At 40.5% G+C, this 144,179-nt stretch overlaps 3 protein-coding genes across 4 annotated transcripts; all 3 read right to left on the bottom strand.

The window, feature by feature from the left end:
* Positions 1 to 8,329: 8,329 nt before the first annotated feature.
* LOC105092804 (cytochrome P450 2J2) lies at positions 8,330 to 43,563 on the bottom strand. The gene is made up of 9 exons (XM_010984563.3): positions 43,308 to 43,563; positions 26,181 to 26,343; positions 23,460 to 23,609; positions 22,921 to 23,081; positions 20,226 to 20,402; positions 18,211 to 18,352; positions 15,743 to 15,930; positions 12,719 to 12,857; positions 8,330 to 9,617 (listed from the first exon to the last, which is right to left on the bottom strand). The coding sequence occupies exons 1-9, from the start codon at positions 43,515 to 43,517 to the stop codon at positions 9,439 to 9,441; spliced, it is 1,509 nt and encodes a 502-aa protein (XP_010982865.3). The 5' UTR covers positions 43,518 to 43,563; the 3' UTR covers positions 8,330 to 9,438.
* A 4,540-nt stretch (positions 43,564 to 48,103) lies between these two features.
* Positions 48,104 to 89,484, bottom strand: LOC105092849 (cytochrome P450 2J2). 2 transcript variants are annotated; one of them, XM_031465575.2, is made up of 9 exons: positions 89,233 to 89,484; positions 66,341 to 66,503; positions 63,627 to 63,776; positions 63,077 to 63,237; positions 60,308 to 60,484; positions 58,310 to 58,451; positions 56,059 to 56,246; positions 52,996 to 53,134; positions 48,104 to 49,890 (listed from the first exon to the last, which is right to left on the bottom strand). In XM_031465575.2, the coding sequence occupies exons 1-9, from the start codon at positions 89,440 to 89,442 to the stop codon at positions 49,712 to 49,714; spliced, it is 1,509 nt and encodes a 502-aa protein (XP_031321435.2). In that variant the 5' UTR covers positions 89,443 to 89,484; the 3' UTR covers positions 48,104 to 49,711. The 2 variants fall into 2 exon arrangements, with proteins under 2 accessions (XP_031321435.2, XP_064349600.1); XM_064493530.1 differs by lacking the exon at positions 89,233 to 89,484 and adding an exon at positions 87,002 to 87,096.
* Positions 89,485 to 105,767: 16,283 nt separating this feature from the next.
* On the bottom strand, positions 105,768 to 136,773 carry LOC105096274 (cytochrome P450 2J2). Its single transcript, XM_031465240.2, has 9 exons — positions 136,504 to 136,773; positions 124,907 to 125,069; positions 122,119 to 122,268; positions 121,578 to 121,738; positions 118,933 to 119,109; positions 116,869 to 117,010; positions 114,345 to 114,532; positions 111,041 to 111,179; positions 105,768 to 106,272 (listed from the first exon to the last, which is right to left on the bottom strand). Exons 1-9 carry the CDS (start codon positions 136,711 to 136,713, stop codon positions 106,094 to 106,096), a joined length of 1,509 nt encoding a protein of 502 aa, XP_031321100.1. The 5' UTR covers positions 136,714 to 136,773; the 3' UTR covers positions 105,768 to 106,093.
* Between the last annotated feature and the right edge of the window lie 7,406 nt (positions 136,774 to 144,179).

Here is a 144,179-nt window from a genome sequence, read left to right as displayed (position 1 = left end):
AATTGTTTCTGCTGAGCCTCAGTCTTCTTATCTCTAAAGTGGTGATAAGAATTTGAACCTTGCAATGTTACACTAGAAAATATGGTCCAGGAGAGATGTTCTGTTTTTTGTTTTTTGTTTTTCTGCTTCATTCATTGTTTTATCCTCAAGCCTGAATGCTTGACACACAGTAGGTGCTCAGGAAATATTTCTACAACTAAGGAACTGGGAATTTACTTAAAACCATCTCTGCAACATACATAACTCAATACCTGAAATATGCTAAGAATTTTTCCCACGCATTTTACAGTGTTGAGTTAAAACATCTTTTGGATCTGGCTGCCTTGGAAACATGACTTTTGACTGCATCCTACTTCTTGTCTTTCAAGTCATGTACAGTGTAAGTGTATTAACTAGATTTTCAAAGGGTGATTAGAATTTAAAAAGGTAAATGATGTCTTCGGGGAGCATTTATAGAGTAGAATCCCACCTAGTTACGCCTGCACCTCCTGACTCCTGATGCCCATAAGGATAAGGACACCGCCTCTTTCCTGCCCCCCCCCACTCCCTTCTTAGAAATTAGGCTCTAGTTCTGTGTGAGGGGGTGGCCCTTAAAAAGAACTGGAGACATTTAAAAACTCTGCTTAATATTACTAATTATCAGAGAAATGCAAATCAAAACTACACTGAGTTATCACCTCACACCAGTCAGAATGGCCATCATTCAAAAGTTCACAAATGATAAATGCTGCAGAGGGTGTACAGAAAAGGGAACCTTCCTACACTGCTGGTGGGAATGTAGTTTGGTGCAGCCATTGTGGAAAACAGTATGGAGATTCCTCAAAAAACTAAAAATACCCTTACCATATGAATCAGCAGTCCCACTCCTGGGCATATATCCAGAGGGAACTCTTAATTCAAAAAAATACACCCACCCCAGTGTTCACAGCAGCACTATACACAGTAGCCAAGACCTACAAGCAACCTAAATGTCCATCAACAGATGACTGGATAAAGAAGTTGTGGTATGGAATACTACTCAGCCATAAAAAAGAATAAAATAATGCAATTTGCAGCAACATAGATGGACCTAGAGACTGTCACTCTAAGTGAAGTAAGCCAGGAAGAGAAAGAAAAATAACATATGATATCACTCATGTATGGAATCTGAAAAAAAAGAAAAAAGAAAAGAAGGACACTAATGAACTCATTTACAAAACAGAAATAGACTCGAAACAGTAAACAATCTTATGGTTACTGGGGAAAGGGCATGGGAAGGGATAAATTTGGGAGTTTGAGATTTATGAATGTTAACTTCTATATATAAAATAAGATTTTAAAAAGTTTCTGCAGTATAGAACTATGTTCAATATCTTATAATAACCTTTAAGGAAAAAATATCAAAATGAATATATGTATGTATTTGCATGAATGGGGCATTTTCTGTACACCAGAAATTGACAGATTATAACTATACGTTAAAAAAATCCTAAGGCCAGATGACTTCATGGGAGATTTCTACCAAACATTCAAAAAGAATACCCATCCTTCTAAAACACTTCCAAAAAATAGAAGTAGGGGCACTTCCTAACTCATTTTATGAGGACAGAAACATCTTGTTACCAATGTTAAACAAAGATATTACAAGAAAATAAAACTTGACATTGAAAATGATACAGTGTGGGAAATCTGGACATCAGGAACCACCCCGGGTCTGTTATTGTTACTGTTGTTGTTTTTACTGCTATTTGTTTAGTAATTTTCATGGACTAATTCTGTAAAAGTTCCACTCTTCATCAGGTGAGGCCCCTGGATGCTCTGGTGTTAGCAGCGGGTTCAGCTCACGTGTGCACAGAGGTCTCCTCAAAGGCCTGAACCAGCAGGTCTCTCAGGGCTCTGCGTGTGAGGCGGGTGCACCGTCAGCACTCAAGCAGGTGGGCCACACTCCATCTTAGCCCTAATGTCCTGCTTGTGCAGAGGCTCCAGGTCAGCCAGAGATGCGGGCACCAGTGCTTCTCGGGTCCCTCCTGGGCACACAGCCCTTGCCGGTGGGTAGCCTTCTAGGTTCCCGGGGATATGGCAGAGCTTGCTGAAGCCCCAGTGGGCATCTCCTTCCCTAGTTTTTCCTTTTAATCCTCTTGGTAGCAGATCTGGTGTTGCCCCCTGAGGTTCCTGCAGGGCTGTACAATTGTCCCTGGTTTATTTGAACCCAGAATGCCTTGTAGAGTGAGTGGTTCACACAGACTGAATGAGAAGGCAGGTCAAGTAAATAGAAGTCCAGAGGGTGAGGCTTTCCAGGGAGCTGCCAGATAGGCCAACAGTGACCTTCGTCCGGGCACCAGGACTTTGGGGCGCTCCCTCCAGTTCCTGCTTGGCCCCCGGTGTTCTCAGCTACCATAGTTGCCAGACTGTGGCTTTTCAAGGAGACTGTAGAGCTGAGGAGAGAAGAACTGGAGCAGGCAAGTTAAATGCCACAGAGCTCAGAGCTCACTGTCCTTACTGAGATTCAACTTTTTTGTTTTTTGCTTTTCCTTAAACAGAAGCCCAGATCGTTCCAAGACTTTGTTTGCAACAACTGCCATTATTGCAAGATCTCTGGCTAACGTCCAGAGTTTCAAAATGTTGATTTTGAAAACTTTTGTAAGCTTTCTCAGTGCTTTTGTGTAGGAGTGGCTTTTTGAAGGTCCTTACTTTGCCATTTCAGAAGTTCTTCTCTCCGCAAGTGAGGTTTAGGTTAGAAGGGGCCTTAGGAAGCAGTCTCTGAAGTCCACATTTTCCAGAGAGAAGCTGAGGCTCAAAGGCCGACTGCACAGCAGGAGGACCTCACACAGGCTGGGGTGACCCTGTCTGCTCTGCCCTCATCACTCGGCTGCTCCCCACCCTCGCCCCCACCCCCACCAGTAGTTTCAACAAAAATTTATGGAGCATCTATTATGCACCAAACCTGTTAGAACCTGAGCCTAAGTGAGCAAGGCACACACCCTCTGAAAAACTTGAGTAACTGGCAGATTACATGGAAATAGGAGATGAATAAAATTTGAATAAAATTCTCAGAGAATGGAGGAGGACTCAACTAACTGGCTGAGACAGTCCAGAAAAATGTCACTGAAGTGTTGGCATTAAGTAAGTTTGACCAGGTGTAATTACATATTTTTTAAAGAAAAAAATATAAAGACAAGAAAATGATAAAGGACCTGGCCTGTTGGGTATTGATAGATCAGCAGTTTGGCAGGAGAAGTACTGAGAGATGTGATTGAAGAGGTGAGCAGGTATCAGATCACAAAACCACCACGTGCCCAGCTAAGGAGCAGGCCACACACATGGCTGTACACAGCCCACCTCCAGAGGGCACTGCTCACCTGGACCAGTGATGGAGTCCCAGGAGTTCACAAAGAGGCAGCCCCACTAAAGCATTTACAAGGCATCTGTGGTCAGTAGGAAGGAGAGTATATTGTTCTGTGAACTGAGTGAGGAAAAGATTAAATAGCCTAGTAAAAATGGCACAGAAATATCTAAAGGTTTCATCTGAAAAAACATAACAGCATTACAACTTCAGTTTAATCTATTACATGCCAAGCATAGTGTTACTTTGTTTAATATAAATATATATTATGTTTATATGTTTATATACCATATAATTTAATTGATAATATATAATAGGAAACTATATTTATATATTCTATATATATGTTTAAAAACATAAGGATATACACACACACACGTGCACATATTTGTTCATCACAAGAATTAAAATAAAGGCTTATCGGACACTTTAGGATAAGTTATGCTGCAGCAACTAACAATCCCAAATCCTCGTGGCTCACAGGCGACAATAAATAGGTTAACTTTCACATCACATGTCCACCATAAATCAGCTATGACTCTGCTTCTTGTCCTTGTCTCCTAGGTGTAGGCTGACAGACACTTATCTGGGACGTCGCTGGTCTCATGGCAGAGAAGAAACATGTTGAACTTTGAGCTGGCTCTTAAGCACTCAGAAGTGACTCGTTGAACTTTTGCTCTCATTTTATTGGCCAAAGCAAATGACATGGCCATTCCTGTATTTATCAGAGTGGTCAGGTGTATACAATGGTTCCCCAGGGAGAAGCACCACAAAGGAAGGCCACCCAGAGAGGGGCAGGGAATGTTTTTAACCGATCTCATAATTCATAGCTGTTTTATTCCTTCTATTTTGCAGTTTAGGAAATGGGTTCAGGAAAGGAGAGTAGCCCATTTAATTTGCAAGGAGAAGTAAATAAATGATAAAACTGGAATTGAATTTAGGCCAACTTAGCTCCAAAGTCCTGACCCCAGTTCATTTAACTCCCCATGCCTCTCACACTGAGTCTTTTAATGTTGTGCATCAGAGCCCTGTGACATCCTTGGACCCTGATGGATTTGACAAACAGAAGCCTCTATTTTGACCCTGACTGTTTTAACAGGCATCAGTGATTCAGTGCCAGCCCCTGAAAGTGACAATTTGCATTTGACCGTTTATTCTTGCTTAGATTAATTTCTCACCTGTTTCAAAAGAAGTAGGAAAAATTCTTTGATGTAAAGAGCAATACAAATAGCTTGTGGTGGATGCACATAAACACAGTGTGACCCAGATACTACAAAGTACCCATCCGGGGACATCAGTCTGTTCCTGAGAAACAAGCATGGGGAAATGGAATGGGCGGTGCTGTTCCAGAAAGCCAGCTGGGAAATGGAGAGGAAACTGACGTAAGAAGTAGCCTGCCCTCCTCCACTGTGTTTGTGAGTGATCATAACAAGCTGGCATCAGGACTGAGACGTAGGTCATTGGAGTGAGGTGACAAGGACAGAGGAGCAATGACAGAGATCTGATTCTGGACAACAGGTGCAATCTAGCACCAGCCCATAGTGATTCCACCTTATTTTAGTCATTAACTTCCCATTTATTGAGTCCTACCACGTCCCAGGTATTGTTCTTTTAAAAAAATATATTTATTTTTTGTGTTTTGGAGGGGAGGTAATTAGATTTTTTTTTTTTTTTGAGTTGGTACTGGGGATTGAACACAGGACTGACCTCATGCATTCTAAGAACACACTCTACCATTTGAGCTATACCCTACTCCCCCCCTACCCCCACCAGGTATTTTTCTTGATACTAAACAAGACAGATACTGTTCCACAAGGAATCCTCAAGGAATCTGCTAGTAGCATTTGCTGTGTAACAGTGCAGTTCAAAATGTAGTGCCTTAAAACAATAACCACTCATTTAAATCACAAATCTTAGGTTGGCTATTTAGATTGGGTTCAGCTGGGCTGCTCTGGTGTCATTTGGGTTCACTCATGCCTGCATGCGGCTGCTGCATGTGCTTGGGTCCAGCTCATCGCGGGTGGTCTTAAGCACAGCTCTGGTGGTTGGCCAGCTGTCAGCTCAGGCAACGGGACAGAAATGACTGTTTCTCATCATCCATCATGCTAAGATGGGCTTGTTTATATGATGGTGGCAAAGTTGCAAAAAAAACCAGGAAGAAACGTACAAAGTCTCTCAAGCCCCAGTTAAAAAAGTCATTTCATTACATTCTATTGGCCCAAACTGGTGAGCAGGACAGGCCAAAGTAAAGGGAAATATAAATAGATTCCATCTCATGAGGGTAGTTGTTGTAAAGGGACAACAAGGAGTGTAAATATATGGATAGGAATTATTATGACCATTTTTGCAAATACTTGTTGTTTTCAGACCATCTTAATTCCCATAAAAACTACAGCAGAGTGATGAAACTCCTGTTTCATGCTAGGAGAGAGCAACTAGTACTAGGTTAGTCCTTGTACCATAAACAACCAGAACAACAGGCAAAATAAATAAGGTAAGTTTTCAGAGGACACATGCACCCCAAAGTTCACTGCAGTACTATTTACAATAACCAAGACTTGGAAACAATCCAAGTGTTCATCAATAGACAATTGGTTTAAAAATAAGATGAGGTATAAACATGTTTACAAGGACTATTACTGAACCATAAAAAAGAAGGAATAATTGCCACTTGCAGTGACATGGATGGAAGTAGAGATGATCATACTAAGTGAAGTAAGACAAGAAAGACCAATGTTATATGCTATCACTTATATGTTGAATCTAAAAAGTAATACAAAAGATTTTACATACAAAACATTAACAGACTCAGAGACACAAGAAACAACATATTTGTCACCAAGGGGAAAGGCGGGGGTGGAGGGATAAATTACGAGTATGGGATTAAATGCAATAAACTACTATACATAAAATAGATGAGCAACAAGGATTTACTATGTAACACAAGGAACTATATTCAGTAACTTGTAATAACCTGTAAAGGAAAATAATCTAGAAAATATATATATGTAACTGAATCACTTTCCTGTGTACCTGAAACTAACACAATATTGTGCATCAACTATACACCAACTGAAAAAAAAATAAGTTTTCAGATATTGGAAACTTGCTAATTCAGGCCTGTGTCCTCAGAGAAAGGAACAGATGATATGAACTCTACAATCTCTCTGTCTTTCTGCCTGGATGCACTGACTTGACACCCTTCCAAGAAGGGCGGGGATTTAGATCACAGCAATCTTATTTTGCTAAGATGAGAACATATAGATTGGCATTTGGGGTGACTGCCATGGATGGAGTTACAGGGCAGAAAACACAAAGGAGGAAGCAATGCCAAGAAATAACCCCATGAATACTCAGAGAGATTAGCTGAATAGCACACTGTGCATGTGTAGGGTGAGACCCCACGAGGCTGGGCAAAGAACATCCACTGGGGATAAAACAACTGCCAGAGAGCTGTCAGCTTAATGCCTGCCAGAACTTTTACATAGTTGGAATTATTTGGATTCTGAACAGAGTGTAGAGACCATATTGACCAGTTAGAGGTCCCAGAAAGATCACACTTCAGGAGCCCAAGAAAGAAGCCTGCCCTTGATCCTTTAACAAAGCTTCAAAACAAACCTTGAAACTAACAAGAGGTTTTTCATGTAAATTAGTGTCAAAATAAAACTCAATACTCTTTAAAGAAAAACAACAGAATCTACTGTATAATGAAAATATTACATAGTCAATCCACAATTACTAGACATAAAAAGAATTTGGAATATGTGACTCATAAGCAGTAGAAAATCAATTAATAGAAGACACAAATTGATAGAAATGATGGAATTAACTAAAAAAAACTTCAAAATGATTATAAATATATTCAAGGATTTGAAGGAACACATGAACAGAGTCAAGAGAAATATAAACTGTGAAAATAAGAACCAATTGGTACTTCCAGAGTGGAAAAAAGAAATGAAAGAAAAACTAAAGGATGGACTTAATGACAGAGTAGACTCACCCAAAAAAGTGAACTTTAAGGCAGGGCAATAGAATTTATCCAAACTGAAGTACAGAGAGAAAAATGGCTGAGAAAAATTAACATAAACTGGGCATCCTGTAGGTCAATATCATGGGGTCTAATACATGACTGAATGAAATTATGAGGACAGAGGGTGAGTCCATAAAAACATATGAAGAAATGACCAAAATGTATCCAAATTTTCTAAAAGTATTAAACTCATGGATCGAATAAGATCAATGAACTCCAATTAGGATAAACACAAAGAAAACTATAGACAGATTATACCGAAACTGCCGAGGAGTAATGATAAAGAAAAACAATCTTAAAAATACTCACAGAACAAAGACTCATAATGAATAGGAGACCAAGTGTATAAATTATTGTGGACTTTTATCAGAAACAGAGTAAGCCAGAAAACAACAAAATGATGTCTTCAAAGTGATAAAAGAAGAATCCTGGTAATCTAGGATTTTATATTCTCTAAAAAAGGTGGCAAAATAAAGACATTCTGTGACATTAAAAAAGATAAACATGGAAGAAATTCAGGGCAAAGTGTACTGCACTGGTTTCCAAGAGAGGTGAGGTAGAGGGGGGATCAACCTGAGGGACTTACCAACACACATCCCTCCCCCTGAAGGCAGCTGTGCAGTGAACAAAGATGCATAGGCTGCATGTGTTTCAGAAATTTTTTTCTGTGGTACCCTTTCCCCAGTGGGCACCACCACTGTACACTTACTTAATTTTTTGTATGTTTATAATCCTCCATTCCCCCCATCACTACACTGTGAGCTTGAAGACAGAATAGCCCTGTCCCTTCCATCTCAATCACTGTGCAACTGGCTCACGGTTCATGCTCAAAAAATAACTGTTCAATTGATGTGAAAATACAATTTATGTGAGACTTGGTTCCAAAGCACAGCTCCACTACTCTTTCCAAGCAGATAAAACAATTCCTAAGGTTTGGTTTATCCACACGTGGGAAAATATCACCAGAGTTATGTGGATATTGGGGAAAGCAATGCAATTTTATTGAGTAAGAAAATGTTAACTTAATAGACATATTGCACGATTGCATTCATGCAAAGCTAATCAGAATAACATGCAGGAGAGTCTTCCATAACAAATCTATTTGAACTGTATTCTCAGAGACGTAATGGCAGAAACACCAGTGTGTGCTTGTGAGAGAGCAAAGTTAAACAGGGCAAAGTATTCCTCATAAAGTAGGTCAGAGCTGTAACGCTTCCAGTCTCTGCTACATTTCCAGTCCTGTCCCTCTGTTCACAGGGCTGACCCTGGGACACAGCAAGGTCCTGAGCAGTCCTGGGAGTCATCCCCCTACACCTTTCATTCCACACGGAACGAGAAAGAGCACTTGTCAGGCTCTCACTGTGGGCGGGACGGCACACGTGTAACAGGAGGTGGAAACGGGCCTCTTCCTTTCTCGGTTTCAGCTGCATCCAGTTGCCGCCAGTCAAACGGCCCCTGGAAAGCACTGTTGAGGCCCTAGTTCTACAGTAAGGCACGGGAACCCCGGGTGGGCCCTGCCACGGGGCGTCAGGAAACAGTTCTTGTAACCCCTGCAGCCCACTCCTGTCAAGATGGTACGTAATAGGGGGGAAGGAGGAACAAAATATCTTCCCTTGAGAGCCCTGCTGGCCGATGTGTGGCTGCCCCAGGGTCTGACTACTAACTCTGATCCACTATTTGGCAAAATCTGACCCAAGCCACGTCAACAGACCAGAAGCAAATCCAGGACTAAGGAAGAAGGAAGCAGGCAGGTCAGAGCCATAACTTTTATGATGTGCTGTATGGTATGCAAATCATTAAAGTCCATTATTTCCTGTTTTTATAGTGATTCTTCCTTTAGAGAAAAATAATTATCCTCTTTTATCTTTTCAGTGAAAAGGCAAATCCCTCCCAACATGACTGATTCACTCAGGGCTACACTGGGGATGGGAAACCTGGGGTTTGGATCCAGTTTCCACTGAGTCCAAGTCCTAGGACCTTCCTCAGAGGCAGGTCATTGTGTTCCCTCCCTTCTCAGCAGGCGACAGTGCCATGGGGGAATGTGGGGATTCTTCCCACTTTCCATCCCCCTCCCTCCTGGACAACCTCATTCCCTGGGAACAGCACAGATGCAGTAGGGGGCTGGGGAGACCGTCATGCCGGTTTTGAACTTCAGGCTCAGCTTCTCATTGTCTGGAGGCCTGAATGTGAATTTTTGCACAAGAGAAGTAAAGAAAATGAACAACTCAGATCTGGCCAACTTCTCTCCAAGGCACACCCGCTTTCCTGAAAGACAAAAACATAAGACGCGTTACCTTCTCAGACTGTGTGCCCAGCAACGACTGAAACCTTCCACCACGTCTTGCAAAACCTGAGCAAAGGGAGGGCCTGCTGGTCCATGAGGCTTTATACTCTTGGTTTATTTGATCAAAGTCACCTGAGTTAAACAAGGCACAGAAAGCATCCATCCACAACCACACACTCCAGTGCGTCCAAGGCGCAGGCAGATGAGCACAGGTGTGAAGGTTCAGCTTGTGAATGAAAGAAGTGAGAGGTCTGGGTTGACTTGTTAAGTGGAGTCTGGCCTAAAGTCTTCCAATAATCCCATAGCAAACAAGAAAGACAAAAACCCAAACCCTGTGTTATTTTTTTTTTTTTTCAGTTCTTAAAAGCAAACTGATGAAAAGGGTAAGCAAGTAAATATCTGAGGAGGCACCTTTTCCCTGCATCAGGTTTCTCTCTTTAATGGTTGGGAATCTCCCTGCCGTGGCCTCCCAATGCAGGGCAGACCATGTCTCATCCCCGCTGTGCTCTGACACCTGCTCCAGGCTCCCGCTGCCCCTCCCCTTCCTGAATGCCCTCCTCTCCCCACTTTGACTATGACACCCCACACTCGTCTCTACCACCACGTCTTGTGTGAGAGGGTATGAATACCTTACTTACACCCCAAGTAATACAAGTTCACTGCAAAAATAAATAAAAGTGTTAAAAGTATAAAGAGAATAAAAGATATTTGTAATTCTATAATCCTTGTTAAAATTTTTAACATATTTCCTCCCTCTCCTACAGCCATTATGGAAAACAGTATGGAGATTCCTCAAAGAACTAAAAATAGACTTACCCTATCATCCACCAATCCCACTCCTGGGCATATATCCAGAGGGAACACTAATTCAAAAAGATACATGCACTCCAGTGTTCATAGCAGCACTGTATACAATAGCCAGACATGGAAGCAACCCAAATGTCCACTGACAGATAACTGGATAAAGAAGTTGTGATGTATGTACAGAATGGAATACTACTCAGCCATAAAAAGCATAAAATAATGCCATTTGCAGCAACATTGATGCACCTGGAAATCATCATTCTAAGTGAAGTAAGCCAAAAAGAGAAAGAAAAATACCATGTGATATCACTCATATGTGGAATCTAAAAAAAAGAAAGGAAAAGGAAAGAAAAAAGAGGACACTAATGAACTTATCTACAAAACAGAAACAGACTCGCAGACATAGTAAATAATCTTATGGTTACCAGTGGAAAGGGGGTGGGAAGGGACAAATTTGGGAGTTTGAGATTCGTAAATGTTAACCAATATATACAAAAATGGATGAAAATTTTTTCTGTATAGTACATGGAACTATATTATCTTGTAATAACTTTTAATGAAAAACAATATGAAAATGAATATATGTATATGTATATATATATATATATATATATATATATATATATATATATATGCATGACTGGGACATTGTGCTGTAAACCAGAGACTGATACATTGTAACTGACTAAACATCATTTAAAAAGTAAAATAAAGTAAAACCTGCCTGCCCCTCCCCAAAATGAAAAGAAACATCCGTCTGTATCTTATTTGACTTTCCTTATATTAAGAAAGGAGAAACTGATCCATTTTCTAACTACTAACAACAAAGTTGCAGTAAGAATTAAACGAGATGATTTGCTTATAAATGAGTTCTGTGATTAAGAGTGTGATACAACCCTCAGTAGCAAAAAACACAGTAAAGGAAAAATAAATATAACACGTGAAATACACAGGTGAAACTTTGTAATGTAACGTGACACCTGAAGCCCTTGCACAGGAAGACTGGAAGGTATTCCTACACCTCATGTCTGCTTTCATATTATGAAGTGGCTGGTCCATTGTGAGCAAAGGTGACATAGAACCAGATGAAGACAGACAAAGAAGATCTGATGAGAGCCAACCCAGGTACACTCTGGACAGTGTCATACAGCATGGCTCAAATTCCAGTCCCTCCCTTCCTGTGCCTTAGCGGTGTCATCAGCCAATGATTCTGTCTCCAAAAATCAACCTATACTTAAGTTTAAATTAATGATAAGAAAACTATGATGAATTTGAGAGTGTCAACTCAGTGTAGCCTTTAGTTACTTTCCTAGGAGACACTGGTAGGAGAAGTACAGGCTTTAGTTGTTGATAAACCTGGTTTACACTGAGTTCTAGCTCTGCCACCTGAGCTTGTGACTTCAGATGTCATATTGTTGCTGCTAAGCCTCAGTTTTCTTATCCCGAAAGTGGTGACAGGAAGTTGAACCTTGTATAATTATACTGTATGAGAGAGATTCTATTTTCTACTTCATTCATTATCTTATCCTCAAGTCTGAATGCTTGACACACAGTAGGTGCCCAGGAAATATTTCTACAACTAAGGAACTGGGAATTTACTTAAAACCATCTCTGCAACATACATAACTCAATACCTGAAATATGCTAAGAATTTTTCCCACACATCTTACAATGTTCTGAGTTAAACCCCCTTCTGGATCTGGCTGCCTTGGAAACATGAGACTTTTAAACTGCATCCTACTTCTTGTCTTTCAAGTTCTGTACAATGTAAATGTATTAAGCAGATTAGAATTTAAAAAAGGTAAATGATGTCTTTGGGGAGCATTTATAGAGTAGAATCCCACCTAGTTATGCCTGCACCTTCTATAGTCCATAAGGAAGAGGACACCGCCCTGTTCCTGCCCCTTCCACCCCATTCTTAGAAATTGGCTCTAGTTCTGGGTGAGTGGGTGGCCCTTAAAAAGAATTTGAAATATTTAAAAACTCTAAAAAGATGGCAAGTGTCCAGTCTTCTTTTTGGACAAGCTGGGTCTGAGCTTCTGTCCCCAGTGTTCTTGGTCAAATCTGCATCAGAGTCAAACCAGGACTCAGGAAGTAAGGGCATGAGTCCTGGTGATGCCCCACCCAGGGAACCCAGAGGTGCAGCAACATCAACAGGGAGTCAGGATGGGCAGGGCTTTCCAAGGACATTCCTACAAGGGCAGAGCACACGAGGGAGAGTAGAGAAGGTCTGAGAGAGGGACTCTGAGTTGCTATGTTTGTATTTATTACATCTCACCTGCTGAGAAAGGGAGAAAGTCTTCCCTTTTCTTAAACTGTCCATTCTCCAGAAAGTGCTCCGGATTGAATGTGTCTGGGGTGGCCCACGCTGTGGGGTCCCTGTGCAGTGCAGTCAGGTTGGTCAGGACTATGGTTCCCTAGAAAAGGCAGCAAAGACTCAGGAAAGGCTTGATCCACAAAACACACCTGTGCAGAGGGGCAAGTGTCCCCCAGGATCCCACACCCAAACCTGACTGCCGTCTGAATCCTCTCAACCTCCCCAACCGACCATCCTCTGAGCCCAACCTCTAGGACCCTGCTCTTTGCCAGGGGACAGATTACAACGATGGATGGAAGTGTCTGCTGGGAATTTTACCAGGGAAGTGTGATCACTCTTGACTGCAGAATAGATCTCTCCAGGGTCATGTGAGTGTGGAACTTAGAAGGGAACATGTGTGCATCAATGAGAGAATAATGTGACAGCTGGAAAGTCAATATTGTCCCAAAACCAACCCAGCTGCTCCCTGAAGTGATAACTATGGCAGCTCTTTCAAGGTAAAAATGCCTCATGTATCTTTGTTTCCCCCATTCTCTTACCTCCACTGTGTAGGACATTCCACAAAAGGGTAAATGAGAGAATCAGGTCATCCAGTGAAGGAACCACTATCCTTCCATGTACATAGCAAGAAACCCAGGAGTCCCCCTTAATACATCCCTTTCCCTCATTCTGCCTTCATCCAATCCTTAACAAGGCTGGCAAGTTTACTTTAAATTTTGCTTGCATCTATCTCCTCCAGTTTAGGTCCACCACTGCCACCCTGGTCCAGGCTACCCCCTTGCTACCCTCAGTAGCAGTCTAACTACACTCCATACCCTCTCTTTCCTCTTTCAGAGTGCTCCAAACACTGAAGGAAGAATTAGCTTTAAACAGGACTTTGTCATGTGACACCCATCCACCCAGCACACCTGGAACTTGACAGACACCCTCAATAGCTCCCTGTCACTCTTAGATGAAGCACGCATCACCTCACACTGTCTGAGCCCCTCCCTCTGCCTGCACCCCCACTGCAGGGAGCTGCTTGCAGTTTCTAAAAGTCATCACATGTTCCCATTCATTTCCATGCCTTTTAAAAGCTGTTCGCCTTGCCTGGAATATACTTCCTCCCCACTTTGCCACTGAGTTAAGTCTTACTCATCCTTTAATCCTCATCACTGCTTTTTGGAAGCCTTCTCTGTTCGCTCCTGCTCCCACTCCCCATTCCAGTCAGCCTGCATCTTTAGAGAAACCAGTGACTTTTTTCTGCTGGGCAGTTATCATGATTTCTACATATAAACTTGTATGATTATTGTCCTCAGAGTTGTTTTCCCAGACCTGAACATTTTAGGTCCTAAATCACATGTGTTGATTAAGAAAGAACAATGACTGCTATTTGGAGCATTTTACTGTTCACTGTGTTAATCGTTTTACATTCATGGCCTCACTTCACCTCCACCTGTTAGGTAGGTTTAAATTAATTGCCACAGATAAAGAAATTGAAGCTCAGAAGTTATTTAAGTTGCCTAGAGTCACAGGGTGGGAGGAGGTGGAACCATGATTTGAACGAGGACATTTGACTTCAAAGCTCTGTCTCGGAGGCTCTACAACACACAGTCAATGACATGGCAACGTTCTCAGGATGATTTTTCAAGCAGACTTTAAAAATCAGAGTAGAACAAGACTTGAGCCCAATCTACGGAGCTAAATGAATCACTATAAAAATGCAAAGAGCACCTGTGAAATAATCTAGACCCTAGTCTCCTCCCACAGGATTGTCCATCAGGAGGAAAACAGGAAAGGCAATGCCCTCAGGAACAGCTGCTTTTCCTGGCTCTGCAGGGACAGTGACCCAGGGGTGTCCCATGGGTAAGATCCTCTGGTTCTACCTCTTGAGATCGTCCCCAGCTAAGACATACACAGAGGGACTTAGAGAACCTAGAAGGCATCCACAGGTGGCAAGAAAGCAAAGGAGTTTAAATATGTAGTTGCAAGTGCAGCGCTAGGGGGAACAGGAGAGGGACCTACCCATATCCTAAGGGGAGGGGGCAGTGACAACAGTTTCCTTTGTGATGACAGGGAGGGACCAACTGAGGACACCTGCAGGGAGACTCTTAAAGTCAGAGTAAAGCAACTCCTGTGCAGAGAACATGGTGCAGTAAAAAAAAAAAAAAAAAAAAAGACCAGAGATTCAGAACGTTTGTTTTCTGAATTCACTTTGTAGTTCAGACATCTTAGGAAAGCTTATTCACTCTCTGAGCCTCAAGTTAAATTTTTAAAGTGGGACTAATGGAATCATTCTGAGCACTGATGTAGACACTGATGAAGGAACCCACATAGTCCATGGTACATCATTGCTGCTTAATGAGCATCAGTTCCGTTCTCTCCTTTCTGATATTTAACAGGGAACACACTTGGCTTGGTTTCCCTTGTGAGATGATAGTTTCATTACGGGGTTGTAGGGCAAAGCTGGAAAAATACCTGTGTGGATATTATGCTAGAAACACCATCATGAACGTGACGTTGGTTCACATGGTCTCAAATGTCCATTTATGTTTCAGTATTCTCTAATCCCAAGATTGTGAAGCCAAATTTTCCAAAGTAAGTCTGCAAGATACCTAGTCCTGTGAGAAGCTCTACCAAGGCAAAGAAAGGACCTTGTGTCAAAGTCTGACTGAGAACCGCTGCTTGCTGTCTCCCCACAGAGAATCACAGTGCACATCACATAGTCAAAACACTGAGAAATCTCACAGTGAAGGAAAACTAGGCTTTGCCTACACACATTTGACCTAGGAACCCCCTTCTTCTCCATAATATATATTATTATCTAGCCGAACTGATGTTCTAAAGACAACACACAGAGAAAAGAAACTAGCATGAGTGTAGTATCTCTGTCCCCATTTAAGTGATCCTGTAGGACAAAAATCCAAGTCACTTTCCCAGTTGAGAGTCCCAACATTTAAAAAGGTGAGCATGGAGATCTGAGGCCACGAGGGAGGCCACAGTTACCTTGGGCAGGTGGTATCCAGCCAGCGTGGTGTCCACTGTCACCTCCCTGGGCACGTTCAGGGGGACGATGTCTCCCATTCTCTGCACCTCGTGGACGACAGCGTTGGTGTAGGGCATGGACTCCCGAGCTGCCGTGCTCGGCTGCTGCCATTGGCCAAGCACCCTGTCGATCTCAGCCTGAACTTTTTCTGAAAAAGCAGAGAAAGTCCTATTATTGTAGTATTCATTACCCTCCTTGAGCCTGGTTCAGCTAAGGAATGAAGTAACCAGGATCAAAATGGCTAGAGTTATAGCAGGCTGTGTAGACGGTAGCTTCTCAGGGAGGTACCTGAGTGCAGAGTGAGCGCTGGTTTAAGACAAATCTGGTTGCAATTCTTGCTGCTCAACATTCCTGCTGCATGTTACTGAAACTCAGTGTCCTCTTCTTATTAGTGAGGATAAATCTGCTTTCATCTTTAGGATGTTTTGAGATTTACATCAACTGATTCAGGGGAGTGTCACACAAATTAAGAAAAACCCGCTAATTGTGCTCCACTAGAGGTTTTTCTCTTTTTCTAGGGTAATAGAAATTTTAGCTGGATACCTGTTTCCCCAGCTAAAAACTCCATTTCCCAGATTCCCTTGTGACTACGTTGTAGAAAAAAAGAATATACGTACAGGGATGTTTACACTGCGAACATTCCCTTAAACTTAAGGTTGCTTTTCCCTTCCCTTTCTATTGGTGGAAACGCAGCCTTATTGGTGAGACATCTTTGTGACGGCCAAAAGGGGCATCATTCTATACACAGCAGAGCAACACATTAGACAGAGCTTGGAACCCAAAGGGTTCTGCACTATCCAGCTTAGAATATTTCACTTGAGAGAAAAATAAACTATATTTTTTTATAGACATTAGAAAACTTTAAAAATTGTGATAAAATACACAATATAAAATTTAACATCATAACCATTTTACATGTACAGATTAAGAATGTTAAGTACATTCACCTTGTTGTACAACCACTTTTTTTCTTGCATAATTGAAACTCTGCATCCATTCAGTGAAAACGTCTCATGTTCCCCACCCCCAGCTTCTGACACCCACCATTTTACTTCTACTTTCTATGAATTCAACCAATCCTGACACCTCCTATAACTAGAAACATATACAGTATGTGTCCTTTTTTGATTGGTTTAATTTGGCGTCATGTCCTCAGGGTTCATCCATATCAAATCATCTGTCATGATATTTCCATTTTAAGGCTATATAATATTACACTGCATGTCCCAATTTGTTCATTTACCCATTAACTTGTATTGCTTCCCCTTCTGTCATTTTAAGCAATTGGTATTTTGGAATCTCTAATAGAGAAGCCAAATCTAGATCCTAACTAGGTGGCTTTTAAACTTAAAACAAAAACAAAAACCATGTGATTCACAGTTACAAATACATTGTACATCATGACTCAGGACACAGGATTAAAAATATACACACATGTGTATATTTATACATATATAAGGAAAGAATTAAAAATTTCATGAAAAATACTTGTCTGTAGTACACTGGAAGCACTCTGATTTTTCTGTTTTAATTTAAGAAAAAAAGTTAGTCTTGATCCACTAAATTGGCTTTATGTTCTGTTAATAAACTATTACACCAGTTTGAAAACCTGCACCCCAACAGTTTTCATCCTTCAAATGCCCAAAGTGTTCTGGGGTCTAGAGAAAGAAAAACGATGGTAACAGTCACTGTCCTGCAATGAGATACACCCTGTGGGGAGGTATGTAAATAATGCTCAAAAAGCAAAGTGATGGAGGTGCACGTGGTTGTCTCCAAAGGAAGAAACGCTAGTAGTTTCCTAGAGAGTGAGGAGACATCTGAGTGGGGTTTGCGTCTGAGTGGATTCTTCAAGCATAGCTAGTGGTCTACCATGTAGAGAAATTAGGGAAATAGTTCCCTGTGTTACTCTTCTACGGAGGAGCAGGTGTGACGGCACAGAGGCGTAAATTAGGACAGTGTAATGAAAACCACGTCATTCAGTGAGGCGCTGGGTGAGTAGGGTTGAGGTTGAACAGGCAGGAAGGGGCACATCACAGGGCAGGATACACCAGACCCAGGAGTCTGAACATCGTCCACAGGGCAGTGGAAGACATGACTTAACAGGCGGGAAGGTGAGGACCAGCTTTCACATGTGAATGGACTGTAACTCTTTCTGGGAACTCACCAAGATGTCCATGGACTTCACTGTTTTCCCCACTAGACTGGCAATTTCCTGAGAGCAGGGACTCTCTGTTATGTTTGTAGTACGTGGACCCTTCACAGTTCTGACTGTGAAACTGAAGAATGTGCCCATTCTTCAGTCAACCAGGTGCTGTGACTGCCCTACCATCTCTCCATCCTACCATCTGTCTTCTGGCCCAAACTTTGGGAAGTGTGTTCCAGGAGGCCCCATCCTGACCTGCCCAGGCACACCCAGTGACATGCTTACCTTGGACTTTGGGGTACAGGGCCATGTAGAGCAGACCCCAGCGCAGTGTCGTCGAAGTTGTCTCCGTTCCAGCGAAGAAGAGGTCCAGGGTGCTGTGGATGAGGTTTTCTTCATTGAAACTTGCAGTAGCGTCGCCTCTATGCTGGAAAGCACAATGTTTGTTGGATTAATCAGATAGTTCTTGGTTGTCACAGCAAACAAGGGCTTCATCTTGGAGAGAATGAGGGAGGAGAGAGAGACCCCAGGAGAAATGATTTCCCTTTGGCCATCTCAGGAGGATTGAATGTCGTAAGTGTCCTCCTGCCCTAGTTCTGGATGTTTTGTTACCTTTGGTGGATGAAAATCAAGATGACTAATTATATTTTTATGCCCATAACTTGGAAGAACCTGTTAGTACACTGGAAAAACAGCCGGGGGCTCCAATACTAGCCACATCATTCACTATCTGTGTAGCTTGAGCAAGTTACTAAACCTCTCTGTGCTTCAGTTTCCTGCTTCCCAAAACAGAACTAACAACACTCACCCATTACAATGGCATTATGAATTATGTGAGACACAAAGGGCACACAGAAATCACTCAACAAGTGTCTGTACTGATACCTGAAAGAACGAACTGAATTTCTCTAATGTACAATAATTCTCATTTTTCCCCATTAGTCTTTTCCTTTGTAGGTTAAAAGTCTCTGATTCCAACAGCCTTTCCTCATGGTTCTCCAGTATCTTTACCATCTTCCTCCAGAGGCTTCACTTTGTCAACATTCCTCTGTGCGTGGTCCCACACCTGCACACCTTACAGCAGGTGAAGTCTCCTCCTCTGAGGAGAACCAATGCTTCCAGGAATGCTGTGCCAATAAGAAGAAATAAGAGAGGAGATGGAAGGAAATCCACCACTCTGTCAACTCCAGGAGAGGAAAAAATAATCCGATGAGTCATAGATGATGACAGGGATGCAGTGATGTGTATTAACCAGAAGGGATACCACATGAAAGGCTATACATCCAACTTGGCTTTTTCCTCTTTCTTTCCTATAATGTAGGGAAGTGGATGACACGGGGACAAGGGAGGAAGAGAAGGTCCCTCCCACTTGTGTCTAAATTCTGGCATCAGACTCAGCTTTACTTGTGTTCTGACCTGGGGGGCTGAGGGAAGAGGTAGGAAGCTGGGCATTGCTCCAACTATAATGAAACTATATTAATTTCTCCTTTTGTGTGTTTTTCCTCCATAGATAGGTAGAGGGTTGAGAACACATTATGACCTGGCAGTATTTCAGGTTTCAAAGGCCTAGAGCTAAATACCATTAAACTTCTATACTTCTTTAAAATTGTTTTAAATGTTTAATTTAACAATTTGTGAATGAAATTCTTTTTTTCTATTTGAGTATAATTGACTTCTATCTTTATTTCTAAATGTCTCATCAATTCAGAGTTAATGATATTCTTTCACTGTCTGAAATACTGTCTCTAATTTTCTCCTTGCACTGGGCTGAATAAAGACCCACTTAGATGTCCACGACCTGATTTCTGGAACCCAGGGATGGTAGCTTATGTGGCAGAAGGGACTTTGTAGATATGATTACATTAAAGATATTGATATGGGAAGATGATCCTGGGTCATCCCACAGGGCCCAATATATTCACAGCAGCCTTTATAAGAGGGGAGCAAGAAGATCATAAAAAGGAGATGTAACGTTGGTGGCAGAGAAGGTGCTACATTGATGACTCTGAAGATGGAGGAAGGGCCGTGAATCAAGGGGTACAGGCAGCCCCTACAGGCTGGAAAAGTCAAGAAAATAGATTTTCCCCTGAGCCTCCAGAAGAAGCCAGCCCTGTATGACCCTGACATTGGCCCAGTGAAGTCGGTTTCAGATTTGTGATGTTTCAAAGTATAAGACAATAAACTGTGTTCTTATAAGCCCCCCAAGTTTATGGTAATTTGTTATAGCAGCAATAGGACAATCAAATTACCTCATTTGCTCTTTAAGAACAGAATTCCAGAAACAACTCTGGATTCCTCACCTTCTCTATTTCCTGGAGGTAAGCATCAATGAAGTCTCTTGCTTCAGCAGGATTCCAGTCTCTCTTGTGGTTTTCAATCACATGGGCAACAAACATTTTCAGTTTCTCCCAGTTACGAAAAAGTCTTTGGTGGGGTCCAGGGAGGAAGTTCATTATCCGTGGAAAGATATTGTAAAACTGATTGAGAAAAACAAACAAACAAAAAAGAATTATGGAGACAAGGTGCTGCCAGTTTTTCACTTCCTAACACAATGTAACCATCTGCTCTTTACGTCTTTTTCCTGTTTACACTTAAGCCTTGGGTCACCCGCCAGTTTGTTTTATCTCTCTCATTCCTCTTCGTACCCTCTGGCCAAGCATGTCAGCCCTCCATCCACAATATAACCAGTGTCAGATGACTTCTCACCACTCCAATTACTTTGTCATCCTTGTACAATCCACCAGCATTTCCTACCTGGATGCTTTAAGAGCCTCCAACAGTTTTCCTGATTCCATCCTTCACTTCATTCCCAATCAATTTTCCATTGAGCTCCCAGGGGAATCATTTAACAGTTTAATTGATCATTTCACTTTCTGGCTCTCAATCCTCCAGTGACTTTCCATGACTAGAAAAAAATCCAACCTCATTCTCCTGGCCTGTAGCTCTCCATGAACTGGCCCCTCACATTCCTGTCTCCTCCTCTGCTACCCTCCCCACCATCTTCCTCTCTCTTACTCTTTCCAGTGCAGCCCCACTGGCCTCTGTGGTAACACCCAGGATGTCCTTGTCTAGGTCTTTGCATTTGCTGTTCCTTCCGCCTGGTATGGTCTTCCTCTGAAATCTGCATAACTCAGCCCCTTCCTTCATTAAGGTGCTGCTCAAAGGTCACCTACTTGGACCTGTCTTGCCTGATGATCCTATAATTAGCAGAACTTCTGCAGCCTCCTTCCATTCCTTTATTTTGTTTTATTTTAGTTCTTGGCAGTTATCACTAGTTGTGTTGGTGTATATACACTTGTGTTTGTGTAAAACATGTCCATCTGTCATGTGTCTCTGTATGTATCAATGTTAAAGACATATATCTGTTTATTTGCCTGTCCCCACTGTGATGTAATTTCCTTGTTGTAAGAAATTTTATACTGAAATGAAGTGGTTTTTAAAGGTATTTTCTCTAATAATATCTGGTAAAAAAGATAGTATAACATACTGGAAAGTGGGCTAGATTTAAAATGAACTGGCAAGAATTTGCGTTTTAGGTATAATTCTTTTCTGATAATAGTAATAATGTTGTGATTTGTCGCTACTTAATCTATTTGCCAGTCAGGCCCAAGGGTTATTTTCTGACTAATGACATGAGATTCCACCCCCACTTAACACAGAGTAGTGGACACTGTGTGGATTTGCTTACACCCTCCCTTACCTGCTTGCACACATCAAGATGCTTCATTTCATCTTTAAAGAAGTGGTATAAAAAATCAGCAGAGATAATGTGCGTCTAGTTGTCCATCAATGTGCCTGGTCTTTTCTGTGTCTCTAAGAAATCCTCCTACCCCTGCCCTGCTGCCCCATTATACCCTCCTATGAATTCCTCTTCCCTGCAAGCACTCAGCTGGGTACCCAGTGAACTCTAATGACTTCCTTGGCTCTGTCTTAAGAAGAAGAAATGGAACAACTGAATGGGGGACTACCTTGATTAGAAGAGAGAAAAGGGAATATAGATTCAAAAATAACATTGACAATAATCATAAGAGCCCACATTCATTAGGCCCCTTTAATGTACCAGGAATCATAGGAACTGCTTTACCACCTTTGGTGTGATGGGTCCAAAGCTCAATGCAAAGATGTTGTCAGGAATAAATAACAGCAAACACTCTTCTAGACACCAGAGAGGTGACCTCAACATTTAGGGCTGATTTTCCATCAAAGTGTCTTTCAAATCCAGAAAAGAGGCTGAGAGACCAAGAAGCTGAGCAGAATCACAGGCCCAGCAGTAGAGGGGAGGAGGGCAGGGCCCACGAAGGAAGGGGTGAGGTTTGAACCCCCTACATAAATACCTGACAAAACTGGATGATTGACCATATCAAGAGTCAGTGGGCATGTAAGTAGTGCAGCCAATGGGGACAACTTTAAGTATTTTTTACATCCATGTGTAAATGTAAGGGAAACAGGAAGATGGGTCCATATGAACTAAACAAGAATGTTCACGGCAGCTTTAGTCCCAACATCCCCAGACTGGAAGTCACCCAAGCATCCATCAGTAGAGAAGCGAATAATAAACAGTGGCATAGTCACATGATAGAAAACAAAGCAGAATTTAAAAACAAGAGCATCTAACATATGAATCAAATCCGTGTGGACAGGGAGCACCAGGCACAGAAGGGAAATTCTGAGGGAGGATGGGGGTGGGGGTTTAGGGAAGAACATGGACAGGAGGGGCTCAAAGGCTGTTGGGACACTGTGCTTTTTTAAGGAAACAACTTGAGTGCATAGGAGTATGTCATATGAAATTTGTACTTTACCCGAATGTTAATAACATTCTTTGTCCATAGTACATTTTAACATTTAAATCTAAAACAATAAATACGACAGATTAATTTCAAATAGGTTTGTGTTAAAGGCAATTTTGAAACGCTATGTAGTAGCTTAGAAAAATAAAATCTGTGTCTGACATCAGCCCAATATTTTTTTCCAAGGTAGGAAATGAGAACGTCTCACCTGGCAGCATATTGATGTCTGCAGACCTGTGAACTCATCCAGCTGCCTCAGCAGCTCCTGGAACTGATCATCCTTGTAGTCAAAACGCTCCCCAAATGTGATGGAGCAGATAATATTGGAAACTGCATTCTTGATTTTCAAGTTAGGGTCAAAAGGCTGTCCTGGAGGGAGAGGAGAATTGGGGTCTTTCTGTTTCCTCTGAGGATGTACTCTACATGACACAGGACAGAATGAAAACAGAACCGCCTCTGAGACTGGCCCCAGCACCCTCTACAGGGTCTGATCTACAGCAAGTACTCAGTCAGTGCCTGGAACTCAAACTGACAACCAGGATTTAAAATCAATAATGTGTTCTATACCCGTCTCTCATGTCTAATTCTCCAGCTCCATGAGGGCAGGTCAAGGTTAGTTGTTCACTGTTAACCCCTCAGGGCCCTACACAGTGCTGGGCACAGGGCAGGCACGTGGGCACTTATTAAGCATCTGGTCAGTGAAGGAATGAGCCGCAGTCTCCTGCACCTGTCCTATGACACACTCACCGTCCTCCTCTCCTATTGCCTGGGTGAGGTAGCGGGCCTCTTCCTGAATGCGTTCCTCTAAGCTCTTCTTTCCTAAACCAAAGTTCCTCAGTGTTGTCAGCGTGAACCTCCTTTGCTCCTTCCATTCCTGACCATCAGACATGACCAATCCTGGGAAAAAGGAAGTGAACATTACGTAAATACAGCCAACAAATGCCACGGGGATGTGTATCAGATGGAAGGAAGGAGAAGGGCAAAAGGCACTTGAAAACTATTCAGAGAAATAACCCCAAAGCCATGGGTATAATAACTAGTATTTACTGCTTGCTTGCAATGCTGGAACACATTTGTATTTTTAATGCATTATGTAATGTAGTACTCACAGACCCTCTCTGAGTTAGGTACTGTCATTACTGTCAACATCCCACCCCCAGTCTGGTTTATGAGGGAAAAGAGCCACAAGGGATATAAGTAATCTCTGCAAGGTCACAGAGTTAGTAACTAGGTGAACAGGCTTTCAAATTCAGGCTGCCTGACTCTGAACCCAATGCATTGGTTACTTGTCACCTAAGTACATCTTAGTATTTGTTGTGCTACATACTAAAAATGCACATATTGATTAAACAAAATCCTTACTCATAAGGAGGCAAGGCTTTACTCCAAGCCATATATTAAGAGACAAATGAATCACTCAAGAAATTAAATAAGAGTGAACAGTCTATGCAAAAACAACAGCACAGCAAATGGGAAAAATACACAATCTTGCTGTGTTCAACACACTATCATTCATTTCATAACACAGGTGAGGTCACACTCCTTTCAGTCTTCACGTCCAGAGCACTCTTCAGTCCTTTTCAATGTCTGACTTTGGCCTCCACCCTCCCCATGAAATGGCCCTCCCTGCTGTCAAATCAAGGATCCTTTTCAACCTCATCTGGATACATCAGCAGCCTGAGACACTTCTCTCTTGAAACACTCTCTTCCAGTGGTGCTCAGGACCCCTCACTCTCCAGATTTTCCTCCTAATTTTCTGACCATAGGGAACTTACCACATTTTGGTTAAGTCATCTACATCTATTAAATTTCAAAATGATGCAGTTCTTCAAGTTTCATGATCTTCCGGCCTCTTGTCTTCCTACCCTATCCTCCATTTCTGAGCAAAACTCATTAACTCCTAGAATTTTAATGACATCTACTGATAGTGAATATCTATGTCTGACTCTCAGCTCGAGGCGTGCATACAGTTGTCTGCTTGACTCTGCTGACTTAAAGGATTTCAAACTCAGCGTATCCATGACTCAATTCCTCATTTGCTCCACACAACACCCCACCCGAGCCAGCCCACACCTTGTCTTTCCCCAAATGTTCCTTCTTCCCTTTATCACCCACTTGGGTGTCCACCTCAATACCTCATCCTCTCCCCATTAGGTCATCATGTCTTACTGGATTTACCTCCTGAAGTTCTTAAATCCATGTAACTTCACAGCCACTATCCTGGTCTAATCTACTGTAGTCCAAGCTCCCAGCTTCTCTAACCAAAAATGCTGCAATGGTCTCTTTATCTCTTTATTGTATTCTTGACATTACAGCCTAGATTAGTCTTCAAGTGCACATTGTGAACATGATGACTCCTTTCTCTGCTTAAACCCTTTGAGAGTTTCCATTGTTGTTCAGATAAAAGCAGCATCCTTAACAAGAACATGCCTGAAGGATCCTGGCCAAACTCAGCAGCTTCACCTCCATTTAATCTCTGGGCTGCCACACTGGCCAGCTTTCAGTTCCTCAAGTTAACCTCCTTCCTTCCCTCCTCAGAGACTTTTCGTATTCTATTCTCTCTGCCTTGTTGCTTCCTCAGTTTCCTAAATTAATTGTCACTTACATACATTAGCCTTTTTGAACCTCAGGACTAGATGATATACCCCTAGTTAGCGAACCTGAACTTATCTTCATAACAATAAAACTTTAAATTATTATAGTAATTGGTAGTGTCTTTCTGAACAGAAGTAAGTTACATGATGTCAAGGATTTTTTTCTGTTCTACTCACTGTTACATCAGTCGTGTTTGCCACCAGGTGTCACAGGGCAGATTACAAATAAGAGTGAATGGATGTAGAGGTAATGGGTACAATATTTCAAAGAATAATTGAGAAGAACCTGAAAAAAGGGTTCTTTGGTAGAAGAAATTATTTGAACTTTTCCATTTAGTGTTTTAAATATGTAAGTTTATTTAATGATCATTTTAAGTATTCATGCCAAACTGTTCTAATACAGACCCAAATGCTGCAGATACTTTGTGGGGCACAATGTCAATATTAAAGAATAAGGAACTAGAGGCACGGAGGGATCACATACTCAGCAGACAGACACAGATTCACATCCATTTCCTAGGGGAAAAGATTTCAATGTGAAAGCAGAAAGAGAGACTGAGAGCACATTGCTTCCTCCTCTTACAAAATATATCACATCATTGAGTGAGGAGGATACTGATTTATCAAAGCACCCAGAGTGAGTTTATACATGTGACACCGCATCTCCCAAATCCGTGACATTGGGGCTGACCCTGCCAGGTTCCCTGATGATGTGCCTTCAACAAGGAAATGCAGGCACTCAGCTTCCTTCAGGGGCAGGAACTTGATGATGGGACTGGTCCTTGGGAGTGCTGGAGCATTAAGTCACCAAGGCACCTGTCACAGACCACAAGAATATCCAGCATATACTTCTTACATTAGTCCAGGCACTTACCTTTGTTCATAAAGAGACGTTCCATGACAGGGGTTCTAGGGCGGTTCACAAAGTTTTCGCCCCGGTGGACAAGGGCTTCTTTGATTAAGGGCAATCCAGTTATAACAACTGAAGACAAGTCACCAATTTCCAGCCTAAGAACATTCCCATATTTCTTCACAAACTGGAAAATAGTAAAACAGTCATAGTTGGATATGCACATGGCTGTGTGTCCAGTAATGAGGGTGCGTGTGCAGTTTGTATTGAAAGGAGGGTGTGTTTGCAGGCACCTTGGTCTGGTGCAAATGTTTCTACCTTTTACCATTTTTCCTCTTCTCAACTATATTTGGGTTCAATTCACTACAGGATATAAACTTTGATTAGAATCATTCATTCATATGTTCAGCCTACTTGAATTGAGTGACCATGTACCATGTGTCCTAAGAACCAGTCACAAAGATACAACTATAATAAAATAAGCAAATTCTCTAACCTCAAGCATCTTAGAGGCTAGTGAAGGGAGAGACCTCAGCACACGTGACTCACCAGAGAAGGCTGAGACATTTTAATGAGTGTCTGGTGTAGCAAGCCTGGATATATTAGCAAATCATATCTGTTTAACCAGAGGAGAATTTCCCCTCCAACAACACGGGCTGGAGTCAGGTGTGGAGAAGAGCACATTAGTTCTGGAGACACGTGCAAGTCTTAACTCCATGGTTGACTGGTGTGAGCTCTTGGGAAAGTTCCCTTACTTGTTTTGGGCCTCAGCGGTCCAGTTCTAAAGGGGAAAGTTATTCTTTCCCAAAGTGTTCTACGAGGAAGGTGGAGGGCAGCAATCTGAAAGGCACTTTGATTTCTGGAAACTGGCAGACAGCCACTCCGACCTCTGGGGAATGAATGGGATCCATGTGCAATGTGCATGAATTTATGCACTCATCTTCACAGAGAGGTTGAGAGCATGGGGATGATGAGGTGGAAAAAGGCACTCATGGTCATAGCCACCCACATTCCCTGGATGCCATGTTAAGCACCTTCACATTTTATCTTATTTAACTTCACAACCACCCTACAGAAGGAATGATTTTCTTTGCCTTTCAGAAAAGGAAAATGAGTCACACTCAAAGTAATGTAGACAAGGTGAGAAAGCTTTAGGTGTTGGAGGGAAATTGGCAAGCATTACATAAGATATAAGGACAAAGATGTGAACCTGAGATGGTGCTAGAACCTTGGAGTTTAGTGGAATGAGAGAGTGAAAGTGAAAATCAGAGTGAGGGGCCTCGGAGAGAAAGAGGAAGAGGATGGGAAAGTGTGTAGGTGTGTCCTGACTCCACACAAATGAGCAGGTATGTGCTCACATATCTTGAATGGCAGTCAATGGTCATTAATCAAAGTCTTCCCTGACATGTTTCTTCAAGAGAGAAATCTAAGTAGACCCTGTCCCTGCCTCCTGCGTGCAGGGCTGTGTCCAGCTGCAGGCCATGGTGTCAAACAGAAGGGCTCATTTCCTCCAGATGTCTGGGGACCCTCCTCCCCACCTGCCATCCACTTATGCTCCCCCATGTCACCCCAAGCTCCCTGAACCTCATCACCCCATTGGAGCAAATGTTGTGGATTTAGTCTTATTCCACCACCCTGCTCCCATATTAAAGACTGACTCGAAACTCAACCCTTCCATGGTCCTTTTTGACCAGAATTTTCCACCATTGTTTGTTCATCACTAGCAGAGTTGTCCTGTTTTGATAGAAAGGGCAGAGCCAAGATTCCATCTTAAGCTTGTCTGTCTCTGACGTACATGCCTCTGTTCAAGAAATGGCAGGAATGGGAATCGGTAGCTTTTTTATTTCATCTTTGTAAATGCCTGGATGAACTCTAGGGATTTATGAAAATGACTTCTTGATGAATAAAGAATGTACAGTAAAGATGTTTTTGGGAACTGCTGAAAATGTCAGGTTAAGCTAAATGACTCCTATCTGACAATGTATACAACCTGGAATCTCAGCTTGTTCTTGGAAGGGACTCAGCCTTCAATTAGAATTTCTTGAAAGGAACATACTCACAGTTCCATCTTTGCCAGCCTCTGTCCATGCATATTTCTAGTCCGACAGAACTGGATCAAACATGTTTACAGTGTGATCACTTTGTATTAAATACAGTGATGTCTGACAATTCTTAAGTACACCCTCCAGTCATGGGGCCAATTGCTTTACATGGAGGTAAGTGTAGGAGCCACAGTCATCTGGGAAGGCTTTGTAAGGCAGAGAATAAATTTCAACGTACAACAAAAAAGAACACATTAAAAAAAGACAGATTATAAGGGAACAAAAGAAGTTAAAACAAGATGGCTCAGGAAGCTAAAATAGGCTTAAAATCAGCGAAAAAACCCCCAAAAATAAAGAGAAAAATAGTCAGGAGCTATAAAAGGCAAGTAAAATTAATAGACAGGAAATTTAATATGAAGGATAAAAATTCCAAATATAGAATTCAGTAGTTAAGTAATAAATTGTAGGAAATAAATGTTTAGAATAAAAAAAATTAGACCTGGTGAGTCAGTGAGACAAGATACTGAAACACAAGATATAAAGTTGTAGGAGATTCCTGTTACTCTAAGCTCTGAATCTGAAAAATCAACAAAGCAAGGACACACAAAAAGAAAAGCTAAAAAGGAAGAGGGTATCAATTCTTACTCCCCCGGCAGTAGGTGAGATGGTTTGTTCCCCCGAACACTCACCAGTGTTGAGCAGAAAGCGGGTAGGGGAGGGGGCAATGCAGGCTGCACATAGAAAGCTAAGATTCTCTCTCTCAATCACTAATTTGTTTTTAAAATATTGTTTCAATGTATTTGAATGCTTTTATAGCTAAAAAGTATTTCTTTCCAATAAGGTGAAAAAGGAAACCTAAGGACATACAGAATAAAACTTCATAAACAGGATTCTTACCCTCTTTGAATCATAGAATCCTTTGAAAATCTAGTGTTATGTCAGGGATCTGCTCTCCAGGAAAATCCTGTGCACATGAACACAGTGATGCACACATGAACTTTCAGGGCCCATCAGCTCCTGCTAAGATTCATGGTCTCACAGGTAGTTCTTGGGGTTCTGCTAGGTTTCTGAGAACAGTCTGTGGAAATCAAATTCAAGTTCACTCCAACAGGTTTTCATGGAGTGCTTCACAGCTGCCAGGTACCTTCTGACATTGCTACGTTATATGTAGGGGCAGTATACATAGCTAGTGGGTAAAGTTGGGCTCTTTCTACCCGTCTCTGCATGTCTCATCCTTAAATGAAAGGATGAAGATATTTTCTCTTCTTCTGAGTGGTGGAGCTCCCTCTATGTTAGCTGGCCACATGGCTTCCCAATCAAAGGCCACATTGCCCAGCTCCTCCAGGTGGGGCCAATGGGACGTGAGCAGTGGGGATGTGTGCATCTACTGAGTCATGTCCTTAAATGGAAGGTGCTTCTCACCACCTGCCCCTTTCTCCCTTCAAGAAAATGGAACTCACACAAGATGTTGCAAGGCAAGAACAACAAGATAGAAGGAACTGGGGTCTTTGGATGACCTTGCGCTACAAAGTGGCCTTACTATCCTGGACTTCCTGTGTACATCTGAATTGTTTTCTTTTTTTTTTATTTCCTTTTTTTAATTGAAGTACAGTGAGCTTACAATGTTGTTTCAACTTCTGGTGTACGGCATAGTATTTCAGGCAAACATATACATGCAGGTATTCCTTTTCATATTCTTTTTCATTATAGGTTACAATAAGATATTGAATTTAGTGCGATGTACTGTACAGTATAAAACTGATTTATCTATTTTATATATAGTACATAGAATCTGCAAATAATGAACTCCCAATTTATCCCTTTCCTCCCCCAATTCCCCCTGATAACCATGTTTGTTTTCAATGTCTGTGAGTCTGTATCAGTTTTATAAAAAGGTTCATTTTTTTTTTAGATTCCACATAAAACTCATATCATGTGGTACTATTCTTTCTCTTTTTAGTGTACGTCACTTAGAATGCAATCTCAGGGTCCAACCATGTTGCTGTAAATGGCATTATTTTATTGTATTTTATGGCTGAGCAGTATTATATAGTATGTATGTGTATATATATGTATGTACACACACATATATATACATATATATACACACACACATATATATGTATAAATATAGATACCACAACTTCCTTATCCAGTCATCTGCTGATGGACATTTAGTTTGTTTCCGTGGCTTGGCTCTTGTCACTCGTACTGCTATGAACACTGGGGTGAATGTATCTTTTGGAATTAGAGTTCCCTCCAGATATATGCCGAGCAGTGGACTGCTAGATCATATGGTAAATCTATTTTAACTTTTTGAGGAATCTCCATACTGTTTTCCATAATGGCAGCATAAAAATTCATTCCTACCAACAGCATAGGACGGTTCCCTTTTCACCACACCCTCTCCAGCATTTATTATTTGTAGACTTTTTGATGATGGCCTTGCTGACTGCTGTGAGGCAATACATCATTGTAGTTTTGATATGTATTTGTCTGATAATTAGTCTGATAATTACATTTGTCTGATATTGAACATTATTCATGTGCCTATTGGCCATTTTTATGTCTTCATTGCAGAATTGCTTGTTGAGGTCTTCTGCCCATTTTTGTATTGGATTTTTTTTTTGTTATTAAGTTGTATGAACTGTTTATATATTCTGGAAATCAAGCCCTTGTCAATTGCCTCTTTTGACAACATTTTTTCCCATTTGTTTGTTGTTTTGTTTTGCTTATGGTTTCCTTTCCTGTGCAAGAGCTTGTAAGTTTAATTAGGTCCCATTTGTTTATTTTTGCTTTTATTTCTACTGCCTGGGTAGACTGCCCTGGAAGAACATTGCTAAGAATAATGTCAGAAAATGTTTTGCCTATGTTTTCTTCTAGGAAGCTTATAGTGTCTTGTCTTGTGTTTAAGTGTTTAAGCCATTTTGAGTTTATTTTTGTGTATGGTGTGAGGGAGCGTTCTAACTTTATTGATCTATATGCTGCTGTCCAGTTTTCCCAACACCACTTGCTGAAGAGACTGTCTTTTCTCCATTGTATATTCTTGCCACTTTGTGAAAGATAAATTGACCATAGGTATGTGGGTTTATTTCCGGGCTCTCTATTCTGTACCATTGGTCCATATGTCGGTTTTTGTGCCATAACCATGCTGTTTTGTTTACTGTAGCTCTGTAGTATTGTCCAAAGTCTGGGAGGGTTATTCCTCCAGCTTCATTCTTTTTCTTTGGTATTGTTTTGGCAATTCTGAGTCTTTTGTGATTCCATATAAATTTTAGGATTATTTGTTCCAGTTCTGTGAAAAATATCCTGAGTGATTTGATAGGGATCACATTAAATTTGTAGATTGCTTTGGGTTATATAACCATTTTAACAACATTGATTCTTCCAAACCAAGAGCATAAGATATCTTTTAATTTAAATAATCTTTAATTTGCTTAATCAATGTTTTGCAATTCTACATGTATAAACCTTTCACTTCCTGGATCAGATTTATTCCTAAATATTTTATTTTACATTTTGATGCAATTTTAAAAGGGATTCTATATTTACTTTCTTTTTCTGTTATTTCATTGTTAGTCTACAGAAAGGCAACACGTTTTTGTATGTTAATCATGTATCCTGCTTGCTTGCTGAATTCTTTTATCAGTTCTAGTAGTTTTTGTGTGGAACCTTTAGAGTTTTCTATATATAAAATCATGTCATCCACATATAGTGACAATTTTACCTCTTCATCCAATTTGGATCCCTTTTCTTTCTTTTTCTTGTCTGATTGCTGTGGCTAGGACTGCCAAGACTATGTTGAATAGAAGTGGTGAGAGTAGGCTTCCTTGTCTTGTTCTAGACTTTAGTGGGAAGGCTTTCAACTTTTTAGCATTGAGTATTATATTGGCTATGGTTTGTCATAAATAGCTTTTATTATGGTGAGATATGTTCCCTCTATATACACTTTGGTAAGAATTGTTATCATTAATGGGTGTTGAATTTTACCAAATGCTTTTTCTGCATCTACTGAGATGATCATTTAATTTCTGTCCCTTCTTTTGTTAATGTGGTGTATGACATCGATTGATTTGCATATGTTGAATCATCCTTGTGTCCCTGGGATGAGTCCAACTTGATCACAGGGTACAATATTTTTTAGGTGTTGATGGATTTTGTTTGCCTATATTTTGTTGAGAACTTTTGCATCTATATTCATCAAAGATATTGGCCTGTAATTTTCTTTTTTATTACTGTCTTTGTCTGATTTCAGTAGCAGGGTGATGGTGGCTTCATAGAATGAATTTGGGAGTGCCCCTCCTTTCGATCTTTTGAAAGAGTCTGAGAAGGATCCCTATGAGTTCTTCCTTGTGTGTTTGGGGGAATTCCCCAGTCAAGTTATCTGGTCCCGGACTTTTGTTTCTAGAGAGGTTTTTTTTTTTTTTTTTTAAATTGCTGATTCCATTTTACTTCTAGTAATCAGTCTGTTCAAATGATCTATTTCTTCTTGGTTCAGTTTTGGTGAACCATATGTTTCTAGAAACTTGTCCGTTTCTTCTAGGTGGTCCAATTTGTTGCCATATTGTTATTGATAGAATTGTCTCTCTCTCTCTTTTTTAAAAAATATATTTCTGTGATTTTGCTTGTAATTTCTCCATTTGCATTTCTTATTTTGTTTGTTTCTTCTCTCATTTATTCTTCATGAGTCTAGCCAGAGGTTTGTTGATTATGTTTACTCTTTCAAAAACCCAGCTGTTGGTTTGATTGATTTATTCTATTGTTTTTTAATCTCTATTTTATTTATTTCTTTCCCAGGCTTTAACATTTCTTTCCTTCTGCTGATCTTAGGTTTTGTTTGTTCTTCTTTTTTGTATTGTTTTAGGTGGTAGGCTAGACTGCTTACTTGAGACTATTCTTGTTTTTTTGAGGAAGGTCTGTATCACTATAAACTTCTGTCTCAGGGCTGCTTTTGCTGACTCCCATAGATTTTGTGTGGTTGGTTTTCACTGTCATTTGTCTCAGAGGGACTCTTTAATTTCTTCTTTGATTTCCTCACTTATCTATTTTTTTTTTTAATAGCATGTCATTTAGTCTCCATGCAGTCTTTTTTTTTCTCTCATTTTTCTTTCTGTGGTTGATTTCTAGTTTCATGACATCAGAAAAGATGCTTGAAATAATTTCTATCTTCTTAAATTTGTTGAGGCTTCTTTTGGGTCTAAGAATGTAGTCTAACATTGAAAATATTCAATATGCACTTGAAAAGAGTGTGTGTATATATATATATATATAATACATATAATATACATAATATATATATATATATTTATTTGGTGTAATGTCTTAGAAATATCAATTGCATCTAATTGTTCTGTTGTGTCTTTTAGTATCTTAATTGCTTTATCAACATTAGCAATTTTCATTCTGGACAATATGTCCAATTATGTTAGTGGGGTGTTAAACTCTCCTATTATTATTGCATTCCATCAATTTCTTCCTTTATGTCTGTATTTTTTTTTAATGTATTTAGGTACTTCTCTTTAGGGTGCATGTATGTTAACGAGAGTAGTATCTTCTTCTTGTATTACTCCTTTTATTAAGATATAGGGTCCTTTGCCATCTTTCTTTATGGCCTTTGTTTTAAAGTCCATTTTGTCTGATATAAGTATTGCTACTCTTGCTTCCTTGTCATTTCCATTCACATGAAACATCTTTTTCTATCCTATCACTTTCAGTCTATGCATGTCCTTCACCCTAAAGTGGTCTCTTGTAGGCAGCACATTGTAGGCTCTAGGTTTATTATCCAATCTACCACTCTATGTCTTTTGATTGGAGTATTTAGCCCATTGATATTTATGGTAATTATTGATAGATGTGTGTTTATTGCCATTTTAAACTTTGTTTTCCGGTTGATTTTGTATTTCTTCTTTGTTCCTTTCATTGTCTTTTCATTTTTCCTTTCTAGGTTTGATAATTTCCTTTTTTGTTATAATGATTTTTTTTCTTTTTGCTTTTTTGACCTTATTGTATGCTTTTGTTTTGTGGTTTCCCTGATTTTCAGGAATTTTAATCCATTACAATATCTATTTGTTTTAGATTGGTAATCATATAGGTTCACAAACATCCTAAAATGATCAAGAGAAAAAAAAATCTACATTTTCTTCCTGTGCTGTCCCACATTTTATGATCTTGTTATCTTCTTTTATATCTGTTTATTATCTGGCTGATCATTATCATATTTCCAATTGTTTTCTCTTTCTATGGTTCCCTGCTTCTTTTCTACTTAGAGGAGAACTTTCAGTATTTCTTTTAGGATACGTTTGGTATTGGTGTACTGTTTCAGTTTTTGCTTGTCTGAAAAATTCTTTAACTCTACTCTCCTAAAAGATAGTCTTGCAGGGTAGAGTATTCTATGTTGCAGATTTTTCTCTTAAGGATTTTGAATTTATCTTGCCACTCCCTTCTGGCTGGCAATGTTTCTGTAGAGGAATCAGTTGAAATCCTTATAGGGGATCCCTTGCAACTAACTCTATGTTTTCCTCTTGCTTCCTTTAGCATCTTTCCTTTGTCTTAATTTTAGCCTTCCTAATTATAATTTGTCTTGGTGTAGGTGTGTTTGAGTTCATTTTGTTTTGAACTGTTTGTTGTTTCTGTACTTGGATATTGATTCCTTCTTCAGGTTTCAGAAGTTTTTGGTCATGATTTCTTCAAATATATTTTTGATTCCCTTTTGTCTTTCTTCTCCCTCTGGGACCCCTATTATGTGTAGACTGGCAGGCTTTATATTATGCCAGAAGCCCCTTATATTGTATTGTCAATTTTTTTCATTGCTGCAATGATTGGGTGTTTTCCATTATCCTGTCTTCTAAATCACTTATTTGTTCTTCCACATTATTTAGTCTGCTATTGACTGCCTTTAGGTCAGCTTTTATTCCAGCAATGGAGATTTCTGATTTTAATTGGTTCCTATTTATATTTTCTATTTCCTTTTCACAGTAATCTGCATTTCTATCAATATACTCTTTTATTTCCTTCAGTTCTTTTATCACTTCCTTTTTCAACTCAGGTTCTAGTAGACTGTCAAAGTCTATTTCATTGTTCATTCTTAACGGGACTTTTCTTGTTCTTTTAATTGGGAGTGGTTCATCTCCTACATTTTACTTGTATTTCTCTGATTCTATGAACTTAGGAGTAACAGTTATTTACTGTGGTCGTGAAGGGCTTTTTTTTTAAATTTTAAATGTGGGAGTGTTCCTGTGTAGACTGTGCCCATGTAATAATTATGTCATGAGAGCTGTTTTTCAGGATATCTGTATGGATATTTGCCATACCTGTCCTCCTCTGTGTGGTGGCTGTTATCCCCTCGACTGGGGGGATGTGATTGCTGTTGTGGTGATCAGAGCCTGCACTGGTGGTTGGGTGGTACCTCCTCTATCCTCTGTGGTTTTCACAGCTGTGACAGGTGCCGGGTATGCTCCCCTTTTGCTCCTCTGTTTTTGGAATAGAGGCGTCCAGACTTGTTTCTGAGCTGTGGTGTGTTATAGGTATGACTGGAGTGCTTCCATTGGGAGAGGAGCAGCTGAGTATTCCTTCAAAGATATCCACTGGGGAGTCCCATCTGTGGTGTTGTCTGTCACTCATTTTGCTGGCTTACAAAGTACAGTTTGCTGACACTGCCCTTGTCTTTGCCCCAGCCATTGGAATGCCATCAACCCACCCTAGTATCCCCCAGCTTCTTCACCCACAGAGCCACCAGGGCAGATCTGCTGACATCAAGCACTTACACCTGCCATCATGCACATGCAGTCATGCACTCAATCCACCATGAGCCACAGGGTAAGCCCAGAACCCAGATATGAGTTCACATATGCAGGCCTGCTGTTAATGGCAGACTAGCTCCTGCCACACACCTGAAGTCTGCTTGTTGTACCAGAGGCATGGGTCTACAAAGATAGCAGCAGAGGGAATTTGCCACCACAGCCTGGGGCTTGAATCAAATCTCAGTTTCACCTGTGTAATCTCACTGGTGAATCTCTGGGAATGTATTCAGGATTCAGCCCTGCCTCCAACAAGAGATGTCTACCAGCAATTGTACCCCTCTAGAGCAAGGCAAATACAGTGTTGTGTCTGAATAGTGCCCCACTTCTGGTTAGAATGTGGGTCACCAACTGTACAGAGCAATGCTCTCTGGGCTGTTATGGTTGGGTTGTGTTGTTTGCCTCCCTACTATGCACACTAGCAGTGGTGCTTTATATGGGAGACCCAGGCTGCTCTGCACACAAACCCAGCCTCAGCCAAGCCACACTCCAGCCCTCTGAGGCTGTCTCTGTGTAGTCAGCCCAATTTTTCTCTTTGTGTTCATGCCTTTGCTCTAGCACCCAATCCTGGCCTAACCCGACTAGCTCATGTGTCAGGCCAGAGATTGTTCAAACCCTCTGTGCCAATTTCTCTCTGTTCTGTCTGCCAAGCAGGTGCTTCTCTGAAGCTTGTTTTCTGTTCCAGCTGACCTCCCCACTGGTGAGGGGGCTTCCCAGGATAAGGGTGCTTTTCCTCCTTTGGAGCTCCTTCCCTAAGCGACAGGTCCAATACCAATTTCCATTCTTTATTTTTTTTTTCGCTCTCTTACCAGGTTTTGTAAGGATTTTCCTTTTATTTCCAATAATAAGTGATATTCTGCTGAAGTTCCCCAGGCATTCTCTAAGAATTGTTCCATATGTAGATGCAGAATTTGATGTATTCGTGGGAGAGGGTGAGCTGCGTGTCCTTCTACTCTGCCATCTTGGCAGTGCCCCTTGAACTCACTCGTGATATATAAATAAATTTCAATCTGTTTTACACAACTGTATTTTGGGATCCCTTTTTAAAATAAGCAATTCAATGTATATCTTCACTAACACATTCATCCACCTTATCTAGCATTCTCACACTTATTCAATAAGATTTTCTCTTATTTATATGCCCTAAATTAAATCATATAGCTAAAACAGAGAAAGTTTAGAAAATGTAAGAGGGGAAAAAAAGAAAGATTCCTATCATGCCATATAAACAGGCCAGTTTCTTCATTGCCCTATCACTGTTTTAGCTCATATTAGTTTCCCTACTTAAAAATGACCTGTTCCCTTTACTCCACGTAGCCACTTGCCTAACATTCCTTCCAAGTTAACCCAAATTTCAACATTTCACAAGAGCTTATCCCAAGGGTTTCCCATTCACAGTGATCCCATCTAATGTCATGTCATGTGGTTACAAAAAGTCTGTAACAAACATTTCATCACAGGTTGTCTTCTACTATGCCTGTTACATGATAAGAAATTCATAAATGTCTCTTTGAATAAATGAATCTGTGAGTAAATCAAGGTTCCTCCATTATGAAAAGTCAGATCACATAAGTAGAGAATAGGTATCTGAGTGAAATATTTTTGGGTTGAAGTCCTTGTTTGGTCATTTTCTATGTTCAATATCTTAAGCAAATCACTTGACAGTTTTCAGTCACTTTCCTCAGTGGTAAAACAAAAATAACATCAGAAGATTCCTAATTTGTGGGACTTTTGTAAAGAGTAAATGAAAATGAACATATATCTGTTTACAAGAGCTAGCATATAGGTCATACTTAATGTTTCCAAATTGATAGAAAGTAATGTTTATTACAACTATTCACACCATTTAATTCCATTTGTTGAACTTCATTTTGCATTAAAACCAAAAATATTAAAAAAGCAACCTAATATAAAATAAAATTTAATAGTTCTGATGAAAAATCTTTGGGCCACAAGTAAGACTCTAGCCTTAATTTCAACCCTGGTCAGTTTTATGACTTTAGGCAGATAATTTAATGTCTCTAGTCATAGCTATGGTACAGTGGTAAAACAAGGCTGTAGATCACATTTCTGACTCCAGATAAGAGTGAGTAAAAGCATCCCATTTTACTCCTACTCATCACTGATTGGCACAGACAAAAAAGAATTCTAATAAAACCCTGTTCTCTGTACCAAAGATCCAGAAAAAGGGTGGCCCACAAGGATGAAAACTTTCAGCCTTCCTGTTCCAGAGGCAAATGCCATGAAAAAGATGTGACTCTTCCCCACCAGAGTAGAATATGAGTGGAAACTTGTCTTCATCCAACATCAGTAACAATAGGGTGATACCTCTCCCCTGCTGACTCTTGAGCTGTATTTTGAATATCATCACTGAACTGTAGTAGAGAGACTTCATGGAGTACTAAGGGGGCAACATTCTGATTTCTACCACTGTAGAGAAATAAGGAGATACCCATTCCCATGGAGAAGTTATAGGGACATAGCTGACTTGCATTCCCCATGCAGCAAGGAATAGGCTTTCCTACTCAGAGGGGCTCCAGTATTTTCTCCTCATCCTCGTTCTGTCCAGCCTGCACTGATGAGAATGTGGGCTGGAATTCTATGGGGATCATAACACATAAGTGTGGTAGACCAGTATAGCACTGCAGAGGTTCTATAATGTAAATTGACATTTGAACCATAATCCACAAGAGTGAGCATTCTGAACATAAGTAGGTTGACTATCTGCTAAAATGCAGATTTACACAAATCCCATAGTCATATAACAATACTCAAAATGTCCAGGATATAGTCCTACATTACTCATGTTACAACGAATCCAGGAAATCTCAACTTGAATGAGTTGAAGACAACAGAGATGATAGAGATGTTGAAATTATAGGATAAAGATTTTAATGCAGCCATTATATGTTCCAATAAACAACTGTACTCTCAAAATTGTTAAAAATAGAAAATCTTAACAGAGAAATAGAAAACATACATGAGAACCATAGAGAAAATTTAGAAATGAAAAATAAAATAACCTGAACAAAAACTCTCTGTTGATGCAGATTGTTAATACTAGAAGAATCAGTGAAATCGAAGACATCAATAGAAATTATCCAATTTTAACAGCTCATAGAAAATAGACTGAAAAAAGAACAGATACTGAGCTTCAGGGACTATTGTTAGAATGACAAAATATCTATCAACTGTGCCATTTGTATATAACAGTAGTAGAAGGACTTCAGACAATACTATAGAGCTACAGTATTGAAGACAGCATGGTATTGGTACAAAAACAGACATGTGGACCAATGTTACAGAATAGAGAGCCCAGAAATGAACCCACAAACTTTTGGTCAACTAATCTTTGAGAAAGGAGGCAAGAATACATAGTGGAATAAAGACAGTCTCTTTAGCAAATGTGTTGGGAAAACTGGACAGCAGCATGTAAAGCAATGAAGCTAGAACACTCCTTTACACCATACACAAAAATATCCTCAAAATGGATCAAAGACTTGAACATAAGACAAGATACAATAAACCTCCTAGAAGAAAATATAGGCAAAACATTATCTGACATACATCTCAAAAATGTTCTCCTAGGGCAGTCTACCCAAGCAATAGAAATAAAAGAAAGTATAAAGAAATGAGACCTAATTAAACTTACAAGCTTCTGCACAGTAAAGGAAACCATAAGTAAAACAAAATGACAAACTACGGAATGGGAGAAAATTTTTGCAAATGCTGAAACCGACAAAGGCTTGATCTCCAGAATCTATAAGCAGCTCACAGACTTAATAAGAAAAAAACAAACAACCCAATGCAAAATTGGGCAGAAGCAATTCTCCAAGGAAGAAATACAAATGATCAATAGGCAAATGAAAAAATCCTCAATATCACTAATTATCAGAGAAATGCAAATCAAACCCACAGTGAGGTATTACCTCAAGTGAGAATGGCCATCATTCAAAAGTCCACAAAAGACAAATGCTGGAGAGGCTGTGGAGAAAAGGGAACCCTCCTACACTGCTAGTGGGAATACAGTTTGGTGCAGCCACTGTGGAAAACAGTATGGAGATTCCTCAAAAGACTAGCAATAGACTTACCATATGACCCAGGAATCCCACTACTACTTCAAAAAGACACCTGCACCCCAATGTTCATAGCATTATTTACAATAGCCAAGACATGGAAACAGCCTAAATGTCCATCAACAGATTACTGGATAAAGAAGAAGTGGTAGATTTATAGAATGGAATACTATTCAGCCATAAAAACCGACAACATAACGCCATTTGCAGCAACATGGATGTTCCTGGAGAATGTCATTCTAAGTGCAGTAAGCCAGAAAGAGAAAAAAAATACCATATGAGATCACTCATATGTGGAATCTAAACAAACAAACAAATGAAAAAAACAAATACAAAACAGAAACAGACTCATAGACATAGAATACAAACTTGTGGTTGCCAAGGGGGTGGGGAGCGGGAAGGGACAGACTGGGATTTCAAACTTTGTAGATATTGACAGGCATATGCAGAACAGATAAATGAGATTATACTGTATAGCACAGGGAAATATATACAAGATCTTATGGTAGCTCACAGTGAAAAAAAATGTGACAATGAATACATGTATGATCATGTATAACTGAATAATTGTGCTCTACACTGGAATTTGACACAACATTGTAAATTGACTATAACTCAATAAAAAAATGTAAAAAAAATTTGAATTGAAAAATTATTTGAAGAATTAGTAGCTGAAAAGTTCTCAAACATGGTAGTAGAAAAACCTACAGATCCAAGAAGCTGTGAGTGAACCAATAGCTCCAAAGACTTCAACACCAAGACATATTATATTCAAATCTCTAAAAAATAAACACAATGAAAACTACTTGAAAGCATGCAGAGGAAATAAAGTCATCTCTCGTGGAAAAAACACTTCAAATTGTAGCGAATTTCTCATCAGAAACTAGGGAGGCCAGACAGAAGTAGCATAATACTTTTAAGAATGAAAGAAACTGTCAACCTGTAAGTCTATATCCAGGGAAAATATACTCAAAAAATGAAGGTGAAATAAAGCCATTTTTAGATGAAAGAACGTGAAGAGAATTATTTTGTCAGTAGACCACTTCTACAAAAATGGTTAAAGAAAGTTTCTTAGTTACAGAACAAAGAGCAACAGAAAGCATAAATTAATGAGTAAATGCACTAGACAATTCTTGAATTAAAAAAGTTGTGTTTGACAGTCAAAAAGAAAATTATAATACTGTCTGACATTGTACTCAGTGTATGCAGAGATAATATTTAAGACAGTTTATGTATTATAAAGATAGGAAGGTAAAGTGATGAATAGTTTTAAGGTATCCAAATTCTGCCTGAAGTGGGAAAGTATTGATTCTTACATCAATAACCTGTGTGCATAGCATGTAATTTACAGCAACCACTGAAAACACCATACAAAGAGATATACTCAAAAACAATACACAGAAAACAGGATTTCAAAAAATTGTTCACGTGCCCCAAAAGAAGACAGCAAAAAGAGAGAAATAAAATGGAATGTAAAAAAATAGAAAATAAAAAGTAAAATGGTAGATTTAAGTGTTAACATATCAATACTTACATTAGCTATAAATGATCTGAATTCTCCAGTTAAAAGATAGAGACTGGCAGAATTAAAAAAAAGTCCCACCTCTACGCTATAGATAAGAAACTCATTTTAAATGTAACCATATAAGTTAAGGTTAAAAGTGAAAGAACAGAGAAGAATACACTATGCAAGTTGTAATCAAAAGACAGCTGGTTTGCCTATGGTATATCAGACAACGAAAAGTTCAGGCAAAGAAAATTACCAGAGATAAAGAGGGACATTAAATAATACTTTAGGAGCCAATTCACCAAGATGGCATAACAATGCTAATACGTACGCAGCATATAAAAGAGCTGCCAAATGCATAAATGACAAGTACCAGAACTGACTAGAGACACAGACAAAATGGTAATTATATTTGGAGACTTCAACATCCCTCTCCTAGTCACTGAGAGAATCAGTAGCTAAGAAGTCAACAAGAGCACAGAACTAAAGAACACAGTCATCTAATTATTTCTAATTGACATATAGTATAGAACACTCCATCAACAGAAGCAGAATACATTATTTTTTCAAGTATACATGGTGCTGCATCTTGGGTCATAAAACTCACATTTGTATATTAAAAAAATCGAAACCATAAAAATATGTCCTCAGACAATAATGGACTCAAGCTGGAAATCATTAACAGAAAGATAACAGGACAATCTCCCAATACTTTGATATTACACAACACACTTCACAAACAGGGGGACAGGTATAGGTGCCTAGCTGTAGAATTCTGTAGACTAATTCTACCCCTTAGTGGTACCAATGGGGTGGTTCTCCCAGAAAGTGATAAGCCCTTCCCCATCTGAACGTGGGTATACATCACAGGCTTATGTTTAAAGTGCTCCAGGTTCTTTCTAGGCAAAGGGGACCAATATTTGTTGGAAACCTACTATAAGCTGTATTAAACTTGACCATTCACTGTTTTATTTAATATTCACAACTACCTTTCACAGTGTTGTCTCTCAGTAAGTTACCAGCGCTGAGAGGCAGGGAAGCAGCTGAAGATTGTTGGGAAAGTGTTGGATGTTGGAGAGAATTTTAAGGAACCCAAAGCAGCCACAGTTTCGAAGCCCTGACAGGAGATGATTACAAAGAAGTGGAAAGAGGCTACAAGAAGGGTTCCACGTGGCTCCCTAAGGATTCTAAACTTGGAAGGCAGTTGGGGATTAGGCAGCAATCTAAGTAGAGGAATGACATTTTAAATGATTATTTTAGGGGAGAGGATTGCAGAGTGAGGAGGCTGAAGATGAGGGGCTCAGTCTTGGGCGGATGCAAGAAAGTCAGTTGAAAAGTGGTGAGGATTTAGGTAATCACATTTTACTCATGGGAAATGCAGTCTCCAAGAAGGAAAGTAGAGCATTCCCCGCCCGCCTTGGTAATAGTATTAAAAAGACGTGATCATATTACAAATAGGATGTGCTAGCAATGTGTACCATGACACATAATTAAATGACTTAAAGAATGTATCATGCCTGGCACATTTAAATAGTACACAGTACACAATTTTACCCCTAGAAAGGGCAGGTGAAGTCATTAGTTGAAAGTGAGGACAATAAGGCTCAAAGCCGGGTGTACCGGGAGCCTGCTTTAGCGTCAGAGCCCTCCCCATCCTTCTGTCATCGGTACCCAAACTGGCCCTTGCCCTACACGTCAGGGTGAACCCAGGCAGCTTCGCCTTCTCTTACCCGCTGAAGCGACAGGTGAACCTTCTTAAAGTCCAGATAGAAGAGGTGTCCCACGAAGGGAAGGCGCGGGGGCCCAGGCGGGTAGTTCTTTGGGCGACGACTTTTGAGGAAATCAGCAAAGAAGAGAAATACAACTGCGCCCAGCAGGAGAGTGCGGACACGGAGCAGCCCCCAGACAGCGGCTGCCAGGGAGCCCAAATCTGCAAGCATAACTGAGATGTCGGCTACGTCCTCAGTGCTCTGCGCAGGCCCTGGTCTGAGGCGGGGCTCTAGAGTCTGAGCTCCCAGACCCGCCCCCTTCCCGGCCCCTCCCTTGGCCCCGCCCCCGCCCCGCCCCACTCCAGGCAGTGCCTTCCCCTCCCCGCCCCCAGGTCCAGCCACCCAAACACCGCCCACTCGCAGGTTCCAGCCCGCACTTCCCTGCCTTGCCTGCCTGGCGCCCAGTGGCCAGGCTTCTGCCAGTGTTCAGGGCTCTTTCCCCAGACTTGCCCCCTGCAGCAACCCCTCACCCCCACCAGGAGCTCTTCTTCCCTCCAATTGCATCCAGCCTGCCTGACAGCCCCACTAGAAGCCAGAGGTCAGATTCCTGGGGGAACATGACCAGGTTTTGGTAAAGGCCAGGCTAGGAGCTTTTTTAGTTGCTATTTACAAAGCTTGTCTCTCTGTGACATTATGGGCCTCTAGCGGTTATGGTTTCATTGCATCTGAGAGTGGCACAGACATTTGAGCTCCCTGTTTCTCAATCACCCTCTCATTCACTGATTGGAACTGCGCCTGGTGAACTTTAATCAGGGTAACGGCAGCACCTGACATTTCTTGGGTGTTTACTATATACCAGGAGTTCCATCAGCCTCTTTACATAAATTGCTTAATTCTGACAAAAATATGCAGATGCTTTCTTCCTTCCATCTTGCAGTTGCAGAAACTGAGACAGAGACACGTCCTAAATAAGTGGTAAGTGAATGAACCCACTGGTCTGCAAGACATCTTAGGACTCCCTGGATTTGTAACTGTTTTGAAGATAAACATGTGGAGCTGGCTGGCCCTGTTTGAAGTCCATGAAAGCTTTTGTTAGAGCAAGCAGGTAGAGAGAGATGAGCAGAGAAAGGGGGATGCAGGCCAAATGGCAGGAGCTGGGCAGAAACGAGCAGCACAGGCTAAATACAGGAAACCATGTATCATGTGAGCACCAGGGGTCCCTGGGCAGAGAAAGAAAAGCAGGAACCTCTGAGCTGATAAGTGGTCACACATTTTGGGGTGAAGAGCAGCCTGAAGGACAGCAAAAAAAAGGGTGGGAAAAGGCAGGAATCGCAGGTATCTGAATGTACTTTTTGCTCATTATGCCCTCATTTCAATAAAATAAAATATTGCATTTTCAATAAAATGCACTGAGGCCAGGACACCTCCTATCCAGACTAAATATGGACAAAAATCCCTCCTCCTTTTGGGAAGGCAGAGTTGGGGTGAAAATCAGGGAATTATGCCACTTGCAGCAACATGGATGGACCTAGAGATTATCATATTAAGTGAAGTATGTCAAAGACAGATATCATATAACTTGTACGTGGAATCTGAAAAACTGCCACAAATGAACTGATATACAAAACAGAAAGAGACTGAGAGACAGAAAACAAACTTATGGTTTCCAGGGGGAAGGTGGGAGGGAGGGATAAACTGGGAGTCTGGGATTGCCAGATACAAACTACGATGTGCGGAACAGACAAACAACAAGGTACTGCTGTATAGCAAGCAGGATAAGCCAGTACTGAGCAACCTACATCTACCACAAAGAAAGCTTTGGGACCTGAGTCAATCAGGGATACACCTGTGGAGGTCGGATGGCAGGGGCATGTCCAGAGACCGCTGTGGGCTCAGGATGTCTGCTGATGGGTGGCAATATGTTCGCCTCCAGTTAGTTGTTTGGCCTGAGGCATCCCAGCACTTAAGCCTATAGACTGCTGGGTGGGCCAGGTTTTGGTGCTAATGACCCAGGCAAGATGTCAGCCTCCAGGAGAGTTCATAGAGATGTGTACTGTCCAATATGTCCATCACCAGCTTTTATGTCCCCAGGGTGAGCCACAGCCAACCCCCACCTCCCCAGGAGACACTGCAAGACCAGTAGGCAGGTCTGACCCAGGCTCCTATGAAATCACCATTTTTGCCCTTGGTCCCAGAGCACATGAGATTCTATGTGTGCTCCTTAAGAGTAGAATGTCTGTTTTCCCCAGTCTTGTGGAGCTCTTGCAATCAAGCCCCACTGGCCTTGAAAGCCAAATGCTCTGGGGGCTCTTCCTCCTGATGCCAGATCCCAGGGCTGGGGCATGTGCCATGGTGCTCAGAACTCCCACTCCCCTGGAAGAACCTCCACAACAGAATTATTCTTCTCCTTGTAGTTGGCCCATCTAGGGTGTATGGGACCCAATGATATCGCCAGTGCACCCCTCCTACCATCCCACTGTGGTTCTCTCTTTATGTCTCCAGTTGTAGAGGATCTTTTTTGGTAGGTTCCAACCTTTGTTATCGATGGTTATTCAGCAGTCAGTTGCGGTTTTGTTGTGTTTGTGAGAGGAGGTGAGCTCAAGGTCCTTCTATTCTGCCATCTTGATGAGATCCTCCAGACAAACTTAATTTCCAAAAATACTATGGCAGGCTGATGAAACTTGTTTCATGTAACAAGTGAATAGCTAGTACTGAGCTAGTCCTTCTACCACACACAACCAGAGCAGACAAATAAATAAAAATAAAATTTCAGAATATATATGCACCCCAATGTTCACAGCAGTACTATTTACAATAGCCAAGACTTGGAAACAACCCAAGTGCTCATCAATAGGAGATTAGTTTAAGATGTGGTGTCAACATATGTATACATTGGAACATTATTCAACCATAAAAAGAATGAATAATTGCCATTTGCAGTGACATGGATGGATCCAGCGAATATCATACTAAGTGAAGTAGGTCAGGCAAAGACCAATATTATGATATCACTTTTATGTTGAATCTAAAAAAAAATACAAAAAATTCTGTATACAAAACATTAATAGACTCTCAGACATAGAAAACTAACTTATAGTTACCAAAGAGGAAAGGAGGGTGAGGAGGAATAAACTTGGATCCCTAATGGGATTAACAGCTATAAACTACTATACATAAAATAGGTAAGCAAAAAGGATTTACTATATAACACAGGGAGTTATATCCAATATCTTGCAATCACCTATAACGGAAACAAATCTGAAATATATACATGTATAAGTGAATCACTTTGCTATATACTTGAAACTAACACAATATTGTACATCAACTATACTTCAGTGAAAAATAAGCTTTCAGTTCAGGCCTCTGATCCCCCTAAGAAAGGAACAGCTGTGATGAACTGCAATCTCTATGACTTTCTGTCTGGAGGCATTAACTTGACTCCCTTGTGAGAAAGAGGGGGGATTTAGATCACAGCAATCACATCTTCTTGCTAAGATGAGAACATACAGATTGGAGTTTGGGGTGATGGAGTAACAGAGCAGAAAACACAAAGGAGGAAACTATGCCAAGGAAGAACCTCATGAATACTTAGAGATCAGCTAAATAGTGCACTGTGCACATGTAGGGTGAGACCCCATGAGGCTGAGCAAAGGACATCCACTGGGGATAAAACAACTGCCAGAGAGCTGTCAGCTTAATGCCTGCCAGAACTTTTACACATTGGAATTATTTGGATTCTGAACAGAGTGTAGAGACCATATTGAGCAGGTAGAGGCCCCAGAAAGATCACACTTTAGAAGCCTGAGGAAGAAGCCTGCCCTTGACCCACTCTAACAAAGCTTTAAAACAAGCCTAGAAAAACAAACAAACAAACAAACAAAAAACAAACAAAAAAAAAACCAAGATGTTCTTCAGGTAAATTAACTGCTTGTCAAAAGAAAACTCAAAATTTTTTAAAGGAAGACAACAGAATCCAAACACTGAATCTGGAAATTTTACTTAGTCAATCCATAATTACCTCACATATGAGGAATTTGGAATATGTGACCCATACCCAGTTAATAGAAGATACAAATTGATAGAAATGATGAAGTATCAGAAAAAAGCTTTAAACTGAAAATAAGTGTACTCGAGGATTTAAAAGATCATACGAAATTAGTTGAGAGAAATATACACTGTAAAAGTAATAACCAAATGATACTTCCAGAGTAGAAAAAATACATGATATAAAAATGTAATGGATGGACTTAATGGCAGAATAAGACTGTCAAAAAAAAAAATGAACTTGGAGTACTTGAAGGCAGGACAGTAGAATATATCCAAACTAAAATAGAAAAAAAAAAAGCCTGAAGAAAAATTAACATATCTTTAGTGTCTAGTAGGTCAATATCATGGGGACTAACCTATGTGCGACTGAAATTCCAGTTATATGAGGACATGGGGAGAGTTCATGAAAACTATTTGAAGTAACAACAACCAAAATGAAACCAAATTTTCTAAAACTATTAAACTCACTGATCCAATTGTGTCAATGAACCCCAATGAGGAGAAACACAGAGAAGACTATACGAAGATGTTATAAACAAACTACTAAGAAGCAATGATACAGGAAAAGAATCCTTAAAAATACTCCTAAAACAAAAGACTCATAAGGAATAGGAGAACAAATATACGAATTATTACAAACTTTTTATCAGAAAGAGTGTAAATCAGAAAACAACAACATGTCATCTCCAAAGTGCTAAAAGAAGAATTCTGGTAATCTAGAATTTTGTATTTGGTAAAATTATTCTCCAAAAATGAAGTCAAAGTAAAGTCATTCTGTCTCATTAAAAAAGAAGGTAAACATGGAAGGAATCCAGGGCACAATGTACTGCTCTGGTTTCCAAGAGCTGAGGTGGGGGAGGGACCAACCCGAGGGACTTACCACACTCATCCCTCCCCCTGGAGACCGCTGTGCCATGGAGAGAGTGATGAAAGATGCCGTGGCTGCATGTGTTTCAGAAATTTTTCCTGGGGTGCCCCTTCCCCAGTGGGCACCACCACTGTACACTTATTTGTAGGTATATGATCCCCCACTCCCCAGCACCACCAGCACTCGACTGTGGGCTTGAAGAAGAGACAGCCCTGTTCCTTCCTTGTCAGTCACTGTGTATCTGCCTCACAGTTCATGCTCAAAAAATAAGTGTTCTATTCATGTGAAAATACTATTTATGTGAGACTTATTTCCAAAGCACAGCTCCATCTACGCTTTCTAAGAAGATAAGACAATTCCGAAGGTTTGGTTTTTCCACACAGAGGAAGATATCACCAGAGTTATGTGGATATTGGGGGAAGCAATGCAATTTTATTAAATAAGAAAATGCTAAGTTAATAGCCATATTGCAGGATTGCATTCATCCAAACTAAGCAGAGTAAAACAAAGGAGAATCTTCTAATACAAATCTATTTGGAACTGAACTTTGAGAGACGTAATGGCAGAAACACCAGTGTGTACTTGTGATAAAGTTAAAACAAGGCAAGAATTCTTCATAAAGTAGGTCAAAGCTGTGAAAATTCTGTCTAATTACTGACATTTCCAGTCCTGTCCCTCTGTTCACAGGGCTGACCCTGGGACACAGCAAGGTCCTGAGCAGTCCTGGGAGTCATTCCCCTACACCTTTCATTCCACACGGAACGAGAAAGGGCACTTGTCAGGCTCTCACTGTGGGCGGGACGGCACACGTGTAACAGGAGGTGGAAACGGGCCTCTTCCTTTCTCGGTTTCAGCTGCATCCAGTTGCCGCCAGTCAAACGGCCCCTGGAAAGCACTGTTGAGGCCCTAGTGCTACAGTAAGGCACTGGAACCCCGGGTGGGTCCTGTCACGGGGCATCAGGAAGCAGTTTTTGTAACCTCTGTAGCTCACTTCTGTAAAGAGGGTACATAATATGGTGGAAGGAGGGAAAAAGTCTCTCCACTTGACAGCCCTGCTGGCCCCAGGGTCTGCTAACTCTCGTGCGTCATTTGGCAAAATCTGACCCGAGCCACGTCAACAGACCAGAAGCTAATCCAGGACTAAGGAAGGAAGCAGGAGGCAGGCAGGTCACAGCTACAAATTTCATGATGTGCTGTATGGTTTCCAAATCATTAAAGTCCATTATTTCCTCTGATTTATATAGTATTCTTCCTTTAGAGAAAAATCATTATCCTCTTTTCATTACTGGGTAAAAATGCAAATCCCTCCCAACATAACTGATTCACTCAGGGCTACACTAGGGATGGGAAACCTGGAGTTTGGATCTAGTTTCCTCTGAGTCCAAGTCCTAGGACCTTCCTCAGAGGCAGGTCATTCTGTTCTTTCATTTCTCAGCAAGCAACAGTGCCATGGGGGCAAGGGGACATATGATTTCTTCTTGCTTTCCCTACTCCCTCCCAGACAACCTCACTCCCGAGGAACAGCACAGATGCGGTAGGTGACTGGGGAGATGGTCAGGCCTGTTTTGAACTTCAGGCTCAGCTTCTCATTGTCTGGAGGCCTGAAGGTGAATTTTTGCACAAGAGAAGTAAAAAAGATGAACAACTCAGACCTGGCCAACTGCTCTCCAAGGCACACCCGCTTTCCTGAAAGACAAAAACATAAGACGGGTTACCTTACCAGGCAGTGTCTGCGCCCAGCAATGACTGAAACCTTCCACCATATCTTGCAAAACCTGAGGAAACGGAGGGCCTGCTGGGCCCTGGAGCTTAATGGATGTGGCTTATTTGATGAAAACCTGAGTTAAACAAGGCACAGAAAGCATCCATCCACAGTCACACACTCCAGTGCCTCCAAGGCGCAGGCAGGTGAGCACAGGTGTGAAGGGTCAGGGTGCAGATGAAAGGAGTGAGAGGTCTGGGTTGACCAGTAAGTAGAGTCTGGCATGAAGTCTTTCAATAATCCAACAGCAAACTAGAAAGATGAAAACCCACACCCTGTGTTATTTTTTTTTCAGTTCTTAAAAGCAAACTGATGAAAAGGGTAAGCAAGTAAATATCCGAGGAGGCAACTTTTTCCTGCATCAGGTTTCTCTCTTTAATGGTTGGGAATCTCCCTGCCATGGTCCCCCCATGCAGGGCAGAGTCTGTCTTATCCCCACTGTGCTCTGACACCTGCTCCAGGCACCTGCTGCCCCTCCCCTTCCTGAATGTCCTCCTCACCCACTTGGGCTATGACAACCCACATTAGACTGTACCACCACCTCTTGTGTGTGAGGGTATGAATACCTTTCTTCCTCCCCAAGTAATACAAGTTCACTGCAAAAAGAAATAAAAGTGTGAAAAATATAAAGACAATAAAAGATATTTATAATTCTATAATCCAGGCAAAACCCTTGTTAAAAATTCTAACATATTCACTCCCTGTCCTGCACCCAATATGGAAAGCAGTATGGAGATTCCTCAAAAAACTAAAAATAGACTTATCATATGACCCACCAATCCCACTCCTGGGCATATATCCAGAGGGAACGTTAATTCTAAAAGATACATGCACTCCAGTGTTCATAGCAGCATTGTGTACAATAGCCAAGATGTGGAAGCAAGCCAAATGTCCACTGACGATGACTGGATAAAGAAGTTGTGGTATATTTACACAAGGAATACTACTCAGCCATAAAAAGAATAAAATAATGCCATTTGAAGCAACATTGATGCACCTGGAAATCATCATTCTAAGTGAAGTAAGCCAGAAAGAGAAAGAAAAATACCATGTGATTTCACTCATATGTGGAATCTAAAAAAAAAAAGAAAGGAAAAGAAAAGAAAAAAGAGGACAGTAATGAACTTATCTACAAAACAGAAACAGACTCGCAGACATAGTAAATAATCTTATGGGTACCAGGGGAAAGGAGATGGGAAGGGATAAATTTGGGAGTTTGAGATTCTCAAATGTTAATCATTACTTATAAAAATGGATAAAAAATTTTTTTCTGTATAGTGCATGGAACTATATTCAGTATCTTGTACTAAACTTTAATGAAAAACAATATAAAAATGAATATATGCATATATATACATGACTGGGGCATTGTCCTGTAAACCAGACACCTTGTAACCGACTAAACATCACTTAAAAAGCAAAGTAAAATAAAACCTGCCTGGCTCTCCCCCCCAAAAAAAAAAAAAGAAACCTCTCTCTCTTATTTGTACTTTCCTTATATTAAGAAAGGAGAAACTGATCCATTTTCTGTCTAACTACTAATAACAAGGTTGGTGTAAGAATTAAATGAGATGATTTGCTTATAAATGAGTTCTGTGATTAAGAGTGTGATACAACCCTCAGTAGCAAAAAATACAGTAAAGGAAAAATAAATATAACACGTGAAATACACAGGTGAAACTTTGTAATCTAATATGACACCTGAAGCCCTTGCAGACAGGAAGGCTGGAAGGTATTCCTACACCTCATATCTGCTTTCATATTACTAAGTGACTGGTCCATTGTGAGCAAAGGTGACATAGAACCACATGAAGACAGACAAAGAAGATCTGATCACAGTCAGTCCAGGTACACTCAGGACAGTGTCATACAGCACGGGTCAAGTTCCAGTCCCTCCCTTCCTGTGCCTTAGTGGTGTCATCAGCCAATGATTCTGTCTCCGAAAATCAACCTATATTTAAGTTTAAATTAATGATAGGAAAACTATGATGAATTTGAGAGTGTCAGCTTAGTATAGTCTTTAGTTAATTTCCTAGGAGACACTGGTAGGAGGAGCACAGGCTTTAGTTGTTGATAAACCTGGTTTACACTGAGTTCTAGTCACCTGAGCTTGTGACTTCAGATGCCATATTGTTGCTGCTAAGCCTCAGTTTTCTTATCCCAAAAGTGGTGACAGGAAGTTGAACCTTGTAAGGTTACACTACAACATTATACTGTATGAGAGAGATTCTATTTTCCACTTCATTCATTATCTTATCCTCAAGTCTGAATGCTTGACACACAGTAGGTGCCCAGGAAATATTTCTACAACTAAGGAACTGGGAATTTACTTGAAACCATCTCTGCAACATACATAACTCAATACCTGAAATATGCTAAGAACTTTTCCCACTCATCTTACAATGTTCTGAGTTAAACCCCCTTCTGGATCTGGCTGCCTTGGAAACATGAGAGTTTTAACTGCATCCTACTTCTTGTCTTTCAAGTTGTGTACAGTGTAAACTTGTTTACCAAATTAGAATTTAAAAAGGTAAATGATGTCTTCGGGGAGCATTTATAGAGTAGAATCCCACCTAGTTACGCCTGCACCTTCTATAGTCCATAAGGAAGAGGACACCGCCCCTTTCCTGCCCTTTCCCACTCCATTCTTAGAAATTGGATCTAGTTCTGTGTGAGTGGGTGGCCCTTAAAAAGAACTTGAAATACTGAAGAACTTCAAAATGATGGCAAGTGTCCAGTCTGCTTTGTGGACAACAAGCAGGGTCTGAGCTGCTGCTCCCAGTGCTCTTGCAACAGAACAACGTGAAGGTCAAATCTGCATCAGAGTCAAACCAGGACTTAGGAAGTAAGGGCCTGAGTCCTGGTGATGCCCCACCCAGGGAACCCAGAGGTGCAGCAACATCAACAGGGAGTCAGGATGGGCAGGGCTTTCCAAGGACATTCCTACAAGAGCAGAGCCCACGAGTGAGAGTAGAGAAGGGCTGAGAGAGGGACTCTGGGTCGCCATACTTGTATTTATTACATCTCACCTGCTGAGAAAGGCAGAAAAGCTTCCCTTTTCTTAAACTGTCCATTCTCCAGAAAGTGCTCCGGATTGAACGTGTCTGGGGTGGCCCACACTGTGGGGTCCGTGTGCAGTGCAGTCAGGTTGCTCAGGACCATGATTCCCTACAAAAGTCAGCAAAGACTCAGGCAAGGCTTGATCCACACAACACACCTGTGCAGACGGCAGCCAGGGGACAGATTACAATGATTGGTATAACTGTCTGCTGGGAATTTTACCAGGGAAGTGGAACCACTCATGACTGCCAAATGGATCTCTCCAGGGACATGTCAGTGCAGGACTTGGGAGGGAACATGTGTGCATCAATGAGAGAATAATGTGACAGCTGGCCAGTCAATATTGTCCCCAAACCAACCCAGCTGCTCCATGAAACGATGGCTATGGCAGCTCTTTCAAGGTAAAAATGCCTCATGTATCTTTGTTTCTTCCGTTCTCTCCCCTCCAATGTCTAGGTCATTCCACAGAAGGTTGAATAAGAGAATCAGGTCGCCCTGTGAAGGAACCACTATCCTTCCACGTACATAGCAAGAACCTCAGGAGTCCCCCTTAATACCTCCCTTTCCCTCATTCTGCCTTCATCCAATCCTTCAACATGGCTGGTCAAGTTTACTTTAAATTCCTCTTGATTCTGTCTCCTCCATTTTAGGTCTACCTCTTCCACCCTGGTCCAGGCTACCCTCTTGCCTCCCTAAATAGCTGTCTAACTATACCCATACCCTCCCTTTCCCCTTACCTTGTGCTCTTCATGCTGAAAGCAGAGCTAGCTTTAAACAGGAATTTTTCATGTCACACCCATCCACCCAGCACACCTGGAACTTGACAGACACCCTCAATAGCTCCCTGTCACTCCTAGATGAAGGATGCATCACCTGCCCTTGTCTGCGCCCCTCCCTCTGCCTGCACTCCCGCTGCAGGGAGCTCCTTGCAGTTTCTCAAAGTCATCACATGTCCCCACTCATTTCCCTGCTTTTAAAAGCTGTTAGTCTTCCCTGGAATGACTTCCCTCCCCACTTTGCCACTGAGTTAACTCTTACTCGTCCTTTAATCCTCATCACTGCCTTTTGGAAACCATCTCTGCCCACTCCTGCTCTCACTCCCCATTCCAGTCAGCCTGCATCTTTAGAGAAACCAGTGACTTTTTTCAGCTGGGCAGTTATCATGATTTTCGCATATAAGACTGGGATTTCAAAATGTAGAATAGATAAACAAGATTATACTGTATCGCACAGGGAAATATATACAAGATCTTACAGTAGCTCACATCCAAAAAAAGTGACAATGAATATATGTATGTTCATGTATAACTGAAAAATTGTGCTCTACACTGGAATTTGACACAACATTGTAAAATGACTATAACTCAATAAAAAAATAAACAAAAAAAAAGAAAAAATAAGAAAGAATAAAGACTGCTATTTGGAGCTTTTTACTATTCACTACGTTAATCAGTTTACATGGATGACCTCACTTTACCTCCACCTGTTAGGTAGGTTTAAATTAATTTTCACAAATAAAGAAATTGAAACTCAGGAAGTTAAATAAGGTGCCTAGAGTCACAGGGTGGGAGGAGGTAGAACCATGATTTGAACCAGGACATTTGACTTCAAAGCTCTGTCTCCTCTGGAGGCTCTGCAACACACAATGACATGGCAATGTTCTCAGGATGATTTTTCAATCAGATTTTAAAAATCAGAGTAGAACAAGACTTGAGCCCAATCTATGGAACTAAATGAATCACTATAAAAATGCAAAGAGCACCTGTGAAATAATCTAGACCCTAGTCTCCTCCCACAGGATTGTCCATCAGGAGGAAAACAGGAAAGGCAATGCCCCCAGGAATAGCTGCTTTTCCTGGCTCTGCAGGGACAATGACCCAGGGGTGTCCCATGGGTAAGATCCTCTGGTTCTACCTCTTGAGATCGTCCCCAGCTAAGACATACACAGAGGGACTTAGAGAACCTAGAAGGCATCCAAAGGTGGCAAGAAAGCAAAGGAAGTTTAAATGTGTAGTTGCAAGTGCAACTCTAGGGGGAACAGGAGAGCGATCTACCCATATCCTAAGAGTGGGGAAGAGGAAGAACAGTATCCTTTGTGATGACAGGGAGGGACCAACTGAGGACAACTGCAGGGAGACTCTTAAAGTCAAAGTAAATCAACTTCTGTGCAGAGGACATGGTTGAGTACAAAAAAAAAAAAAATGACCTGGGAATCAGTACATGTCTGTTTTTGGAACTCACATTGTAGTTCAGACATCTTAGGCAAACTTATTCACTCTCTTGAGCCTCAACTCCAAATTTTTAAAATGGGATCAATGGAATCATTCTGAGCACTGATGTAGACATTTTGAAGGAACCCATACAGTCCATGGTACATCATTGCTGCTTAATGAGCATCAGTTCCTTTCTCTCCTTTCTGATACTTAACAAGGCACACACTTGGCTTGGTTTCCCTTGTGAGATGATAGTTCCATCACAGGGTTGTAGGGCAAAGCTGGAAAAATACCTATGTGGATATTATGCTAGAAACACCATCATGAACGTGACGTTGGTTCACATGGTCTCAAATGCCCTTCATGTTTCAATATTCTGTAACCACAAGATTGTGAAGCCAAATTTTCCAAAGTTAGTCTGCAAGATACCTAGTCCTGTGAGAAGCTCTACCAAGGCAAAGAAAGGACCTCGTGTTAAAGTCTGACTGAGAACCGCTGCTTGCTGTCTCCCTACAAAGAATCTCAGTGCACATCACATAGTCAAAACACTGAGAAATCTCACAGCGAAGAAAGCCAGGCTTTGCCTACACACATTTGACCTAGGAACCCCCTTCTTCTCCACAACATCTATTATTATCTAGCCGAACTGATGTTCTAAAGACAACACACAGAGAAAAGAAACTAGCATGAGTGTAGTATCTCTGTCCCCATTTAAGTGATCCTGTAGGACAAAAATCCAAGTCACTTTCCCAGTTGAGAGTCCCAACATTTAAAAAGGTGAGCATGGAGATCTGAGGCCACGAGGGAGGCCCTCATTACCTTGGGCAGGTGGTATCCAGCCAGCGTGGTGTCCACTGTCACCTCCCTGGGCACGTTCAGGGGGACAATGTCTCCCATTCTCTGCACCTCGTGAATGACAGCGTTGGTGTAGGGCATGGACTCTCGAGCTGTTGTGCTCGGCTGCTGCCATTGGCCAAGTACCCTGTCGATCTCAGCCTGAACTTTTTCTGAAAAAGCAGAGAAAGTCCTATTATTGTAGTATTCATTACCCTCCTTGAGCCTGGTTCAGCTAAGGAATGAAGTAACCAGGATCCAAATGGCCAGAGTTATAGCAGGCTGTGTAGATGGTAGCTTCTCAGGGAGGTACCTGAGTGCAAAGTGGGCACTGGTTTAAGACAAATCTGGTTGCAATTCTTGCTGCTCAGTATTCCTGCTGCATGTTACTGAAACTCAGTTTCCTCTTCTTATTAGTGAGGATAAATCTGCTTTCATCTTTAGGATGTTTTGAAATTTACACCAACTGATTTAGGGGAGTGTCACACAAATTTAGAAAAACCCGCTAATTGTGCTCCACTAAAGGTTTTTCTCTTTTTCTAGGGTAATAGAAATATTAGCTGGATATCTGGTTCCCCAGCTAAAAACTCCATTTCCAAGATTCCCTTGTGACCTAAGTTTTGGAATAAAGAATGTATGTTGAGGGATGTTTAACACTGGGGACATTCCCTTAAAGTTAAGGTTGCTTCTCCCTTCCCTTCCTATTGGTCGAAACGCAGCCTTATTGGTGAGGCATCTTTGCAATGGCCAAAAAGGGCATCACTCTAGACACAACAGAGCAACATATTAGACAGAGCTTGGAACCCAAAGGCTTCTGCACTATCCAGCTTAGGATATTTCACTTGAGAGAAAAATAAAGTATATTTTTTTACAGGGCATTAGAAAATTTTAAAAATTAAGATAAAATACACATATAAAATTTAACTTCATAACCATTTTTATATGTACAGATTTATAATGTTAAGTACATGCATGTTGTTTGTTGTACAACCAATCACCAGAACATTTTTTTCTTGCAAAATTGAAACTTTGCATCCACTCAGTGAAAACTCCTCATGTTCCGCATCTCCAGCTTCTAACACCCACCATTTTACTTTCACTTACTATGAATTCAACCAATCCTGACACCTCCTATAAATAGAAACATACAATATATGTCCTTTTTTGATTGCATTAGTTTGGCATCATGTCCTCAGGGTTCATTCATATCAAAGCATGTGTCAGGATTTTTCCTTTTTAAGGCTGAATAATATTCCACTGTGTGTCACAGTTCGTTCATTTATCCATTAACCTGTGTTGCTTACACTTCTGTCATTTTAAGCCATTGTTATTTTGGAATCTCTAATAAAGAAGCCAATCTATATCCTAATTAGGTGGGTTTTAAACTTAAAACAAAAAACAAAACCCTGTGATTCACAGTTACAAATACATTGTACATCATGACTCAGGACACAGGAATAAAAATATACACACATATACAACATACATTTATGTACATATAAGGAAAGTAATAAAAATTTCATGAAAAAAACTTATTTGTAGTACACTGGAAGCACTCCGATTTTTCTATTTGCTTTAATTTAGGGAAATAAGATGGTCTTATTCCACTAAATTGACTTTATGTTGTGTTAATAAACTATTACCCCAGTTTGAAAACCTGTATCCCAACAGTGTTTATTCTCCATGTGCCCAAAGTGTTCTGGGGTCTAGAGAAAGAAAAATGATGGTAAGAGTCACTAACTTTCAATAACCTACAGCCTGTGGGGAGATATGTAAATAACGCTCAAAATCAAAGTGATGGAGGTGCATGTGGTTATCACCAAAGAAGGAAATGATGCTGGTTTCCTACAGAGCAGGGAAACATCTGAGTGGAGTTTGTATCTGAGTAGATTCTTCAAGCATAGCTAGTGGTCTACCATGTAGAGAAATTGATTCACATGTGAATGGACTGTCACTTTTTCTGGGAACTCACCAAGATGTCCATGGACTTCAATGTTTTCCCCACTAGACTGGCAGTTTCCTGAGGGCAGGGACCCATTGTTATGTTTGTAGTACAGGGACCCATCACAGTTCTGAATGAAAAACTGATGAATGTGCCCATTCTCCCTTCTATTTGGTGCTGTGACTGTCCTACCATCACTTCCTCTTACCACCTGTCCTCTGGACCCAACGTGGGAAGTGTGTTCCAGGAGGCACCATCCTGACCTGGCCCAGGCACACCCACTGATGGGCTCACCTTGGATTTCGGGGTACAGGGCCATGTAGAGCAGACCCCAGCGCAGCGTCGTCGAAGTTGTCTCCGTTCCAGCGAAGAAGAGGTCCAGGGTGCTGTGGATGAGGTTTTCTTCATTGAAACTTGCAGTAGCGTTGCCTCTATGCTGGAAAACACAATGTTTGTTGGCTTAATCAGATAGTTCTTGGCTGTCACAGCAAACAGGGGCTTCATCCTGGAGAGGATGTGGGAGAGGAGACCCCCAGGAGAAATGACTTCCAATTGGCCGTCTCAGGAGGATGGAATGTCATTAGCATCCTCCTGCCCTAGTTCTGGATGTTTTGTTACATTTGGTGGATGAAAATCAAGATGACTAATTTTTTTTTTTTTATGCCCAGAACTTGGAAGAACCTGTTAGTACACTGGAAAAACAGCCGGGGGCTCCAATACTAGCCACATCATTCACTATCTGTGTAGCTTGAGCAAGTTACTAAACCTCTCTGTGCTTCAGTTTCCTGCTTCCCAAAACAGAACTAACAACACTCACCCATTACAATGGCATTATGAATTATGTGAGACACAAAGGGCACACAGAAATCACTCAACAAGTGTCTGTACTGATACCAGAAACAAAGAACTGAATTTCTCTAAAGTACAATTCTCATTTTTTCCCATTAGTCTTTGCATTTCTAGGTTAAATGTCTCTGATTCCAACAACATTTCCTCATGGTTCTCCAGCATCTTTACCATCTTCCTCCAGAGGCTTCACTTTGTCAACATTCCTCTGTGCGTGGTCCCACACCTGCACACCTTACAGCAGGTGAAGTCTCCTCCTCTGAGGAGAACCAATGCTTCCAGGAATGCTGTGCCAATAAGAAGAAATAAGAGAGGAGATGGAAGGAAATCCACCACTCTGTCAACTCCAGGAGAGGAAAAAATAATCCGATGAGTCATAGATGATGACAGGGATGCAGTGATGTGTATTAACCAGAAGGGACACCACATGAAAGGCTATACATCCAACTTGGCTTTTTCCTCTTTCTTTCCTATAATGTAGGGAAGTGGATGACACGGGGACAAGGGAGGAAGGGAAAGTCCCTCCCACTTGAGTCTGAACTCTGGCATCAGACTCAGCTTTACTTGTGTTCTGACCTGGGGGGCTGAGGGAAGTGGTTGGAAGCTGGGCATTGGTCCAACTATAATGAAACTATACCTATTTCTCCTTTTGTGTGTATTTCCTTTAGAGATGGGTAGAAGGTCAAGAACACATTATGACTTGGCAGTATTTCAGGTTTCAAAGGCGTCGACCTAATTACTGTTAAACTTCTATATTTCTTTAAGCTTTTTAAATGTTTAATTTATCAATTTTTGAATGAATTTCTTTTTTCTAATTGAGTATAATTGATTTCTACATTTCTAATTGTTTCATCAATTCTGAGTTAATGATATTCCTCCACTGTCTGAAATACTGCCTCTAATTTACTCCTCTGTGCTGGGCTGAATAAAGACCCACTTAGATGTCCACGACCTGATTTCTGGAACCCACGGATGGTAGCTTATGTAGCAGAAGAGACTTTGTAGGTATGATTATGGTAAAGATATTGATATGGGAAGATGATCCTGGATCATCCCATGGGGCCCAATATATTCATGGTAATCTTTTTAAGAGGGGAACAAGAAGATCATAAGAAGGAGATGTAACATTGTTGGCAGAGAAGGTGCTACACTGATGACTCTGAAGACGGAGGAAGAGGCCATTAATCAAGGGGTACAGGCAGCCCCTACAGGCTGGAAAAGTCAAGAAAATAGATTTTCCCCTGAGCCTCCAGAAGAAGCCAGCCCTGTATGACCCTGACATTGGCCCAGTGAAGTCGGTTTCAGACTTGTGATGTTTCAAACTATAAGACAATAAACTGTGATCTTTTAAGTTTGTGGTAATTTGTTATAGCAGCAATTAGACACTTGAATCCCCTCAACTGTTCTTTATTAACAAAACTCAGGAAACAAGTCTGGATTCCTCACCTTCTCTATTTCCTGGAGGTAAGCATCAATGAAGTCTCTTGCTTCAGCAGGATTCCAGTCTCTCTTGTGGTTTTCAATCACATGGGCAATGAACATTTTCAGTTTCTCCCAGTTACTAAAGATCCTTTGGTGGGGTCCAGGGAGAATGTTCATTATCCGTGGAAAGACATCATAGAGCTGATTAAGGAAAAAAATTTATGGAGACAAGATGGTGCCAGTTTTCCACTTTTTAAGACATGAAACCATCTGCTTTTTCTCTTTTCTCTGTTTAGACTTAAGCCTTGGGTCACCCTCCAGTTTTTTAGTCTCTCATCCCAATTCTTACCCTCTGGCCAAGCATGTCAGCGCTCCATCCACAATAAAACCAGTGTCAGATGGCTCATCACCACCCATCTGCTTTGTAATCCTTGTACAATCCACCAGCATTTCCTACCTGGATGCTGTAAGAGCCTCCAACAGGTTTTCTGATTCCATCCTTCACCCCATTCAGCTCAGCTCCCAGGGGGGTCATTTAACAGTTTAACTGATCATTTCACTTTCTGGCTCTCAATCCTCCAGTTACCTTCCATTACATTTAGAAAAAAATTCAACCTCATTTTCCTGGCCAATAGCTCTCCAAGAGCTGGCCCCTCACACCCCTGTCTCCTCCCCTACTACCCTCCCTGCCATCTTCCTCTCTCTTACTCTTTAAAGTGCAGCTCTATTGTCGGCTGTGATAACACCCAGGATGTTCTTGTTTAGGTCCTTGTATTTGCTGTACCTTCCACCTGGAATGGTCTTCCTCTGAAATCTGCACAACTCCAGCTTCTTCCTTTATTAAGGTGCTGCTCAAAGGTCATCTGCTTGGACCTGTCTTACCTAATCATCCTATAATTAGCAGAACTTCTGCACCCTCCTTCCATTCCCTTATTTTGTTTTATTTTACTTCTTGGCAATTATCACTAGTTGTGTTGTATGTGTGTGTGTGCACGCATGCGTGTACATGTATAGGTATATGTGTGTATTTATATATATATTTTGTGTGTGTGTGTGTGTGTTTGGGTAAAACATGTCTATCTGTCATGTATCTCTGTATTTATCTATGTTAAAAACATATATATATTTATTTGCCTATCCAAACTCTGATGTAATTTCCGTGTTGTAAGACATTTTATACTAAAATTAAGTGGTTTTTGAAGATATTTTCTCTAATAATATCTGGTAAAAGAGATAGTATAACATAATGGAAAGTGGGCTAGATTTAAAATGAACAGGCACAAGTTTGACTTTTAGCTCTCCTGCTTTTTAGGTATAATACTCTTTGATAATAGTAATATGTTTTGATCTGTTGCTACTTTATCTGTCTGCCAGTCAGACTTGAGGGTTACTTTCTGACTAATGACATGAGATTCCACGCCCACTTAACACAGAGTAGTGGACACTGTGTGGATTTGCTTACATACTCCCTTACCTGCTTGCACACATCAAGACGCTTCATTTTATCTTTAAAGAACTGTTATAAAAAATCAGCAGAGATAATGTGCATCTAGTTGTCCATCAATGTGCCTGGTCTCTTCTGTGTCTCTAAGAAATCCTCCTACCCCTGCCCTGCTGCCCCATCCTACCCTCCTGGGAATTTCACATCCTAGCTGGGTACCCACTGAACTCTAATGACTTCCTTGGCTCTCTCTTAAGAAGTAAGAAATGGAATTACTGAATGGGGGACTACCTTGATTACAAGTGAGAATAGGGAGTTATTCAATCAGGGACTACCTTGATTAGAAGACAGAAGTGGAATATTATGCAAAAATAATATTGACAATAATCACTATAGCTCACATTCATTAGTCCCCTTTAATGTGCCAGGAATCATAGGAACTGCTTTATCACGTTTGGTGTGATGGGTCCAAAGCTCCATGAAAAGATGCTTGTCATTAATAAATAAAACAAACCCCCTTCTAGACACCAGAGAGGCAACATTTAGGATTTATTTTCCCTCAAACTGTCTTTCAAATCCAGAAAAGAGGCTGAGAGACCAAGAAGCTGAGCAGAGTTACTGACAGAATCACAGGCCTAGCAGTACAGACGAGGAGGGCAGGGCCCATCAAGGAAGGGGCGACGTTTGAACCCCCTACATCAATACCTGACAAAACTGGATGATTGACCATATCAAGAGTCGATGGGCATGTAAGTAGTGCAGCCATCTGGGACAACTTTTTACATCCAGGTATAAATGTAAGAGAAATGGGAAGATGTGTACACATGAACTAAACAATGTTCACGGCAGGTTTAGTCCTAACATCCTCAGACTGGAAGTCACCCAAGCACCCATCAGTACAGAATCGAGTAATAAACAGTGGCATAGTCACACGATAGACAACTAAGCAGAATTTAAAAACAAGAGCATCTAATATATGAATCAAATCCGTGTGGACAGGGAGCACCAGTCACAGAAGGGAACTTCTGAGGGAGGATGGGGGTGGGGGTTTAGGGAAGAACATGGACAGGAGGGGCTCAAAGGCTATTGGGACACTGTGCTTTTTTAAGAAAACAACGTGGGTGCATAGGAGTAGGTCATATGAAATTTGTACTTTAAATGAATGTTAATAACATTTTTGTCTATAGTAAATTTAAACAATTTTATCTAAATAAATAAATACAACAGATTGATTTCAAACATTTTGTGTTAAAGGCAATTTTAAAAGGCTGTGCATTAGCTTAAAAAGACAAAATCTGTTTCTGACATCAACCCAGTATCTTTATCTAAGATAGGAAGTGAGAACGTCTCACCTGGCAGCATATTGATGTCTGCAGACTCATGAACTCGTCCAACAGCCTCAGCAACTCCTGGAACTGATCATCCTGGTAGTCAAAACGCTCCCCAAATGTGATGGAGCAGATAATATTGGATACCGCATTCTTGATTTTCAAGTTTGGGTCGAAAGGCTGTCCTGGAGGGAGAGGAAGAGATGGATCCTTCAGAATTGTGTCTTTCCATTTCCTCTGAGGGTGTACCCTACATGACACAGGACACACTGAGAACAGAACCACCTCTGATACTGGCCCCAGCACCCTCCACAGGGTCTGACCTACAGCAAGTACTCGGTCAATGCTGGGAATTCAAACTGACCACCAGGATTTAAATCAATGTGTTCTATATCCATCTTCTTGTGTCTAATTCTCCAGCTCCATGAGGGCAGGTCAAGGTTAGTTGTTCACTGTTAACCCCTCAGGGCCCTACACAGTGCTGGGCACAGGCAGGCACGTGGGCACTTATTAAGCATTTGGTCGGTGAAGGAATGAGCCACAGTCTCCTGCACCTGTCCTATGACACACTCACCAGCCTCCTCTCCTACTGCCTGGGTGAGGTAGCGGGCCTCTTCCTGAATGCGTTCCTCTAAGCTCTTCTTTCCTAAACCAAAGTTCCTCAGTGTCATCAGGGCAAACCTTCTTTGCTCCTTCCATTCCTGGCCATTGGACATGATCAATCCTGGGAAAAAGAGAGCCAACATTATGAAAAGAGAGCCAATAAATTCCATTGGGATGTGTATCAGATGGAAGGAAGGAGAAGGGCAAAAGGCACTTGAAAACTATTCAGAGAAATAATTCCAAACCAGTGGGTATAATGACTAGTATGTACTGCTTGCTTGCAATGCCAGAACACATTTGTATTTTTAATGCATTATGTAATGTAGTACTCACAGACCCTCTCTGAGCTAGGTACTAACATTACTGTCAACATCCCACCACCAATCTGATTTATGAGAGAAAAGACACACAAGGGATATAAGTAATCTCTGCAAGGTCACAGAGTTAGTAACTAGGAGAACAGGCTTTCAAATTCAGGCTGCCTGACTCTGAAGCCAATGCTCTGATTACTTATCACCTAAGTACAGTTTAGTATTTTTTGTGCTACATACTAAGAATGCACATATTGATTAGACAAAATCCTTACTCATAAGGAGGCAAGGCTTTATGCCAAGCTAGATCTTAAGCGATAAATGAATCACTCAAGAAATTAAGTAAGAGTGAACAGTCTATGCAAAAACAACAGCACAGCAAATGGGAAAAATACACCATCTGCTGTGTTCAGTAGACTATCATTCGTTTCATAACACAGGTGAGGTCACACCTCTTTCAGAAGTGTCCAGAGCACGCTTCAATCCCTTTTAATGCCTGGCTCTGGCCTCCACCCTCTCCATGAAATGTCCCTCCCTCCTGTCAAATCTAGGATCCCTTTCAACCTCATCTGGATACGTCAGCAGCTTGAGACACTTCTCTCTTGAAACACTCTCTTCCAGTGGTGCTCAGGACACCTGACTCTCCAAATTTTCCTCCTAATTCTATGACCACAGGGAACTTACCATATTTTGGTTAATTCATCTACTTCTATCGAATTTCAAAATGATGCAGTTCTTCAAGATTCATGATCTTCCAGCCTCTTGTCTTCCTACCCTATCCTCCATTTCTGAGCAAAACTCATTAACTCCTAGAATTTTAATGACATCTACTGATAGTGAATATCTATGTCTGACTCTCAGCTCGAGGCGTGCATACAGTTGTCTGCTTGACTCTGCTGACTTAAAGGATTTCAAACTCAGCGTATCCATGACTCAATTCCTCATTTGCTCCACACAACACCCCACCCGAGCCAGCCCACACCTTGTCTTTCCCCAAATGTTCCTTCTTCTCTTTATCACCCACTTGGGTGTCCACCTCAATACCTCATCCTCTCCCCATTAGGTCATCATGTCTTACTGGATTTACCTCCTGAAGTTCTTAAATCCATGTAACTTCACAGCCACTATCCTGGTCTAATCTACTGTAGTCCAAGCTCCCAGCTTCTCTAACCAAAAATGCTGCAATGGTCTCTTTATCTCTTTATTGTATTCTTGACATTACAGCCTAGATTAGTCTCAAGTTCACATTGTGAACATGATGACTCCTTTCTCTGCTTAAACCATCTGAGAGTTTCCATTGTTCTTCAGATAAAAGCAACATCCTTAACAAGAACATGCCTGAAGGATCCTGGCCAAACGCAGCAGCTTCACCTCCATTTAATCCATGCTCTGCCACACTGGCCCCCTTTCAGTTCCTCAAGTTCACCTCCCTCCTTCCCTCCTTCCCTCCTCAGAGACTTTTCGTATTCTATTCCCTCTGCCTTGTTGCTTCCTCAGTTTCCTAAATTAACTGTCACTTACATACATTAGCCTTTTTGAACCTCAGGACTAGATGATATACCCCTAGTAAGTGCAGGTGCACTTCAAACACTAAGGCTTTAAATTATTAGACTAATTGATACTGTATTTCTGAATAGAATGTAGGTTACATGATGGCAAGGATTTTTTCTGTCCTACTCACTGTTACATCAGTCGTGTCTGCCAGCAGGTGTCACAGGGCAGATTACAAATAAGAGTGAATGGATGTAGAGGTAATGGGTACAATATTTCAAAGAATAATTGAGAAGCACCTAAAAGATGGGTGCTTTGTTAGAATAAATTATTTGAATTTTTCATGTAGAATTTTCAATGTGTAAGTTTATTTAATGATCATTTTAAGTATTCATGCCAAACTGTTCTAATACAGACCCAAAGGCTAGAGATATGTTGTGAGGCACAACCTCAATATTAAAGGAAAAGAAACTAGAGGCACCGAGGTATCACATACTCAGCAGAAAGTAAATGATCCACATCCATTTCCTAGGGGAAGAGATGTCAATGGGAAAGCAGAAACAGCCACCAAGAACGCATGGTTTTCTCTCCTTATAAAACATATCACATCATTGAGTGAGGAGGACACTGATTTATCAAAGCTCCCAGAGTGACTTCATGCAGGTGACACAGCTTCTCCCAAATCCCTGACATTGGGGTTGACCCGGCCAGGGTCCTAGAGGACTGGCCTTCAGTGGGGAATGCAGGCACTCAGCTTCCTTCAGGGGCAGGAACTTTATGATGGGCCTGGACCCTGGGAGTGTTGGAGCATTAAGTCACCAAGGCATCTGTCACAGACGACAGGAGTATCCAACATATACATCACATTAGTCCAGGCACTTACCTTTGTTCATAAAGAGACGTTCTGTGAAAGGGGCTTTGGGGCGGTTCACAAAGTTTTCGCCCTGGTGGACAAGGACTTCTTTGATTAAGGGCAATCCAGTTATGACAACCGAAGACAAATCACCAAATTCCAGCCTAAGAACATTCCCATACTTCTTCACGAACTGGAAAAGAGTAAAACAGTCACAGCTGAATATGCACATCTGTGTGTCCAGTAATGAGGGTGTCTGTACAGTTTGTATTGAAGGGAGGCTGCATGCGTGTGTGTGTGAGTGTGTGTGTGCACACACGTGCACACCTTGGTCTGAAGGGAATGTTTCTAACTTTTTCCATTTTCCCCCCTCTCAACTGTATTTGGGTTTGATTCACCACAGGACATAAAGTTTCCTTACAATCATTCATTCATGTGTTCAGCCTACCTGAACTGAGTGAGCGTGTACCATGTGTCCTAAGAACCAGTCACAAAGATACAACTATAATAAAATAAGCAAATTCTCTAACCTCAAGCATCTTAGAGGCTAGTGAAGGGAGAGACTCAGTACATGTGACTCACCAGGGAAGGCTGAGACATTTTAATGAGTGTCTGGTCTAGCAAGCCTGGACTTACTAGCAAATCATATCTGTTTAACCAGAGGAGAAAGTCCCCTCCAACAACACGGGCTGGGGTCAGGTGTGGAGAAGAGCACACTAGCTCTGGAGACACATCTTAACTCCATGGTTTACTGGTGTGAGTTCTTGGGAAAGTTCCTTTATTTATTTTGGGCCTCAGCAGTCCAGTTATAAAGGGGAAAGTTATTCTTCCCCAAAGTGTTCTACAAGGAACAAGGAAGGCAGCAATTTGAAAGGAACTTTGATTCCTGGAACCTGGCAGAAAGCCACTCCAGCCTCTGGGGAATGAATGGGATCCGTGTGCAAGTGTGCATGACTTTATACAGTCATCTTCAAAGAGAGGTTGAGAGCACGGAGATGATGAGCTGGAGAAAGGCATTCATGGTCAGTCACCCACATATCCTGTGTGCCATGTTAAGCACCTTCACATTTTATCTCATTTAACTTCACAAGCACCCTACAGAAGGAATGATTTTCTTTGTCTTTCAGAAAAGGAAAATGAGTCACACCTAAAGTAATGTAGCCAAGGTGAGAGAGCTTTGGGTGTTGGAGGGCAATTGGCAGGCATTACATATGATATAAGGACAAAGATGTGAACCTGAGATGGCACTAGAACCTTGGAGTTTAGTGGAATGAGAGAGTGAAACTGAGAATCAGAGTGAGGGGCGTCGGAGAGAAAGAGGAAGAGGATGGGAAAGTGTGTAGGTGTGTCCTGACTGCACACAAATGAGCAGGTATGTGCTCACATATCTTGAATGGCAGTCAATGGTCATTAATCAAAGTCTTCCCTGACATGTTTCCTCAAGAGAGAAATCTAAGTAGACCCTGTCCCTGCCTCCTGTGTGCAGGGCTGTGTCCAGCTGCAGGCCGTGGTATCAAACAGAAAGGCTCATTTCCTCCAGATGTCTGGGGACCCTCCTCCCCACCTGCCATCCACTTATGCTCCCCCATATCACCCCAAGCTCCCTGCAGCTCATCACCCCATTGGAGCAAATGTTGTGGATTTAGTCTTATTCCACCACCCTGCTCCCATATTAAAGACCAACTCGAAACTCAATTCTTCCATGGTCCTTTTGGTCCAGAGTTTTCTACCAATGTTTGTTCATCACTAGCAGAGTTGTCCTGTTTTGATAGAAAGGGCAGAGCCAAGATTCCATCTTAAGCTTATCTGTCTCTGACGTACATGCCTCTGTCCAAGAAATGGCAGGAATGGGAATCGGTAGCTTTTTACTTCATCTTTGTAAATGCCTGGGTGAACCCTAGGGATTTATGAAAGTGACTTCTTGATGAATAAAGAATGTACAGTAAAGATGTTTTTGGGAACTGCTGAAAATGTCAGGTTAAGCTAAATGACTCCTATCTGACAATGTATACAACCTGGAATCTCAGCTTGTTCTTGGAAGGGACTCAGCCTTCAATTAGAATTTCTTGAAAGGAACATCCTCAGAGTTCCATCTTTGCCAGCCTCTGTCCATGCATATTTCTAGTCCGACAGAACTGGATCAAACATGTTTACAGTGTGATCACTTTGTATTAAATACAGTGATGTCTGACAATTCTTAAGTACACCCTCCAGTCATGGGGCCAATTGCTTTACATGGAGGTAAATGTAGGAGCCACATTCATCTGGGAAGACTTTGTAAGGTAGAGAATAAATTTCAATGTATAACAAAAAAGAACACAGTGTAAAAAAGAGAGAGAGAGTGCAAGGGAACAAAAGAAGTTAAAAACAAGATGGTTCAGGAAGCTAAAACAGGCTTAAATCATAAAAAACAGAAAAATAAATAGAAAAGTAGTCAGGAGCTATAAAGGGCAAGTAAAATTAACAGACAGGAAATTTAATATGAAGGATAAAAATTCCAAATGTAGGATTCAGTCGTTAAGTAATAAAGTGGAGGAAATAAATGTGTAGAATAAAAAAAAATATTTGACCTGGTGACTCAGTGAGACAAGAGACTGAAACACAAGATATAAAGTTGTAGGAGATTCCTGTTACTCTAAGCTCTGAATCTGAAAAATCAACAAAGCAAGGACACACAAAAAGAAAAGCTAAAAAGGAAGAGGGTATCAATTCTTACTCCCACTGGCAGTAGGTCAGACGGTCTGTTCCCCTGAACACTCACCAGTGCTGAGCAGAGAGTGTGTGGGGGAGGGGGGAATGCAGGCTGCACACAAGAAAGGCTAAGATTCTCTCTCTAATTCAATAATTTATATTTTAAAATGTTGTCTCAAAGTATTTGATGCTTTTATAGTTAAAAAGTATTTCTTTCCAATAAGGTGAAAAAGGAAACCTAAGTATATACAGAATAAAACTTCATAAAAGGGGTTCTTACTCTCTTTGAATCATAGAATCCTTGAAAATCTAATGTGTGTCAGGGCTCTGCTCTCCAGGAAAATCCTGTACTCATGAACACAGTTATGCAGACATGAACTTTCAGGGCTTCACCAATCCCCTGGGCCCGTCAGTTCCTGCTAAGATTCATGGTCTCACAGGTAGTGTTTGGGGTTCTGCTAGGTTTCTGAGAACAGTCTGTGGAAATCAAATTCAAGTTCACTCCAACAGATTTTCATGGAGTGCTTCACAGCTGCCAGGTACCTTCTGACATTGCTACGTTATATGTAGGGGCAGTATACATAGCTAGTGGGTAAAGTTGGGCTCTTTCTACCTGTCTCTGCATGTCTCATCCTTAAATGAAAGCATGAAGATATTTTCTCTTCTTCTGAGTGGTGGAGCTCCCTCTATGTTAGCTGGCCACATGGCTTCCCAATCAAAGGCCACATTGCCCAGCTCCTCCGGGTGGGGCCAGTGAGACGTGAGCAGTGGGGATGTGTGCATCTACTGAGTCATGTCCTTAAATGGAAGGTGCTTCTCACCACCTGCCCCTTTCTCCCTTCAAGAAAACGGAACTCATACAAGATGTTGCAAGGCGAGAACAACAAGATAGAAGGAACTGGGATCTTTGGGTGATTTTATGCTACAAAGTGGCCTTCCTATCCTGGACTTCCCGTGTACATCTGAACTAATATTTTTTTCAATTTCTTTTGAGTTAGTGCTGTTTCAATTTCTGGTTACAGCGTAATATTTCAGGCAAACATAAACATACAGATATTCCTTTTAATATTCTTTTTCCTAAAAGGTTACAACAAGATATTGAATATGGTGCCATGTACAGTACAGTTAAAAAAAAATGTGATTTATCTATTTTATATATAGTAGGTAGTATCTGTAAATCTTGAACTCCCAATTTATCCCTTCCCACCCCCAATTCCCCCAGTAACCTTGTTTGTTTTCTGTGTCTGTTAGTCTCTTTCAGTTTTAGAAGTAAGTTCATTTGTTTCTTTTTTTTAAAATATTCCATATAAAAGTCCTATCATATGGTACTATTCTTTCCCTTTCTGGAGTACTTCAATTAGAATGAAATCTCAGGGTCCACCATGTTGCTGCATTATTTCATTCTATTTTATGGTTGAGCATTATTCCATAGTATGTATATGTGTATGTGTCTATGTATATGTATATACACACACACAAACACACACACATATACATACCACAATTTCCTTATCCAGTCATTTGTTGATGGACATTTAGGTTGTTTCCATGTCTCGGGTATTGTAGATAGAGCTGATAGGAACATGGGGCACATGTATATTTTGGAATTAGAGTTCCCTCCAGATATATGCCCAGCAGTGGGATTGCTGGATTATATGGTAAGTCTATTTTTACTTTTTGAGCAATCTCCATACGGTTTTCCATAATGGCAGCATAAAAATTCATTCCTACCAACAGTGTAGGAGGGTTCCCTTTTCTCCACACCCTCCCCAGCATTTATTATTTGTAGACTATTTGATGATGGCCTTTCTGACTGGTGTGAGGTTATACATCATTGTAGTTTTGATTTGAATTTGTCTGATAATTAGTCTGATAATTACATTTGTCTGATACTGAACATTATTCATGTGCCTATTGGCCATTTGTATGTCTTCACTGGAGTATTACTTGTTGAGGTCTTTGCCCATTTGTGCATTGGATTTTTTTTTATTCAGTTATTCAGTTGTACAAGCTGTTTATATATTCTGGAAATTCAGCCCTTGTCAGTTGCCTTTTTTGCAAATATTTTCTTCCATTTGTTTGTTGTTTTCTTTTGCTTATGGTTTCCTTTCCTGTGCAAGAGCTTGTAAGTTTAATTAGGTCCCATTTGTTTATTTTTGCTTTTATTTGTATTGCCTGGGTAGACTACCCTAGAAGAACACTGCTAAGATTAATGTCAGAAAATGTTTTGCCTATGTTTTCTTCTAGGAAGTTTATAGTGTCTTGTCTTGTGTTTAAGTGTTTAAGCCATTTTGAGTTTATTTTTGTGTATGGTGGGAGGGAGTGTTCTAACTTTATTGATCTATATGCTGCTGTCCAGTTTTCCCAACACCGAGGAGATTGCTTTTGCTGAAGAGATTGTCTTTTCTCCACTGTATATTCTTGTCACTTTGTCAAAGATGAATTGACCAGAGGTATGTGTTTTTATTGCTGGGCTCTCTATTCTGTTCCATTGGTCCATACGCCTGTTTTTGTGCCAAAACCAAGCTGTTTTGTTTACTGTAGCTCTGTAGCATTGTCCAACATCTGCAAGGGTCATTCCTCCACTTCGTTCTTTTTCTTTGGTATTGCATTAGGAATTCCGAGTCTTTTGTGATTCCATATAAATTTTTGGATTATTGTTCTAATTCTGTAAAATATCCTGAGTAATTTGATAGGAATTACATGAAATTTGTAGAGTGCTTTGGGTTGTATGGCCATTTTAACAACATTGATTCTTCCCAAGCAAGAGCATAAGATCCCTTTTATTTAAATAATCTTTAATTTGCTTAATCAATGTTTTGTAATTCTCCACATATAAGACTTCCACCTCCTTGGTCAGATGTATTACTAAGTATGTCATTTTATTTTTTGATGCAATTTGAAAAGGGATTCTTTACTTTCTTTTTCTGATATCTCATTGTTAGTCTACAGAAAGGCAACATGTTTTTGTATGTTAATCATGTATCCTGCTTGCTTGCTGTATCCTTTTATCAGTTCTAGTAGTTTTTGTGTGGAACCTTCAGAGTTTTCTATATATAATATCTTGTCATCCACATATTGTGACAATTTTACCTCTTCTCTTCCAATTTGGATCCCTTTTCTTTCTTTTTCTTGTCTGATTGCTGTGGCTAGGACTGCCAAGACTATGTTGAATAGAAGTGGTTAGAGTAGGCATCCTTGTCTTGTTCCAGACTTTAGTGTGAAGGCTTTCAACTTTTTACCACTGAGTATTGTGTTTGCTGTGGTCTGTCATAAATAGCTTTCATTATGGTGAGATATGTTCCCACTATATGCACTTTGGTAAGAGTTGTTATCATTAATGGGTGTTGAATTTTACCAAATGCTTTTTCTGCATCTATTGAGATGATCATATAATTTCTGTCCTTTCTTTTGTTGATGTGGTGTATGACATTGATTGATTTGCATATCTTGAATCATCCTTGTGTAACTGAGATGAATGCAAATTGATCATAGTGTTACAATCTTTTTCAGGTATTGATAGATTTTGTTTGCTAATATTTTGTTGAGAACTTTTGCATCTATATTCATCAAAGATATTGGCCTGTAATTTTCTTTTTTGTTACTTTCTTAGTCCGGTTTCAGTAGCAGGGTGATGGTGGCTTCATAGAATGAATTTGGGAGTGTCCCTCCTTTCAATCTTTTGAAAGAGTCTGAGAAGGTTATGTATGAGTTCTTTCTTGTATGTTTGGAAGAATTCCCCAGTCAAGCTATCTGATCCTGGACTTTTGTTTTCAGAGAGGTGTTTTTAAATTGCTGATTCCATTTTACTTCTAGTAATCAGTCTGTTTAAATGATCTATTTCTTCTTGATTCAGTTTTGGTGGACTATATGTTTCTAGAAACTTGCCCGTTTCTTCTAGGTGGTCCAATTTGTTGCCATACTGTTGTTGATAGAGTTCTCTCTCTTTCCTTTTTTTCTTCTTTTTTTGTACTTGTGTAATTTTGCTTGTAACATCTCCATTTGCATTTCTTATTTTGTTTATTTGTATCCTCTCTCATTTCTTCTTCATGAGGCTTACCAGAGGTTTGTTGATTTTGTTTACTCTTTCAAAGAACCAGCTGTTGGTTTGATTGATTTATTCTATTGTTTTTTAATCTCTATTTTATTTATTTCCTTCCCAGTCTTTATTCTTTCTTTCCTTCTGCTGATCTTAGGTTTTGTTTGTTCTTCTTTTTCGTATTCTTTTAGATGGCAGGCTAGAATGTTTCCTTGAGACTGTTCTTGTTGTTTTGAGGAAGCTGTATCACCATAAACTTCCCTCTTAGGGCTGCTTTTGCTGAATCGCATAGATTTATGTGGTTTTGTTTTCATTGTCATTTGTCTCAGAGGTACTCTTTAATTTTTTTCGTTAATTTTATCATTGACCTATTTTTTTAATAGCATGTCGTTTAGTCTCCATGCAGTCATTTCTTCCCCTCAGTTTTCTTTCTGTGATTGGTTTCTAGTTTCATGCCATCAGAAATGATGCTTGAAATAATTTCTATCCTCTTAAATTTGTTTAGCATTCTTTTGTGTCCAAGCATATGTCAAATATTGAAAACATTCAATGGGCACTTGAAAAGAGTGTGTGTGTGTGTGTGTGTGTGTGTGTATTTGATGCAATGTCTTGGAAATATCAATTACATCTAACTGTTCTATTGTGTCATTTAATATCTCCACTGCCTTATCAATATTATCAATTTTCTATCTGGAAGTACTGTCCAATTATGTTAGTGGGGTGTTGAACTCTCCTATTATTATTGCATTCTATTAATTTCTACCATTATGTCTGTATTTGTTTTACGCATTTAGGTGCTTCTCTATTGGGTGCATATGTGTTAACAAGAGTAGTATCTTCTCGCATTGCTCCTTTTATCAAGATATAGGGTCTTTGTGATTTTTCTTTACAGCCTTTGTTTTACAGTCCATTTTGTCTGATATAAGTATTCTTACTCCTATTTCATTGTCATTTCCATTTCCATGAAATATCTTTTTCTACCCTATCACTTTCAGTCTAAGCGTGTCCTTCACCCTAAAGTGGTCTATTGTAGGCACCGTATTGTAGGCTCTAGTTTTATTATCCAATCTGCCACTCTATGTCTTTTGATTGAAGCATTTTGTCCAATGATGTTTATGTAAATTATTGATAAATGTGTGTTTATTGCCATTTTAAACTTTGTTTTCCAGTTGATTTTGTATTTCTTCTTTGTTCCTTTCATGTTCTTTCATTTTTCCTTTCGTGGTTTGATAATTTTCTTTTTTGTTATCTTCATTTTATTCTTTTAGGTTTTTTGAGCTTATTGTATGCTTTTTTTTCTGGTTACCCTGAATTTCAAGAATTTTAACCCATTACTATATCTATTTGCTTAGACCAGTAATCATATAGGCTGAAACACTTCCTAAAATGATCAAGAACAAAAAAAAAATTACATTTTCTTCCTGCGCTGTACCACATTTTATGATTTTGTTGTCCTCTTTTATATCATCATGTTTATTCTCTTGCTGTTCATTGTAGTTATCATATTTCCAGTTGTATTCTTCTCTTTCTATAGTTCACTGCTTCTTTTCTATTTAGAGGAGAACTTTCAATATTTCCTTTAGGATACGTTCGGTATTGGTGTATTCTTTCAGTTTTTGCTTGTTTGAGAAAGTCTTTAACTCTCCTGTTCTAAAGGATAGTCTTGCCAGAGTATTCTATGTTGCAGATTTTTCTCTTAAGGACTGAATATATCTTGCCACTCCCTTCTGGCCGGCAATGCTTCTGTAGAGAAATCAGTGGAAAGCTTTATAGTGGTTCCCTTGTAACTAACTCTATGTTTTTCTCTTGCTGCCTTTAGAATTGTTCCTTTATCTTACCTTAGCCATCCTAATTATAATATGTCTAAGTGTAAGTCTGTTTGAGTTCATCTTTTTTTGAATACTATGTTGTTTCTGTACTTGGATATTGTTTCCTTCTTCAGGTTAGGGAAGTTTTTGGTCATGATTTCTTCAAATATACTGTCATCCCCCTTTTTCTTTCTTCTCCAACTGGGACCACTATTATGTGTGGACTGGCAGGCTTTATATTATGCCACAGGGCCCTTATATTGCATTCTCTTTTTTTTTTTTTTTACTGCTGTAATGATTGGGTGATTTCCATTATCCTATCTTCTAAATCACTTATTTGTTCTTCCACATTATTTAGTCTGCTCTTGACTACCTTTAGTTCAGTTTTTATTTTAGCAATGGAGATTTCTAATTTTAATTGGTCCCTGTTTATATTTTCTATTTCTTCTTCACAGTAATCTGCATTTCTATCAATAGCCTCTCTTATTTCCTTCAGTGCCTTTATCACTTCCTTTTTCAACTCAGGTTCTTGTTGACTGTCATGGTCTATTTAATTGTTGATTCTTATGTGGACTTTTCTTTTTATTTTAATTGGGAGTGGCTCCTCTCCTTCATTTTACTTATATTTCTCTGACTCTACGAATTTATGTGTAACATTTATCTACTATGGTTGTGAAGAGCTGTTTTTTTTTTTTAATTTTAAAACTGGGAGTGTTCCTGTGTAGACTGTGTCCGTGTAATAATTTTGTCATGAGAGCTATTTTTAGTATGGATATTTGCCATGTCTTTCCTCCTCTTTATTGTGGCTGTTATCCCCTTGACTGGAGGGATGTGATTGCTGTTGTATTGATCAGAGCCTGCACTGGTGGTTGGGTGGTATCTCCTCTTTTCTCTGTGATTTTCACAGCCATGACAGGGGCAAGGTCTGCTCCTCTTTTGCTCTTCTGCTGTTGGAATAGTCTTTCAGATGAGTTTATGAGCTGTGGTGTGTGGTAGGTATGAGTGGAATGCTTCCATTGGGAGAGGAGCAGCTGAGTATTCCTTCAAGGATGTCCACTGGGGAGTGCCCTCTTTGGTGTTGTCTGTCACTCATTGTGCAGGCTTACAAAGTGTAGTTTGTTGACACTGCCGTTGTTCTTGCCTCAACCACTGGTAAGTCATCAACCCACCCTAGTCTCCCCCAGCTTCTTCACCCGGAGAGTCACTATGGCAGATCTGCTAACATCACCCACTTAGACCTGTCATAATGCACATGCAGTCATGCACTCAATCCACCATGAGTCACAGGGTAAGCCCAAAACCCAGCCATGAGTTCACATATACAGGCCTACTGCTAATGGCAGACTAGCTCACACCACACACCTGAACTCTGCTAGGTTGTACCAGAGGCATGGGTCCACAAAGGAAGCAGTAGAGAAAACTTGCCACCACAGCCGGGGGCTTGACAAACCTCAGTTTCACCTGTGTAGTCTCACAATCTTTGGCAATATACTCAGGTTTCAGCCCTGCTTCTGACAGGAGATGCCCACCAGAAATTTTACCTCTCCAGAGCAAGGTGAGTACACTGCTGTGTCTGAATAGTGCCCCACTTCTGCTCAGAATGTGGGTCACCAATGGTACAGAGCAACACTTTCTGGGCTGTTATGGTTATGTTGTGTTGTGTGTCTCCCCACTATTCACACCAGCAGTGGTGTGTGGGAGACCCAGGCTGCTCTGCTCACAATCCCAGCCTCAGCTAAGCCATACTCCAGCCCTCTGAGGCTGTCTCTGTGCAGTCAGGCCCATTCCTCTCCCTGTGTTGATGCCTTTGCTCTAGCACCCAATCCTGGCCTAACCCAACTAGCTCATGTGTCAGGCCAGAGATTGTTCAAACCCTCTGTGCCAATTTCTCTCTGTTCTGTCTGCCAAGCAGGTGCTTCTCTGAAGCTTCTTTTCTATTCCAGCTGACCTCCCCACTGGTGAGGGTGCTTCCCACTGTAAGGGTGCTTTTCCTTCTTTGGAGCTCCTTCCCTAGGCGACAAGTCCAATATCAATTTCCATCCTTTCTTTTCCTTTTTTTGCTGTCTTAACCAGGTTTTTTAAGGATGTCCCTTTTATTTCCAATCGTAAGAGATATTCTGCCAAATTTAAATAGGCATTCTGTAATAACTGCTCCATATATACATGTAGAATTTGATGTATTCCTGGAAGATGGTGAGACGTGTTTCTCTACTCTGCCATCTTGGCAATGCCCCCTGAACTCACTTGTGATGGAGAAATAAATTTCAATTTCTTTTACACCACTGTATTTTGGGATCCTTTTTTAAAATAAGCAATTCAATGTATATCTTCACTAACATATTTATCCACCTTATCTAGCATTCTCACACTTTTGGTGAATAAGATTTTCTCTTATATACATGGCCAAAATTAAGTCATAGAGCTAAAATAGAGAAAGTTTAGAAAATACAGGAGAAGAAAAAAAGAAAGATTCCCATCATGCCTTATAAACAGGCCAGTTTCTTCACAGCCCTCTCTCACTGTTTTAGCTCATATTACTTGCCCCATTTAAAAATCTCCTGTTCCCTTTACTGCAGATAGCCATTGCCTAACATTGCCTAACATTCCTTTCAAGTTCACCCAAATTTATTTCAGCATTCCACACAAGGTTATCCCAACAGTTTCCCATTCACAATGGTCCCATCTAATGTTATGGCATTTGCTTACAAAAAGTCTGTATATCACGTTTCATCATAGATTGTCTTATGCTATGTCTGGCACGTGATAAGAAATTCATAAATGTCTCTTTGAATAAACCAATCTGTGAGTAAATCAAGGTTCCTCTATTATGAAAAGTCAGGTCTCATAAGTAGAGAATAGATATCTGAGTCAAACAGTTTTGGGTTGAAGTCTTTGTTGGGCCATTATCTATGTTCAATAACTGGACAAATCACTTGACACTTTTCAGTCAGTTTCCTCAGTGATAAATCAGAAATAACATTAGATGATTCCGAACTTGGGTGTCTTTTGTAAAGAGTAAATGAACATATATCTGTATACAAGAGCTAGCATATTGGTCATACTTCATGTTTCCAAAATGCTAGAAAGTAATGTTAATTACAGCTAAATCACACCATTTAACTCCATTTGTTGAACTCCATTTTGCATTAAAACCAAAAATATTAAAAAAGCAACCCAATATAAAATAAAATTTAATAGTTCTGATGAAAAATCTTTGGGCCACAGGTAAGACTATAGTCTTCATTTCAACCCTGGTCAGTTTTATGACTTTAGGCAGATAATTGATCCTCTCTAGTCATATATACGTTACAGTGGTAAAACAAGGCTATAGATCATATTTCTGACTCCAGATAAGAGTGAGTAAAAGCATCTCATTGACTCCTCCTGCTTATCACCGATTGGCACAGACAAAAGGAGTTCTAATACAATACTGTTCTCTGTACCAAAGATCCAGAAAAAGGGTGGCCCACCAGGACTGAACTTTCAGCCTTCCTGTTCCAGAGGCAAATGCCATGAAAAAGATGTGACTCTTCCCCATCATAGTGGTGAGGGGCTATAACAGCATAGAATATGGGTGGAATCTTGTCTTCACCCAATATCAGTAACAATAGGGTGATGCCTCTTCCCCTGCTGACTCTGTGAGCTCTAGTTTGAATACCACCTCTGAACTGCATTAGAGAGTCTACATGGAGGAGTCAGGGGGGAAATTCTGAGTCCTACCACTGTGGAGAAATAAGGAGATACCCATTCCCATGGAGAAGTTATAGGGATGTGACTGACTTGCATTCCCCATGTAGCAAGGAACAGGCTATCCTACTCAGAGGGGCTCCAGTTTCTTCTCCCCATTTTCATTCTCTCCAGCCTGCACTGATGAGAATGTGGGCTGGGGTCCTGCAGGGGTGGTAACACATCAGTGCGGTAGGCCAGTATAGCACTGCAAGGGTTCTATAACATAAATTGACATTTGAATTATAATCCACAAGGGTGAGCATTCTGAACATATGTAGGTTGACTATCTGCTAAAATGCAGATTTACACAAATCCCATAGACATGTAACAAAATACCCAAAATGTCCAGGATAGAATCCTACATTACTCGTGTTACGAAGAATCCAGGAAATCTCAACTTGAATGATTTGAACACAATACTGAGATGATAGAGATGTTGAAATTATAGGATAAAGATTTTAATGCAGCTATTATATGTTCCAATAAACAACTGTACTCTCAAAACTTTTAAAGTAGAAAATCTTAGCAATGAAATAGAAAATATACAAAAGAATCATAGACAAAATTTAGAAATGAAAAATAAAATAACCGAAACAAAAAACTCTCTATTGATGCAGCATGTTAATAACAGAATAATCGGTGAAATTGAAGACATCAATAGAAAGTACCCAATTTGAACAACTCTGAGAATATAGACTGAGAAAAGAACAGATACTGAGCTTCAAGGACTGTTGCTAGAATGACAAAATATCTATCAATTGTGCCATCAGTATCCAACAGTACTAGAAGGCAGTGAAAAATAAATGTGAATTGAAAAAATATTTGATGAGTTAGTAGCTGAAAAATTCTCAAACACGGTAGGAGAAAAACCTACAGATCAAAGAAGCTGTGAGTGAACGAATAAATCCAAAGACTTCAACACCAAGACATGTTATAATCAAATCTCTAAAAACTAAAAACAATGAAAACTACTTGAAAGCATGCAGAGGAAATAAGGTAATTTCTCATGGAAAAAACAGCTCAAATTACAGCAGATTCCTCATGAGAAACTAGGGCAGCCAGAAAGAAGTAGCATAATATTTTTAAGAATTAAAGAAATTGTCAACCTACAACTCTATATCCAGGGAAAATATACTCAAAAAAAGGAGGTGAAATAAAGCCATTTTTAGATGAAAGAATGTGAAGAGAATTATTTTGTTAGTAGACCAGTTCTCCAAGAGTGGTTAAAGAAAGTTCTTCAGTTACAGGACAAAAGCAACAGAAAGCATAAGTTAATGAGTAAACACACTAGACTATTCTTAAATTTAAAAAAATTGTGTTTGACAGTCAAAAACAAAATTATAATACTGTCTGACATTGTACTAAATGTATACAGAGATAATATTTAAGACAGTTTATGTATTATAAAGATGGGAAGGTAAAGAGATGGATAGTTTTAAGGTATCTATATTCCTCCTGAAGTGGTAAAGTATTGATTCTTATACTTCAATAAGCTGTGTGCATAGCATGTAATTTACAGCAACCACTGAAAACACAATACAAAGAGATATAATCTAAAACACTACAGAGAAAACAGAATTTTAAAAAAGTTGTTCAAGTGCCTCACAAGAAGACAGCAGAAAGAAGAGAAATAATGTATAATGTAGAAAAATAGAAAATAAAAAGTAAAATGTCAGATTTAAGTGTTAACATATCAATACTTACATTAGCTGTAAATGATCTGAATTCACCAATTAAAAGAGAGAGACTGGCATAATAAAAAGAAAAGAACCCACCTCTGGGCCATCGATAAGAAACTCATTTTAAATGTAACCATGTAAGTTAAGGTTGAAAGTGAAAGAATGGAGAAGAAAACACTATGTAAGTCCTAATCAAGAGAACCAGTTTGCCGATAGTATATCAGACAAAGAAAAGTTCAGGCAAAGAAAATTACCAGGGATAAGGAGAGACATTAAATAATACTGGAAAAGCCAATTCACCAAGATGGCATAACAACGCTAATATGTACGCAGCATATAAAAGAGCTGCCAAATGCATAAATGAAAAGTAGCAGAGAGGGAGGAGGCCAAGATGGTGGAGTAGAAGGACGCTTGTAGCTCACCCTCTCCCACAAATGCACCAAGACTCACATCCACAGACCCACTCAGCCAACCAGAGCACCTGCAGAACTCTGACAGAACATCGTCCTCTTCAAAAGATAGAGATGCCAAAAATCTGGTAGGAGAAAAGGAAAAAAGAAAGAAGAAAAGGCAAAACAGAGCAGGATGGGTCCCGCGGGGAGGAAGCAGCAAAGGAGGACTGGCACTCGTTTGCTGGGTCTCCCCTCTCCAACCGAGAGGCCAGCAGGATGGAGGGGGAGCCTCCGAGGCTTGGATCTGTACAGAGCAGCCCTTGACCAACAGAACTAAGTTAAATGGGCACAGAGGGTCCCCGAAACACCCAGCCCAAGACGCAGCCTGGCAGCTGCATGCAGGGCCAGGCTGCCTGAGCCGGGCGGAGGACGGGGATGGCTGCACTGAGGCAGCCCCAGGGGACTGCAGGGGGCTGCGCACCATGGCTGTGGGTGCACAGGGCAGAACAACCTGGGCCCTCCATAAAACACCACGATGTGCCCTGGGGGGGAAGGTGCATACCCCTATCTCTGAAAACCTGCAGAAAGTTTTTGGGTGAAGAGAGGAGGGGCTCAGGCACAGCCGCCATACCCTCCGGCGCTGAGCACCCATGCGGGGGCGAAACCTGCATCCGCACCAAAGGACTTGGCAGCCTCAGGGGCCAGATGGAGACTTGTCTACAGCCCGAGGCAGATAGGATCCTTCCATCCTGGTCCCTCAGAGAACTTGCTGCGCCAAGACAAACAAGGAGCTGGGATTTGGCCCGAAGCAGGGACAGGGCTTTTCCTCTGTCTTCCCTGAGCCCGCCTGCAGAGCGCCGACCAGGGCGGAGCGCGCAGCAGCACATAGCAGTGGAGGAACCTGCGCTGGGAGAGGGCAGGTGGCCCCCTGCCTTTTGGGCGGGAACACAGAACCTGACTGTGGTACTGGGAGGGGTCGTGACCCGCCCTCCTACCTGGCCAGTCTGCAACATCTGACTGCGGCATCGGGAGGGGCAGTGACCCGCCCACCCACAGCAAAGGAGAGCTGCACCGGACCCAGTGTTGGGAGGAGGCGTAATCTGCTTGCCGACAAGCACTGGGAGCAGCACAGACAAGGGTGCCAAGGGAGGGCCTCTGGAAACAGCAAGCTGAGCTTCCAAAATAGGACTAAGACAGAAAGACTTCACATTAAAAGCACACAGTCTCCAGGAGAACACCAACCACTCCCCCCCTTTTTTAAAAATCTGTTTTACCTGTTCTATTTTCTATTACCCTTTTAATTTTTACTTCTTAAACAATTATATATACCCCCAGTTTTAATCCCTTTAAAATTAAAAAAAATTTTATTATTTTCTTAAATTTCTGCTTCAACTTGCTCTTCTATTATTCATTATACACTGTTTTCAAACCTTTTTTTCTCCCTTCTTTTAAAATTCTCTCTCTCTCTCTTTTTTTCTTTTCTAAGTTTTATTCCTACATAGGCATTAGATAAACTCCTTAAGGACCACAATAGATAACTGATACTCCATAAACCACAGTGCCAGAGAGGTATGAGCAAGATGAAGAAGCAGAGAAACCATTTCCAATTAAAAGAACAAGAGAAATCCCCTAAAAGAACGATCAATGAAATAGACATCGATAACCTACTAGATCAAGATTTCAAAAAAGGAGTGATCAAAGTACTGAAGGAACTAAAAGAGATAGTGTTTAGAGACATAAAGTATGTCAAAAATGAAATTGAAGCTATAAAGAAGAGCCAGGTAGAACTGGTAAACTCATTGGCTGAGATGCGGAATGATCTAAAGGCTGTGCAAAGCCAACTAGATAATGCAGAGGAACGAATTAGTGACCTAGAAGACAGGACAATAGAAAGCACCCAATCAGAACAACTGCAAGATAAACAAATAAAAACAAATGAAAGCAACATAAGGGACCTATGGGATAATATAAAGCATGCCAATCTTTGCATAATAGGTGTCCCAGAAGTGGAAGAAAGATCAAAGGGGATTGAAAAGGTTTTTGAAGAAATCATGACTGAAAACTTCCCAAACTTAAAGAAGGAATCAGATATCCAAGTACAGGAAGCTCAGAGGGTCCCAAACAGGAAGAACCCAAATAGACCCACACCAAGACATATCATAATCAAGATGGCCAGAGTCAAGGATAAAGAAATGATCCTAAAGGCAGCAAGAGAAAAGCAAAGAGTGAGTTACAAGGGACCTCCATAAGGCTCTCAGCTGATTTCTCTACACAAACACTACAGGTCAGAAGGGAGTGGCAAGAAATATTCAAAGTCCTGAATGAAAAAAGATGCAGCCTAGGATACTTTATCCAGCAAGTCTATCCTTTAGGATAGGAGACATAAAGAATTTCACAGACAAGAAAAAGCTACAAGAGTTTAGCAACACTAAACCCATGCTAAAAGAAATATTGAAAGGTCTACTTTAAATAGAAAAGAAGCAGGATGCTACAGAAATGAGAAACTCACAACTGGAAAGGTGATAACTCATGAATTACAAATAAAATAAACATGAAATTATAAAAGAAGACATACAAATCATTGAGAGTGGGAGAGTGAGGCAGGAAAATATAGAATTTTTTTTCTTTCTTTTTAAAATTTTTAGTTCTTGGTAGGATGTGTTTGAAATCATGTTACTCTCAGTTTAATAAAAACAGTTATAGTAATGGGCTAATAGACTTCCAAAAGGGTAACCACAAGCCAAAAACTTACAAGGGAGTCACAAATAATAAATAAAATCCATGATAACACAAAGGAAAATTAACAAACCACAAAAGGAAGAAGAAAGGAACAAAGAGGAAATACCAAATCAACTGCAAAGATAAGTTCAAAATGGCAATAAACACACATCTATCATTAATTACTGTAAATGTTAATGGACTAAATGCTCCAGTCAAAAGACACTGAGTGGCAGACTGGATAATAAAGCAAGAACCTTCAATATGCTGCATACAAGAGACCCACTTTAGGGAGAAGGACACATACAGATTGAGAGTGAAAGGATGGAAAAGAATATTCCGTGCAAATGGAAAACCCAAAAAAGCAGGTGTTTCAGTACTGATTTCAGACAAAATAGACTTTAAAACAAAGGCCATAAAGATACAGAAGGACATTTTATAATGATTAAAGGAGTGATACAAGATGAGGATATTACACTCGTTAGTGTGTAGGAGCACCTAAGTACATAAAACAATTACTAACAGAGATAAAGAGGGATATTGATGGGAATACAATCATAGTTGGAGATTTTAACACTGCATTAACATCACTAGACAGGTCTTCCAGACAGAAAATAAACGAGGCAACAGAGAAATTAAATACTACAATAGAAAAACTAGATTTGGTGGATATTTTCAGAGCATTACACCCCCCAAAAATAGGATATACATTCTTTTCAAGTGCACATGGAACATTTTCCAGGATTGATCATGTACTTGGGCACAAAAGAAATCTCAGCAATTTTAAGAAGATAGAAAATATCTCAAGCATCTTTACTGACCACAATGCCATGAAACTAGAAATCAACAACAGAGATACAAAGGAGAACAAAAGGAAGGCATGGAGATTAAACAATATGCTATTAAAAAACCAATGGGTCAATGAGGAAATCAAAGCTGAAATTAAAAAATACCTTGAGACAAATGACAACGAAAGCACAACCACACAAAATTTATGGGACACAGCAAAGGCAATGCTAACAGGGAAGTTTATAGCGATACAGGCCTTCCTCAAAAGAGAAGAACAAACTCAAATAAACAATTTAACGCACCAACTAAAAGAACTAGAAAAAGAAGAACAAAAATCCCAAAAAGGCAGCAGAAGGAAGGAAATTATAAAGATTAGGAAGAAAATAAATAAAATACAGGTTAAAAAGACCATAGAAAAAGTCAACCAAACCAAAAGCTGGTTTTTTGAAAAAGTAAATAAAATCGACAAACCTCTGGCCAAACATCAAAGACCTAGAATTGCCAAAGAAGAAAAAAGAGAGAGCACAAATTAGCAAAATAAGAAAGGAGAATGGAGAAATTACAACAAATAAAATAGAAATACAGACTATCATAGGAGAATATTATGAAAAACTATATGGAACCAAAGTGGATAACCTGAAGTAGATGGACAAGTTTCTGGAAACATACTGTCCACCAAGACTGAATCAAGAAGAAACTGACCACTTGAACAAACCGATCACTACAAATGAAATCAAATTAGCAATAAAAAACCTCCCTACAAATAAAAGTCCAGGACTGGACGGCTTCACCGGGGAATTCTACCAAACATACAAAGTGAACTCATACCAGTCCTTCTCAAACTCTTCCAGACGATTGAAAAGGAGGGAATACTCCCAAACTCATTCTATGAAGCCACCATCACCCTGATACCAAAACCAGGCAAAGACACTACCAAAAAAGAGAATTATAGGCCAATATCACTGATGAACATAGACGCCAAAATCCTCACCAAAATATTAGCAAATAGAATCCAACAACACATAAAAAAGATTATACATCATGACCAAGTGGGGCTCATCCCAGGGACACAAGAGTGGTTCAGTAAATGCAAATCAATCAATGTAATACATCACATCAACAAGAGAAAGGACAAAAACTACATGATCATCTCAATAGATGCAGAAAAAGCATTTGATAAAATTCAACAACCATTTATAATAAAAACTCTCACAAAAGTGGGTATAGAGGGAACATATCTCAACATAATAAAAGCTATATATGACAAACCTACAGCCAGCATAGTGCTCAATGGTGAAAATCTCAGAACCTTCCCACTAAAATCTGGGACAAGACAAGGATGCCCACTATCACCACTCCTATTCAACATAGTCCTGGAAGTCCTAGCCACAGCAATCAGACAAGAGAGAGAAATAAAAGGGATCCAAATTGGAAAAGAAGAGGTAGAAGTGTCACTATATGCCGATGACATGTTACTATATGTAGAAAACCCTAAACGGTCCAAGCAAAAACTACTACAGCTGATCAAAGAATTCAGCAAGGTAGAAGGTTACAAGATTAACGTTCAAAAACCAGTGGAATTTCTTTACACTAATGATGAATCAACAGAAAAAGAAAGTAAAGAAACAATCCCCTTTAAAATAGCATCCAAAGTAATAAAATACCTAGGAATAAATCTAACCAAGGAGGTGAAAGAATTGTACACAGAAAACTATAAACCACTGATGAAGGAAATTAAAGAAGACTTTAAAAAATGGAAAGATATCCCATGCTCTTGGATTGAAAGGATCAATATTGTTAAAATGGTCACACTGCCCAAGGCAATCTACAGATTTAATGCAATACTTATCAAATTACCCAGGACATATTTCACAGAACTAGAACAAATCATAATAAAATTTATATGGAACCATCAAAGACCTAGAATTGCCAAAGCATTACTGAAGAGAAAGAAAGAGGCTGGAGGAATAACTCTCCTAGACTTCAGACAATACTATAGAGCTACAGTCATCAAGACAGCATGGTATTGGTACCAAAACAGACACACAGACCAATGGACCAGAATAGAGAGCCCAGAAATGAACCCACAAACTTTTGGTCAACTCATCTTCGACAAAGGAGGCAAGAATATACAATGGAATAGAGACAGTCTCTTCAGCAAATGGTGTTGAGAAAAGTGGACAGCAGCATGTAAAGCAATGAAGCTAGAACACTCCCTTACACCATACACAAAAATCTACTCAAAATGGATCAAAGACTTAAACATAAGACAAGATACAATAAACCTCCTAGAGGAAAAATATAGGCAAAACATTATCTGACATACATCTCAAAAATTTTCTCATAGAGGAAATAAAAGCAAGAATAAACAAATGGGACCTAATGAAACTTACAAGCTTCTGCACAGCAAAGGAAACCATAAGTAAAACAAAAAGACAACCTACAGAATGGGAAAAAAAAATTGCAAATGAAACCGACAAAGGCTTGATCTCCAGAATATATAAGAAGCTCATACAACTCAATAAGAAGAAAATAAACAACCCAATCCAAAAATGGGCAGAAGACCTAAACAAGCAATTCTCCAAGGAAGACATACAAATGATCAATAGGCACATGAAAAAAATGCTCAATATCACTAATTATCACAGAAATGCAAATCAAAACTACAATGAGGTATCACCTCATACCAGTCAGAATGGCCATCATTCAAAAGTCCACAAATGACAAATGCTGGAGAGGCTATGGAGAAAAGGGAACCCTCCTACACTGCTGGTGGGAATGCAGTTTGGTGCAGCCACTGTGGAAAACAGTATGGAGATTCTTCAAAAGACTAGCAATAGACTTACCATATGACCCAGGAATCCTGCTCCTTGGCTTATATCCAGAAGGAATCCTACTTCAGGATGACACCTGCACCCCAATGTTCATAGCAGCACTATTTACAAAGGCCAAGACATGGAAACAGCCTAAATGTCCATCAACAGATGACTGGATAAAGAAGAAGTGGTATATTTATACAATGGAATACTACTCAGCCATAAAAACCGACAACATAACGCCATTTGCAGCAACATGGATGCTCCTGGAGAATGTCATTCTAAGTGAAGTAAGCCAGAAAGAGAAAGAAAAATACCATATGCGATCGCTCATATGTGGAATCTAAAAAAAAACAAGAAACAAAAACAAAGCATAAATACAAAACAGAAATAGACTCACAGACATAGAATACAAACCTGTGGCTGCCAAGGGGGCGGGGTGTGGGAAGAGATAGACTGGGATTTCAAAATTGTAGAATAGATAAACAAGATTATACTGTATAGCACAGGGAAATATATATAAGATCTTATGGTAGCTCACAGAGAAAACAATGTGACAATGAATATACACATGTTCATGTATAACTGAAAAATTGTGCTCTACACTGGAATTTGACACAGCATTGTAAAATGATTATAAATCAATAAAAAAAAGTTAAAAAAAAAAAAAAAGAAGGATGCCAACTGATTAACAAATACATCTGAGTACTGGTTCTCCAGTTAGAGAAGCCAGCAACACAACATGAGAGATTCCTTTTTACATGCTTTAGTTTCAGGCAGAAGTTAAGTCATATCCCTTTTATTTCAAAACATTAACTGTATGAAATTGTCCAATAAGATTAATGTTTGCTGCTGTTTAAAAAATAAATAAATAAATAAATAAATTTTAAAAAATGGAGAAAAGAAAAAAAAAGAAAAGTAGCAGAACTGAGTAGAGATATAGACAAAATGGTAATTATATTTGGAGACTTCAACATCCCTCTCCTAGTCACTGAGAGAATCAGTAGGTAAAAAGTCAACAAGAGCACAGAAGAACTAAAGAACACAGTCATCTAATTATTTCTAATTGACATATAGTAGAGAACACTTCATCAACAGCAGCAGAATACATTATTCAAGTATACATGGTGCTGCATCTTGGGTCATAAAACTCACATTTGTATATTAAAAAAATTGAAACCATAAAAATATGTCCTCAGACAATAATGGACTCAAGCTGGAAATCATTAACAGAAAGATAACAGGACAATCTCCCAATACTTTGATATTACACAACACACTTCACAAACAGGGGGACAGGTATAGGTGCCTAGCTGTAGAATTCTGTAGACTAGTTCTGTCCCTTAGTGGTACCGATGGGGTTGTTCTCCCAGAAAGTGATAATCCCTTCCCCATCTGAACGTGGATATACATCACAGGCTTATGTTTAAAGTGCTCCAGGTTCTTTCTAGGCAAAGGGGACCAATATTTGTTGGGAACCTACTATAAGCTGTATTAAACTTGACCATTCACTGTTTTATTTAATGTTCACAACCGCCTATTATAGTGTTGTCTCTCAGTAAATTACCAGCGCTGAGAGGCAGGGAAGCAGCTGAAGATTGTTGGGAAAGTGTTGGACGTTGGAGAGAATTTTAAGGAAATCAGAGCAGCCAGTTTCGAAGCCCTGATGGGAGATAATTACAAAGAAGTGGACAGAAGCTACGAGAAGGGTTCCAAGCGGCTCCCTAAGGATTCTAAACTTGGGAGGCAGCTGGAGATTAGGGAGAAATCTAAGCCGAGGAATATTTTAAATGATTACTTTAGAGGGAGTGGATTACAGAGTGAGGAGGCTGAAGGTGAGGGGCTCAGTCCTTGAGGGGATGGAAGAAAGTCAGTTGGAAAGTGGTGAGGATTTAGGTAATCACATTTTACTCATGGGAAATGCAGTCTCTGAGAAGGAAAGTAGAGCATTTCCCGCCCGCCTTGGTAATAGTATTAAAAAGACGTGATCATATTACAAATAGGATGTGCTAGCAATGTGTACCATGACACACAATTAAAGAATGTATCATGTCTTGCACACTTAAATAGTACACAGCACAAAATTGTACCCCTAGAAAGGACAGGTGGAATCACTAGGTGAAGGTGAGGAACACTCAAAGCGGGTGTACCCGGGAACCTGCTTTAGCGTCAGAGCCCTCCCCATCCTTCTGTCCTCGGTACCCAAATTGGCTCTTACCCTACAGGTCAGGGTGAACCCAGGCAGCTTCGCCTTCTCTTACCCGCTGAAGCGACAGGTGAACCTTCTTAAAGTCCAGATAGAAGATGTGTCCCACGAAGGGCAGGCGCGGGGGCCCAGGCGGGTAGTTCTTTGGGCGACGACTTTTGAGGAAATCAACAAAGAAGAGAAATACAACTGCGCCCAGCAGGAGAGTGCGGAGATGGAGCAGCCCCCAGACAGTGGCTGCCAGGGAGCCCAAAGCTGCAAGCATAACTGAGATGTAGGCTACGTTCTCAGTGCTCTGCGCAGGCCCTGGTCTGAGGCGGGGCTCTAGAGTCTGAGCTCCCAGACCCGCCCCCTTCCCGGCCCCTCCCTTGGCCCCGCCCCCGCCCCGCCCCACTCCAGGCAGTGCCTTCCCCTCCCCGCCCCCAGGTCCAGCCACCCAAACACCGCCCACTCGCAGGTTCCAGCCCGCACTTCCCTGCCTTGCCTGCCTGGCGCCCAGTGGCCAGGCTTCTGCCAGTATTCAGGGCTCTTTCCCCAGACCCGCCTCCTGCTGCAACCCTACCACCCACACCGGGTCCTCTCCTTCCCTCCTCCTGCATCCAGCCTGCCTGCCAGCCCCACTAGAAGCCAGAGGCCAGATTCCTGGAAGAACATGACCAGGTTTTGGAAAAGGCCAGTCTAGGAGCTTTTTTAGTTGCTATTTAGAAAGCTTGTCTCTCTGTGAGATCATGGGCCTATAGGCGTTATGGTTTCATTGCATCTGAGAGTGGCACGGACTTTAGAGCTCCCTGTTCTCAGTCACCTTCTCACTCACTGATTGGAACTGCACCTGGTGAATTTTAATCAGAGTAACGGCAGCACCTGACATTTCTTCTGTGTTTACTATACACCAGGCGTTGCATCAGCCTCTTTCCATAAATTGCTTAATTCCGACAAAATTATGCAGATGCTCTCTTCCTTCCATCTTGCAGTTGCAGAAACTGAGACAGAGACATGTCCCAAATAAGTGGTAAGTAAATGAACCCACTGGTCTGCAAGACATCTTAGGACTCCCTGGATTTGAAGATAAAGAAACATGTGGAGCTGGCTGGCCCTGTTTGAAGTCCATGAAAGCTTTTGTTAGAGCAAGCAGGTAGAGAGAGATGAGCAGAGAAAGGGGGATGCAGGCCAAATGGCAGGAGCTGGGCAGAAAGGAGGGACACAGGCCAAATACAGGAAACCATATGTCATGTGAGCACCAGGGGTCCCTGGGCAGAGAAAGAAAAGCAGGAACCTCTGAGCTGATAAGTGGTCACATATTTTGGGGTTAAGAGCAGTGGGAAGGCCAACAAAGAAAGGTGGGAAAAGGCAGGAATCTCAGGTATCTGAATATAACTTTTTGCTCATTATGCCCTCATTTCAATAAAATTAGCCTTGCAGATTAGAAGCACCCTTCATGCACTGAGGCCATGACACATCCTATCCAGAGTAAATATGGATAAAAATCCCTCCTCCTTTTGGGAAGGCAGAGTTGGTGTAAAAATCAGGGAATAGGACCCCAAACCCTTCCTCCTCAATGAATATTCCACTCGTTTATTTTTACACCCTATGGAACCAACTTGCCAAAAACAAAACAACACCTCGGGCAGCGACTCACCTGAGCCAGCCCACTCTCCCACTGAGATTGTACTATCTATCCCTTAATAAAGCTGCCCCTTACTGTCTTAACCTCTGCATCTCAGCTCTGAATTCTTTCTGGGAGGAGACAAGAACCTGGACACCAGATACATCTACCAGCAACATCTTAACCCTGACTCCTGGACCTGATACAGGAAAAATGTGGGGAGAAAGGATGGTCATATCCCTGGTCTGGGTTGAGTCCCTGGGACGTGCCCCGCCAGGTGTGGGTTCTTGACTTCACTTAGGAGAGAATTCAAGAATGAGGCACAGTTGAATAAAAGTAGATTTATGCAGAGAGATATGTACTCCATAGACAGAGTGCAGGCTGTCTTAGAAGGCAAGAGAAAGGCCATGAGGTGTGGGGATTGGGTGCTTAGTTCAAAGTAAAGTAGATAGACGCTCCATAGACAGAGTGCAGTCTGCCTCACTCAAAAGGGAGAGTGGCCACGAGGTGTGGCCACCCTGCCCTTACCAGAGTCATAAATCCCATTACTTAGAATGCCCCCTGACAAGTCTTACTTCACTTGTAACCAATCAGGTACCTGTACATCAGCTGACCAGGTAGCCCCTACCCTTTGTGTGCACAACCCTTTTTCTAATAAAACACCCTGTCCATTCAACCTGGTGCTCATACAGGAACCTCTTCTCTGTGTGGCCCTCTGTTGCCTATAGCAGCGTATCTATTAAACTTACCTGTCTCCAACTTTGTTTCTTGTAAATTCTTTTTCTGCTCGCAACACCAGCCCTCCATGTCTCTCAGCAAAGCATTACCTCAAAGCTCCTCGCACTGAGGCTAGTCCTTATTAGGTGCTTAATGGACTCTGAAGGTGGGTGTCTTAGTCCTTCTCCTTTTTGGTTTGCTTACTGAGAGCCTTTCTCTGAAGCCCCAAGACAGTGTAGGACCCCAAGTTCCAAACTCTCATGCCACCTTTGTGTGCCTACCTGTGTCTCACCATATGTGAGATGCTCAAAACATGAAACATAGTTCTGGAATAGTATAGCACACACTCAGGTGCTCAACATCTATAGAAAGGATGCTGAAAATCTATTTCTTTTAAAGAAATAAAACAGCAGTGAAGCCTCTTTTCTATCCTCCAAAGCTCAGAGGGAGATACTAGTCAGAGCTTAATTTTCATCCTTCCAGTCCCCATTTTCTTGTTTCACTACAATTGTTATGCATTCATGCAATTTTTCCTAATATGTATATAAATACTTTTGAAAAATTATCATACAACTGATTTCTTATCTCAGTGTTATGTGTTTGAGATCTATCTGGGTTGATATGTATGGTTTTAGTTCATTCTCTTTAACAGCTATGTAGTATTCCATCAGTACCCCACAATTTTTGGAGAGGGATAAAATGGACATATATTAGTTTCAGATGTACAACACAATGATTCATCTGAGAAAAATGACCACATAAAATATCTAGTTAACAACCAATATGATATATAATTACACATTTTTTTTCTTATTATGAGCAATTTTAAGATCTACTTTCTTGGCAACTTTCAACTATGCAGTTCAGTATTACTAACTCTGGTCACTCTGCTGTACATCCCTGAGACTTATTTATTTTATAATGGAAAGTTCTTACCTTGACCTGCTTCATCCATTTGGCTCAACCCCTGCCTTCCTGCCTTTGGCAACCACCAATCTGTTCTGTGTATCTAGGAGCTCCATTTTTGTTTTTGATTTGGGTTTGTCTCTTTTAGATCGCACATGTAAGTTAGAACATTTAACACTTGTCTTTTTTTGTCTGACATTTCATTTAGCATAATGTCCTTGAGGTCCATTCACGCTGTTGCAAATGGTAAGACTTCCTTCAGTATGTATATGCAGATCTCTCATTTTCTTTATTCATTCATCTACTGATGGGCATGAGATTGTTTCCATATCTTGGTTATTGTAAATAACACTACAAACAATACAGGGGTGCAGACATCTTTTGTGTTTTCATTTTATTCAGACAAATACACAGAATTGGAATAGCTGGATCAAATGCTAGTTCTATTTTTATACCATGATTTATTTACCCATTTTCATGTCAATGAACACTCTGTCATATACTAATCAATCCCCCAAATCATTGAGTTGCTTCAAAAAAGAAAAGAAAGAAGAAAAACAGGAAGAAGGAAAAAGGAAAAGCTTAATGTTGTGTATACAATTTTGTTGAACAAATCACACACAGGAAAACATGTAAAGCAACTATGTAGAATATTAATTGCCTGGTGAGAAGTTATCAGATTAGTCCCTTCATTGGCCCTTATGCCACACAATTTCCTGAATAAATTGCTAATTAATTAATAAGTTATTTGTTAATTGTGGTTACAAGTATCAAGTGATTTTTTTTCAGCATTAATTGAAAACTGTTGTGTGAAACCTGTGTATCCAGAGACATTACATCATATAAATATTAAGAAATACTTTAGCTAGAATATTTTTTGGTATTAAATTATATGTCAAGTATTTGAAATGAATTTGAGGTTCAAAGTAAGGTATATTTCCTAAGCAACAATGGTAATTTCTTTATTTCAAAATTCCCTATTTTGAAACTTTAAATTTCTATTAGTTGTCTTACATCTTCTTCTACCATATGACTTCATTATTTGACAATTAAAAGACACAATTTTTTGAATGCATTTAAGGATTTATTTTAAAAATTGATATGCTGCATTATTTTTATCAAGAAGTAACTTGGTCCATCAAATCTCTTTTGCTTGCCTAGGATTCAAGTCAAAATGATTTTCAAAATAACTGTAAACAAACTTAATCTAAATGTGTTAACAAATATCCCTGGATATTCTATTTATGTATCTTTAATGCCCTGAAAATCTGAAGGGTAATCTAAACTGGCATGTTTTAGAGTATTCAAGAAAGAAAAAAAAAATTCCTGCTTTTCACACCACCATTTTAGATTTGATAAAGATTTTGGTGAGGAAAAATGGTATATACTATAAGAATTGACAAAACTCTGAAAATTTCTTTCTATAAAAGATGAAACACACAATAATTAAGTAGAGTGAGTCATGGAGGATCAGTGTTTAGCACTGGATAATTTGTACTTTGGGTTTATATTATCATATCCAGATTGCAGGTACAGTTGACCCTTGAACAACAGCATGGGTTTAAACACTAAGGGTCCACTTGTACATAGATTTTTTTTTCAATAGTAAATACTGCAACACTACAGGATCTTCAGCTGGTTGAATACATGGATGGCTGAATCCACGGATGCAGAACTGTGTAACATTTTAGTATTTGCCAAAATGGCTTTATAAAAAGAATCCTAAATTTCTAAGTTTTGTATAAGTTAAGCAAAAGTAAAGATTTTCTCAAACAAAAATAGAGGGAATCTGTTGCTAGTAGACCTGCCTTACAAGAAATATAAAGAAGTCTTTCAGAAAGAAGGAAAAAGATACTCAGATTTACATAAAGAAAGGAAGAGCATTAGATTAAAAAATAAATTAAAAATTTTTTATTTTTCTTAATTGATCTCATAGATGACAGATGGTTCAAAATAAAAATAGTAACAATGTATTCAGAGATTATAGCTTACAAATAAGTGACACGGATGATGCAGTGTTGTAAGGAAAGATGGCGGAATTAGGAAAACTCTGTTATAAGATACTTACACTATTGATAAAGCAGTTTGGTGTTATTTTAGAGTGGATTTGGATTCCTTGAGATGCTTATTGTGAACTCTGGGGCAACTATTTGACAATTTCAGAAAAAGAAATATTATCAATATGCTAATACAGACAAGAAAATGGCATTATATAAAAGACTAAAAACTAGAGAAGACAGAAAAAGAGTTAAAGACAGAAAATAAAAAGACAAACCAAATGCAATGAATAGAAAACAATAATCATATGGTAGCTATTAATCTGTATCAATTACCACTTTAAACGTTAATGTTCTAAATGCACTAATTAAAAGACAGTATCTGTCAGAGTGGATACAAAACTGAGGTCTTTAATCCATTTTGAAAAATCATTGGTCAGGGATAAGACCCTAGCCTCAGTTTCATCCCTGGACACTATACGACATTAGGCAAATCATTTATCCTGTCTAGTCATATCTCTCTCAGTCGTAAAACAAGGGTACAGGTCAAGTATCTGACTCCAGATAAAAGTCAGTAAAAGCATGATTTGGAATAATAGGATAAAATTTTAAAGCAGCTATTATAAGTATATTTCAATAAACAATTACACTGTCAAAAAACTGAAATTAGAAAATCTTTACAAAGTAATACAAAACATGCATTACAACAAAGAAATTTTAGAACTTAAAAATGTAATAACCTAAACAAAAACTCAGTGGAACGACTCAATGCCAAGTGGTAAGGAAGAATCAAGGACGTTGAAGACATCAATAGAAAGCATCCAATCAGAACAACATAGAGAAAACAGACTGAGAAACAAAACAAAACAAAACAAAAATTGAGACTCAGGGACCTATGTTCGAAAAACAAAAGATCTAACCCTTGTGCTAACAGTGCCCAAGAGTACCAGAAGGAAAGGAGAAAAAATGTGGATATGAAAAAAATATTTGAAGAAATAATGGCTGAAAATATTCTCAAACTTTGTAGCAGAAAAACCTACAGATCCAAGAAGCTGTGAATGAATCCAGTAAATCCCAAGAATTCACACCAATACATATTATAATCAAATCTCTGAAAACTACAAACAATGAAAACTTCTTGAAAGCATGTGGAGGGCAACAACTCACTTCTTATGGGAACAACAACCCAAATTACAGCAGATTTCTCATCAACACCCAGAGAGGTCAGAAGGAAGTATCACAACATTTTCAAATTATGCAAACGAAACTGTGAACCTCGAACACTATATCCACTGAAAATGTACTTCAGAAATGAAGCTGAAGTACAGACATGCCTAGATGAAGGAGAGCTAAGACAATTTTTGACAGCAGAACAGTTCTAAAAGAATGGCTAAAGAGACTTCTTCAGGTAGAAAAGAAAGACCAATAGAAAGGGTAAATAAATGGGTAAGTATACTAGACTATTCTCCTCTTGAATTGAAAAAAATGTGTTTGACAGTTAAAAGCAAAACTATAATACTGTCTCATGTGGTTGTCAATGTATGCAGAGATAATATTTCAGACAATTATATCATAAAGTAGGAAGGGAAAGGGACCTAAAGGGACAGTTTTAAGGTGGCTACATTCCACTTGAAAAGCAAGAATGTTGATACTTACTACAATAAGCTATATATGCATAGCATGCAATCTTTACAGCAACTACTTAAAACGCCATACAAAGAGATATACTCAAAAACATTACAGATAAATTAAAGCAGAATTTTAAAAAAATTCTCAAGTGGCCCACAGGAAGACAGGAAAGGAGAAATAGAGGAATAAAAAACAAAGTGAAAAAATAGACAATAAAGAGTAAAATGGCAGACTTAACTGTTAACATATGAATAATTGTGTGACAATATAAACAATCAAAATTCAACAATGAAAAGACAGACTGGCAAAATTAAAACACATATGACCTGCCTATATCCTATCTACAAAAAATCATTTCAAATATAAACATATAAGGAAGTTAAAGGTGAAAGAATGCAGAAGCATATACTATGTAAATACGAATCAAAAGAGAGCTGGTGTGACTATATTACATCAGACAAAGTAAAGTTCAGGCAAGGAAAATTACCAGAGATAAAGAGGGACATTAAATAATAATTAAAGAGCCAATTCACCAAGATGACACAACAATTTCAATGTGTTTTCACCACAGAAAGGAGCTTCCCAGTACATAAATGAAAACTCCGGGGACTGTCTAGAGACACAGACAAACCTGTAGTATGTAATTATTCGGAGATTTCAACATGTCTCTCCCAGTCACTGAGAGAATCAGGGGAGAAGAAGTCAACACAAATATAGAAGAAATAAAGAACAGAGTCATGGATCTAACTGACACGTAGTATACAACATTCCACCCAATAACAGCAGAATACACATTTTTTTTCCCCAATTAAGCATGGTGCTGTAGCTTGGGTCATAAAACCAACCTTTACGTATTTTTAAAAAATTGAAATAATAAAAAATATGTCCTCATGACAATAATGGACTTAAACTGAAAAACAGAAACACAAAGAAAACAGGACAATCTGCCAATACTTATAAATTAAACAACTCATTTCTTAAACAAGGGGAAAGGTTTAGAAGTGTAGCTTTGTAATTCTTTGACTAATCCTGTCACTTCATGGTGCAAACTGGGTGTATCTCCAGAAAGTGCTGAAACCTTCTCCGTCTGAACTTTGAATACATTACAGGCTTGTGTTTAAAGTGCTCCAGGATCTTTCTAGGGAAAGGGGAACCAATATTTGTTGGCACCTACTATTAGCTCTATTAATATTGACCATTCACTGTTTTATTTAATGTTCACAACCACCTGTCACAGTCTTGTCTCTCAGCAAAGTAGCAGCACTGAGAGGCAGGGAAGCAGCTGAAGATTCTTGGCAAAGTGCTGGATGTTGGAGGGAATTTTAAGGAATCCAGAGTGGCCACAGCTAGAAGCCCTCATGGGAGATGAATGTAAAGAAGTAGAAAGAAGGTACAAGAAGGGTTCCAAGTGGCTCCCTAGGGAGTCTGAACTCTGGGAAGCAGCAGGAAGCACTAAGCAAGTCTAAATGACACTTTAAATGACTACTTTAGTGAGAGTGGATTGCAGGGCCAGGAGGCTGAAGGTGAGGGGCTCAGTCCCTGTGGGGAGGGAGCAATTGAATTTAAAAGTGGTGAGGATTTAAATAGTAGTATCACCATTTTCACATGGGAAATGGAGCCTCCAAGAGGGAAAGTTAGCATTTTTCCCTGAGGATAATAATACTAAAGAGACAAATTGAGTATATTATATAGAATGTCCCAGTAATATGTAACATGACACACAATTAAATGACTTACAAAACGTTCCATGTCTGGTGCACTTAAATAGTAAAGAGTTTACAGTATTTCATTCCTAAAGCAGGCAGGTGGAATCATGCCAGTTTATGGCAGGAGGCTGAGGATCAATGCCCGGTGTACCTGGGTGCTGGCTTTAGCATCAGAGCCCCGCCCTCAGTGCCCAGAGTGGCCCTTGCCCTGCAGGTAAGGGGTCAGGAGGCTCCCAGGCACCTTCTCCTGCTCATACCCGCTGAACCAGCAGGTTCCCCTTCTCAAAGTCCACATGGAACAAATTGCACAGGAAAGGCAGTTGTGGGAGCCCAGGCAGGTAGTTCTTTGGCACTGCCTTTTGAGGAAATCAGCAAAGAAGGGAAAGGTGATGGCATGCAGCAGGAGAGTGAGGGGACAGTGCATCCTCCAGGTGGTCACCGCCGGGAAGCCCATCGTCCAGAGCTATCTGCTGCTTCTTCTGGGTTCTGAGGAGAGGACTTACCCTGTGGTCTCTAAAAGTGAGTTCTCAGCACCGCACCCTTCCCCGCCCCACCCACCAGGGACCTTCCAGCCCTTTTCACCCCAGGCTCTGCCTTGCCCCTCCTCTGCAGTGCCTCACTACCTTGGCTCCAGTGTTGTGTAACCCAACGGCTCTCTCCCAGGCCCTGCTGCCTGCTGCTCGCCACCTCAGTGCACCTCCACCTGCTCCCACTTTCCCTCCACCACCTCAACTGGCCTGTGGCCTGCCAGATGACAGGTGCCTGGCTCTCAGGAGAAGACCCTTGGGTCCAAAGTAATGAAATTAGTATATTGAAGCGATATCTGCTCTCCCAAGTTCACTGCAGCATTGTTCACAAAAGCTAAGACATGGAAGCATCCTAAGCATCCTTTCAATTGGTGAATGAATAAAGGAAATAAAACACACACACACACACACACACACACACAAGTCACACACACACTGGAATTTTTTTTTAGCTTTAAAAAGGAAATTCTGCCATTTGCATAAAGGGTGAACCTGAAGGACATTATGCTAAGTAAAACAAGCCAGACAGAGAAAGACAAGTACCGCATTATCTCCCTTAAATGTGGACTCTAAAAAAGTCAAACTCATAAAACCAGAGGGTAGAACCATGCCTGTGGCTTGAGGGTGGGGACATGGGAAGATATTCATCATGGGCACCAGGGTAAATTCTGCAGATCTAATGTACAGCATGGTAACAAGGGTTAATAGTGCATCGTATAGTTAAGATTTTCTAAGAGGACAGACCTTAAATGAATTCTCACCTCACACAAGGGTAACTACAGAGATGATGGATAAGCCATGTAGCTTGATTGTGGTGATCTTCCACCTTGTGGATTTTACATATAAAACAAGTTGTACACATTGAACATACAGAAAAGTAACTCAAAGTCTTTTAAATTGAAATAAATGAAATTGAATTAAAATTTATTAATAAAGTTGTTAAAATTGCTCAATTGAAGTGTTTGGTAATTCCAATGTCTGGCTTTTTCAAGGAGAGTTTCTACTGATTGATGTTTACCCTGTGTGTTGGCCATAGTTGCTTGTTTCTTTACATGGTTCATAAATTTTTGTTGAAAATTTGACCTTGTAAATGATACAGTGTTGGAAATCTGGACATCAGGAACCACCCCGGGTCTGTTACTTTTATCGTTGTTTTTGATGCTAATTGTTTAGTAACTTTCATGGGCTAATTCTGTAAAAGTTCCATCCTTCATCACATCAGGCCCCTGGATGCTCTGGTGTTAGCAGCGGGTTCAGCTCACGTGTGCACAGAGGTCTCCTCAAAGGCCTTGAACCACCAGGTCTCTCAGGGCTCTGCGTGTGAGACGGGTGCACCGTCAGCACTCAAGCAGGTGGGCCACACTCCGTCTTAGCCCTAATGTCCTGCTTGTGCAGAGGCTCCAGGTCAGCCAGAGATGCGGGCACCAGTGCTTCTCGGGTCCCTCCTGGGCACACACACAGCCCTTGCCGGTGGGTAGCCTTCTAGGTTCCCGGGGATATGGCAGAGCTTGTTGAAGCCCCAGTGGGCATCTCCTTCCCCAGCTTTCCCTTTTAATCCTCTTGGTAGCAGATCTGGTGTTGCCCCCTCAGGTTCTTGCAAGGCTGTCCAATTGCCCTGATTTATTTGAACACATGCCTTGGAGAGTGAGTGGTTCATACAGACTGGATTTGGAGGCAGGTCAAGTAAACACAAGTCTGAGAGTGGGGACTTTGCAGGGAGTTGTCAGATAGGACAACAGTGACTTTTGTCCGGCACCAGCATTTGGGGCACTCCCTCCAGTTCCTGCTTGGTGCCAAATGTTCTCAGCTACTATAGTTGCCAGGCTGTTGCTTTTCAATGAGACTGTAGAGCTGGGGAGAGAAAAACTGGAGCAGGGCAAGTTAAATGCCACAGAGCTCACTGTTCTTCCTGAGATTCAGTTGTTTTTAGTTTTGGTTTTCCTTTAGCAAAAGCACAGATTGTTCCAAGACTGCAACAACTGTAATTATTGGAAAGCTCTGGTTAAAATCTAGAGTCTGGAAATGTTGCTTTTGAAAACTTTTGCTTGTTTTCCCTGTGCTTTTATGGAGGAACAGATTTTTTGAAGGTCCTTACTTTGCCATTTCAGTGGTTCTCTCCAGAGGTCGGATTTTTGGATCTAGAAGGGGCCTTAGCAAGCAGTTGTTGAAGTCCACATCTTCCAGGGGGTGAGGGTAGGGGCAGACTGATGGGTCCACCAGGAAGGGAGGCTTAGGTGGCCTGCCCACCCCCTTGATAGTGCTGTGTGCAGGGACCGTGGGCAGAACAGGGCTTTTGCCCCTGACACCTCAGAAGTGGTAGTTGGGTTTGGCCTTTTTGAATCTTGTTCAAAATCTGCCCCAACTGCACATGCTGTTATTTTCATTCCCTTATAGTTTCTCTGTATTCTGTTGCTCAAGGACAAGTTTGTCCAGGTGCAAGCACTGCAGAATAGGGTCCCAAGCTACAGTGTGTCTCAGGTTCAAGAAGCATTTACCAAGCATCTACTATGTACCAATGAGCGTAGGTGAGCAAGTCACACTCTCTCGTAAAGCTCAGTGTCACTGGCACATTACATGGAAACAGGAGATGGAAACTTCTGAATAAAATTCTCAGAGAATGGAGGAGGGATCAACTAACTGGCTGAGACTGTCCAGAAAATGTCACTGAAGAGTTGGCATTTAAACAGGGTCTGCTGGGTGTAATTAGACATTTCTTACAGAAAAGATATATAAAGACAAGAAGATGATAAAGGACCTGGCGTGTGGGGCATTGATAGGACTTCAGCAATTTGCAGGAGGAGTACTAAGAGATGTGACTGAAGAGGTGAGCAGGTGTCAGATCACAAAACCACCACGTGCCCAGCTAACGAGCAGGCCACTCACATGGCTGTACACGGCCCACCTCCAGAGGGCGCTGCTCACCAGGACCACCTGTGATGGTGTCCTGGGGGTTGACAAAGGGGCTGCCCCACTAAAGGATTTATAAGGAGCCTGTGGTCAGTAGGCAGGAGAGTATATTGTTCTGTGAACTCAGTGAGGAAAGGATCAAATGGTCTAGAAAAAAAGGTACAGAAATTACTGGAAGCTTCCTCTGAAAAATGATAACAGCATTTCAACTACAGTTTGGTCTAGTATATGCCAAGCACACTGTTACCTTTTTTAATATATATAGTACATTTATATATAGATAGATTATATATTTAGATAATAAAATGTTTATATACTATAAAAATTTAATATACATATACTGTATTTCTATTATGTATATTTAACCTATATTGAATAAAAAATATATATATACACACGTATTTGATCATCATAGCACTTAAAATGCAGGTTTATCAGACACTTTAGGATAAATTATGTTGCAGTAACTAACAATTCCTAATCCTAGTGACTCAAGCAAAACAGGTTAATTTTCACATCTCATGTTCACCCTTAATCAGCTATGACTCTGCTTCTTGACTTTGTCTCCTGGGTGTAGGCTGACAGATACTTATCTGGGATGTCACTGGTCTCATGGCAGAGAAGAAAGAAACATGTTGAACTTTGAGCTGGCTCTTAAGCACTCAGAAGTGACCTATGGAAATTTTGTTCTCACTTGATTGGCCAAAGCAAATGACAGGGTCTTTCTTGTGTATGTCGGAGTGGTCAGGTGTGACCCCTGGTCCCCAGGGAGAAGCACCACAAAGGAAGACTACCCAAAGAAGGACAGGGGATTTTTTAACCAATCTCATAATTCACAGCTGTGTTACTTCTTCTATTCTACAGTTTAGGAAATGGGTGCAGGAAAGTAGAGAAGCCCATTTAATTTGCAAGGAGATATAAATAAATGAGAAAACTGGAATTGAAGTCAGGCCAATCTAGCTCCAAATTCTAGATCCCCATTTCATCTAAATCTCCATGCTGCCTACCCCGAGTATTTAAATGTTGTTTTGTGTGCATCAGAGCCCTGTGACGTCTTTGGACCCTGGATATATTTGGCAAACAGAAGCATCTATTTTGACCGTCACTGTTGTAACAGTCCTCAGTGATTCAGTGCCAGCCCCTGAAAATGACCCTTTGCATTTGACACTTTATTCTTGCTTTGATTAATTTCTTGTTACAAAAGCAGAGGGAAAGGTTCTTTGGTGTAAATAGCAATGCAAATAGCCTGCAGTGAATGCACATAAACACAGTGTGTTGGGCTGCTCTGGTCCCATTTGGGTTCACTCCCGCATGCATCCAGCTGCTGCGTTTGCCCGGGTCCAGCTCATCGCGGGTGGTCTTAAGCACAGCTCTGGTGACTGGCCAGCTGTCAGCTCAGGCAATGTGACAGAAATGACCGAGCCATGTCATCCATCATGCTAAGATGGGCTTGTTTAAATGGTAGTAGCAAAGTTGCAAATGAACAGGCAGAAGCACAAAAAGCTCTCTTGAGCTCCTGTACAGAAAAGTTCTCTCATTACATTCTTTTTGTCCCAACTGGTCAACAGGCCACACTAAAATAAAGGGAAATATAAGTAGATTCTATCTCATAAAGGGGCGTGTTCTAAAGGGGCATGAAAGGGGAGTCAGTGTAGCAACAGGCATTATTATGACCATTTTGAAAATGCAGTGTCTCGGGAGAGAGGGCTTTTGGAAGGGAACCCCACTCCATAATGTGACAGGTGTGGGACTTAATGTGGACCCTGTGGCACCACCAGCTCGGGGTCATCATGAACCCCAGCAAGAGGACCGCCTGCAGGGGTAATATGGCCTAAGAGGAGCTGAATTCCCAGGTGCCGGGAGAGAGAGGCTTTAGGTGAAGGCAAAGCATGGCACCCCCAAGTGTGCTGCCTGTGGAGGGCCCTAGTAGAGGGAGGGTGGCAGAGGTGAGGCGGTGGGGGTGGTCTGGAAGGAGGGAGCACATGGTGCCTAGAGAAGATGTGGCTGCAGCCCACCCACCTCGCCTGGAAAGCGTCCTCTCCTATAACTGGGTTGAGCAGGGGAGCTAAATTAACTAGTTTAGGAACTTGTTTAAGTTGTGCACTTACAGGGCTACACATTGTGATGAACAAAATGAGTCTTCTTGGGAACGAGTGTGACAAGAGGAATGATTGTCATCTAAGTGTGACAGACAAATGATGGATCCTACCCTATAAAATTTCACTCAGAGGCAAAATGGAATAGTTCACAGAGTGGTGTGGGCACGGCAGGGAATAAGGCTTCACTGTCCCTTGTACTCCATTGAGTCCCAGTCCAACAGTCTGCCACACACGGGACTCCTGTTGGTGAATTTTATCCTCCCCACAACATAGTGAGTTTCCTGCCCTTGGATCCATGGTTTAAAGGAAGAAAATAAAGGCTTTTGGGCTAAATGTGTTGCTGAGAGTCACAGGAAGGAGTTGAGGAGAGACAAAACCTGTGTCTCTGGACACTTAACCCCAGTGCCCCCTCCCTCCCACTTGGTAGCTTAGAATCAAGCAGTTGAGTTAGATCAAGGCGAGAAAATCTTGACACTCAGGTGGACCAATGATATTCCATGTTTCAACACAGAAACTCTCCCAAGGTGCTGTTCTTGTTAAGAGAACACTAGCCAGCCCCAGCCTCCTGTCCATAAACCTGCAGGGCACTGGGAGGTGGTCCCTCTGCTGGCCCCCCTCCCTTGTGCACCCGTCCAGCCCTGCCTGAACACATCCATACACACTGAGGGTATCCTGAGTGTCCTGCTCCTTCTCTGCTTGTAAGTCCTCCAACCTCCAACCTGATTTTAAACTTACACTGCATCATGTGTGTCTGTGTCTCTCTGCCGGACAGGGGTAGAGGAAGAGTCACAGCCTGGGTGGTTTCTCAGCAAAATCTGTGCCTCATCCATGAATCCACAGGAAATGTAATGTGCTTGCACACCCTGTGTCAGCACACTGATACCAAGTAAGAGGGAAAGGGGCCCTGGAGCTTCCAAAGTAGACAAGGAATAAGACAGCTACAACGTGCAGAGAACAAAAGCTGTGTGTCCTACTTGGACAGGAGGAGAGTTCATATTTTAGAGTCTCTCCAGTGAGCTTTGGGGAAAAAAGGAGTCATTTTACACGGCCAGATAATTCAATGACCCCAGTCATGTAAACTCAAGGTTTCTCATTGTGTTCACAGTCTGTCGGTGTCTGGGTCCCCCTGCATTGTTAGGTCAGGATGTGAGCTGAAGGGTGTTAGTTGAATTCCACATTTAAATTCCTGCCCTTCTAGAATCACGGAAAATGCACAGCAGGCAGGAATGGAACTCAGAGATGATTTTTTAAATTTCTTAATTATACAGATGAAAAGACTGAGCATATCATGGAAAGTATTTTGGCCAATTTCTTAGTCTCCTAGTGGGTGATGTCACTGGGGGGAAGAAAAAAGTGGGAAACAAGATTTCAAGTGTTCTGAAAGTTCAAGATCTGATTTCATTGGTTTTCTTCTGGAAATATCATTCGGTCTGTTTTCTGGAGATGCAACTTTCCAGGAGGAAACAAAGAAAGTGCACAGAGGAGGGCAGCTGCCCTTCTCACTTTCTGCTCTTCCCCTAGCCAGGAAGGACCGACTCCTGCTCCCGCACGCAGGGACACACGACCCTTTCTTCCAGACTTACTCCTGGCTTTCCCTGATAGGCTCAGACTAGCTCCAGCCAAAACTCTCCTACTGTCTCTTGTCCCTCCCTTCCTATTTGTGTTTCCCTTTCTATGCTGCCCATTGAATTGGCTTTTCTCTGAATCCCAAACAATAGAAAAGAAAGGCCTATTTTGTTCTAAGCTGTTTAGATTACTTAGAAAATATTAGGGAAAAAAATGACCTTCAGTATGGTTTAGTCCAGTTCACCAGGTTGGTTTGTTTGTTTGCATGGGGGTTGGCATCAAAACTCCATGGACTACCAGTGGTACCTGACCTTCTGGTTTATGGCCATTTTCTCCCCTCAGTAACCAATAGAAGAGGATCCAGCAGAATTTCTGGTTCTCTTTTTAAACATAATCTGCCAAGTCTAATCATTTGAGTTTAGGCTGGTAATAATCTCCATCCAAAGCTGACATTCAGTATTTGAGAAAAGAATACAGCCACCCCATTGTTTCTCTGATATGAAATGACTTGGGAATAAATGCTCAAGGGAGGAATTAAGGTAAGGAGGCATCCTTAAAGATAGAAAATATCTCCACATTTGTCCTCCAAATCTGTTTTCCATGTTTGGTTAACTGTGGTCACACCCTCCTTGGGCCACATCCAAGGCAAAGGCAGTGTCTCCTTAGGTGACCCAGAGAGGCTGCTTCCTCATAGAAACCAGCCATGAATGGGGAACAGGCCCTGCCCTGCTGACTCCCCAGGGGCCATCTTTGGGCAGAAGCAGGAGAAGCTGCACAGAGCTACCAAGTGCCAAGGCCTTGCTGGCCGACCTCTTTGGCTGCCCCAGTGTCTGGCTGCGAGCTCTCATCCACCATTTAGCAAACTCTGACCTGAGGGTCTTCAAGAGGCCAGAAGAAAATCTCCCACAAGGAAGGAAGCAGGAAGGAGGCGGGTCAGCTATGATGTGCTTTATGGTTTCCAAATCATTAATGTCCATTATTTCCTCTGATATTTATAGTGATTCTTCCTTTGGAGAAGGAATCCTTATGCTTTTTTCATCTCCTTGGTGAAAAGGCAAATCACTCAGAGCATAACTGATTCGCTCAGGGCTAAATTGGGGATGGAAAGCTGAGGTTTGGATCCAGTTTCCTCTAAGTCCAAGTCCTAGGACCTTCCTCAGAGGCAGGTCATTCTGTTCCCTCATTTGTCAGCAGGCGCCAGGGCCTTGCAGGGACCTGGGAACTCTTCCTGCTTTCCTTCCCCTCCCACCAGGACAACCTCACTCCCGAGGAACAGCACAGATGCGGTAGGTGACTGGGGAGATGGTCAGGCCTGTTTTGAACTTCAGGCTCAGCTTCTCATTGTCTGGAGGCCTGAAGGTGAATTTTTGCATAAGGACAATAAAAAAAATGAACAACTCGGACCTGGCCAGCTGCTCTCCAAGGCACACCCGCTTTCCTGAAAGACAAAAACATAAGAGGAGTTACCTTCCCAGGTGGTGTCTGTGCCCAGCAATGACTGAAACCTTCCACACGTCTTGCAAAACCTGAGCAAAGGGACGGCCTGCTGGGCCCTGGGGCTTAATGGACATGGCTTATTTGATAAAAACCACCTGAGTTAAACAAGGCACAGAAAGCATCCACCCACAGTCACACACACCAGTGCCTCCAAGGCTCAGGCAGGCGAACACAGGTGTGAAGGGTCAGGGTGCAGATGAAAGGAGTGAGAGGTCTGGGTTGACCGGTAAGTGGAGTCTGGCCTGAAGTCTTTCAAAAATCCAATAGCAAACAACAAGGGCAAAAACCCAAACCCTGTGTTATTTTTTTTCAATTCCTAAAAGCAAACTGATGAAAAGGATAAGCAAGTAAATGTCAGAGGAGGCATTTTTCTCTGCATCAGTTTCCCTTCCTAACGGCCGGGAATCTCCCTGCCGTGGTCCCCCTGCGCAGGACAGAACCTACCTCATCCCCTCTGTTCTCTGACAACTGCTCCAGGCTCCCACTGCCCCTCCCCTACCTGAATACCCTCCTCACCCACTTGGGCTATGACACCCCACACTCGTCTCTACCACCATTTAGTGTGTGTATTTAGTGTGTGTATGTTAATAACTTACTTCCACCCTAAGTAATACATGTTCACCAGAAATAAGAAAAAAACATGTGAAAGTATAAAGACAATAAAACGTGTTTGTAATGACATACTCAGGCAAAACCCTTGTTAAAATTTTGACATATTTCCTCCCTGTCCTTGTAAAGATTCCCCTGCGCACCTGCACTGCGATTAATCTCTGTCGCTAACTCTATGCGATGCTATTGCCGCTTGGTATTTCCCCATGTAATGGAATATTCTAGGAAAACCGTTACTGTGCGCACGCCCCCATGTTGTCCTCTGCCTGTAACCAGTTGCTGAAGAAAGAAAATTAAGAATATCTGCAAGAGTTTAATAAATGTAAACGTGCTTCAGAATTACATCATTATTATACTATTTTGTGTCTTTGTTCCCCACCAGCATGTGTCTAATCCTCTCCAATCCCCTCATTCTCATTGGTTTCCCCATCACAAGTACTACAATGAGGAAATCTGTGAAAATAGTATGAAATTAGCTATATTGTAAACACCCAACTTTCTCCAGAGGAATCCAAGTATCACTACAAAACTGGACCCAGAGATCAGGAACCAGACTGAAAATACTGGTTCCATCAGCAGCGACCAGTGAGCTATGAGGAAACCCTTTATTCTCATAGAGCTAAGCATTTCTCACTTGTCAAACATGTGAAATATTTCTTTCCTAACTATGTTATGTGGCTGGGCAATTATACCAACAACACAGCAGATAGGAATGTGTTTTTAATATATGAAAATGAGGGCTACCCAATTTCAAAGCTTCATCCAGTACTAAAGCAACCTGGAACTTTTTCCTTGGTGCTCCGACTAACTGGCCATCACTAAGTAACCAGGTCAATTACCTCACCAATACAATGAGAGAACTGACCTAGGTTTTGGGGAAAAGGTTCTTCCTAAACTTATCTCCTGTAATCCAATGATTTTATTTGAAAAATGAGGAATCCTCCTTTAGCCTTTCATGAAGCTGTCTCCTGCTTTGTCAGATCAAGTGAGAACAACTTAAAGGAGGAAAAGGAAATAAGAATCTGCAATAACAGGTTTGCTCTCTGCCCTGATTGTGCACCTGTCCTAACTCCACACCTGATGGTCTTCTCCAAGAAAAGGGAAGGAACAGTCTACACGCCATCCCTTCAGGGAGGCTGTCTTTACAAAGTGCTAGACCAAGAAGGAGGCAAAGCAACTGTGTGCCCAAGATGGGGGTGTGGTGGGAAAAACCTGACAGTGCTATTGACATTTTAACTCAGAGGAATTTTCAGGTTTCTATTTCCTGTTCTGTGTAACCAGTCCTCACTCAGCTGAGGCAGTCCCCAAATTGATTGCCTTCACTGAATTTTATTCTTCTCAGACAGAAAGACTGATTGCAAAAATGACTCCATGTTCACTCTCTCCCTGAGTGCACATGATTTGCAGTGGGTCTTCATAGCCCTTCCCCTTGAACATAATTAACACTTGTGCTATTATCCCTTCCCCTTGACCTGGGACTGACCTTAGGACTTAACACTATGTAATGGGAGTGATGGTCAGCTGTTCCCAGTCTGGCCTAAAGAGGCACTGTGTGCTTCCATCCTCCCTCTTGGGGAATTACCTTCAACATGCCCACAAGCAGGGCCAGCTTCCTGGAGGATGAGAGAAAACTTGGAAGAGATGCCCACTGTCCCAGCTGAGGTCATCCTAGATCAGCCTTCAGCCAGCTGACCTCCCAAACAGATAACAGAGCCAAGCAGAGATCAGTCCAGGCTCAACTGTAGATGTGTGAGCAGTAATACACACTTGTTGTTTTCAGTTACTGAGTTTTGGACTGTTTGTTATGCAGCAATGTAATAACTGATGCATATGATGTGAACCGAGTGAATCTTCAAGTGGAAGGACCTCTAAGTTTGAAAATGAGTTACATTCTTATCGTGCAGAGAGACCATTAGATTAGAATGATTAAAAACTTGAGTTTACAGCACTGTTCTGCCAATTCCTTGGGCACACAAAGTTGAATAGGAAACAATTCTTTTGTATTCTTAGTCTCCTTATATTAAGAAAGGAGACACTGATCCACTTCCTAATTAGTAATAACTGGGTTGCTGTAAGGATTACATGAGATAATTTGCTTGCAAATGAAGTCAGAGATTAACAGGGTTTGTTACAATTCTCAAAAGCAAAAACACCAGTGAGGGGAGAATATTTATAATACTTGAGGTATACAGCAAAAACTTTATACTATAATGTGAAACAGGAAGCCCCTGTAGACAGGAAGTCTGGAAGGTATTCCTACATCTCGTATCTGCTTTCATACTAGGAAGTGACTGGCCCAATGTGAGCAAAGATGATGCAGAACCAGATGAAGACAGATAAAGAAGATCTGATCAGAATCAGCACAGATACACCCAGGACTTGGCCATAAAGTAGGACAGCATGAGCCCTGATCACACTTATCTGGGTTCAACTTCCAGCCCCTCATTTCCTGTGCTTAGTGGCATCATCAGCAAATTGATACTGCCTCAGGAAATCAATCTATATTTGATTTTACATTAATGATAAGAGAACGATCATGAATTTCAGAGTTTCGCTCTGTGTAGCGTGTGGGTAACTTTTTTAGGAGACAGTAGTAGGAAGAGCATGGGCTTTAGTTGTTGATAAACCTGGTTTACACTGAGTTCTAGCTCTGCCACCTGAGCTTGTGACTTCAGGTGCCACAGGTGACCTGCTAAGCCTCAGTTTCCTTATCTTTAATGTGGTGATAAGAATTTGAATCTACTAAGGTTGCATTAGAACACATGCTCATTAAGAGTTTGTTTTTTCTATATCATTCATTGTTATATCCTCAGGGTTGAATTCCTGACACATAATAAATGCTTCAGGAAGTGTTTATAGAATTAAGAAATTGGGAAATTAGTTGAAATGACCTCTATAAATGGTAACTCAATACCTGCCTGATGTATACTAAGAATTTTTATCACTCATGTAACAATGTTATGAGTTAAAAACACCCTTTAGGAACTGGTTGCCTTAGAAAGATGGGAGATTTTTCACTATCCTCTTTACTACCTGTCAAGTTGTGCAAGGTGTAAATATATTCACTAGATTTTTAAAGGGTCATTAGAATTAAAAAATGGGCAACAGGACCTCTTCAGGGAGCAGTTATAGAGTAGGATCCCATCTAGGTAAGGCTGTGGCACTTAGAGTCACTGGTGATGCCCAGAAGGATAAGGAAGCGGCCCCTTTCCTTGCCCCTCCCCCACCCTCTCCTTAGAAATGTGGTCAGGTTCTGTGTGAGTGGGTGGCCCATAAAAAGAACTTGAGACATTTATAAACTCTATAAAGACAGCAAGTGTCCAATCTTCTTTGTGGACAATAAGCAGGGTTTGAGCTTCTGTCCCAGTGTCCTTGGGGATAGAAGAATATGAAGGTGAAATCTGCACCAGTCAAGCCAGGACTTAGGAAGTAAGGGCATGAGTCCTGGTGATGCTCAGCCCGGGGAACCCAGAGGTGCAGCAACAGCAAGAGGGAGTCCCGCTGGGCAGGCCTGTCTGGTGAGGACAGAAGCTGTTGCCTGTCTTTCTGGTGAACAATGAATGTTGTCCTCCATCAAGCCATCAGCCACCGCAACTGTCCCCAGTGGTGCACCTTGAGGGGAATTCAGGATGGAGAAAAACTGGATAGTGGCCTTAGAGTATAGAGGTCTATTTATAGGAATAATTTCAATGAGCTCAGACTTGCACTAAAATCATTAACTTGGGATATCTGTTTTTTTTTCTTTTTTGGAGTTTTTTTAATTTAAAAAATTTAAACAATTTTTTGATGATTAGCAGTAATATTTTGATGTTTGACTACTTAAAAAAATTTTTTTTTACCAAAAACTCCTATGTATCATGACTCTTTCCATACTTTTGGGAATAGTCCATAGTTGCTACCTAGGAGGCCACGTTCCCTGGCTACAATCCTCAGTAATACCCCAAGTAAAACGTAATTCTGAACTTGTAGTTTGTGCATTTTAAAAAAAAAAAAATGACACTGTAGACATTCCAGCAAGAGCAGAGCACTCCAGAGAAAAGAGGAGGGAAGGGCTGAGAGAGAGACACTGGGTCCCCACACTCCTATTTATTGCAACTCACCTACTGAGAAAGGCAGAAAGGCTTCCCTTTTCTTAAACTGTCCATTCTCCAGAAAGTGCTCTGGATTGAACTTGTCTGGGGTGGCCCACTCTGCAGGGTCCCTGTGCAGTGCGGTCAGGTTGGTCAGGATCCTGGTTCCCTAGGAACAGGCAGCAAAGACTCAGGCAAGGCATGACCCACACAACACATCTGTGCAGAGGGGCAGGTGTCCCCTGGGCTCCCACACCAAAGCCTGACAGCACCCTGAACCCCCTCAACCTCCTCAACTCACCACCTTCTGAGCCCAACCTCTAGGACCCTGCTCTTTGCCAGGGGACAGATTACAATGATGGATGGAAGTGTCTTTTGGGAATTTTACCAGGGAAGTGTGACCACTCTTGACTGCAGAATGGATCTCTCCAGGGACGTGTCAGTGTAGAACTTGGGAAGGTACATGTGTGCATCAATGAGAGAATACTGTGACAGCTGGCCAGTCAATATTGTCCCAAAACCAACCCAGCTGCTCCCTGAAGTGATGACTATGGCTGCTCTTTCAAGGTAAAAATGCCTCATGTATCTTTGTTTCTTCCGTTCTCTCCCCTCCAATGTCTAGGTCATTCCACAGAAGGTTGAATAAGAGAATCAGGTCATGCTGTGAAGGAACCACTATCCTTCCAGGTACATAGCAAGAACCCCAGGAGTCCTCCTTAATATCTCTCTTTCCCTCATTCTGCCTTCATCCAATTCTTCAGCAAGGCTGGTCAAGTTTAAATTCCTCTTGATTCTATCTCCTCCATTTTAGGTCCACCACTGCCACCCTGGTCCAGGCTACACCCTTGCTTCCCTCAATAGCTGTCTAACTACCCCATACCCTCCCTTTCCCCTTTTCTTGTGCTCCCCTTGCCAAAAGCAGAATTAGCTTTAAACAGGACTTCATCATGTCACACCCATCCACCCAGCACACCTGGAACTTGACAGACACCCTCAATAGCTCCGCACCCTCACTCTTAGATGAAGGATGCATCGCCTGCCCCTGTCTGACACCCTCCCTCTGCCTGCACTCCCACTGCAGGGAGAGTCTTGCAGTTTCTCAAAGTTACCACATGTTCCCACTCATGTCCATGTCTCTTTACAGGCTGTTCCCCTTGCCTGGAATGACATTCCTCCCCATTTTGTCACCATGTTAACTATTAATCATCCTTTAATTTTTAGCTCAAACATCACATCCTTTTGTAAGCATTCTCTGCCATCTCTTATTCCCACTTCCTATTCCAGCATCCTTCTTCTTGAGAGAAACCAGTGATTTTTTTCTGCTGGACAGTTACCATAGTTTGTACTTAAATATTTGCATGATTGTTTTCCACAGACTTGTTTTCTTAGACCTAAATATTTTTGGTATTTAATGAGTATTTAATGAACTAATAAAGAATAATAACTACTATTTGAAACATTCTCTATACTAAGCACTAGGATAAATGTTTTGCATGCTCACTTTACCTCTGCCTCTGAGGTAAGTATCAATGCATTTTTACAGATAAAGAATTTTAAGCTCTGAGCGGTTGAATAAGAGTCACAGGTAGGGGGCATTAGAGCCATGATTTGAACTAGGAGATTTGACATCAATGCTATGGTTCTGAGGCTTTACCAAATACAATCAATAAGATGTCTCTGTTCCTAGGATGATTATTCAAACAGATATTAAAAATCAATGGTAGAAGGAACATTGAGCTGAGCCGGATCCATGGAGCTGAATGAACAACCATTAAAGTGCAGAGTACCTGTGAAATAATTTAGAGCTCAGCCTCCATCCACAAGATGGTCAGTCAGCAAGAGCATAGTGAATGCAGTACCCACAGGAATAGCTGCTTTTCCAGCTCTGCAGGGAAGGTGACTCAGGGGTGTCCAAGAGTAAGCTCCTCTTGTTCAGCCTCTTGAGATCTTCCCCAGGACACACACAAAGGGACTTAGACAAAGTGAGATGGATCCACAGAAGCCCACCAAAGTGGTGAGAAAGCAAAGTGTGAATGTGCAGAGTGCAGACAGGACACTAGGGGGCAGAAGAGAGCCATCTGCCCAGATGCTAACGTGTAGGGCATGGAGTGAGAGCAGAATGTCTTTAGTTAGGGATTTGCAGATATACACTAGTACGTATAAAACAGATAAACACCAAGGTCCTACTCTATAGCACAGGGAGCTGTAGTCAATACTTTCTAATACCTATAATGAAAAATAATATTAAAGAGTGTGTGTGTGTGTGTGTGCATGTTTGTGTATATATATATATATATCTGAACCACTATGCTATACAACATGAATTAACACAACATTGTAAATTGACTATACTTCAATTACAAAAAATAAAATAAGTTTCCTTTGTGAGGACTGGTGATTTAACCGGTACCAACTGAAAACTACTGCAGTGAGACTCCTTAAAGTCAAAGTAATGCAACTCCCGTGGAGAGAAAATGATGCTGTTCAAAAAAGATGAACCTGAATCAGAAAAGATCTGATTCTAGAACCCAACTCCTCCCAGGTTGTAGCTGAGAGATCTTTTGCAAGATTACTCACTCTCTAAGCGTTGATCTCAATTTATAAATTGGGAAGGACAGAATTACTTGAGGATGGATCAAGACATTTAGAAAGAATCTATATAACCCATGGTACATAATCACTGCTTAATAAGCATTGGTTACTTTCTCTCCTTTTCTGATATTTAGTACTTCTCATACTTGGATTGGTTTCCCTTGTGAGATGATAGTCCCATCACAGCTATATAAGTCAAAGCTAGAAAAGTACCTATGTGGATATTATGTTAGAAACACCAGCATGAATGTGATGTTGGTTCACATTGTCTCAAATGTTCCTTCATAGTTGAATATCCTGTAACCCCAGGACTGTGAAGCAGAATTTTCCAAAGTAAGTCTGGCAGGTCCCTAGTCCTGTGAGAAGCTCTACCAAGGCAAAGAAAGGACCTCATGTCAAAGTCTGACTGGGAACTGCTGCTTGCTGTCTCCCTACAAAGAATCTCAGTGCACATCACATAGTCAAAACACTGAGAAATCTCAAAGCAAAAAAAGTCATTCTTTGTCTAAACACATTGACCTAAGAACCTCCTTCTCCTCCATAACATCTACTAACATCTTGCTAAACTAACATTCTAAAGACCACAAATGGAGAAAAAAACTAGTATTATCTCAGTTCTAATATCTGTCCTCATTTTAGTGATTCCCTAGGACAAGAATCCATGTCACTTTCCCAGTTGAGAGTCCCACTATTTAAAAAGGTGAGCGTGGAGATCTGAGGCCGTGAGGGAGGCCCTCATTACCTTGGGCAGGTGGTATCCAGCCAGCGTGGTGTCCACCGCGACCTCCTTGGGCACGTTCAGGGGGACGATGTTGCCCATTCTCTGCACCTCGTGGATGACAGCGTTGGTGTAGGGCATGGACTCCCGAGCTGCCGTGCTCAGCTGCTGACTTTGGCCAAGCACCCTGTCGATCTCAGCCTGTACTTTTTCTGGAAAAGCAGAGAAAGTTCTATTGTTCTAACATTCATTACCCTCCTTGAGCCTGGCTCAGCAAAGGAATGAAATAACCAGGATCAAAATGGCTAAAGTTATAGCAGGCTGTGTAGACGGTAGTTTCTCAGGAGGCACCTGAGTGCAGAGTGGGCCCTGGTTTAGCACAAATCTGGTTGCAGTTCTTGCTGCTCAACTCTTGCTTCCTGCTGCACGTTACTGAAACCCTTGAGATTCAGTTTCCTCTTCTTATTAGTGAGGATGAATCTACTTTCATCTTTAGGATGTTTTGAGATTTACATCAACTGATTCAGGGAAGTGTCCAACAAATGAGAAAAAAACCGCTGCCAATTGTGCCCCAATATCTCTTTTCCTTTTTTTCTACAATAATGTAGATGTTAGCTGGATACATGGTTCCCAGCTAACGACTGTATTTCCCAGGTTCCCCTGTGACTATGTCTGACTAACAGAATGTATGTGGAGGATGTTCAATGCTTGGAACCTGCCCTTCTTGTTAGGGCACGTGCTTCCTTCTCCTTCTTCTCTTCCCACTGGTGCAAAGGCAAAGGCAGCCTCAGTGGGGAGCCATCTCTGAGACTGCAAACAGGGCATCACTCTAGATGCAACAGAGCAACACACTGGAAGGACCTAGGGCCCCACAGAGTTCTGCAGAGTCCAGCTTAGATTTTTTCACTTGAGAGAAAAATAAAGTTCCTTTTCTTTCACTATGATCATTGAAAAATTTTAAATTGTGGTAAAATACACATAATGTAAAATCTAACATCTTAACCATTTTTAAATGTACAATTTAATAATGTTAAGTATATTCATATTCTTGTATGACCAATTTCCAGAATTTTTTTATGTTGCAAAATTGAAACTCTACATCCATCCAATCATAACTGCCCATGTTCCCCACCCCCAGCCTCTGACAAACACCATTTGACTTTCACTTTCTATGAACTCAATCCCTCTAGATAGCTTGTATAAATAGAAACATACAGTATATGTCTTTTTTGGAATGGATTATTTAGTTTAGTGTCATATCCTCATTCATGTTGTAGCATGTATGAGAATTTTTCCTTTTCAAGGCTGAATAATATAACAATGCCTTTCACATTTTGTTTGTCCATTCATCCATCAACGGACACTTGTGTTGCTTCCACTTCTTCTGTCATTTTAAGCCATTGTTATATTGGAACCTCTAATAGAGAAGCCAAATCTAGATCTTAACGAGGTGACTTTTAAACTTAAAAACAAAACCCTGTAATTCACAGTTACAAGTGCACTTTACATCATGACACATGAACAAAAATATACAAACAGATACAGCATACATTTCTGCATATATAAGGAAATAAATAAAGCTTCATGAGAAAAAACTTATCCTTAATACACAGGAAGCACTCTAATCTTTTCTAATCTTTTTAAAATTTTTTAATTTAGGAAAAAAATGGTCTTGATCCACTAAATTGACTTTATGTTCTGTTAATAAACTATTACCCCAGTTTGAAAACCTGTATCCCAATAGTCTTTATGCTTCATGTGCTCAACCTGTTCTGGGGTCTAGAGAAATAAAAATGATGTCACAGTCCCTGACCTCCAATGAACTACAGCCTGTGGGAAGGATGTCTCACTAATGTATGGAAATCACAGTGAGGGAGGTGCGCGTGGTTGTCTCCAGAGGAAGGAAACTTTGGTAGTTTCCCAGAGAGTGGGGTGACATCTGAGTGGAAGTTGTATCTGAGCAGATTCTTCAAGCAGAGCTAGTGGATTAAAGTGTAAAGAAATTAGGGAAATACATTCTTGTGTTTTACTTCTAGGGAGGAGCAGGTGTGACGGCACAAATAAGGACAAGGCAGTGAAAACCACATGTCATTTAGTGAGGCCACCATGTTGGGTGGGTACAATTGAGGCTGAACAGGCAGGAGGGGCGCATCACAGGGCAGGACACACCAGACTCAGGAGTCTGAACATCATTCACAGGACAGTGGAAGACATGACTTAACAGGAGGGAAGGCCACGAGCAGGTTTCATCTCTGAATGGCATGTAACTCTTTCTAGGAATTCACCATGATGTCCATGGACTTCACTGTTTTCCCTACTAGACTGGGAGTTTCCTGAGGGCAAGGACTCTCCATTATATTTGTATTATGTGGACCCATCACAGTCCTGACAGAAAAACTGAAGAATGTGCTCATTCTCCAATCCATCTGGTGCTGTGAATGTCCTACCATCTCTCCATCCTCCATCTGTCTTCTGGCCCCAACTTTGGGAAGTGTGTTCCAGGAGGCGCCATCCTGACCTGCCCAGGCACACCCACTGACATGCTCACCTTGGATGTCTGGGTAGAAGGCCATGTAGAGCAGACCCCAGCACAGCGTCGTTGCAGTTGTCTCCGTTCCAGCGAAGAAGAGGTCCAGGGTGCTGTAGACGAGGCTTTCTTCATTGAAACTTGAGGTAGCATTGCCTTTATGCTAGAAAGCACGATGTTTGTTGGTTTAACCAGATGGTTCTTGGTTGTCACAACAAACAGGGGCTTTATCCTGGAGAGAACATGGAAGGAGAGACCCCCAGGAGAAACGACTTGCCCTTTGGCCGTCTCAGGAGGACGGACTGTCATTAGATCCTCCTGCCCCAAATGCTGCATGTATTGTTATCTTTGCTTGATGAAAATCAAAAGAACTAATTTTTTATGCCCATAATTTGTTACAATCTAGTAGTAGACTTGGAAAAAAGCCTGGGGTTCCAACATTAGCCACATCATTTACTATCTGTGTGACTTGAGCAAGTTACTAACTCTCCCTGTGCTTCACTTTCCTGTTTGAGAAAATAGAACTAACAATACTCACCCCTTATGGTGGCATCATGAATTACGTGAGATACAAAGGCGGCAGCAAACACTCAACACGTGTTTGTGCTGAAAGAATGCAGTGAATTTCTGTGAAGCACAACAATTCTCATGTCTCCCTGTTATCCTTTTCCTTTCTAGCTTAAACTCTGTGATTCCAACAACCTTTCCTCATGGTTCTCCAGCATCTTTACCACCTTCCTCCAGAAGCTTCACTGTGTCAACATTTCTCTGCGTGTGGTCTCACACCTGCACACCTTACAGCAGGTGAAATCTCCTCCTCTGAGGAGAAACCAATCCTTCTACTAATGCTATGTCAACAAGGGGAAATAGGGGGAAGATGGAAAGAAATCTACCTTTCTGTCAATTCCAGGAGAGAAATAAATAATCTGATGATTCACAGATGATGACAGGAATGCAGTGATGTGTATTAACCAGAAGGGTTACCACATAAAGGCTATATATCCAATTTGGCTTTTTTCCCTGCTTCTTTGCTGTAATGTTTGGAAAGTGGATGATATGAGGATGAAGGAGGAAAGGAAAGTCTCTCCCACTCGAGACTGAACTCTGACAGCAGACTCAGCTTTACTTGTGTTCTGTGCTGGCGAGCTGAGGGAAGACTAGGGAACTGGGCATTGGTCCTGCTAATAATGAAACAATAACCTACCTTTCCTTTGTGTTTAGCTCCTTCAGATTTGAGTAGAGAGTAGAGAATACACTATAACAAGGCAGTATTTCAGGTTTCAAAGGCCTACAGCCAAATATGGTTAAACTTCTATCTTTATTTCTTTTTTTTTTTAATTTTAAACATTTAATTTAACATTTGTGAATGCGTTTCTTTTTTAAATTGAATATAGTTAATTTCAGTACATGAATATACATGCATTCATTTTCGTATTCTTTTTCATCATGAGCTACTCTAAGATCTGTCTTTATTTGTAATTTTCTCATCAGTTCTGAGTTAATGATATTTCTCCACTCTATGAAATGCTGCCTCTAATTTACTCCCCTCTGCTGGGCTGAATGATGAGCCCCAGAGATGTCCATGTCCTGATCTCTGGAGCTTGGGGACTGCATCTTATATGGCAGAAGGGACTTTGTACATAGATTAAGTTAAGGATTTTGATATGGGAAGATTATCCTGAATCATCCCAGGGGGCTGAATATGTTCCCAAGACACTTGTTAAAAGGGAGACAAAAAGTCATAAAAAGGAGATAGAACATTGGTGTCAGAGAAGGTGCGACATTGATGACTCTAAAGTTGGAGGAAGGGACCATGTGTCAAGGGGTACAGGCAGCTCCTAGAGGCTGGAAAAGCCAAGAAAATGGATTTTTCCATTCTTCCAGAAGAAGACAGCCTTGCATGACCCTGACTTTGGCCCAGTGAAGCTGGATTCAGAGTTCTGATGTTCTGAGCTACAAGAGAATAAATTGTGTTGTTTTAAGCCCCCAAGTTTGTGGTAATTTGTTACAGCAGCAATAAGAAACTTGAATTCCCTCATTTAGTCTTTTAGAACAAAACTCTGGAAACAACCCTGGATTCCTCACCTTCTCTATTTCCTGGAGGAAAGCATCTATAAAGTCTCTTGCTTCAGCAGGATTCCAATCTCTCTTGTGGTTTTCAATCACATGGACAATGGCCGTTTTCAGCTTCTCCCTGATACTAAAGAGCCTTTGGTGGGGTCCAGGGAGGACGTTCATTATCCGTGGAAAGGCATCATAGAGCTGATTGAGAAAAACAAAATAATCATGGATAATACGTGGTGCCAATTTAAAATTTTTAACACAATATAAACATCCTGTCTTTCCATCTCTTTTTTCTGTTTACACTTAACCCCTGGAGTCACCATCGACTCTTCTTACCTCTTTCCCCCTCTTCTTACCTACCCTCTGGCCAAGCATGTCAGCCCTGCATCCACAATATAACCAGTGCCAGACAACTTCTCACAGCTCCAACTGCTTTGTCATCCTTTCAACCTGGATGCTGTAATAGCTTCCAGCAGGTTTCCTGATTGCATCCTTAACCCCATTCCCAGTCGACTTTCCATTGAGCTCCCAAGGGGTTAACTGTTAAGTTTAACTGATCATTTCACTTTCTGGCTCTCAATCTTTCAATGACTTTTCATGACATTTAGATAAAATTCTATTCTTTCCAGTGCAGCCCCACTGGCCTCTGTGGTAACACCCAGGATGTCCCTGTTTAGGTCTATGCATTTGCTATTCCCTCCACCTGGAATGGTCTTTCTCCAAAATCTGCACAGCTCCAGCCCCTTCCTTCATTAAGGTGCTGCTAAATGTCACCTACTTGGACCTGTATTCCCTGATAATCCTATAATTAGCAGAACTTCTGCACCCTCTTTCCATTTCTTTATTTTGTTTTATTTTACTTATTTGGAATTATCACTAGTGTGTGTGTGTGTGTGTGTGTGTGTGTGTGTGTGTGTGTGTAATACATGTCTATCTGTCTATGTATCCGTGTATCTATCTAGTTAAACAATATATGTATTTATTTGTCTATCCCCACTATGATGTAATCTCCAAGTGGGTAATACATTTTACACTGAAATAAAGTGGTTTTTCAAGATATTTTTTCTAATAATATCTGTTAGAAAATAGTGTAATATAATGGAAAGTGGCTTAGATTCAAAATGAAACTGAGGCTGAGTTTGACCATTAGCTCTGTTGCTTTCTAGCTATCACACTTTGGTAATAATAGAAATAATAAAAACAGTAATAATGTTGTGGTTTGCTGCTACTTAAACTAGCTGCCAGTGAGGCCCAAGGTTTTTTCAAGACCAGATGACATGAGATCAACCCCACATTTAACACAGAGCCAGTGGACACAACGTGCTTGTTTGCAGATTCCTGTATTTCCTTGCACACATCTCATCTTAAAGGACTGTTGGAAAAACTCAACTAAGAGTAACCATGTGTAGTTGTCCATCAAAGGGCCTGGTCTCTTTTGCATCTCTAAGAAATGCTTCTACCCTGGCTCCACTGCCCCATCCTGCCATCCCAGGAATTTCTCTCCCCTGGGAATAGTCAGCTGGGTACCCACGGAACTCTCAAGATTTTGTAGTTTCTATCTTAATAGGAGGGAAAAAAATGGAATTGCTGAATGAGGGAATTACCCTGATTAGAAGTGAGAACAGGGAACATTATTCAAAAATAACAGTAACTATAATCATAATAGTGCACATTCATTAGGCCCCATTAATGTACCAAGAATCATGTGAACTGCTTAATCCATTTTGGTGTAATGGGTCCAGAAAGCCACAGGCAAAGTTCTTGTCAGGAATAAATAAAAGTAAACCCTCTTCTAGACACCAGAGAGGGGAAGTCCACACTTGGGTCTGATTTTCCCTTAAAGAGTCTCCCGAATCCAAAAAAAAAAGACTATGAGAGACCAAGAAGCTGAGCAGGGTTACTGACAGACTCACAGGCCCAGCAGCACCGAGGAGGAGGGCAGGACCACCAAGGAAGGGGTGAGGTTTGAACCGCCTACATCTATAGCCTAGAAAATTATGTGATTGACCATGTCAAGTGTGGATGGGCATGTAAGCAGTGAAGACACCTGGGAAACCTTAAGAACTTTTACACACAGGTGTAAATGTAGGAGAAATGCGACGATGTGTCCATGTGAATGACTGAATAAGAATGTTCATGGCAGCTTTAGTCACAACATCCCCACCCTGGAAATCACCCAATTGTCATCAGTAGGAAAAGAATAACAAACAGTGCCATATTCATATGACGGAAACTAAACAGAATTTAAAAAAAGGGCAACTAAACTATGAATCTCAAAACAGTGTGCCCAGGGAGCACCAGGCACAGAAGAGAACTTCTGAGGGAGGATGTAGGTGGGGGGTTAGGGAGATACATGGAGGGGAGGGCTCAAAGGTGATGGAGATATTGTGCTTTTTAAAGAAAACAACATACGTGCACAGGTGTACATCATATGAAATTCTGTACTTCACATGGACATTAATAACATTCTTTATCTATCGTAAATATTTAATAATGTTATCTAAAACAATACACTCAACAGATTGATTTCAAATATGTTTTTGTTAAACTCAATTTTAAAAGGTTATGTATTAGCTTAAAAAAACAAAAACAGGAAGATTCCATCTCATCTGTGTCTGACATCAGCCCAACATCTTTATCCAAGGTAGGAAGTGAGAACGTCTCACCTGGCAGCATATTGATGTCTGCAGACTCATGAACTCCTCCACCAGCCTCAGCAGCTCCTGGAACCAATCATCCTGGTAGTCAAAACGCTCCCCAAATGTGATGGAGCAAATAATATTGGATACCGCATTCTTGATTTTGCAGTTAGGGTCGAAAGGCTGTCCTGGAGGCAGAGGAGAATTGGTGTCTTTCTGTTTCCTCTGAGGGTGTACTCTACATGACACGGGACACACCGAGTACAGAACCACCTCTGAGACTGTGGCCCCAGCACCCTCCACAGGGTCTGACCTACAGCAAGTACTCAGTCAGTGCCTGGAACTCAAACTGACCACCAGGATTTAAAATCAATAATGTGTTCTATACCCATTTCTCATGTCTAATTCTCCAGCTCCAAGTAGGGAGGTCATGCTTAGTTGTTCACTGTTATCCCCTCAGTGCCCTACACAGTGCTGGGCACAGGGCAGGCACGTGGCCACTTATTAAGCATCTGGTCAGTGAAGGAATGAGCCGCAGTCTCCTGCACCTGTCCTAAGACACACGCACCATCTTCCTCTCCTATTGCCTGGGTGAGGTAGCGGGCCTCTTCCTGAATGCGTTCCTCTAAGCTCTTCTTTCCTAAACCGAAGTTCCTCAGTGTCATCAGGGCGAACCTTCTTTGTTCCTTCCATACTTGGCCATTGGACATGACCAATCCTGGAAAAACAAAGCCAACATTATGAAAGAGAGCCAAGAAATACTGTGAGGATATGTATCAGATGCAAGGAAGGAGAAAGGCATCAGGCATATGAAAACTATCCATAGAAACATCCCAAAGCAGTGAGTATAATGAGTATTATGATTATTATTTACTGACTGCTTGCAATGCTGGGCACATTCGTACTTTTAATGCACTAAGTTATTTAGTACTCACAGAACCTCTCTGAGCAGGTACAATCATTCTTGCCAACACTGCTGCCCAATTTTTTTTTTAATTTTTTAATGATTTATAATTATTTTACAATGTTGTGTCAAATTCCAATGTAGATCCCAATTTTGTTGATGATAAAACTGAGATAAAGTGATCACAGTAAACTCTGCAAGGACACAGAGTTAGTAAGCAGCTGAACAGGCACTCAAATTCAGGCTCCCTGACTCCAAAGCCCATGCTTTGATAACTTATCACCTAAGTATATTTCAGTGTTGGTTATGTACATGGGAAGAGTGCACTTATGGATTAGATAAAATCCATACTCACAAGGAGGCATGGCTCTAATTTAAGCCAGATCTTAAGAGATAGATGAATTACTGAAGAAAACAAGGAAGTGTGAACAGCCTATGCTGAAAGAACAACACAGGCAAAGGATAAATATATCTTGCTGTGTTCAATAGGCCATCATTCATTTCATAATATGGGGGAGGCCACACTCCTTTCAGTCTTCACATTCAGAGCACTCTTCAGTCTCTTTCAGTGTCTGGCTTTGGCCTCCACCCTCTCCATGAAATGTCCCTCCCTGCTGTCAAATCCAGGATGCTTTCGACCTCATCTGGATACGTCAGCAGCCTGAGACACCTCTCTCTTGAAACACTCTCTTCCAGTGGTGCTCAGGACACCTCACTCTCCAGATTTTCCTCCTAATTCTCTGACCACAGAGAACTTACCATTTGTTGTTGTTGCTAATTCATCTACTTCTATCAAATTTTGAAAAGATGCAGTTCTTCAAGATTCATGATCTTCAGGCCTCTTCTCTTCATACCCTATCTTCCATTTTGAGAAAATCTCATTGACTCTAACAACTTTAAATGACATCTACTGATACTGAGCATCTGTTTCTGTCTCCCATCTGCAGACGTATGGTGTCTGCTTGACTCTGCTGACTTAAAGGATTTGAAGCTCAGCGTATCCACGACTGAATTCCTGATTTGCTCCACACAACTACTCCCCCGCCAGGCCAGCCCCTACTTGTCTTTCCCCATATGTTCCTTCTTCCCTTTATCTACACACTTGGGTGTTCACCTCAGTATCTCATTCTCTCTCCATTTAGGTCATCATGTCTTACTGGATTTACCTCCTGAAGATCTTAAATCCATGTAACTTCACAGCCACTATCCTGGTCTAATCTACTGTAGTCCAAGCTCCCAGCTTCTCTAACCAAAAATGCTGCAATGGTCTCTTTATCTCTTTATTGTATTCTTGACATTACAGCCTAGATTAGTCTTCAAGTTCACATTGTGAACATGATGACTCCTTTCTCTACTTAAACCATTTGAGAGTTTCCATTGTTCTTCAGATAAAAGCCACATCCTTAACAAGAACATGCAGGAAGGATCCTGGTCAAACTCAGTAGCTTCATCTGCATTGAATCCCTGCGCTGCCACACTGGCCCCCTTTCAATTCCTCAAGTTCACCATCCTCATTCCCTCCTCAGAGGCTTTTCATATTCTATTCCCTCTGGCTATTGCTTTCTCATTGTATTAAATTAATTGTCATTTACATTCATTAGCTTTTTTGAATCTCAGGACTAGATTAGAGATCCCTAATGGGTGTGCTCGGCACTTACCCTCATAACACTAAGATTTTAAATTATTAGAGTAATTTATACTATCTTTCTGAATAGAATGTAAGTTACATGATGACAAAGATTACGTCTGTTCTACTCTCTGTTACATTACTCATTTCTGCCACCAGGTATCACATGGCAAATTACAAATAGAGTGAATGGATGTAGAGGTAGTGGGTGAAATATTTCAAAGAGTAATTCAGAAGCACCTGGAAAAAGGGTGCTTTGGTGGAAGAAATGATTTGAAATTGTTAAATGTGTTAGATTGTTAAATGTGTAAGTTTATTTAATGATCATTTTAAGTATTCATGCAAAACTCTTCTAACATAGGCTGGAGATACCTTGCAGGTCACAGTCTTAATATTAAAGCATAAGGAACTAGAGGCATGGAGGGATCACATAATCAGTAGAAGGATGGAGATACACATCCATTCTTCTTGGGGAAGAGATTTCAATGGGAAAGCAGAAAGAGACATCGAGAACTCCTTGCCTCTTCTTCTGCTTACAAGACATATCACAACATTGAGTGATGAGGACACTGATGTATCAAAGCATCAAGAGTGAGTTCATGCAGGTGACACAGCTTCACCCACATCCTTGACACTGGGGCTGACCCCACCAGGGTCCCTGAGGATATGCCTTCAACAGGGAAATGCGGGCACTCAGCTTCCTTCAGGGGCAGGAATGTTATGATGGGCCTGGTCCCCAGGAGTGTTGGACAATTAGTCACAGAGTGATCTTCTACAGACCACAGGAATATCAACCATATACATCTTACATTAGTCCACACTTACCTTTGTTCAGAAAGAGACGTTCTATAATAGGTGATACGGGGCGGTTCACAAAGTTTTCGCCCTGGTGGACAAGGGCTTCTTTGATTAAAGGCAATCCAGTTAAAAGAACTGAAGACCAGTCACCAAATTCCAGACTAAGAAGGTTCCCATATTTCTTCACCAACTGGAAAACAGTAAAACAGTCATGGTTGAATATGCCACGTCTGTGTGCCCAGGAATGAACGGTGTGTGGGTAAGCTTGCCTTGAGTGGAGTATGTGTGTGCATGTTTGTGTGTGTGTGCATCTTGTTCAGATGGAAATGTTTCTACCTTTTTTCATTTCTCCTCTTCTCAATTAGATTTGGGTTGAATTCACTACGGAACATAAACTTTATTATAATTATTTATTCATATGTTCAACCTACTTGAACTGAGTAAGCATGTACCATGTGCCCTAAGAAGCAGGCATAAAGATACAACTACAGCAAACAAGGTCTCTAACCTCAAGCATCTTAGGGTCCAGTGAAAGGAGAGAATTCAGCACATGGGACTTACCAGACAAGGCTGAGATATGCTTACTGAACATCTGGTGTAGCAAGCATGAACTTCTCAGCAAATCAGATCTGTTTAACCAGAGGAGAATGTCCCCTCCCTCAACACTTTCCAGACAATAGAAAATTCATTATAGGGCTTGGGGTCAGGTGTGGAGAAGCACACACTAGTTCTGGAGCCAGGGGCAAATCTTAACCCTGTGGTTGACCTGCTGTGAGCTTCTGAGAATTTTGCTTCCTTCTTTTTGAGCTTCAGCTCCCCTGGTATACAGCAGAAAATTATTCTTCCCTCAAAGGGTTCTGTGACATGAATGAGGGCAGAAATGTGAAAGGCATTTTGTTTTCTGGTACCTGGCAGACAGCCACTGGAGACTGAGGAATGAATGGGCTCTGTGTGCAAAGGGAAGCAGATGGACATGCTCATGGTGACAGAGAGGATGAGAGCACAGGGATGATGCCCTGGAGAAAGACACTCGTGTCACAGACAACCACATCCACTGGCTGCCATGTTAAGCAACTTCACATTTTATCTCATTTAACTTCACAAACACCTTACAGAAGTAATGATTTCCTTTGTCTCTCTGAAAAGGAAAATGAGTTACAGTCAAAGTAACTTAGCCAAGGTGAGAAAGCTATTGGATACTGGAGTGAATTTGGCAGGGGTTACACAAGTTATAAGGGCAAAGACATGAGTCCGAGATGGAACTATGACCTTAGAGTTTAGTGGGGTGAGAGAGTGAATGTGAGAATGACGGTGAGGGGGGCAGAGAAAGAGAGAGAGAGAGAATGGAAGAGTATGAATGTGTGTCATGAGTGTCCACAAATGAGCAAGTATGTGCCACTATGGCTTGGATGGCTGTCAATGGTCATTAATCAGAGTCTATCCTGACTTGCTAATTCAAAGGACAATTCTAGGTAGACCCTGTCCCTGCCTCCTGTGTGCCGGGCTATGTCCAGCTGTGTCCAGCTGCAGACCATAGTACCAAACAGAGGGCTCACTTCTTCCAAGTGTCTGTGACCCCTCCTCCCCAAATGCCATCCCCCATGCTCTCCCATGTCACCCAAGGTACCCTGGATCCCATCAACCTATTGGAGCAAATATCATGGATTTTGTCTCATTCCACCGCCCTGCTCCCATATTAAAGACCATCCTGAACTGAATCCTTCCATTGTCCTTTTGGCCCAGAGTTTTCCACCAATGTTTGTTCATCACTAGCAAAATATGTATTGTCTTGATAGACAGGGCAGAGCCAAGGTTCCATCTCAAGTTGGTGCCTCTAGGTACATGTCTTTTTTCTAAGAAATGGCGGGAATTGGAATCAAGATTTTTTTTTTTACTTCATCTTCACGAATGGCTGGGTAAAATTCTAGGGATTTATGAAAAGGATTTCTTGATGAATTTATAATGTATAATAAAGATGTTTTGGAAACTGCTGAAAATGTCAGGTTAAGCTAAATGACTCCTGACTGACAATGTGTACAACCTGGAATTTCAGCTTCTTCTTGGAAGGGACTTGACCTTCAATTAATGTTTCCTGAAATGAACTTCCTCAGAGTTCCATCTCTGCTGTCTGCCCATGCATATTTCTAGTCCAACAGAACTAGATCAAATACTTTTAGGGTGTGCTCACCGTGCATTGAAGACAGCGATGTCTGGCAATTCTTAAGTGGATCCTGCCAGTCAGGTGCCAATTGCTTTACATGGAGGTAAATATAAGACCCATAATCATCTGGGAAAACTTTAAAGGTAGAGAATACTTCTCAATGTACAACAAAAAAGAAGTCATTAGAAAAGAGAGAGTGTGAGGGAAAAAAGGAAGTTAAAAATAACATGCTTCAGGAAGCTAAAATATGCTAAAATGAGAAATGAAAATAGAAAAAGGAAGAGAAATGTATTAACATACATGCTATAAAGGGCAAACAAAAGTAAGAGGAGACAGGAAGCTTAATATGAAAGATACAAATTCCAAATTTTGGCTTTCACACCTAAATAATAAAGTAGAAGAAATAAATGTTTAGAATTAAAAAAAAATTATACATGATGAATTAGTGAGATAAGAAATTGAAACAAGATATAAAGTTGCATAAGATTAGAGTGAATCTAAGCTCTTAAATTCAAAAATCAACATAACAAAGACATAACAAAAGAAAAAGAAATAAAGGAAGATAGTACAAATTTGTTCTCCCACTAGCAGTAGGTAAGGGAGTCCGTTGCTCGGAACACTCACCACTGCTGAACAGTGTGTGTATGTGAGTGTGAGTGTGTGTGTGTGTGTGTGGTTTGGACTGGGCACATGGAGGGCTAAGATTCTGTCTCTCATTCACTAATTTTGTATTTGAAAATGTTGTCCCAATGTGTCTGTATTGTTTTTATAGTTAAAAAGTATTTCTATCCAATAAAGCAAAAAAGAAAACCTAAAGACCTACAGAATAAGGCTTCATAACAGTGGTTCTTACCCTCTTTGAATCACAGAATCCTTCGAAAATCGAGTGTATGTCAGGGACCTGCTCTTCAGGACAAACCTATACACATGAACACGGTTCCGCACACATGAACTTTCAGGTGTTTACCAGTCCCCTGGGGCCCATGAACTCCTGATCTCACAAGTAATTCTTGGGGTTACATAAGTTATAAGGACAAAGACATGAACCCGAGATGACACTATGACCTTAGAGTTTAGTGGGGTGAGACAGTGAATGTGAGAATGACGGTGAGGGGGGCAGAGAAACAGAGAGAGAGAGAATGGAAGAGTGTGAGTGTGTGTCATGAGCATACACAAATGAGCAGGTTTCTGAGACTGGTCTGTGGAAATCAAATTCAAGTTCAGTCCAACAGGTTTTTATGAACTGCTTCAGAGTTGTCAAGTACCTTCTGACAGTGCTAGGGTATAAATGGGGACAATACACGGGTCCATACCCTGTGGTGTTTTCCTGAAGTGTCAAAGTCTCTTGAAATAGGCTGACAGCAGGAAAAACTAACACTTAGCAGTAGATGATATATATTAAAATGCTGGAGAGGGGACATAAAGCTACTGAGAGAAGAGATAAATTTCCACTCCTGACATGGGAGAAAACCTCTTAATAGGAGATGGGAATTGGACCAGATCCTAAATGAAGGTCAGGGTGCCAGCAAAAGGACGTGTAGTGTGAAGGCAAAGACTTTAGGCTGTGGGAAAAGCATAGACAAATACAAAGAAAGGAAAATGTGGGTGTCCAGGAACAAGTGACCATCCTGTCTGCCTGGAGTGTAGGGTTCATTAAAGAGCGCTAAGCCTGTGGTCGGTTAAGGCCAGGTGCTTGGGATACAGTTCCTGAAGCTTAGATGCTCACAGTCTAATAGAACATATAGATGGGTCATCAGTTCTTATTATTACCATTCTGTACGATAAATTACTTGATGGGAGACACTTAGGAAGCTCATAAGGGAACCAGAGGCTAGGATCAGTTCCTGGAAAAGGTATCTGTTATTTGTGTAGGGAGATGGAAGTCAAGGCTGGCAGGGAAATGTAAGCTAGACTGAGGATGTCTTAATGTCAAGTGATATACTTTAGATCTTGTTTTGTTTGCAATTAGAAAATTGAATATAAGAGATAATATGAGTGCTGAAGAGCTTGGAGTTTGAAGTCATACGAATACATTTGCAACCAGCTTCTGCTTGTTACTTTCTATGTGATTTTTGTTCAAGTTATTTAACTTTCCTCTGTCTCAGCCTCCAAATCTATAAAATGAGGAATATTACTAGTTCCCATCTTTAGGATGATGGTGATAAGTAAGCATAATACTAATATTAATTAAAAAATTAATTATTGTTATTGTTATACCAGGGGTGTATTTTAGCAAAAGGACTCAGGTAAGATATGGACAAAGGAATAGAGGGGAAGTGGCCAGAGTGTGGACTGATGGAGCCCATGCAGCAATCAGACAAGACAAGTGATGCCTCCTGTGCAACCAACAACTAGTTTTATGGAGTTTGTTACTATAAACTTTTGAAGAAAGGGGGAGAGTAGAAGATATAGAAACAAGCTACAGCTATGTTCTAGGCAACCTGGCAGTAAACTGATAAACAACTGAATTATTTGATTCTTACAATAACCCTATAAAGAACACTCAGTAGTCAGAAAAAGAAGCACAGGGATTTAGCTCATAGCTAGTGGGTATAAATTTGGGCTCTTTCTAACTCGCTCTGCATGTCTCATTCTTAAATGAAAGGATGAAGATATTCTCTCTTCTGAGTGGTGGAGCTCCCTAAGTACTAGCTGGCCACATGGCTTCCCAGTGAAAGACTACATTTCCCAACTTCTCTGAGTGGGGCCAATGGGACATGAGCAGTGGCGATGAGTGCATCTACAGGGCCTTGTCCTTAGATGAAGGTGCTTCTCACCACCTGCCCCTTTCCCCCTTCAAGAAAGTGCAACTCATACATGATGATTTTTCAAGAGGAGAACAACAAGATAGAGAGAACTGGGGTTTCTGGCCAACCTTGTGCTATAAAGCAGACTTCCTATCCTGGACTTCCTGTCTACATCTGAACTCACTTTTCTTCCTTTCTTCCTTTCTTTCTTTCTCTTTCTTTCCTTCTCTCCTTCTTTCCTTCTCTCCTTCTCTCTTTCTCTCTTCCTTCCTTCCTTCCTTCCTTTTCTAGTATAGCCAGTTTACAATGTGTCCATTTTCTGTATACAGCATAATGTTTCCATCATATATATACATACCTATATTTCTTTTCATATTCTTTTTCCTTATAGGTTACTACAAGATATTGAATATAGTACCTTGTGCTATGTGATATAAAATTGCTGTTTATCTATTTTATATATAGTAGTTAGAATCTGCAAATCTGGAACTCCCAATTTATCCCTTCCCAACCCTTTCCACCCCTGGTAACCATGTTTGTTTTCTATGTCTATGACTCTGTTTAGGTTTTATAAATAAGTTCATTTGTGTCTTTTTTCTTAAGATTCCATGTATAAATGAGATCATATGGAACTATTTCTCTTTTTGGCTTACTTCACTCAGAATGATGTTCTCAGGGTCCATCCATGTTGCTGCAAATGGCATTATTTTATTCTCTTTTATGTCCAAGTAGCATTGCATTGTGTGTGTATACATATACACACATGTATGCATATATATATATACATCTATACATGTATACATACACTAAAGCTTCTTTATTCAGTCATCTATTGATGGTCATTTAGGTTATTTCTGTGTCTTGGTTATTGTAAATAGTGCTTCTATGAACATTGGGATGCATGTATCTTTTGGAATTAGAGTTCTCTCCAGATATATGCCCAGAAGTGGGATTGCTGGATCATATGGTAGGTCTACTTTTAGTTTTTTGGGGAATCTCCATATTGTGCCTTCAATACCAGAGATGCACCAGCGATTGTGCCCCTCCAGAGAAAGGTGAGAACACATCTATGTCTAAACCATGGCCCTCTGCTTGTTAGATCGTGCGACACAAGTGTTACCGAGCAATGCCCTTTGGGCTAGTGGAGATGGCTGCTACGGCTGGGCTGTATTGCACCCCTCCCCATCATGCACACCAGCAGTCATGCTTTATAGGATTCAGGCTGCTCTGAACACACTCCCAGCCTCAGCCCAAACAATACTCCAGCTACCTGAGTCTGCTGCTGGGCAGTCAGCCACAGTCCTCTCCAGGGGTTCATCCTCTGAAGCCTTTGCTCTAGCACCCAGTCCTGGCCTGTTCTTGCTGGCTCCTGTTTTGGGCTAGGGATGGCTCAAACCCTCTGTGACAGTTTCTCTCTGTTCTGTCTACCATGTGGCTTCTGCTTTCTCTTGCAACCCTCTGAAGTTCCTTTTCTGTCCCAGCTGACATCCCCACTGGAGATGAGGCTTCTCAGGTGAGGACATTTTTCCTCCTTTACCTCTCCTTACCCAGGGAACAGGTCTGACACCAATTTCCACTTTCTTTTTTTTTTTTCTTCCTACTCTGTTTTGTGAGAATTTTGCTAATATTTCCAGTTGTCAGAGATATTCTGCCAAGGTGCAATAGGTATTCTGTGAGAGTTGTTTTGTATGCAGATGTAGTTTTTGCTGTATTCTTGGGAGAAGGTGAGCTGTGCGTCCTTCCACCCTGCCATCTTGGCAATGCCCTCAGAACTCACTTGTGATGGGGAAATAAATTTCAATCTTTTAAATCCAATGTATTTTGGGATTTAAAAAAAAGTAGTTCAGTGTATACCTTCACTAACATATTTCCACTTTATCTGCATTTTCACACTTTAGTTCAATAAGATTTTCTCTTATTTATATGATCCTATAGTAAGCCATATAGATAAAGCAGAGAAAGTTTAGAAAACGCAGGGGGAAAAATGAAAGAGTCCCATCATGACATACCAACAGGACAATTTCTTCACTGCCCTCTCACTGTGTTTTAGCTCAGATCACTCTCCCCATTTAAAAATCTCCTGTCCCCTTTGCTCCAAGTAGCCACTTGCCTATCATCCCTTTCAAATTCACCCAAATTTATTTCAACATTACATAAGAGATTATTCCAGGGTTTTCCATTCACAGTGATCCCACCAGATGTTGTCTCATTTGGTTACAAAAGGTTTGTACCACACATTTCGTCATACACTGTCTTACACTGTTCCTGTCATATAATAAGCAATTCATAAATGTTTCTTTGAATAATTGAACCCCTGAATAAATCAATTATCCTCTATCATGAAAAGTCAGGTCACATAAGTAGAGAAAATGTATACGAGTCAAATAGCTCTGGGCTGAAGTCCTTGTTTGGTCATTATCTATATTCAATAACTTGGACAAATCACTTGACAGTTTTCAGTCAGTTTCCTCCATGATAAAACAGAAACATCATCAGAAGATTTATAATTTGTGTATCTTCTGTAAAGATTAAATGAAAAGGAACACATATCTGTACACAAGACCTAGCATATAGGTCATACTTAATGTTTCCAAATTGCTAGAAAGTAATTTTAATTACAACTAAATCATACCATTTAACTCCATTTGTTGAACTCCATTTTGCATTAAAAGCAAAAATATTAAAAATGCAAGATTATATAAAATAAAAATTTAACAGTTCTGATGAAAAATCTTTGGGCCACAGATAAGACCCTAGTCTTAGTTTCAACCCTGGCTAGTTTTATGACTTTAGGCAGATAATTTATCCTTTCTAGTCATATCTATGGCACAGTGGTAAAAACAAGGGCACAGATTGGGTTTCTTATTTCAGACAAGAGTGAGTCAAAGCATCCAATTTTACTCATCCTACTCATCTAAGAATTCTAATAAAATCCTGTCCTTTGTACCAAAGATCCAGAAAAACTATGGCCCACCAGGACTAAACCTTTTACTCTTCCTGTTCTGGAGGCAAATAGTATGAAAAAGATGTGACCCTCCTTCAGCTTATTGGGGAGGGGGTGTAGCAGTTGATAATAAAGGTGGAAATTTGTCTTCACTCAAAGTCAGCAACAAAAAGGTAATGCCTCTCCCCTGCTGACTCTGAGCTGTATTGTGAATATCACCTCTGAACTGCAGTAGAGAGACTCCATGGAAGACTCAGGGGGCAAAATTCTGTTTTCCACCACTGTAGAGAAACAAGGAGGTACCCATTCCCCATGGAGAAGTTATGGGTACATTTCTGACTTCCATTCCCCATGCAGCAAGGAACAGGCTATCCTACTCAGAGGGGCTCCAGTCTTTTGTCCCCATCCTCATTCTCTCTAGCCTGCACTGATGAGAATATGGGCTGGAGTCCTGTAGGGGTGGGTAACGTGTAAGTAAAGTAGACCAGTATAGCACTGCAGAGGCTCTCTAACCTAAATTGATACTTGAACCACAATACACAAGAGTGAGCACTCTGAACATAAGCAGGTTGATTATTTGCTAAAATGAAAATTCACACAAATTCCATAGTCATATAACAAAATACCCAAAATATCCAGACTATAATCTAAAATTACTCATGTTACAAAGAACCCAGGAAATCTCAACTTGAATGAGTTGAAGACAACACTGAGAAGACAGAGATGTTGAGATTATAGGATAAAGATTTTAATGTGGCTATTATAAGTTTGCTTCAATAAACAATTGTACTCTCAAAATTTTTAAAAATAGAAAATTTTAACAAAGAAATATAAAACATACATAAGAACCAAAGAAAAATTTCAGAAATAAAAAAACAAAATAAGCTAAACAAAAAACTCAATAGAACAACTAAATGGCAGAGTGATGACAGAAGAATCAGTGAAACTGAAGACATCAGTAGAAAGTATCCAATTTGAAAAACTCAGAGAAAATAGACTGCAAAACAAACAAACAAACAAAACAAACAAACGCTGAGCTTCAGGGACTGAGGTAGGAATGAGAAAAGATCTGTAACTTGTGCCTTCAGTACTCAAGGGTACATAAACAAAATTGTAAAAAGGTGGACTTGAAAAAATATTTAAAGAAATAGTAGCTGAAAAATTCTCAAACAGAAATGGTAGCAGAAAAACCTACAGATCTATGAAGCTGTGAGTGAACCCAATAAATCCAAAGAATTCAACACCAAGACGTATCATAATCAAATCTATAAAAGCTAAAAGCAACGAAAACTTCATGAACACATGCAGAGGAAAACAACTAATTTCTCATGGAGAAAACAGTTCAAACTACAGCAGATTTCTCATCAGAAACTAGGGTGGCCAGAAAGAAGTAGCACAATATTTTCAAGATTATAAGAAACTGTCAACCTAGAATTCTATATCCAATGAAAATGTACCCCAGAAATGAAGGTGAAATAAAGACATTCTTGGATAAAGGAAGCTAAGAGAATTTTTTTGCCAGCAGACCACTTCTAAAAGAATGGCTTAAGAAAGTTTTTCAGTTAAGAAATAAAGAGCAACAGAAAGCACAAATAAATGGGTAAATACACTAGAATATTCTTCTCTTCTTGAATTAAAAAAAATGTGTTTGACAGTTAAATGCAAAATTATAATACTGTCTGATATAGATCTCAATATATGTACAGATAATATTTAAGGCAGTTAATGTATTATAAAGCAGGGAAGGTAAAAGGACCTAAGTTTAAGTTATCTATATTCTTCCTGAAGTGGTAAAGTGTTCATTTTTAGTTCAATAAGCTGTGTATGCATAGCATGTAATCTTTACATGAAGCACTTAAAACACATTACAAAGAGATATTCTTTAAAAAGTCTATAGATAAAACAGAATTCTTATAACATGTTCAAGAGACCAACAGGAAGACAGCAAAAAGAGAGGAATAATATACAAAGTAAAAAAAAATATAAAATAAAAGTTAAATAGCACAATTAAGTGTTAATGTATCAATAATTACATTAAATATGAATAATCTAAATTTACCAATTAAAAGACAGAGATTGGCAGAATAAGAAAGAAATGACCCACCTATATTCTATGGATAAGAAACTCATTTTAAATATAACCATATAAGTCAAGGTTAAAAGTGAAAGAATGGAGAAGCATATACTATGGAAATCCTAATCAGAAGAGAGCTGGTGTGTCTATACTATATCAGAGGAGGTGAAGTTCAGGCAAAGGAAATTACCAGAGATAAAAGGGGACATTAAATAATAATTAAAGAGCCAATTCACCAAGATAGCACAACAATGTGTATGCACTACATAAAATACATAAAAGAAATGCCAAATACATAAAAGAAAAGCTCTAGAATTGAATAAAAACAAAATGAAACTAAGTATATCTGGAGACTTCAACATGTCTCTCCTAGTCACTGAATCAGTAGCTAAGAAGTCAACAAAGGTACTGAAGAACAAAATAACGCAGTTGTCTAATTATATCTAGTTGACATATAGTATACAACACTCCACCTAACAACAGCAGAAAACATTTTTTCAAGTAGGAATGGTGCTGTATCATGGGTCATAAAACTGGGCTTTGCATATTAAAAATATTGAAATCATAAAAAATATGTCCTCTGACAACAATGGACTCAAACTGGAAATCATTAACAGAAAGAAAACAGGACAATCTCCCAATACTTGGAAATTAAACAGCACATTTCTTAAAAAAGGGGACAGGTTTAGAAGTATAGCTTTATAATTCTGTGACTGATCCTGACACTTCATGGTGCCAACTGGATGTCTCCCAGAACGTGATAACACCTTCTCCAATTGAACTTGAGCATACATTATAGTCTCGTGTTTTAATTTCTCCAAGGACTTTCTAGGCAAAGGGGAACTAATATTTGTTGGGCACGTACTATTAGCTGTATTGCTATTGACCATTCACTGTTTTATTTAATGTTCACAGCTACCTGTCACAGTGTTGTCTCTCAGCAAGGTACCAGTGCTGAAGGCAGGGAAGCAGCTGAAGAATCCTGGGAAAGTGTGGACGTTGGAGAGAATTATAAGGGATTCAGAGCAGCCACAGTTTCGAAGCCCTGATGGGACTTGATTATAAAGACGTGGAAAGAGGCTACAAGCAGGGTTCCAAGTGGCTCCCTGGGGAGTCTGAACTTGAGGGGCAGCTGAGAAGTAGGGAGAAAATCTAAGCAGAGGGATGACATTTTAAATGATTACTTTAGTGAGTGGATTGCAGAGCGAGGAGGATGAAGGTGAGGGGCTCAGTCCTTGCGGGGATGGGAGTAATTTAGTTGAAAGCTGGTGAGGATTTGGGTAGTAGAATCGCCATTTTACACATGAGAAATGCAGCCTCCAAGAGGGAAAATAGAGCATTTTCCTCCCCCTCACACCCCAAGGATAATAATATTAAAAAGACACGGTGATCATATTACAAATAGGATGTACCAAGAGTGTGTAACATGACACACAATTAAATGACTTAAAGAACGTTTTGTCTGGCACACTTAAATAGTAAACAGTTTACATATATTTCACCCCTCAAAAGCGCAGGTGGAATCATGCCAGGTGACAGTGAGGAAACGAGGCTCAAAGCGGGGTGTACCGGGGGTTACTTTTAGCGCCAGCGCCTCCCCCACCCTCACGCCCCATCCTCCCGCCCTTGGTACCCGGGCTGGCCCTTGTCCTGCAGGTCAGGGTCAGGACGCGCCCCGGCACCTTCGCCCGCTCCTACCCGCTGAAGCGACAGGGGCACATTCTCAAAGTCCAGATGTAAGAGGTGTCCTACGAAGGGCAGGCGCAGGGGCCCAGGCGGGTAGTTCTTCGGGCGCCGTTTTCTGAGGAAATCAGTAAAGAAAAGAAAGGCTATGGCACCCAGCAGAAGAGTGCGGAGACTGAGCACCCCCCAGAGGGTCGCCGCCAGGGAGCCCAAGCACCCGAGCATGGCTGTGATATCTGCTCTCTCTTCTGAGTTCGGGTCCAATGACTGTCCCCGCGACGCTCGGACTCTGAGTTCCCCGCCCCGCCCCTAACCCCTAGCCCCGCCCCTAACCCCTAGCCCCGCCCCTAGCCCTGTCCTGACTCCGCCCGGATCCCAGCCACGCCACGCCCTTCCTGCCTCTCGCTGCCTAGCTCCTACTCTGACGCACCTGGCTTCCAGTGGCCGCCTGTTTTGCCTGGCCTGTCCAGGAACTTTCTCCGGGCTCCTGCAGCCCCACCCTCACCCCTGCCAGATCCTCTCCTTCCCTCTGCCCCAACCAAGCCTGCCCGCCACCCACCACATGGCAGGGACTGGATTCTTGGGAGAACACGCAAGGGATTTGGAAAAGGCCAGGCTAGGAGCCTTTTTATTTGCATTTAGAAAGCCTATCTCTCTGTGAGAACATGGGCCTCTAGGGATTATGGTTTCATTGCATCTCTGAGAGCACTGCAGACCTTTGAGCTCCATGTTTTTCAAGGACCCTCTCACCCAGTGATTGGAACCAAGCCTGGTGAACTTTAATCAGGAAAAGAGCAGCACCTGACATTTCTTGGGCACTTACTATAGACCAGGCATTGTTTCAGCCTCTTTATGTAAATTGCTTAATTCTGACAAAATTTTGCAGATGCTTTCTTCCTTCCATCTTTCAGTAGCTGAAACTGACAGAGGATAGGTACCAAATAAGTGGTAAGGAAATGAAGCCACTGATCTGCAACACATCTAAAGGACTCTCTGTATTTGTAACTGTTCTGAAGATTAAGAAGCATTACCTCAAAGCTCCTAGCCCTGAGGCTAGTCCTTAATAGGTGCTTAATGGGCTTTGAAGCTGGATGTCTTCATCCTTCTCCTTTTTGGTTTGCTTAGTGAGTCTTTCTCTGAAGCCCCAAGACAGTATAGGACCCCAAGTTCCAACCTCCCATGCCACCTTTGTGTGCCTACCTGTGTCTCACCATATGTGAGATGCTCAAAACATGAAACATAGTTCTGGGATAGTATAGCACACACTCAGGTGCTCAACATCTATAGACAGGATGCTGAAAATCTTTCTCTTTTAAAGAAATAAAGCAGCATTGCTGTCTCTTTTCTATTTCCCAATGTTTAGAGGGAGATACTAGTCAGAGCTTAGTTTTCATCCTTCCAGTCCACATTTTCCTGTTTCTTTACAGTTTTTATACATTTATGCAATTTTCCCTAATATTTATATAATTACTATTTGAAAAAGAATTATCCTACAACTGATTTTTTTTCTCAGTATTATGTGTTTGAGATCTATTTGGATTGATACATGTGGCTTTAGTTCATTCACTGTAACAGCTATGATATATTTTGTCACTACCCCACAATTTTTTTGGCCGGTGTAAAATTGACATATAACTTTATATTAGTCTCAGACATACAACACAATGATTCATCCGAGCAAAGTAATCACAGAAAACATCTAGTTAACAATCAATACTATACATACTTACAAATATTTTTTCTTGTGATCTATGCTTTTAAAATCTACTCTCTTAGCAACTTTCAATTATGCAATAAGCTGTTATTAACTATAGTCTCCATACTGTACGTTATATCCCCATTACTTATTTATTTTATAACTGGAAGTTTTCACTTTGACCCCCTTCACCATCTGGCCCAACCCCTACCTTCCGCCTCTGGCAAACACCACCAATCTGTTCTCTGACTCTACGAGTTCCATTCTGAAATGACATTTTCAACCTTTAAAGCTTATTATGATCAGTGTGACTTTCTTCGGTTGAATAATGTCCTCTTCTTTTCCATTAAGTTAAAATACAAATCAGCATAGGTATTTTGTTCCTAATATTTTAAAATGTAATGTGACTTTAAAAAGTATTTTGTAAAAGGTTGTATGTTTATTGCGCCTAAACCACAGGTTCAGGTTACTGACTTTAACTTATGCTCTAATAAAAGTGAACAACACAAAATTAACAACACCCTCAGTTATAACCATAATGCGATGAGTACTGGCATTGGTGCTCACTGTCACTTTGTACTTTATACTTTGAACTTTATGTTCTCTACCTCCTACGAACCAATCCTGAAACCTTTGAGTTGCTTCAGAAAAAAAATAAAGGGAAAGAAGAAAGGAGGAAAAAGGAAAAATCTTGATATTTTGTATATAATTTTGTTGATCAAATCACACAATGAAAACACGTAAAGCGACTATGAAGAATATCAATATCATGGTGAAAAGTTATCAGATTAGTCCCTTCATTGATCCTTATGCCACACAAATTCCTGACTAAATTGTTAATAAGTTATTTGTTAATTGTGATTTCAACAGTCAACTGACTTTTTTCAGCATTGATTGAAAACTTGTGTGAAACCTGTCTATCCAGAGATGTTACACTGTATAAATATTAAGAAATACTTTAGCTAGATTATCTGTTGGTATTAAGTTATACGTCAGGTATTTGAATTAAATTTGAGATTAAAAGTAAAGCATATTTTCTAAGTAACAATGATGATTTGTTAATTAGAAAATTTCTTACTTTGAAACTTTAAGTTTCTATTAGTTGTCTTACATCTTCCTACACCACATGAATATGTTGTCTGACAATGAAAAGTCATAAATGCTTTCTGAATGCTTTTAAGGATTTATTTTAAAAACCGATGTTCTGTTTTATTCTTACCAAGATATAACTTGGTCCATTATATCTTTTCTGTTTGTCTAGGATTTTTTTTCTCATTATCTGGAAGTCAAAGGGATTCTCATAATAACTATAAATAAACTTAATCTAAATGTGTTACCAAATATCCTTGGGTATGCTATTTGTATATCTTTAATGCCCTGAAAATCTGAAGTGTAATCTAAACTGACATGTTTCAGAGTATTCAAGAAGAAAGATAAAACAGTCCTGCTTTTTATACCAGTATTTTATACTTTATAAAGATTTTGGTGAGGAGTCACAGTACATACTATAAGCATTGACAAAACTCTGAAAATTCCTTTCTATAAAATATAAAATCCACAATATTTAAAGAGTCAGTCATGGAGGATCAGTGTTTAGCACTGGATATTTTATGTTCTGTGTTTATATTATAATATTCAGATTGCAAGTACAGTTGACCCTTGAATAACAACATAGGTTTGAATTGTTTAGGGTCCACCTACACACAGATTTTTTTTCAATAACAAATACTACTGTGCTACACGGTCTTCCATTGGTTGAATATATGGATGGTTGAATTTATGGATGCAGAATTGTGTAACATTTTAATGTTTGTCAAAATGATTTCCTAAAAGGAATCCTAAGTTTCTAAGTTTTGCTTAAGTGAAGGAGAAGTAAAGATTTTCTCAAAAAAAAAAAAAAAAAGAGGGAATCTATTGTTACTAGACCTGCCTTACAGAAATGTTAAAAAAGAATTCTTCAGAAAGAAGGAAAAAGATATAGGCCAGAATTCAGACCTACGTGAAGAAAAGAAGAACATTAGATTAAAAAAAAAAAGTAAATTAAATATTTTTTCTTTCTCTTAATTGATCTTACAGATGACAGTTGGATCAAAAAATAGTAACAATGTCTTCAGAGACTACAGTTTACGAACAAGTGATATGAATGATGTAGTGTTGTAAGGGACAGAAGGAGGGAAGTAGGAAAACTCTGTTATAAGGTACTTGCGCTACTGATGAGGCAGTGTGGAGTTACTTGAAAGTGGCTTTGGGTCACTTGAAATGTACACTGTGAACTCTGGGGCAACCACTTGACAAGTTTAGAAAAAGAAATATAGTCAATATGATAAGACAGTGGCATGACAAATATATAAAAATGATAAATATATAAATATTTGATATATATTTGATATATATATATTATGATAAGACAAATATATAAAAATGACAAATATATAAAAAATTCAAAAGGGAAGACAGGAAAAGAGTTAAAGACAAAACAAACAAACAAACAAAAAAACCCCACAAGGCAAGAGCAGTGAATAACCGTCCCTAGAGACCGTCACTCTAAGTGAAGTAAGCCAGAAAGAGAAAGAAAAATACCATGTGAGATCGCTTATATGTGCAATCTAAAAAGAGAGAAAAAAGAGGATGCTAATGAACTCGTCTACAAAACAGAAACAGACTTGCAGACATAGTAAATAATATTACAGTTACCAGGGAAAGGGAGTGGGAGGAGATACATTTGGGAGTTTGAGATTTACAAATGTTAGCCACTATATATAAAAATAGATTTAAAAAATTTCTTTGTATAGCACAGAGAACAATGTTCAATATCTTGTAATAATCTTTAATGGAAAAATATATGAAAATGAATATATGTATGTATATGCATGACTGAGACATTGTGCTGTACACCAGAGATTGACACATTGTAATTGACTTTACTTCATTAAAAAAAAAAAGAGCAGTGAATAGAAAATAATAATCATATGGTAGCTATTAATCTGTATCAATTACCACTTTAAATGTTAATGTTCTAAATGCACCAATTAAAAGACAGTATCTGTCAGAGCGGATACAAAACTGAGGTCTTTTAATCCATTTTGAAACATCATTGGGTCAGGGATAAGACCCTAGCCTCAGTTTCATCCCTGGACACTATATGACATTAGGCAAATCATTTATCCTCTCTAGTCATATCTCTCTCAGTGGTAAAACAAGGGTACAGGTCAAGTTTCTGATTCCAGATAAAAGTGAGTAAAAGCATGATTTGGAATAATAGGATAAAGATTTTAAAGCAGCTATTATAAGTATATTTCAATAAACAATTACACTGTCAAAAAACTGAAATTAGAAAATCTTAACAAAGTAATGCAAAACATGCATTACAACAAAGAAATTTTAGAACTTAAAAATGTAATAACCTAAACAAAAACTCAATGAGACGACTCAAAGCTGAATGGTAAGGAAGAATCAGGGACATTGAAGACATAAATAGAAAGCATCCAATCAGAGCAACATAGAGAAAACAGACTAAAAGAAAACAAAACAAAAAAACAAAAAACAAAAACTGAGAATCAGGGACCTATCTTCGAATAACAAAAGATGTAACCCTTGTGCCAACAGTGCCCAAGAGTACCAGAAGGAAAGGAGAAAAAATGTGGATTTGAAAAAAAATTTGAAGAAATAATAGCTGAAAATATTCTCAAACTTTGTAGCAGAAAAACCTACAGATCCAAGAAGCTGTGAATGAACCCAATAAATCCCAAGAATTCACACCAATACATATTATAATCAAATCTCTGAAAACTACAAACAATGAAAACTTCTTGAAAGCATGTGGAGGGCAACAACTCACTACTTATGGGAACAACAACTCAAATTACAGCAGATTTCTCATCAACACCCAGAGAGGCCAGAAGGAAGTATCACAACATTTTCAAATTATGCAAAAGAAACTGTGAACCTCAAACACTATATCCACTGAAAATGTACTTCAGAAATGAAGCTGAAGTACAGACATGCCTAGATGAAGGAGAGCTAAGACAATTTTTGACAGCAGAACAGTTCTAAAAGAATGGCTAAAGAAAATTCTTCAGGTAGAAAAGAAAGACCAATAGAAAGGGTAAATAAATGGGTAAGTATACTAGACTATTCTCTTGAACTGAAAAAATTGTGTTTGACAGTTAAAAGCAACATTATAATATTGTCTCATGTGGTTGTCAATATATGCAGAGATAATATTTCAGACAATTGTATCATAAAGTAGGAAGGGGAAAGGGACCTAAAGGGACCTAAAGGGACAGTTTTAGGATGTCTATATTCCACTTGAAGAGCAAAAATGTTGATACTACATTAAGCTATGTATGCATAGCATGCAATCTTTACAGCAACTACTTAAAACACAATACAAAGAGATATACTCAAAAACACTACAGATGAAGCAGAATTCTTTAAAAAATTTTAAGTGACCCATAGGAAGACAGGAAAGGAGAAATAGAGGAATAAAAAACAAAGTGAAAAAATAGAAAATAAAGAGTAAAATGGCAGACTTAACTGTTAACATATGAATAATTGTGTGACAATATAAACAATCAAAATTCAACAATGAAAAGACAGACTGGCAAAATTAAAACACATATGACCTGCCTATATCCTATCTACAAAAAATCATTTCAAATATAAACATATAAGGAAGTTAAAGGTGAAAGAATGCAGAAGCATATACTATGTAAATACGAATCAAAAGAGAGCTGGTGTGACTATATTACATCAGACAAAGTAAAGTTCAGGCAAGGAAAATTACCAGAGATAAAGAGGGACATTAAATAATAATTAAAGAGCCAATTCACCAAGATGACACAACAATTTCAATGTGTTTTCACCACAGAAAGGAGCTTCCCAGTACATAAATGAAAACTCCGGGGACTGTCTAGAGACACAGACAAACCTGTAGTATGTAATTATTCGGAGATTTCAACATGTCTCTCCCAGTCACTGAGAGAATCAGGGGAGAAGAAGTCAACACAAATATAGAAGAAATAAAGAACAGAGTCATGGATCTAACTGACACGTAGTATACAACATTCCACCCAATAACAGCAGAATACACATTTTTTTCCCCCAATTAAGCATGGTGCTGTAACTTGGGTCATAAAACCAACCTTTATATATTTTTAAAAAATTGAAATAATAAAAAATACGTCCTCATGACAATAATGGACTTAAACCGAAAAACAGAAACACAAAGAAAACTGGACAATCTGCCAATACTTATAAATTAAACAACTCATTTCTTAAACAAGGGGAAAGGTTTAGAAGTGTAGCTTTGTAATTCTGTGACTAATCCTGTCACTTCATGGTGCAAACTGGGTGTATCTCCAGAAAGTGCTGAAACCTTCTCCGTCTGAACTTTGAATACATTACAGGCTTGTGTTTAAAGTGCTCCAGGATCTTTCCAGGGAAAGGGGAACCAATATTTGTTGGCACCTACTATTAGCTCTATTAATATTGACCATTCACTGTTTTATTTAACGTTCACAACCACCTGTCACAGTCTTGTCTCTCAGCCAAGTAGCAGCACTGAGAGGCAGGGAAGCAGCTGAAGATTCTTGGCAAAGTGCTGGATGTTGGAGGGAATTTTAAGGAATCCAGAGTGGCCACAGCTAGAAGCCCTCATGGCAGATGAATGTAAAGAAGTAGAAAGAAGGTACAGGAAGGGTTCCAAGTGGCTCCCTAGGGAGTCTGAACTCTGGGAAGCAGCAGGAAGCACTAAGCAAGTCTAAATGACACTTCAAATGACTACTTTAGTGAGAGTGGATTGCAGGGCCAGGAGGCTGAAGGTGAGGGGCTCAGTCCCTGTGGGGAGGGAGCAATTGAATTTAAAAGTGGTGAGGATTTAAATAGTAGTATCACCATTTTCACATGGGAAATGGAGCCTCCAAGAGGGAAAGTTAGCATTTTTCCCTGAGGATAATAATACTAAAGAGACAAATTGAGTATATTATATAGAATG

The sequence above is a fragment of the Camelus dromedarius genome, chromosome 14, assembly GCF_036321535.1.
Source record: "Camelus dromedarius isolate mCamDro1 chromosome 14, mCamDro1.pat, whole genome shotgun sequence".
Classification (NCBI taxonomy): Eukaryota; Metazoa; Chordata; class Mammalia; order Artiodactyla; family Camelidae; genus Camelus; species Camelus dromedarius.
The sequence above is the reverse complement of the archived record's forward strand: the minus strand, read 5'-3'. Positions and strand labels throughout refer to the sequence as shown.

Coding starts and splice junctions, on each gene's coding strand:
- LOC105092804 (XM_010984563.3), bottom strand. CDS start 43,517: ATGCTTGCAGATTTGGGCTCCCTGGCAGCCGCTGTCTGGGGGCTGCTC. Junction 23,610..26,180: donor ACGTCTCTTTATGAACAAAG/GTAAGTGCCTGG, acceptor CCTTTTTCCCAG/GATTGGTCATGTCTGATGGT. Junction 20,403..22,920: donor AGACATCAATATGCTGCCAG/GTGAGACGTTCT, acceptor TTTCTCAATCAG/TTTTACAATATCTTTCCACG.
- LOC105092849 (XM_031465575.2), bottom strand. CDS start 89,442: ATGCTTGCAGCTTTGGGCTCCCTGGCAGCCACTGTCTGGGGGCTGCTC. Junction 60,485..63,076: donor AGACATCAATATGCTGCCAG/GTGAGACGTTCT, acceptor TTCCTTAATCAG/CTCTATGATGTCTTTCCACG. Junction 49,891..52,995: donor TTTTCTGCCTTTCTCAGCAG/GTGAGATGTAAT, acceptor TTTGTCTTTCAG/GAAAGCGGGTGTGCCTTGGA.
- LOC105096274 (XM_031465240.2), bottom strand. CDS start 136,713: ATGCTCGGGTGCTTGGGCTCCCTGGCGGCGACCCTCTGGGGGGTGCTC. Junction 122,269..124,906: donor ACGTCTCTTTCTGAACAAAG/GTAAGTGTGGAC, acceptor TTGTTTTTCCAG/GATTGGTCATGTCCAATGGC. Junction 117,011..118,932: donor TCCTCCAGGAAATAGAGAAG/GTGAGGAATCCA, acceptor CGTGCTTTCTAG/CATAAAGGCAATGCTACCTC.